Source organism: Pseudopipra pipra, chromosome 17 (assembly GCF_036250125.1).
Source record: "Pseudopipra pipra isolate bDixPip1 chromosome 17, bDixPip1.hap1, whole genome shotgun sequence".
NCBI lineage: Eukaryota > Metazoa > Chordata > Aves > Passeriformes > Pipridae > Pseudopipra > Pseudopipra pipra.
In genome coordinates, this window is record NC_087565.1 from 13,698,266 (window position 1) to 13,840,845 (window position 142,580).

Consider the following 142,580-nt stretch of genomic DNA (forward strand, 5'->3'; position numbering starts at 1 on the left):
TAATCCACAAAGTATATATATATTTTTATATATATATATTTTATATTTATATCTATATTTATATATACACATAAAGTGTATACACACACATACAGATCCCTGGCAGCTGGCTGTTTACAGGAAGTTTTGAGTTATTAAAATAACACTTGTAACATTCTGATTTAAAGTATTTGTTGAAAAGCTTTTCTCAAAGAATTAAAGTATAATTTAACCACACTTTCTGTTTCATGTAAAGTCCACTGAGTTGTTTTAATCTACTACTGTTTTAATCTACTTTCCTGGCTCCCATATACTTAATAAATTTTTTCCTTATTCAATCTTGCTTTCAGTTTCCGAAATGCCAGATAAGTTTTACTCTGTTAGTTTTGTGTTTCATGTGCCGTATTTTCCTTTAATATATGAAATTGATTTTTCACAGTGCATTTCAACATTCCTCAGGCTGAAAAGATCCAAGCTACACTTAAAAGGAGAGCTTTTTCAGGTTAAATTGTCCCTCCCTCCTTCCATGTTCTGTGGGCAGAAAAATAACCTGAGCTTTACGTGGCTGATGAAAGCACCTTGTAATTTTTGCTTGGGTTTCGTTATTTTTTAGAAAATCTGGCCAAAGTTTGAAACTTCAAATTGATTTGTGAACGAAATAAAAATATGTATGGGGAACTCAAAACCAAAACAACCAAATTGCAACTCAGATTGTCCTTGCCTGATTAGCAATGTTGGATTTTATAGATTTTCGGTGAGTCTGAAGAAATAAAACCCTTCCTGGCAGAGAAACCTGTTTCAGCTGCTGGATAAAAAAAAGAAAAATCATCTTAAAGAAAGTCTTGATGCATAAAAAACTTCCAGGGACAGATTTTACCGAAGTCACAAAACTCCCCAATCTGACATTTAACTAATTACTGACAGAAAGGATTCTCACTTCTCTGTCCAAAATGGAAACTTTAAATGTATTTCCTTCAGAAAGAATCTTAAATAAATACTACCTTTTTTAATACCTCGAAAATGAAATCCTTGCATGTTTAGCACAGTCACCTCTGTTACAGTGACGGGGTTTGTGTTTCAAATGCCCACGTGCTGCAAGAGCTTGATGTCATTTTTGGAATCTCCCAGATCCCTTTTTCTAAGACTCTGAGCCCCACAGCTCCCTTGACTTCTCTCTGCAGTGCTGCCAATCCTCCCCAGGGGGGTTGTGGACGGAGTTTTCCACGTGGGAGCTCAGCTCAGGAAATCCAAGGAGTGAATCACGGTCCATGTCCTGCACACTCTGACTCGTGTGCTTGCCCTTGCACACTCCAGGTGGGATAACTGGCTGCAATGATATGTTGTGTGGCACTTCAACGAGGATTTTTATTCATAATTAGTATTAAAATATAACTTTTTTATAAATCTAAAAATTATTTGTAAGCCATTCTAATTATTTCATTGTTGAAACAAGTGAAACCATTTTTTTCCTGATCAAGGTTTGCTCCCAGCCTGTTCGTGGGCACGGGCCCATCCTGACTTGCCCTGTCCCCATCCCATCAGTCAGGGCAAATGTTTGGCCCAGAGTTGGGATTTTGTCCTTGTTTCAGATTAACATTTAAGAAACAAGCTTAAGGTTTTGCCAGTACAGTCCAATGAGCAAAATCTGTTCAAATTCTTTTATCCAAGAATCCACTACAGCATTCGTTGAAAACAGGAGCAAGATTTTCTTCAGACCTGCAGAATAAACCTGTAAAGTTTGCCAACTGTGTCAAAATAAAAGACAAAAAAAAAAAAAAGGACAGAAATGTATTAATTGTCAGACTCAGAATCCGGGAACCCAGTGGAAATTTGTAGCTGTGTTTCTATTTAAATATGACATTAAAACTTTTCAGTCTAAAGCTTCGGGGAAAGAACTAGAGGGGAAATATTGCAGCAACATCTTTAACAAATTACTCAAATTCACTGCAAACTATATTTTGTGGAGACCAAATTCCCTGGCAGGCTTGGAAAAAAGGAAGGGGATGGCAATGTCAAAATATCACACTGCTAGGAAAAATAGTGCCTTTCAACATTTCTGTAATGCTCTGCATTGGCTCTTTCACTCTGTGTGTACCTTAAACAGAAGTGTTGAAGAGTTGAGGCAGCAGAAAGGGAAGCCTGGACAGATCCATTGAGCTAAAATTCCTCCTGCAATTTGCCTTACCACATGTTGATTTATTTTTCCATTTTTCCCAGAGAAATATAAATCCTATATTTCTCATAATTCTAGGAAAGGGTTTGTGGGACAAAGGCATTGAAAAATTTTAGTTTTTTGTTTTGGTGTCCAACAGGAATTACAAGTTTCTCTTGAATGTCCCCTGTGGTCTATTTTTCTCATGAGTTTAAACAGGCATTCTTGCAAAAAGGGTTTGCTGCAAACCTGGTCACAAAGCCTTGATCCCAGCAGTTCCTGAGGGACAGGGTCTGCCTGCAGCTCCTTTTGGGAAGGAAAGACAACTGCTAAAAACACAAACCCAGTTTTGTGTGCCAGTAAAACTTCCAAGACTTATGATTTGGGGGGCTGTTATTCAGTGAAATGAAGATGTGCTGGTGACTGATGACCCTGAGATTAGTTCAGCTGGTTAAAACTTGGTGCTAAAAATGCCAAGGTCGTGGGTTCAATCCTGTGTAGGGGCCATTCACTTAAGAGCTGGACTGAATGTTCACTGTGGGTCCCTTCCAACCCAGAATATTCTGTGATTCTGTGCTGACAGGACAAGAACATTACACCTCACAAAAATTAGGTACCCAAAGGACACAGTTAAAAGTGTCTGCACTAACCCCCAACTTTGCTCCTGGCCCATTTAAAATTAGATCTTGGGCACTGTGACAGCTGTGGGGTTTGATGAGCCTCCAGGAGGTTAAACAGGAGCTTTCTCTTCTTTGTTTTTAAAGAAGACCTTTAGAGGTGCCCAGTTTAATCCAGCAGAGAAATTCGAACAGCTCAAACCACACCTTGAGTCTCCTGTGCTTTGCTACAAGGAATCCTCTCAGTTCTAAATACTGACAGTTTGTCTGCCCCGAACAGCAAAGCCAGAGTAACAAATCCTGGCCTTTGGTTTAGCCCTGGTGCAGTTTGGCATCTTTGCCTAAATTAAATTGGTCCACATTGACACCACTGTGAACCCAAGGATCAACCACGATGACCTCAATGCATCCACACCACAGAAAAGGGCTGATTCTCCAGAGCTGTCCAGGAGTCCTCTCCCATTCTAAGCTAAATCTGTGCTCTAGACAAAGATTCAAACACACTCAGCAGATTTTAGCTGGTGGCTGAGCTCTACAGCCAGCTCTGCTCCACCACTGCTTGTTGGATCAATCCTGGTCACAGGAATGTGCCCAGCCATGAACAAGGGGAGTGCAGTCGCAGTTTGTTTGTCCTGGAAATCTTCTGTGCATTACACTGGTAGAAGGGCACATGAGGATGCAAACACACACTCTGAACAGACAGAAAGGTTTGCTGTTTTGTCCCTTGTCTTGATATTTTCTGCTGGAGGAAATGCATCCTTCCTCTGGCATGTCCCAGGCCAGGCACTGCAGAGAAGAGATTGTTCTGAACAGGCTGTGAGCTGCTCAGAAGCTGGTTTAGAGTGTAAGACAAACTCAGTGAGATGCATCCTTAGGCAACACCACAGAAATCACCCCTGATTTTTAGCTGTTGAAACAGAACAAAAAAGGGTCAGTGTAACACCACAAACTGTCTCACAGCCTGAGAAAAACCACTTCTGAGCACTGTTTAAAACAAACCTTTTGACTGAAAAAGCCACAGAGGGTGATTTCCCGAGGATGGGAGCCCAGATTTCTGGCGTGGGATGGGAACAGAGGTGACGTGTCTGCCATGTGCAGTGGGACACACACTTGGACACAGGGCAGAGGTATCATTTTTAGACACCATGAACAGCTTCTTGGGGCTCAACCAGGCAGCCAAGGAGCAGAGGGATGGAGCTGTGGATGTTGCCCTGGAGCAGCTGGTCAGGCAGTTCAGTTACAGAGCAGCTGGATCTGTGATTTTCCTCAGAATTCCTGTGGAGTAAAACATAGGAGGAATGATTATGGAGCAAAAAACCCCATCACAGCACTGCACTGAATAAAAAACTTACTAAATGTCTTACATAACTTATTAAATAACTAATAAAAGTTATTAAAGTCTCAAGTAGATCAAACACTCAGATAAGAGCAGAGAGAGCTCTTGCCCTGGAAATCTAAAAATGTTAAGGCATCAACAGGAGAGATAAAGATCTGTTGTTGATACACCACAGATTTATTATTTTACTTAAATGCATCTTTCAGCAGTGCCTTTATGAAGGCACTTAAACATACTGAGCTGTCACAGGACAAGAATTAAGTCCAAGACTAGTTTTGTACCAACAGTTGCTTAAAGGCTAGGGAAGAATGGATGTTTTCCAGAAAGGAAAGAAGTCCAAAAGCACTCACAGGATGCTCATAGTTGCCAAGTGGTATCCAGTTCTTTTCCAGGATCCTTAAGACAGAGTTTTTGACACAGTTATTCAGACCAACCATGCAGAAAGCATCAGGAGGTCCTGCAACAAAGCCTGGACAATAAAAATTCGACAATGCAAAGACATGCAAGAAGGCAAGAACCTGAGTCCTTGATGACTCCTTGATGAGCACTTTGCAGAGGAGTTGTCAGAGTGATTTTCCAAATCAATTCTTATCATTGAAAAAATGCAGTTAACACACTGAGGGAGATACTGGAGAGGGAGGCAGAGGACAGCTGCATTAACCAGTGATGCATCTGTGTTTGCAATGCTACCTGCAGTTGTGAATGGTAAAATAATCCAGAGAGAGACAAAAAGGATAACCCCAACTGAGGAACCATTTCCCATCCAAATAAATCCATGTAACACTGGCTCTCAGAAGACATGACTGAAGAAGGTGCATGTGAAGTACCTATAAAACAACCAACAGTGCAGAGAGGAAACGACTGTTCAACATTCATTGAATTCCAGAATTAAACTCCATTTCCAGGCAACTGATTTAGTAAAATATATTCAAAACATATAAAGAAGACTTCAATGTCTTACAAAAAGTGCCCTTTCTGTTGTAAGTGCATCACATTTTAGTTCTGAGAACAGCAGGGTTTTTATAGCCAACTATTTCATTACTGTTCTTGCTGAACACTCTGTTTTATATGAAGCAACATATCCAGTGTTTGTTTTGACACAAACCAGACCTCTGCTGGCATGGTATTTCCAACAGGGGTGGAACAGAGTCCTGCAGATCCCTGGCACACAATAGTGGTCACATCTACAGCCAGATGTTCAGACACAAACCCTCGGCTTGCTTCACTAAATCCCACTTTTATTTGAATTCAGCAAATTAGTAAATTTTTAAAGCAATACAACTTTTTATCCCCCAGCCACATACTGTTGAGCCAATATTGTTAACAGTTGGATTCAATGGTCTTAGAGGTCTTTTCCAACGTTAATGACTCTCTGGTTTTATTAAAAGCAAGCACAGGTTCTGTGGTTATTGACAGAGACACAGGAGGCAGATTCCAGTTTGAACTTCCTTGCCAGTTCGTGGTGTAGCCCAACAGGAATGCTGAATGCCATTCCTGGGATTCATTCATGGATCCTTCCCTTCTCTCCAGCTCCTTTGAGGACCCCCAGCAGTCAGAGCCAGCAGGGCAGCTCTGGAGAGGCACAGACACCCCTGAACTGCAGTTGCCCAGCACTGACACAGGTTTTAACTCCCCAGGCTGTGCTGGGGTGAACTGCTACCAGCACCAGGACTTTGTTTCAAGACTCAGTGTTATTTCCAACAGAACTTCTGCTTTTTTCCACTTATTAGTTCTTTTCTAGATGCACAGACCTTCACAGGCCAGTTGTCCCCTGTCACCCATTCATTTCCCTCCATGACAGAGGAGAGGCTCCTTGGGCAGCAACATCAACCAGCAGGACATCATTTGGGATTTTTCCAGTTGACTTGAATCACCTTCCAGTTCACACTGCTTTGAATAAGTTGTTGATTTTCTCTCCTTTCTTGAAAGGAAGTAATTTTGTTAATTCTTACAATGCAATGCAATTAAAGGGAAAAACACATTAATTTCAAAGCTCAAATCCTGTCATTATTAGCACTTACTTTCAAAATATTTAAGTTGAATAAACAGAGCATTTCAAGATGAATATTTTGAAATAGTCCTTGCCAGTTGTATCCCCCTACAGACAGTGATTACACTAGAAACTTGTACATCTACATTTCCTTCAGAGGGTACGAGTTGTCTGCTGCTGTAGTGGGCTCAGAGCTGCAGAAATTGTAGCTCCCAACCATTCAGAACTCACTTCTCACCAATCCAAACCCCAGGATGTGGGGTGCTGGCTGCAGGGCCAGGAGGATCTTTGTCCATTTCTCCCTCCATCCTACCTGTTCCCAAAATTAAGTTTACCAAGATTAGAGGGTGAAGCCTTGTGTCCTTTACTGTGACCTGTCTGTAGATTATCATTTACTTGAAGGAAGTTATTGAAGTCTTGAATATCCAGGTCTAGTCTTGCCCCATGAGTTGGCACATCCCAGCATCCATGGGCTGCATGAATCCCATTCTTGCGTCTTCAGAAACGTTGGGACTAAATATACTCGTTTTTCTTAGGAAATTGTTTAAAAATCCATTATCTTCTTAATAATTTATTATTTTAAATGTTTTTTTCACTACCTTGGTGGTATCTGAGGGCAGCTGCCCTGGAGCAGGGGTGTTGGATGGTGCTGGACTAGAGCTGATGCCTCTGCTCCCAGGGCAGCCCAGGCTCTGCAGGGCAGGGGGACCCCTCTGTAGTTGGGGTCCAACAGACCCAACTGGCAGCTCAGCTCCAAGGGGGAGAGAATTGAAGGGTAAAAGTGAGAAAACTGGAGGGCTGAGATAAAGACAGTTTAATAGGGAAATTCATTCCCCCCTTGCCGTGGGAGGCAGGTTCAGCCACCCCCAGGACAGCCAGGCTCCATCACAGTCATGGTGACTTGGGAAGGCAAACACCATCCCTCCAAACATCCCCCCATTCCTTCTTTCCCAGCTTTACACACTGAGCATGATGCTGGATGGTCTGGAATATCCCTGGGGTCAGCTGGGATCAGCTGTCCCAGCTGTGTCCCCTCCCAGCTCCTTGTGCAGCCCCGGCCTCCTCACTGGGAAGGAGCCTCATACCAGCTCCTGTGGAGGAAACAAACTCCAGCATTTTTTTTTTCCACATTTCCATCCTTATTCCAGATGATTTTTTTGATCCTGCTTGCTCTCAGCTGGAGCCCAGCAGTTGGTGCATGCCCTGGCCCCTGCTGCGTCCTGAGCTGCAGATCTCCCAGGAACAGATGGATTCACTCAGTCTGGGATTGTGCCACGCAGAGATTTTATATCTTTTAATTTGCAGTTGGCCAGCAGAGAGGCTGCACAGCTGCAAATTGTAGCCCCTCTTTACATACATTAATGGATATTTATTCTTGTGTCCAGGCTGCAGCATTGTCACACTGTCACCCAGCACAGCAACCAGGTAGCTTGAAAACAAAGTCTCACAATCCCACCACATTCCAAGGTAAAATGAGTAACAATTAATTGCTTTCTATTTCTCCTCAGCCCTATTATATGTAACAAGATTGAAACCATCCCTTCCATCAAAGCATTCGAGAGGGGACTGAATTAACTGATGTCAAACATTCAAACTGCTTTGTTTTCTAGAGGAAAATCAGAACATTCAGGCAACTTTGAGATTCATAATAATTAGTTACATTTGTTTTTACTGAGTTGCTGTTCATGGGACTCATAGTTCCGACCTGTAACTGGAAAGTGGTTGGGAATCAGCAGATCTGGCCTGTTTCTGTCGCATAAAGGCCACTTCACTCTCTGCCTCCTTCTCCCTGTTTGTAATAATTGTGACTTCTCTGTGTAAAGCATTTTGTAGTGTTGTGGCAACACATTAAATATGTAATAGATTATTATTAAAGCAGAAGTGCCAATGTCACACAGGCAGTGGTGAGAGAAGAATGCAGCGTGGCACCAGAGTGGGGATTAAGGAACTAGAGCCATGAAAACCAACTAAATAGGTTTGAAATGATGAATAAAATTATGACCAAAAATGAAATTAGAATCAAAGGCACTTGGAAATGGAGACTGGCCAGAATTTTGTTTTCTTTTAAATGTGTAAACTGGGAAACTATAAATTGGGATAGATGGAGAGGGACAGAAGAGAAGACATTGGGACAAGACAAGATGGGTCTTGGGGAAGGGTCTGGAGCACAAATCTGATGAGGAGCAGCTGAGGGAGCTGGGAGGGCTCAGCCTGGAGAAAAGGAGGCTCAGGGGGGACCTTCTGCCCCTCTACAATTCCCTGACGGGAGGGTGGAGCCGGGGGGGGATTGGGCTCTGCTCCCAGGGAACAAGGAACAGGACGAGAGAAAACATCCCCACGTTGTGCCAGGAGAGGTTTGGATTGGATATACAGGAAAATTTCTTCATGGAAAGTGTGGTCAAGCATTGGAAGAGGCTGCCCAGGGCAGTGGTGGAGTCACCATCCCTTGAGGGATTTAAAAGACATGTAGATGTGACACCGAGTTTTATGTGACACAGTTCAATGGTGGCCTTGGCAGTGTCAGGATTATGTTTGGACTCAGTCTTAAAGGTCTTTTCCAACTCCAGTGATTCTATGCTTTTAAAATAACACAGAAAAATTACATAAATGAAACAAAACACAGAAATAGGTAGAAGAATACAAATGGCCTTTCCAAAACTTGGAGGCAGACTGAAATAGTTAGCAGAGCCTTCAGAAACGGTTTTGCCAGAAATAAGCAAAATTTTTATGAGGGGCCTTCTGATTTAGTTACAATTGTTTCCAGGAAACAAACAATAGCAAAACTTATTTGGATTTAAGGAACCAGGCATTCAGATGCATAACAAACACACACACAGCTCTACCAAAACCTGTGTGGGGTCAGAGTGATGATAATTTATCACCTTAAGGAATTGCTTCAAGATGAGCTCAAATACAGCAGTTTTTGGCATAATTGCCTGTCTTTACCAAATACATGCAGTTTTAAGTGTTTTTATGTTTCCTAATGATTCTCTCAGTAAAAAATTACCTGGAGTTGCTGCTGGTTACTATGGAGAGCTTTGATCAGCTGGAGTTTACCTGGATTGCTCCTCAGCCACCATGAGAAGAGAATATGCAGATGGCATCCCAGCTAACACTGTTTCTTATCCAAATCCAAAACAAAAAAAGAGAACAAATCTTTAAGAAGCAGAAAGCAGAATCAATACTTTCAGTCCAAAAATAATAATGATAATAATAAAAAAAGACAGGTATCCACCACTTCACTTGTGACTTCTGACTTTCTCTCCCACTCCCATCAATGCAAAACAAAGGATCTGGATGTTCATCAAAGCACTTGGTGTTTTGGATGGTGCCATGGCTCCATGGGAAGGGCTGGTTTCTGGAACTCAGCTCTTCCAGTACCAAGGTCTGAAGTCAGCCTGCCTTTCTGTCTCTTTTTGAGCAAGGCAGCTTTAAAGTTTTAGTTTATGAGTACAAGCTTTGAAGAGTCTCTTGGTGGAGATTACAAGTGGAGGGATCTGTGGACAAGCTCCTGCCACAGATACCCCTGTCCTAGGGATTGGGTGGAGGAACAGCATGAAAATTCATGTTCAGGTTTTCAATGGAGGGGAAAAGCAAGGAAGAGATGACTGAGAAGAGATGGTTAGACCAGGACTTTGTCCCTCTTCTCCTGGGAGGGTGAAAGTGTCCGACCTCGAGTGAGGCTGGTTGGGATCCTGCCCTGGGGAACCACGTGCAGATGTCACAGGCAGGTGATTCATTAAGGAAGGTCAGTCCTTAATTATAAAAACCTAAGTGGCACTGGAAAAAGAGGAGAGCAAAGAAACCAAATGCAACCTGAAGAACAAAGAGGTCAACACTTTTCTCAGTGTCCCTTGTGCTCTGAAGCTGCATTGGAGCTGCAGAGACTGGCAAAGAAATGCCCCTGGCAGGAATTCCCATCTCAGCTCTCTTTCTTGGAGGGGAATCTCACAAGATGTGTGCAAGGATCCAGAGGGAGAAAGGACACTAATCCTGCTCCTGAAGCAGCAAATCTGTGGTTGTTTTCTTTCCTTTGGTTCAAGATGGGGTTTTTTTTCCCTCCTCTTTTCCTAATTCACAACTTCCTTTTTCTGACTATTAACCAAACAAGCATGGCTTGAACAACAAGAATATTCTTCAAGGCTGGGTTGGAAAGGGCTTGGAGCACCCTGGTGTAGTGGAAAGTGTCCCTGCCCATGGCAAGGGGTGGAACTGGATGATCTTTATGGTCTTTTCCAACCTAACCATTCTCTGAAATTCAATGCCTGACTTTTAGGCCAAAAGGACACAATTAATTAACAAGGGCTTGTCAGAAATCAATCCTATGGCATTGAAGACCTGACAAACTGTATCACAAGAAATAGTTATTTGAATGTCAACTTCAAAGCCCAAACCATTTTATTCCTTACCAGCTTTTATTGAAGATGTTAGTCCTGTGATTAATTTGAAATAATTCTGAGCTGCTCTTGGCACCTGTTGATGAGTTAAGAGTGGAGTGTTGTACGAGTTCACACCAAGAACTTGTTCTCTACACAGACATAAGGATGTAAAAAAGATGTTTTCCATGAAAGCCTCATTTTGGAGGGGGAGGGAAAAAAAAACAAGAAAGCACCACCACCAAAAAACCAACCAAACATTTCAGATCACTGTTCCAAAAAGAGCACAAAGCCAAGACAAGAAGTCATCAAAAAAGCTCATCAGACGCTGTTAGTGCTCTGGGGAGAGTTCACTGCAATTCATGTATCTCTGTAAAATCCTTTGATTTTATCAAGAAAACATCTTCTGATTTTTGTATAACTGACACAATGTTTCCTTTTGCTCATTCTCAGTGTATCCAAAAAGTCAAGTTCTTGGAAAGTCTGGACTTCAAAATTCTTTCTTGCAAAAAGCATAAAATAAATCTGTTTATTGCTTCCTGATACAATGATTGCACCACTACTGGTTTTAAGAGGGAATTAGGAGAGAATAGCAGAATACAAAATTCCATCAGAAGACAAAGAGGTGTGGTGGTAAACACAAGGAAAAGTGTCTTAATATTGGGAGTGGAAAGTAAGAACAATTACAGATTATTTCTGCAAGCCCTGGGAGTCGTAAACACCAGATTAGCTGGCAGAAGAAATCGCAGAAGATTTATAAGAAATAAAAAACGTTTTAATTGGGGGTACTTTGAAATAATGGCCCTCAAATAACATCATCACATTGGTAAGGGAGTAGCCAAAAAGAGCTTTGTAAGTGCCTGCAATAATGTCAAAGCGATTTTTCTGGCAGGAGAGCAGCACCAGCCACAGATGTTGGCTGTCCTACAGGTTTGCTTTTCAGAAAAGACTCCAAATCCTTGGATTAAATGTTCATTAAAGGGAATACCCAGTTCTCTTTCAATTTGGCAAACACACGATTATAAAATGTCCTGATCTGGATCATATTTTTTTTTAAATTTGCACAATGACAAAATTCCATCCAGGCTGCCTGTTTGGATGACAGTGAGTACAATCACCACCCCTCCCTTCTTCAGTTCCTGTCCCAGCAAGTCAATGAAGAAACTTTTTTTTTCCCCTTCCTTTGCTTTTCCCACAGTACTTGAAATAAAACATTTACGAATATTTGGGCCAAATCCACTGGAACATTTTAATAACAGGGCCAGAACATATTCCATATTTTCTATTTTCACTAGGAAAACCTAAACTTGATGCATTTCTTCCCTTATCCCCATTTTTTCAGTAAATAAAAATAATAAAAAATACTTTTTAAAAATTTACAATCTACCTAGCCAGAAGGGAAGTAAAAGAAATAAGAGCTACACCATAATTGTGCAAATCTTTCACTTGCAATTGCTTTCCTTTATGAGCCTTTGACTTCTCACAGACTTTACCTTCCCAAATCCAGTGAGTGTCACCATCTTAAGTGATCAGTTGATGGGGACAATCTGGCACGTCCGGTGATGGCAATCAGAACATTACACTGAAGAGGCTTTGCAGTCCTAAAATCACAGAATCACTGAGAATCAGCCGTGTTGAAAAGACCTCTGAGATCATCAAGTCCAACCTTGATCCAACCCCGCCGTGGTTCCCAGCCCATGGCACTGATGCCACACCCAGTCTGTCCTTAAACACCTCCAGGGACAGTGAATCCACCCCCTCCCTGGGCAGCCCATTCCAATGGCTGAGCACTCTCTCTGGAAAAAATTGCTTCCTAATATCCAACCTAAACCTCCCCTGGCACAGCTGCAGACCCAGCCCTCTTGTCCTGCTGCTGGTTCCTGGGAGCAGAGCCCGACCCCCCCCTGGCTCCCCCCTCCTGTCAGGGAGTTGCAGAGTCAGGAGGTCTCCCCTGAGCCTCCTCCTCTCCAGGCTGAGCCCCCCCAGCTCCCTCAGCCTCTCCTCACAGCACTTGTGCTCCAGTCCCTTCCCCAGCCTCGCTGCTCTTCCCTGGCCCTGCTCCAGCCCCTCCATGTCCTTCCTGAGCTGAGGGCCCAGAGCTGGACACAGCACTCCAGGGGTGGCCTCACCAGTGCTGAGTCCAGGGGCAGAATCCCTGCCCTGCTCCTGCTGCCACACTGTTCCTGAGCCAGGCCAGGATCCATTGGCCCTCTTGTCCCCCTGGGCACACTCTGGCTCCTGTTCAGCTCCCTGTCCATCCCCACTCCCAGCTCCCTTCCTGCCTGGCTGCTCTCCAGCCCCTCTGGCCCAGCCTGGAGCTGCTGGGGGTTGTTGTGGCCAAAGGTCAGGACCCAGAACTTGACCTGGTTGAACCTCATCCCATTGGAATCAGCCCAACTCTCCAGCCTGTCCAGGTCCCTCTGCAGAGCCCTCCTGCCTTCTAGCACGTCAACTCCCCCCCAACTTGGTGTCATCTGCAAATTTGCTGATGGTGGACTCAACATGTTGGGTCCTCAAGGGATTCTGTGTTCGGGTTAGAAACCCCATCCCAAGAATCTGGTGCACTCAGAAGCACTGATTCTCCCATTTCCCATCGTGTTCAGGATCTCCATTTTGAAGACAAGACATCTTTGGGAGCTGTTCTCTCCAGTTTACCTGGGACTGGCTTAAAAAGAAAGCTGTCCAGTGATATGAGGGATTTACAGAGCTTGGATGTCTCCAGTAAGATTCCTGGAAAAGGTTTGTGTTGTGGCTTAGAAAGGTGGTTTCTCTTGCACATACCGAAAAATTATAAGTTTTTACTCCTCCCTTTTTACAGGTGCCAATGAAACATTCCCTACAGGAATTGGAATGATATTTTGTTCTCTGGTCTGCCTGTTTCTGCTGTCACAGCCTATTTACCTCATTCCAGAGCATTTTCAGTTCATGGAATGAAAATTGTACTTTTCTTTCTCAAATGGGTTGTTTCCAAAGTGTAATCCACTCAGTGTCTGTGTTGCTACTGCTGTTTTCATTTTCTAGGTCTCAGCTATAGCTGAACTTCATTGTCCTTCCACATAATTGAAAGATGCAGGAAACCTTGAAACTAATCTTTAGCTGGCATCAGAAACAGTCACATTCAACTTTACACGACACTTTCCAAGCAAACAAAGAAGCCTTTTAAAGGGTAATAAGTCCCTCTAGTTTTCTGTTACTTGATAACAGAGTTGAAGAAGTGTCTGGATGATGCTCTCAGGCACCTCATGTGACTCTGGGGATGGGCCTGTGCAGAGCTAAGGGTTGGACTTGAAGATCCTTGTGGGTCTCTTCCAACTCAGCATGCCCTGTAATTCTGTGCCCTTCCAGCACTACATCTGGGAATTGCACCCCATGGTAAATCCAGATCACATCTATCCACTTCACTCCCTTGCAGAGCAACCCACCACAGCCCAAAGCTTCATCCCTGCCCTGCCTGCCCTTCGTATTACTCTGAGTCAAAACAGAGGCTTTACCTTCATTATGACTGTTGTTAAGGTGCTCCTTTACTTCCCAGCTGCTGTGATCACAGAGCCTTCAGGAACTAGAGCCGCTTCAGAGGTGTCCGAAGTGGTGTTCAAAAAACTTATGATTTCATCATGATTTTGAGCTGTATTTCCCTTACAGCATCAGCCATTGCAGGTGGACAGTTACAGTAAAATCATCACTGCAGATGCATGTTCTTATTCCTGTGACTCTTTCTGTCCATGGCAGTAACCAGGGCTTTTACCTCTCCCTCCCCCTCAGCTGTCTGGCTTTGATCTTGAAGCTGGGGGTGTGGAATGCCATAAGCCAGGTATCCAGGGAGGTTTCCTTGTCTCTTTGTATTAGCTCAGATAAGACAGAAAGAACACAGAAAAGGGACTACCAGGTCAGAAGTGCAGCTGAAGCACAGAAGTCGGGGGCTGGTTCCTGTACAGCTGGATGCCATCTCTGCTCCTGCCAGAACAACTCCTCCTGAACGATGGAGACAATATCCAGCTTCCTCCTCCCCACACTCAGGACTGGGATATTTGAAAAAGGGTTCATTTAGAACTAAACTGTATCCACGGCTCTCATCACATGAGGTTTTACAGCAAGAAGCACACTGAATAATTCTATCCATTCTGCATTCAGACCTAAAGTTTCCCCTTTGCTTTTTTACTTGGGTGATTCAGTTTTTATCACGGGCTGTTTTTTTTACCTAATTACATATTCACACAATGTAGAAAGGTGTTTCTGTGAGATTTAAGATGCTGACAAGTGACAGATGCCATGAACCCAGCACTCACAATACATCCCCCACAGAAAATGAGGGAGCCTGACCCTGCAAACACTCACCAACATGTGCATTTATGAGCCAATGCTCAATAACATCCCTCCAGTAATTAAATAGGCTTCAAAAATTAGGACATAACTTCACTAGAGTCAAACAGAATAACCTAGGGAACACACCTCTACAGTTAACAGCTTCTTTTGTTTCACAGTGGGGTGATATTTCACTGTGAGCAGAACGCAGACTACCAAGGGGGAACAAAAAAACAAAACAAAAAAATCAGTCTTTGGAAAGGAGCCACAAGAGTCACTTCTAGACATGCAACAGGCTCTTCATCACCTGAAGTTTTTAACACATCTGGGCACTCAAATGATGGAGGAGAAAACTGCTGTTACATGGCAACACAAAGACAAATAGAATGAGCTGTGGGTTGCAATGAACAGGGGGTTTTGTTTTCAGGTCTTGAAGTGTGTGGTGTTTTCCTTAAATTACCCTTGTTTGATTTACATGAAGAAGTGCAATTCAGACAATTCAGATCTTCTCTTTTCTTTCTCTTAAAAAAAACCCAACAACAAAACAACACCAACCAACCAGCCAATCAAAGCTTCTCCACCAGCAGTGGGGCAGAAAAGCCTGAAATCAAGACATAAATTATACTAAAGGTTCAAAGTCTAGAAGAAAATAATGCAGTATCTTTCAAACTCCCCAATTTCTGCAAAAAAAATATCACTGCAAAGAGTCAACAAAATGTTGATTCCTCTGTGTTTCCTGTAAAATATTCCCTTAGGAAGGAGCTGTGCAACTTGTAAGCCTCAAATGCTGTTGAATGCAGGTGAATCACTCAGTTGAAGTTACAACAAGAACATATAGAGGGTTGATTGAGCTCCTAACTTTGGCCATGGAAAATAAGGGAAATTTGTGATAAAGAGTCTTTCAGACACTGAATCACTGTGAGTCAGTGAAAGAGAAAAGGTCAAGGCATTAAACTGCTGTGATTGCTTCTACAGATATATAGAAATCAAATATCAAGACACATTTGTAGTAATAGGTAATAATTCATCTGAGAGAGGCATCCAGCCCCCGGAGGGTTTTTAGTGACTCCTGCCATGGCACACCTTGCTTTGGCTTGTACTCAGCAGTCCTGAAGAGAAATTAATGTGATGTTATTCAGGGGAGAATTACAATAAGATAGAGCAATGCAGTATTATTAATGCAGTATTATTCCCTGAGTATGGACCAAGGAATGAGTGTCATCCCCACGAAGCTGAAGGATTGCCCACAATTGCACTGCTGGACTCCTGGCAAGCCTTTGCTGCCAGTTCTGAATGCCAAGCTTTCCATACCCACGTGGTGAACCACATGTGGTGGCTTTAACAGGAGGCACAAGAGCCGTGGTGATCCCAGGCACCTCCACTTTCCCTGGAAGTACATCCCACAATTAGTCCTATCCAGCTGTTTTCACAGCTCATCCCCAGTAGCTTCTCTTAGCACCAATTAATTTTATCTCTAGGACTTTGTGACAAAGAACCTCCCCCGGTCTCATTTTCAGGCAGCATTATAGTTTTGCCTGTGTGTGAACAGGACCCACTTTTGCCTCTGCAGACCATGCAGGAGATGCCAGAAACACCAATCCCAACCCATTAAAAGTATCTCTGACAACCAGTTATTAATGCTGTTCCCTGGAAGGAAGAAAGGGTTCTTCCCTTGTTCTCTCTGTACTGAAGGAGGTGCCATCAGTTTGGCTGCCTGAAATCAGAGTCCAGGGTAATATGGTAACCTGGGCAGCAGCCAATGGTGGCATTTAATATTTTAGGTATAATGTCAAAAACTAGGCCCAGAATCTTCCCCACTGTTCTCACTGGGGGGTTCCCAACCATGAACCAGGTCTAGGTTTCCTTTATCCAGTTCAGAGGTATTTAAATCTAACAGCAATTATGTGAAATGTCTGAGGAATCTGAAGTAGAACACTGATACAGCTCATCCTTCATCTTCATTCTGAATTCCATTTCATTCCACAAAAACCTTCAGGTCACATCAGACCTACTCAGGGCCCTGAGAGCTCCAGGAAACCAGGTGAAGTTCAGATCAGGGAGCTGGAATATAATCCCTGTTGTGTGTCTAACTCGGGATATTAAACTATGGGGCTTTTCTGGATGTAGATGGATGAATTGAGTGTGTCAGCAGAGATCCCTTGGATATACCTTATATATTACCTGAAAACAAGCCAAATGGGTGAAAGGGGCTCCCTTCTGACACTCATGACTTAATTCCCAGTTCTTTTGACTGAGAACATTTCAGCACATCCTACTCAGCACCAGAGGGGGTGTCTCTGTGGGACACAGAGCAATTTTCCCCCTGGCAAGCATGTTTTTGTAAATGGCTATTCTTATTCTAGCAAAATGTGTGTCAGACTTCAACTTAAGATGGGAAAAAAAAAGACGACTCAAAACCCCAGTAAACCAAAAATCTGCACCCCGCCATGGTTTTATTGAACCATAGGATTTCCTGGGTTGGGAGGGACCCATAAGGACCATCCAGTGCCATCCTGGGCCCTGCCCAGGACCCCCCAACAACCCCACCCTGTCCCTCAGAGCGTTGTCCAAACCCTCCTGGAGCTCTGGCAGCCTTGGGGCTGTGCCCACTGCCCTGGGGAGCCTGGTCAGTGCCAAGCACCCTCTGGGGGAAGAACCTTTTCCTGAGATCCAACCTGACCCTGCCCTGGCACAGCTCCAGCCATTCCCTCAAGTAGTTTATACTGTTTTGTCCTGACAAATGGGGCTGCTGGCAGCAGAGTGCCTGTGGAACTGGGATTAAGGAACAGTCAGCAAACGCTGGTAGTTAAATGCTTTTTTTGGGGTCAAATTTGAATGAAATGAGAGTGATGACCATGGGCCAGGGTGAGAAGGCCAGACAGGGCAGCTCTCTGCTCCCACACCTCTCACTGCACTAGGTGACTAAATATATTTATATATTTATAAATACATAGGTCTTTGGTCAAAACTCATTCCTTGTGCACTGCTGGGGTCAAAGCAAAATGAAAATCCAGACTAAGAATTTGTCCCCTGGGTGATGCTGAGAGCCTGTAAGCTTTCAACGGGATGCAAACCAGAGCTAAAACTCTGTACCTGCACAACTTCATTTTAAGAAGGGCAAGGTTAAGAGCAGTATGTTAAGAGCAGCTATTTGTTAGGCCTGAGCAGAGTGTTCCTGTGCTGCAGCACAGCTCCCAGAGCCCCTTGTGGGGGGGGTTACTGGGCAAGTCCCACTCATTTCAGCTCCCAGTATTTCATTTCAACCCCTTTGCTGAGCCCCAACAACACAAAAGCCAAGAGAGAGCTCTTTCTATAGAAACAAACACACCAGAAAGCCTTTCAGGTTTTGTTTTTAAGACAGAAGGCTTCATAAATTATATAAGCTTTGCTCATCCCCAGCAGCTGAGAATTTGAAGTGGAGAAGCCGCTGGCAAATAAAAAAAAAAACCCAAAGGATTTTGAGGTTTGCTTATTTACATGGAGATGTGCCAGTGGAACAAAGGTCAACAAAAGCAGCCACGCTGCTGAATACAGTTTTCAAATTATGCATTCCTTGCACAGCCACGGTAAAATCTCCTTTTTCCACAGGGAGACCCTGCACTGTGTTACTTCCAGGTGTTGTCCTACTGAGGTCCGTGCTCAGATCCCAGCTGCCATCCACCAGCACATGTTTCTCTTCATGCTACAGTCTATAAACATTTTGCCTTCAGCAGCAATTCACTTCAGCAGCATTTTTGAAGTTCAAAGAACTGCTTCATTTCTTTATCAGTCCTGTGTGTTTCCCTCTGTGAGGAGAAGCAGAGAACTGCAATTTCTCTCTCTTTCGGTTCCTGTGTCACAGACAAGCCTCTATTTATCAGTCAGCCCGGCCTGGAATTTACCACAAAACTGATTGAGAGGTTAAATTTTCACTCTTTGAAATTGTAATCAAAGATCAGTTTTAGAAGTGCATATTTAAAAAACCTTGAGCTTCTCTTTCACTGAGCACACAGAGCAGTAGGGGGCTGTGAGTGAACCCAAGCTCAGATAAACAATCCAGGATTATTCTTTTGTTGTGTTCTGCCTTGATTCCACAAACCACTTTATAAGGTTTTCCCATCAGCAAGAAGAATAATTGTTTTCAAAATTTGATTAAAATCAAGTATTTAGTGAAGATATTAGTAGTCAGATATTATTAAACTTAATAGAAGCTTATTTCCCCCGCTATTCCCATTACTCCTGAAGTTTATTAATCTTCCTTTAGAAGTTTTTTAATTTATTCTTTATTTTAAAACCTTCTAATAGCTTATTAGAAGCTTAATAACTTATTAAATTTCCAATGTTATTATGCTTCTAATAAGTTATTAATATTAAAAGTTATTATTCAGAAATAATAGGAATAGAAGGAGAGAAATAAATAAACTAAATCAACTAAATAATTAAACTTCTAATAAGTTTAACTTATTAGAATTTAATTTATTCCACCCCTGCTATGCTTATTATTAATGAAGTTCAATTTCTTGAATTCAGCAATAATTTCCCACATAAAACAATAGGTTTTGTTTCCCCAGAAGTCTAAATGGTGTGAAACATTTTCATTCTTTCTTTTTTTGCGTATGTATTATTTTGCTATTTCTTCTCAGACAAATCTACACAATAAATACTTAAAGAAGAGCCACAATAGAGTGAATTTGCTGTTATTTCTAGATGACAATGTTTACTGTTCTTAAATGTTCAACTAGTTGTTCTATATTCAGGGAAATATTGCAACCTGTCAAACTGTCAGTTTGCAAAATGATAATTCTCAATGTTTAGGTTTAAACCCAAGTTGTTATTTTGTACAATCAAGGTTGTGTCTTGTGCAAACAAGAAGAAAATTCTGCAAATACTGGAAGTGTGCTGAGTGCCTGCAGCAGTGCAGGAACACACAGCCAGCGGCTCCCAGTCCCTCTGGGCAGTCTCTGAATCAAACACAGGCAAATGTCTCCAGATATTCACTTTTGCTGGCACTGCTCTTGCTTTGGGATCTGAAGAGAGTTGGTTTCATGCACTGAGAGAAAAGTCAAAAACCCTTTTCCTCACAAAATAGTTAATATTTCCAATATTTACCAGACATAACGTGTTGCACTGAAACATGGGCCCACAGCAAGTCAGTCGGAGTCAGAGAAGTGACTGCCTGAGGAAATCATAGTCTGTCTGCAGGCCATTGAGGAAAAGAAGTGTTACTAACTGGTCAAAGTGACAAAAACTAATGCTGGCTTTTGTGGGAGCACCTTGAAATCCCATCTCTGTTATGGATCTTATAAAAATTCCAGAGCCCAACTATTCTTTTTCTGCCTTTAAATCCACACAAACACAGCCCAGCTTGAATCCTGTGCCAGAGCTCAGGTGTTCTTTGGTCCCTGTTTTCCTTTGGACCCTTTGATCTCTTTCCAAGCATTATTTGGGATTTATGTCCTGGGAGTACCTAAACTCTTCCCACACTTTGTAAGAGGATGGATTTCCCCCTGTGCTACTCATTCCCTAGAGATCTGAGCAAAGTTTTTCCAAGAGATTAGAGCATTTTTCCTCTCTGACATTCTTCATTCCAAGTTTCAGTCACTTCTCCTGATTTCCACCTTCTTCATTACACGGTGCACGGATATGTTCAGTTTGCCTTGAGGTAGAGACCACGAAAAGCAAAGCTGGGACAGCTCCTGCAAACACTGTCCTGCTTGGATATATCCCAGCAGCATGATTTTCTCCAAGCACAAAGGAGCTGTCAGAGGGCACCTGAGGCTCAGGAGGAGGTGGCAGGGCAGGGCAGCTCCCAAGCCTGCTCCATGGGCACATCCAAGGCTCTGCTGGAGCTCCAAGGGCTTCACCCTGTGCAGGGCTGAGCAGCAGATTTATTTCTCTTCTTTCCTCTAAGGGTCTTTGGTGGAGGTTGAACTCCTTGATCCCAAAGTTATGAACATCAGCAACTTCAAAGGCATGAAGTCTGGGGCAATATGAGTGCAAATTAAATTCCATAATCAGAATAATTGACCAGAACAAACTGAAAACATATTTTAATCGGTTTCCTGGACTGTTTTACACCAAGCTCCATCTAGAGAGAGGAGTGAAAGAGAGGACTCTTGCAGGACAAACACAGTGATTTGGAAATATCTAGTTAGTTCAGATGCTGCTCTAATTTGGTGTTAGTTTTCTTAAGTTCTTTGAAGTGTTGTGCAGCCTGCCCTGTGTAGGCATCTCACTGGGGTCTGTGCCAACAGCCTCACTGGAAGGCATTTCTGTCCTCCTCTTTTTCATTTAAAATAATGTTTCTGAGTCTGAAAAATGCTATCTGTTCTTGCCAAATCAATACACTTAAGCTGGAATAGGAATTTGTAAGCACCTTTCTCTCCCTGCGTAAAGGCTGCACGAGCAAATCAGACAAGATCTGTGTGTGAGTGATGCTCCTCCAGCCAGCCAAACATTGCCTAGATTCTAAAAACAGAATTGAGTGTTGGCCTGTGGTCTTTACCTTTTACAAGAGACAGAGGAAAAGGCTGCAAAACTCAGTATAAAACTCAAAAACTCTAGCGAAAGCAGTGACATATAAAATCACAAAGTCATGGAATCATTTGATTAGGAAGGGATTTTACAGCCCATCTCATTCCACCCCCTGCCATGGGCAGGGACACCTTCCACTAGCTCAGGTTGCTCCAAGCCCTGTCCAACCTGGCCTTGGACACTTCCAGGGATGGAGCAGCTACAGCTTCTCTGGGCACCCTGTGCCAGGGCCTCCCCACTCTCACAGGGGAGGATTTCATATCCACCACTGCTGACGCCTTTAAACAGCCAAAACTGGCAGGAGCAGAACCTTGCACTGTCAGCAGGGGTTGTCTTCCCTGGCCATTCACTGTTGTTTTACCTGCTGGCCACCAGATCATGGTAACAATTTGATCTATTTAATACTAATTGGGTTGGGATAATTTCTGATAGCCATACTTAAATCATTAAGAGAAACTCAGGTTTGTTAAGTAGAGCTGGGAAGTTGACTTTTGTGGATGAGGGAAGAGCAGAGAACACCAACTACACAACATCCTTGTGTCCAAGTTAGGACATACAGAGCACAGAAATAGTGCTGGGCTTTATGTGCCTTTTATGGTAAGTCAGTATTTGCCTCAGTTCTTCTGTCTATCCTTAAGAAAACCCACACCCTCATGGGGTAACAGAGGGAACAAAGCACTGCAATGTTTCACAAAATTGAGCCTTTAAGGGAGGATAAACAAGAAAAAAAATGTGTCACTTCTTAAGTGAATAACAATAAAGCACTGACCTCTTTTCAAAAAAACAAAGTGCCAAAACAAAGACCATTCTTAACACGGGAATTATTGCTCAGGGACTCATCAGACGAAACTCTCCCCTCAGACTCAAAAACCGCATCATTTCAAAGTGATGAGTTTTAAAGGAGATGTCGCCTCCCATCTGCAAATGAACTGAAAGAAGACCTTGATGCAACATCTGGAGGGGAATGTGACCTTCCTACTGCAGGATTTCAAACCCCAGAATCTATCCACCATGGTTCTGAGGGAATATCAAGACCAGATGCTGCTACGGACAGTCAGCCTGAAGTCGTGGTAAGTATTTTCCTTCCGTTGCCCTTTTCAAGCAGACTCAGATCTTTAATCACCCAAGATAAATTAAACCTTGGTCCAAAGACATGAATATTGTTTTCATTTGAAGAGTTAAAAAATCATGGAAAATGTTATTCTGGATCTTAGAAAACCCGCAGAATCAAGAAATAACATGGTAATTCCACTTTCTGTGTGCTCACTAAATGCGTTCCAACAAATCTACTATTCTGTATCTGGAGACTCAATCTTCAAAGTGTTTTTGCCCTTCACTCACTATCTGCATTGTCAGATGTTCAAAGCTTGAGTTATTATAAGTTTCATCATTTTCATAGAAAGACCAGAAGCCCAGCTGCCCACACACACAGTGGATCTTTTAATGGATGTTGTCCCGGAGAATAAGATGTTATAATAAAACTTCTTATTGTTCAATATCTGCCTAAAAGAAAAGTCCTCTTAGTCTTGTCCACTGTTGCTTCACTAGTGAACACACATTCACTTAGCCTTCCCCAAATGTTTGCTGTCAAAACAAAACTTTCTGCACCTGTTGAATTGCTTGATTATTCATTGCAAGGAGCCTCTGGAATATTATTTTCTATTTGCAAATCAGCCTAGACATCTGCAAATGCATCTTTTTATCCAGTGGAGAAAGACAGACATTTCCAGGGGGTGAATCATCCAACCTGTATCACAATTCCTTTGAGGAAAAGACACTCTAAATGCATAGTTCTCTGTCTTGTGACAGTAAAAGTGGGCTCATTAGCTTAGTTGTTGACATCTGCATTTAGTTATATGGATTCATCCATCAGGACTGCAGCTTCAGACTGGACACTAAATATTTTACCTACTGCTTTAAAAGCTCCACATAAGAAGGCAGTCTCTGCAACTCAGTTGTGACACTTTGTCAAAGGAAGGGAACTTCACCTGAAAACCATGAGGTTGATCTCTTGTCTTCAGAGCAATAAAATTCTCACCTTTGCCTTTAAAACAGGTTTTGGTGATGGTGAGCACAATGTACCATATCAAACCCTGCTACTGAAGCAGGAGATAAAACATCCTATTCCCATCAGGCTTGTGGGGCACCTTCCACTAGACCCTGTTGCTCCAATCCCTGTCCAACGTGACCTTGAGCAATTCCAGGGACGGGGCGGCCACAGCTTCTCTGGGCAACAGAAAAATAACCCTGATACAAGTCATATTCCTAAGAAGGCATATATTTTTTTAGCTTTTTTCCCTACTTTTTTCACTTCTTTGCTATTTAACAAACAGTTTGAATGACGTATAAAATTAAACTTAATTGCTTTAACTGGAAGAGTAGTAAAATATGTGTATTCCCTGAGCAGGATGAGACAACCAAAATTACCTGAGTCTCTTAGGCAGGTAAGTGATAGAGCAGTATAAAAATGCTGCAGCATTTTCTAAGCATGTAACAGACTGAGCATTCCAGCTGGGAACACTAAGTTTGTGCTGTAAAACCACACCTAGACAAAATCGGAGCTTCTGCTGAAACTTCTGCTAAGTAATGAATTTTCTTTTTTCCAGATCGGTGGGGCCATATTTGCACAGCAATTTCATTCAGGGAGAAGATAAGGAAAAGATGTTGGAGAAATTAGGGAATTTCCAGGGCTTTCCCAGAGCTGGCAATCCCCTCGGTGCAGTAGCTGTGCTTCCATCTGTCCTGCCTGCAGCCAGGGAGGCGGCTGTGCCTGTGCCAGGCACCAGCAGCAGGATGAGGATGTTGTGTGTTGCTCATGTGTGTTTGTTGTGGAGCTCTGGCAGGAACAGGATGCCTGAGGCACCAGCAGCCCTGCTGGAGCAGGAGCAGCAGTGTGGCTCAGATGCCCAACACCAGGCACAGCCCTGCCCATGCCAACCCACCTCTGATCACTCCAACTCACTCCTACTCCCTCTGTGTTACTCCCAGATTTCTGTCCAAGACTTTCTGGACAGAAATACAGGCACCCTGTCCTAAACAAAAAGAGGAGAACAGTAGCTTTAATTCACCCATTCAGCAAAACAGAGAAGCCTCCCTTCCTATTAATTTCAATTTTTCTATTTATTTATGGAAAGGGAAACAATGTGCTCCACAGCTGAGCGGCATCTACAGACGCTTTTGTTCTTCCCAGTTCCCAAAAAAGCACTGAGGGAGGACCTGCCACCAGCCATATAAGCATCATCTTGGCAATGAGTAACATTTTTTCCATAGTCACAAAAGAAACCGAGCATCCATTTCTCTTATGTAAAACTTTTAATTAAATGAAGTTTGACTTTACAGCTGACACTGGTTATAAACAAGAGTTTGCAGCTGACAGGAGTTATAAATAAGATTCTCAACCCTAGGAAAATCTGGAACTTCATCTGGAAGTTCAGAGTAGCACATCTCATTCAAAGAGCCCTGGCTGGGGCTTGGTTGTCTTTTACTCAGGAGGCAGAGAGAAAGATGTTTAGCTAAAGCCAGACAAGGCATTTTACCTGTGCCCAGCACCCCCACAGCCCCACTGGAGTGGGGCTCCTCAAAACTGGGGCTCTTCCACTTCTGTCTTCAGTGTCCCCACCATTTCCACACTTACACAGGACAGGGAGACAGGCAGGACAGAGCTGCCACAGGAAACCCCAGTCCAGCCCCATTTCCAGGGCTGGAGAAGACCTGGGAGCATGGGGGAACAGCCAGAGCCACTACACAGGGCCACTGGGGCTGGGGATCCCTCAGCACCCTGACAAAGCTATCACAGGGAATTAAAAATGATGTGGCAGGAGGATTGTGGGGAAAAAAGGTTTCTTAGCCACTAGCAGGGCATCTCTTGGACTAGAGGAATGGGATATGTTATTATTGAGAGAATACTGATGTAAGCACAGTTACTACATGGTTGGAAAGTTTAAAAAAAAAGCTCTTCACCCCCAGGATAAAGCAGAGGAGAATATGGTCAGTAAAGAGAGAGGAGCTGTAAGCACTAAGCCTTTGCTTCACTGGGAGGAGAGGGCTGCAAGGTGCAGGATGGGTCCCTGGGCTGTGCAGCCTGCTCTGCTTGGAGTATTCACACCCTACACAACTGTTTTGCAATGCTTCACACACTGTCCTGTTCCAAGGTGCAGCTGGTTTGTCCATCTGGCAGTGTTGTGCTTCCATTCAGCTTCAGCAGGCTCTGCTGGAACGAGCAGCAGCAGTGTCTGCAAAGCAGTTCTAGGGAAAAATCAAAACTGCAGGACATCAATTTCTCGTCTGACTTTCCACATGCTCATCTAACTTCTAAGTCTTCCTTAAGCTGATGAAAACAATCCATGTTCCTTTGTCTTAGGGCTAAAGCAGTTATTGAATTTGCCCTGGGTTCTGATGGTGCTGTGTGCATATTTGGAACCATGACTCACACAGCCAGGTAGGTCTGTGCCTCACACACACACCTTAACTCCTGATGCTGAGCTGAATAGCCCCTGGAGTCCTCCTGCCCAGTCTCCACCAGGATCAGGTGGGACTGCTGGGAGTGTTTCATCTGGACAAAGGAAATGTTCAGCACCTGGGGCAGGGCAGATGCAGGGAGAACACCAGAAGCCACCTCTGCACACAGCATTATCCTGCCTTGATGTGCAGTACCATGGAATCATGGAATGGTTTGGGTTGGAAGGCACCTTCAAAGCTCATCCAGTCCCACTCTCTGCCGTGGGCAGGGACACCTTCACCAGAGCAGGTTGCTCAGAGCCCTGTCCAACCTGGCCTTGAATGTTTCCAGGGATGGGGGAACTTCCTTGATAACACATTCCATTAGGGCCTGAATGAGCACTCTGGACATGGATTCCACAAACACACATGTCCCCATCAAACATCTTGTTTGAAGGAGTGCACTTGTATCTTCACCCAGACAGTGCCCTTCCACCTTGCAGAACTCATTTTGAGTGTCCAGTACCCAACTGCAGAGTGGGACAACTCAACTGGGACTGACACCCTGACACCACAGGCCTGTGGGAGCAGAAATTATTCAGACAATAAGGTTTATTCTCTACAGCATTGAGGAGAATTATCTACCCACAACAGGGGCTATGTTGGGTCCTGAAACAAATCACTGGATGTGTTTAATGACAAGACACTGAAGTTTTCTCTGCCTTCACAGGGTGCACGATTCTTCTGATATGTATTTTATTAGGATATTATTTTTTATTTAAGTGATACCACTCTACTAAAAAAGAAAATAAGGCAAAGGTGGTAAATACTACAAGAAGAACTGTTCAAAAATGATAGGGAATACTGGGCTTTGCTATAATTCCAGATTCCTGTCCATAAAGATGTGACTATTTAGTCTTGAAGTAAACTCGAAGATAAGAGTCTTCTTGCAGCTCTCAGTGGGAATGTGGAGTTAACTGGGCCATCCTGAGAAAAATACATGTTTTTCCTTGATTTAAAATTAGTCTTTAGTTTCAGAGTTGGTCTCATGTGCCCATGTGCTCAGGGCTAAATTTTATTACTTCTTGTCATAGTATGGTAATTATAAAGTAGTAATAATGGTATTAATATAATAGTGATAACGTAACTCTGTTGTATGAAAGGATATGGTAGAAAAATATATAGCGAGAGAGAGAGGAGAGACTATCTTTATAATATTATCTTATACTGCATCTTTAGTCAGAATTATAATATTTTTAGGAAAAAAAATGTTTTGCTTAAAGCAGCCTCAGTGAACAAAAACATGTCGTTGCCTTTCTCAGCTTAATCTTCTTCTACCATGCAACTGAAGAGGGATGTGTGGTAAATATACAACCAAGTTGCCTAGGGGAGATTTCCTGTGTAATCACTGTCATAGGAAGCTGGAATAATCAGAGGTTGTGGGAGGATGGCTCCAGTTGGTTCTGGCAAGGCTGTATGTCAGCCATATGTTAGGCCAGGCTCAGCCTGAAGCAAACCAAACAAACTGAAACAAGAACAAGAAGCAGGGAAAATACTGAAAAGAAAGACAAATTACACTGTTTCCCTTTAAAAATGAAATGATGCTTTTCTGTGGGTACATTTCCAAATGAATTACCCTTAAATTATCTATATTAATGGTTCTTGGTTCTCCATCTTGACAGCTTACAACAAAAGTTGTTACCAAACAATTTCATAACTAGGTCATAAAGAATATTTTTATCTACTGAAAGCCTCCCTTCCAACTATTGAAGATCATTCATCCAAGGAGAGCCTGCACTGCCCCAAAACTTCCTTCTCACTGAAATAACACCCGAAACATCGTTTCACCACCTTTTCCAAGGTTCCAACCTTTATGTTTTTCTCTGCTTTAAGTTGTTCTGTTTTCTTCCTTCCCGGGAAAGCTGGCAGCAGCAGATTGCTCACCCGTGGAGCTGCACTGCCCATCCTCAGCATCCACCAGCAGGCTCTGGCAGCCCGTGGGTGGCACGTTTGGGGCTGTGCAGAAGCACAGCTGTCCCTGTGCAGTGCTGGCAGCCCAGCAAAAGGAAAAATCCACACAAGTGTTGCAGGCGGGGAAAACAAGGCGAAGGTTTTTGAGGCTGCACAATGCTTATTCAGGCTTAGTCATTGCCTAATAAAAATTTCCATTCAAATAAACACCCTTAGACTTGAGAAAGGCAGAGCTGAGAGAGGGAATCACAAGAGAAGAACCTACCCCAGGCCTGAGATCTCAGATTAAATAGGTAAATAGAAATAGGGTGAGGGACAGGAGCTTGCCATGTATAATTTATTACAAGCACCACAAAATACCAGTGCTGAGAGAAAACAAATTATTGGCCTCTCATGCAACGACCATGAGAAGGTGATAAATATTTCATTATATAGTACTCATCAGACAGCTGAATAGCTCATTCATCAAAATGTAGTTGGTTTGGGGACAAAAGTGAGGCTATAAATTCACGTATTCTAAAGAATCATGGAATTTAAAATGTATGATGGGAGGGGGTAACATGGCAAGAGTGTGACACTGAGCAGGGGACATTTAGAGCTGGAAAGTGGGAAATACAGTAAAATTTTGAGATAGATATCAATATATATATATATACAGATGTTAGCCTTGGTCAGTTGGCTGCTCATTTGGATTTAGGATAACACCTCTGAACAATCAAAGCTGCCCTGATTTTGGCCCATTATCAAGTTTAAGCAATGGATTTAGTTCTTGTTATGACTGTCAAATTCCATAAACGGCCTTCTGTGTCAGAGATATAAATGATCTTTTATTTGCTTTGCATTGATGTAGAGGATTTAATGAAGGAAATATTAGGATGAAATTAAAAAATATCCGCTGTTAGTTAGTAGAGGTGGGTGGACCACCAGCCAAGCAGGTGTTGCAGAAGCAGGACTCGCTTCACCAAAGTGTCCTCCCCAGGCATCAGGGAAGCAGGAAATGGTCTGGATCCCATAGTTCAAGGCTTCTTCCTCTCTCTCCTTGTCCTGGTGTCATCCCCTTGATGCTCACCAATACAGGGCCCATTTGGTCCCTCTGAAAAGCAGCCTCTCCTCCCAGGCCTTGCCTCACACAATGGAGGATGAGGACCAAGGAGAAGACAGAGGCAAAGAAAAGTACAATTCTTGCAGTGTTATCTGCACCTTTCTTTTCTGTGGGTATGGTTTGTACAAGTGGAACACCATGATCAGAGGGCTGGAGCACCTGTCCTATGAGGAAATGCTGAAAGAATTGGGATTTTTCATCCTGGAGAAGAAAAGGCTTTGGAGAGATTTTATTGCAGGCTTCCAGTGCCTGCATGGGCTCCAAGAGAGCTGGAGAGGGACTTTGGATAAGGGCTTGGTGTGATAGGACAAGGGAGAATGGCTTCAAACTGACAGAGAACAGGGTTAGATGGGATATTGGGAAGAAATCCTTCCCTGTGAGGGTGGGGAGGCCCTGGCACAGGTTGCCCAGAGAAGCTGTGGCTGCCCCTGGATCCCTGGAAGTGTCCAAGGCCAGGTTGGATGGGGCTTGGAGCAACCTGGGCTGGTGGAAGGTGTCCCTGCCCATGGCAGGGGGTGGAATGAGATGGTGTTTAAGGTGCCTTCCAATTCAAACCAGTCTGTGATTGTATGAGTCAGACTGCACAAAATGCTGTGAACCCTGCCACGTGCTGCCCAACACAGGAAGCTTTTGGCCACGTCCCTGAAGTCAGAAGTGCCCGGGCACAGTGTTGACTCAGGACACAGGTGCTGTGCAGCATCTGACCCACAACGCTCTCAGTGTCAGGGTGGATGACACACCAACCCCCCAGCAGCAGCAATGCATTACAACCAGGCATCAAATCCCACAATATTCATTAGGGCAGCTTTAGGCCTCACCCTCCGGCCCTGTATGGCTAAGTCAGATCCTCTTTTGCAATACTTGACCCTGCCCTGTCTCCTGTCTCCAGGCCATGACAGTCCCACCGTGTGTCCCTTCTCTACTTCAGGAGTGGGAAGAGAGGAGCCAGTGCCAGCCTGTTCCTCCCCTTCCCCCAGCCATTCATTCTCCTCTCTTTCCTGAGCAAGTTGCTGGACCAGAGCTGTGGCACCTGTAGGATCAGAGAGTGTCCTGGGGCTGGGAGGGAAGGAAATGCTCGTCTGTTGGGGAAAGGAGGAGGTTTCCAACTGTAGAAAGGGTCAAAAGAGAAGCAACCCCAAATCCTCAGTTGCACATTTTACTACAAGCCAACATCTTCCTTGGCAGAAGAGCCTGGGGTCTAAGTCAGAACCTCTTGGCAGGGGATGAGCGAGACAGCGGGACAAAGAAGCCAGTGAGAGGCATTTGCTTTCTCTACATTCCCCACTGCTCACTGACCTTTTTTAATCCCCGATAAATCTGACAGTGACTCAGCACACAGTGACTTGATTTTGGATGCTCAGAGGTTACTGTTGCCACCATTACTGATGTGGAAATAGGACTGTGGCTCTGGAGGCCCTGAGGCCTCATGCCCCTGGAGGAGGTGAAATGCCTGATTAGCAAAACCTAATTTATTTTGAGGGGATTTTTTTTTAATTTATTTTCTTAAAACCCAAAAACCCCGTCAGACCAAACATTCTGGCCCTTCAAGGAAGAAGGTACCTCCTTTGAGAAGAGGAGGCTTTGGGGTGACCTAACCAGGGCCTGAGGGGAACCGACAAGAAAGATGGAGAAAGGGTATTTGCAAGGGCCTGGAGTGACAGGACAAGGGGGAACAGCTTCAAACTGACAGACAGTAGAATTGGATTAGACTTCAGTAAGAAATCCTTCCCTGTGAGGGTGGGGAGGCCCTGTCACAGGTTGCCCAGAGAAGCTGTGGCTGCCCCATCCCTGCAAATGTCCAAGGCCAGGTTGGAAGGGGTTTGGAGCAACCTGGGATAGTTGTTCCTGCCCATGGCAAGGGTTTGGAACTAAATGATCTTTAAGGTGCCTTCCAACTCAGGCCATTGTATAACCCATGAAAGGAAGGTACTGAACCAATAGACTTCCCTGTGTGATGGGCCTTTGCTTTCAGCCTTTAGTAGCTGCCAATACCAAAGGCACAAAACAAGGAGCCAACAGGTCACAGACACAGACACACAACACGCAGAGAAAAATTAAATTATAAGTTGCTTCCCCCTCCAGAAATGTGCGCTGTGCCTGAAGGGCTCCCACGCCCTGCCTACCTGATGTATAAATTTTATTGTGTAATTAAAGGCCCATATGAACCGACAGAATAATTCCCATTTGGCCTCAAATTACGGAGGGAGGAAAAAATTATAACCCTTCCAAAGTACAGCCCCTGCCAATGCGTCCTGTACGCTCCATATAAGCAAGAACCGCTCACATCCCTCGTTCGCTGACTGAGGGTTCCCCTCCGATTTATGGGACGAGGAAGCAGGACCAGAACATTCAAAGCACAGCCAGCAGAAGGCCCGTGAGAGAGGTATGTGGTGAATGCGTTTGGAGGTTCATTTCTGATCCAGTTAAACCAGATACATGAGCACGTCCTGCCGTGCCTCTGCCCCGGGCTCACACCGCAGGGCCAGGAGCCACCGCAGCCCTTCGGGTCCCTCCGTCGCTGGGGTGGCTTGTTTTTGGGAAAAATGAATCTATGTAAAGGCCTGAAGAGCTGAGTTACCTAAGAAGCTCTAGATAAATGAAAGGATTTAGCAGGATTAGTTTCACTTGGCTTGCAGTGAAATTTCTGGCAATGAGAGAAGCCAGAACTGCCACTCGGTGCACAGCACTTCAGCTGTGACTTGCGGGTCTGTCTGGAAGTAGAGTTTCCTCAGCGACATGCCCGGAGTGAGTAAACTATTTGTGATTTAAGTGGATGTTTCGCTTTTATTCGTAAGTTATTAATAAATGTATATTTTTTCACTGTTGTTCTGAATTAGAATAAAATATTTTAGGAAGGTGCAGCCCCAGTGAGAACTGTAGATGGGATATGGATTGTTTAGCAAGTTAAAATGAAAATGCAGGGGCCAGAGAAATCTACAGTTTAAATATTCTGCCGATATGTGGGCCTAAATAGATATACATCATTTACTTTAAAAATAGCAGCACTCTGTGATTGAAACATGAAGGTAATAACTACTTACCAGTTTTTGTGAAATAAAACCTGAATATACTAAAAAAGGAGATGATTTTAAATTAAATTAAAATATTAATTTCTGCAAATCTCCTTTATGGGCAAGATAGTATTTCCTTTCTGCATTTTAAATTATAAATTTGCCTTTAGAAACTGGACAGTTAATGCTCAGAAATATCTTTTCATATGAAACCTACTTTTACTTCTTACAGAGTTTTGTCTCGTACTGACCTCAAATTCCTTATATTATAGGGGGAGAATAAGTAGTTTTTTCATTGTGGAGAGTTAAATGTAGTTTTCTGCTTGAGAGATTTCACTAAATGTTAGATTGGGTTATTTTAAACCATTACCAGAATTTTTTGTTGTTGTAGCAGCAACTCTTATTTATAAACATCATCCATCATCGTATATGTTCAGATTTATAGGAGAGATTTTTATGATATACATAAAATTTTGAAAACTGTGAACACACTGATGGCATTAACAGAGATCAGATGCCCCTGCCTTTCTTGTACAGAAAACAAGAAGGTGGAAGTTGTGAACATTTGAAGGATTTAACGACTCTTTCTTTGAACGTGCTGCCTCATTTCACGGCTGCGCAGCTTTGCGGCTCTTGCACGGACACTGAATGAGTTTTACGCTTTAAAATTAATTCTAGTAAAGGTTTCTGACAACTTTCACTCCATTTGTTGAAGGAGGACGGCAATCTCTGATACTTTTGTAGGGCAATTAGATCTTCATTTCCTGTAGCCTAATTTTTAAATGATAGAAAAGTAAAAATGAAAATTCGTGGGGGATTCCTTTTCCCCTCTGTTTCAAACTCCTTTGCAACAAAAAAATGTACAGATTTATCTCCAGTCATCCATCAGCACTACTGAGAACTGTCTAATACTGAATAATATGGCAAGCATTACTGAATAGTGTGAGGTCCTTAAAATTCTTTTCTAGGATTAGTTAGAGAGTAGGTGTAATAGAACAACTAAAACTGATTTCAGAGATTCTGAGATACCAACAGCACAGCCTGGTTTAATGTTCAGGTTTAATGTTCAGATCCATCCCTCCCAGCACAGTAAATCACTAAGGTGTGAAAAATGTTATGACTGTAACATGAATTAACAAAACTATGAATGTCGGATGTAAATCAGTTATTTAATTGAAATGTTATTTTTCTTTTAATGAGTTGGTCATGACTATCACTAGAGCTTGTAATCTAAAATGCAAAGAATGTAAGAATTTAATGTAAAGTATTGAAGCACTTAGGAAACCTCATTTTATATGAGAATATATATGTACATAGTGCATATATTTGACATTTTGAGCCATAATGATGCACCACGGATTAGTTTTGCAGCGATCAGAAATACACCAGGTATTCACAGAGTAAAGAAAATTCCTTCCCTAAAAACATTTACAATTTGAAGTCCTGAAAACATTACTGAGAATGATTATTGTACATCAGCCACCTTTCAGTTCCTGTTCCTATTGCCTCTCTCTTCCCTTCATTATTCCTAAAGCTCTGCTCTTGCTGTCTTTATTCCCCAAGCAAGTGAAAAAACTTTTAACTAAGAACACATCCCTTAAAATTTTACCACTTTTTTTCTATGAAAGCAGAATCAAGTCAGATAAGCTTGTTATACAAATTTGAAACATTCAGTCTTCTGCTAACCTCTTTCTAATTAAGTATGAAAGAGAAAAGAAGGTTGGGATTAACAGTTTCTGGGTGGTTACCATTATTAAATTAACATAATGAGATGCTCTGGATTAAGTTTTTCAACAAATACTTTGCCTGGTATTGTTCCATTCCAAAAGCTCTGCCATTTTCTGTGTCTCTATCATCAATATACTTTCTCCATTTCTCTTCTCTGAGATATAAAGCATTTAAAATGCAAAGCAAAGTCCTGTCTCATATTGGCCACGAGGTTCTCAAAATTAGGGCAACGGGTAAAGAAACAAGATCAAATCTGGCTGAAATGGTTTAGATCATCATGAGAATGAAAGACAACTCACATTATGAATTTCCAAGCAATTGGAAGTAAGGAGAGAAGCTGTGGCAACAGTGACCGTGGAATATCAACAGGGGGTGGGAGGTTGGGTTTTTCTTATGTTGCATAAACCCAGAAGTAAATCCAGCACCAACCATGTGTGGATTTTACTCCTTTTTACTTCTGCCAGTGAAACAGATTGCTTTGATTTCACAGATCTGAGGAGAAACCACTGAACACCAGACCTCTCGAGCCTAAAGGTAAGACATTCTCCTGAACTGATGTAGCATTATTATACCAAAATTCAATGCAACTATTCACTCTGTTTCACTCAAAAGCATAGATTGGGTTGGTTTCAGTTGAATCACTAATGTGTCACTTCTCCCAATGCTACGGTTTCTCTCAATGGTCTCCAAACCTGCCCATCTTCTCCATTACTTATTACGGAAAAAAGCTAATTTTATAGCAGTGCAACTCCCCAGAACTCGCAGCGAGTGATGTGCCACTGAAACAGTAAAGGTCTTAAACTGCCTTCCACTGACTTTTGCAAAGTCAGATGTGCACAACCTGGTATTTCTGGGACATTTGTTACATTTACTCCTACACAAAAGCAAGAACTAGATCAGCTATAACCCGTTTAACCAAGTTATCTATTTTCAGGAGGGATCAGGAGCTCATATTTAAGAGAATGAGAGACCTCACTGAGTGCTGGTAGCCTTTCTGCAAAGGAACTTTCATGGTTCATTGTACTGTTCAAACCTCATCCTCTCATGATGCTTCAGGCACTCATTTACTCTAGTTTTGTTTATCATTATCCATTTTCTCATGTACACATGAGAATTTGCTTGACATTGTTAATTTGTTCCCTTTTTAAAACATTAGGTGTAAAACCTGTGAATTTCCATTCTGATGGTTCCTTCTATTGCAACGTCTTTGCTTTTTGCCAGCTGTTCCATATTTGCTTTCCCAGGTTTCTGATGAAGAAAATGTCTGATCTGACATGGCACTGACTTAAGTTGATGCAGGGCACTTGAGGTGATTCTCAGGGCACTGAAACCCCCTTGGTCCATCATCCATTCTTGCCTCTGTCCTCAGCACACATGACAGATCAAGAAGGTTTCAGTGTCCTGAATTGGAGGACCATGACTGTGAGAATGATTAACTCCCAGTCAACCCTCAAATTTTGTGGGATCTGCTGCTCAAGCTGGATCCTACAAATCTGTGAGGCCTGGTGGGATTCATTAAAGAGCTGATGATGTCATTGCACAACCTCTCTGGGTGATTTTTGAGTGGTCTTGGGAATCCAGGGAGGTCCCAGCTGACTGGGAGCTGGTGAACGTTGTCCCAGTTTTCAAGAAGGGCAAGAAGGGGGACCCTGGATACTCCAGGCCTGCCAGTGCCACTTCAGTGCGTGGTAAAGTTATGGAGAAGATTATTCTGGGAGGGATTGAAAAACACCTGAAAGACAAGGCAGTCATTGGTCACAGCCAGCAGGGCTTCCAGAGGGGAAAGTCCTGCTTATCCAACTGGTTTTCTTCTATGACAAGGTGACCCATCTGGCTGATCAAGGGAAGCCAGTTGATGTGATCTTTTGGGATTTCAGTAAAGCTTTTGTTACTCTCTCTCAGGATCCTTCTGGACAAACTGTCCAGCCCAGAGCTGGATAAACACATCCTGTGCTGGGTGAGCAATTGGCTCTGGGGTCGGGCACAGAGGGTGACACTGACTGGGGTGATATCAGACTGTGACCTGTCACTACTGGGGTTCCCCAGGGCTCCGTCTTGGGCCCTGTGCTCTCCAACATCTCCATCAATGACTTGGACACAGCACTGGAAGGGACACTGAGCAAGTTTGCAGGTGACCCAAAACTGGGAGGGGCTGTTGAGCCCCTCGAGGGCAGAGAGGCCCTGCAGAGAGACCTGGACAGATCCAAGGGCTGGGAATCACCACCCATGGGAAGTTCAACAAGGGCAAGTGCCAGATTTGGTCACCACAATATAAGGAAGATGTTCAGCCATCAGAGAGTGTCCAAAGGAGGCAACGAAGGTGGGGAAGGGCCTTGATTTGAAGCCGTTTGAGGACCCTGAGGGCACTTGGTGTGTTCAGCTGGAGCAGAGGAGACTGAGGGGAGACCTCACTGCAATTAAAACTCCCTGGGCAGGGGCAGAGGAGGGGCAGGGACTGAGCTCTGCTCTGGGGGGACCAGGGACAGCACCCAGGGAATTGTGTCAGGGGGGTTTAGGCTGGGTATTACAAAGAGGTTCTTCCCCCAGAGGGTGGTTGGCACTGACCAGGCTCCCCAGGGCAGTGGGCACAGCCCCAAGGCTGCCAGAGCTCCAGGAGGGTTTGGATGATCCTCTGGGGCACAGGGTGTGACTCTTGGGGATGGGCCTGTGCAGGGCCAGGAGCTGGACTTAGTGATCCTTGTGGGTCTTTTCCAACTCAGCACATTCTGTGTTTCTACTCCACTGTTCTGTACACAAGTATTTAAGTAAGGACTGCACTGCTCCTGGGTCCCAAGTGAAGTGAGCAGGTGCTTTGCTGTGTGAGGACATACTTGGTTTTATCTTTCTCTAGCCACCTTGCATAAACTAACAATTGTTGGCCTGTTTGTTTTGTACCTTATGATGCCTGGCTTAGACTAAATTGTTTCAGACATGTGTTTGATCTCCAATACAATGGCTGTAATACCTGAAAGCCATTAGGACAAATCCATCTCTTGGATTACCCCCACGTCTTGGCCTTGTTGCTTTTGTCCTGCCTTGACTAACACGTTTTGACAAGTAAATTATCAGATCAATAGCCCTTCTCAGATGAGGTTGATTGAGAAAAGTGGAAGCAGCTTCAAAGCATAAATGGTTTATTTTCTCAAGAAACAGAAGATCTTCAGGGATATTGAAGCCCATTATCCACATCCTCCTCAGATAATGCCAAGATGTTTCAAGCTAATTACCATTGTGGATATGAATTTCATCTAGTTCTAATGAACTTTTGGTCTTTGGCTTTGCTTGTCTCAACTGCAGTGAATTTCATTTTTGAGTTAATGTTGGTTTTGTTTTATTTACATCACAGAATAATTGGATGGCTCAGGACTAGATGCTTAATAACTTAGTATTGCACAGTGCTGTCATTTAATATTAAAGTAAGCTATTGCTAAGTACAGAGGTTTTGGAGCTTTTTCTTCTGAGAGAAGCAGCCCAGATTCAAAACCAAAACTAAACAAAAAACAAACAAATAAACAAGCCTCAAAGCATGGAAATGTGAAAATTTGATTCTGCTCTGTCAGGGTTTCCCATTACACTGTTTTTGCAGCCCAAAGACAGGTGTTATTTCTCCTCTTAGGGGTGAGCAGCACAATCATGTGAAATCTGTAACTGCCCCTTCAGATCATCCTTCCAGTGAACACGAGGTCACCTGCCAATATTGGCACATCGCAGAGGGAGAGAACCTCCTGCCTACTAAAACCTGTGGCAGACTTGTAAATAACAGCAACTTCTGTTTAAGCTGGGCTTCTAACTTTCCTATTTATATGTTAGAGAAAGCACCTTAAGCCAAGCTGGGAAAGTTTTCAAAATAGCGATGGTTTCCCCATAAAAGCATTTGCAACAGAGATTAAAATTAATAAATTCATTAATATGACTAATAAAATATTAATAATTTACATTCTTTCACTGAAGAAATGCAGCAAAAGAAGGGTGGATCAACTGCTTTCTGTCACATGAACACAACTTCAAAATCAAAGAGATGCTGCTGAGAGAAGTCAGGTCTCAAGTACACAGAGAAGACACCAAATCTTTCTATAAGGTGGTACAAGGCCATTAAAAAACATGATCTGTAACAATCCACAGACTATTCAGTGGCCTTTGTAGATGATGGGTACACACTGATCCTTGTCTGAATGCAAACAGACCCCATATATTCCAGGGAGGAGGCCCAGGAAGGAGGTGGCAGGAAAGAGTCAGAGAGCAAAGAGTGATGAAGAGTATGGTGAGGGAGCCAGGAGAAATTATGAGGAGATGAAGGGGGTGGCAAAACAGGGGGAATTGAGAGAGATCAAAAAGCAGGGATACTAAGAAAAATGAGGTGGATAAAGGAAAGACAGATAAAGATAGGTGGATAAATGAAAGAGTCTGAAAACATATCAGAGAGGAAAGGAAACAGACTGAAAAATATGGGAAAGAAAATGTCATAGAAGAATGTGTTCATGTACAGAAGAAGAGGAAGAAAATCTGAGGTGTGCCAACTATAGAAGAGGGTGAATAAGGAAAGGCAAAAGCCATTGATTTTGTTGTAAATTCATGAGAATAGAAAATAAAAAGAGCCAAACAGGGAGCAAATGAAACACTGACTGTGAGACACAAACATGCTCCCACCCCATATTTTTCACAAGACTGGTACAGTGAGTGCAAACCAGGCTCCCTGCATCATGTCTGACAGCCCAAACCATGCTCCACAGTGACAGCTGAGTTTCCTTTCAAAGCAGCACAGAAAAAATCCCTAGGATTTCCTTCTTTTTTAAATGAGAAAACTAATTACATCCCATAAATGTCCGCAGTAAAACAAGATGTAGATTCAGGGCCCCAAGGCTAGAAGAGAAGCAAAGAGCAGAATCTGGTCCTAATTCAGATAACAGCAGAGTCTGAAAAATAGCTTTTCTTTTATGGGAACTTTAGAAATTTAGATCAAGTTTTTATTTTAAATGTTAAAAAAAACCCGTAACATTTTGAACATGAACTTTGGGAATGGAACGAGAACAGCATTTTCGAAAGAAAGGAAATTCCCGATGCTGTAGATTCCCCTGCAGATATCAGTACATAAAATTTTGTCCTTGAAACTCTTTCAGATGGATACTTTGGTTGCTGTTAAAGTTTTTCATGGGACAGATAGCAGTTTTAACAACTAACATTCCAATCCCCTAAAAATTCAAGCAGTTCTACCACGCTTCATATCCGTCACCCAACGAAAGTGCAGCAGCACAAGCAGAGAATGAGGGAAAAACATCTGATTTCCCAAGAGCCTCAGAAATTCCTTATGTTCAGGCAAGCCTGTGTCCCTCCTGCTGCTCTGGGTGTTTTCTCAGAGCTTCTCTGAGAAGCTGCTCTGAGCATCACTCGGGTATTTTTCCTCATGTCCACCTGGTTCCTCAAACGTTGCCCCTCAAGCACATTCAGGTGACTCACAGAAGCCCCATTTTGCCCCCCACATTTCTGGTGGCTGGCCACATCTTTTCTTCCTGCAGGAACTGTGTTGCTGGGTAATCCCTCAGCGTCCCAGGATCCAAGCTAACACTTCGGATGCTTTTTGGAAAAAGCACTTCCTTTAGCAGGAACAGAAATCTCCAGATGTTCTGCACTCAGAAATACTGCACATATAAACTGTTAATGCCTTCAACCTGAAGCAGTAAAACCCAAAGGAACAACTTTTGATATCTACAAAATTCTCTGATCTGTGGGTTGTGAGGAGTGGCTCCAGCTCCAAGGCAGGGATTTGCATGGCCCTGGGTTTTTTCCCAGTGTTTCAAGTCCTGTAAAGTCAGCTGATGTTACCTTAGTATCATCTTTCTCACTAAACTACCACAGTTTGGAGGTTGACTGGGGCGGTGGGGAGGGGGAAGTTATTAAAAAGACCTTCAAAAGAGGTATTCTTCCAACCCTAGAATAGTCCTGATGAGACCCTCAGCACTAAAATATAGATTTATTAATAACACAGAGAAATGCAAGGGGGCTGCAGTTTTATTTCATATAAGAACCTCAACGCCTCCATCAATTTTTGTCATACAGATACTCCTGAGGGTGTTAAATCAAATTTGATCATTCAGCTTCTGAAAAACCCATTGCTGATTTGTCCTTTCTTCCAATCTGAAGCTTTTGGTTCCCCAGGCTGCAAACACCAGCAGTCCTATCAGTGGCTAAAGAGCTTAATGACTCCTGATTTCTATCTATCCCCTCACAGAGAAATTACCCAAGTAGGCATAAAAAAACCCCCTTGTGGCACGCACGACACACACATGGCTGTAAAATGGCCAACAAAAAGTGTTAATATACCTTGATGATGTATAATTCAACCCTTGGAATTTTAAAGGGACATTTGATACGTTTTCAATAATCATGGCCCCGTTCTGGTAAACTCAGTCGGTCTTTGTACGTGCCTTTATCAAGAGCAAGAAAAAAAAGCCTCTCCTCCACAATGTTTTGGCTTTTTATCTCTGCTGACTCCACAAAACTCTCTCATTGGAGTGGATTTAATCAATGAAAAACTCCCAGTTCTCCTGCCTAGGGAACGGCTGAGGAGCTGCTTGTGCAGATGCCCAGCACTCATAGTGATCTTCCCTGCCAGGCATGGAAACATGCAGGAATGAGCCCTAAAGAGAACAACAGATGGTTTTTTACCACCAGGTCATTTCAGTCCCTCCCCTGTTATCCATCTTGTTTTACCTGAGGGGCAGGAAAACCTCAGCTGAAATCACCTCTGCCCGAAGACGGCGCAACCAGATCCGTCCTGGCAGGTTTCGAATGGGAGGAAAAAGGAGGGGCTGAGGGTTAACTTTCCACTAGATTTTTTTTTTCCGTGAGACAGAGAAGAGAGAAGGAAAAAAAAAAAGAACTGAGAAAAAGCAGAAATCAAAGTAGAATAGACCGTCCATCCTCGTTAGAATTTGGTAGATGCCTGTGCCTGCGCTCGGACAAAGGCAGGAGCGTCGCGGTCCAGCGGGAGCACAGCCCGCTCCGAGCTCTGCCCAGACCTCTGTGGATCAGCAGGACAAGGGAGCCCTGCTTGGCCTTAGGGCCCGATGAACAGGACAACAGCTTTCTGCTTCGGTAGGACCCAAACCTTTAAACTCTTCTCAGGGCATTTACCTTCCCCACTGCTGCCTGCACCGGAGCGACAGCGCTTTTCTGCTGCAGAGATTTGTCCTCCTTTACCTCCAATGGTCCCGCAGATCCTCTTCTGGTCTGGGAAGCAGTAAAATTTTAAAACTCTCTGAACTTTGATGTTTTTACCTTTTTGCTCTTCTGCATTTATTTGCTCCAGTTTTCTGTTTGACTTCAAACCCTTGTTTTGCAGCACTGGTTGCAATTCAGTTGTTTCGATTCCATTTGGTGTTTCTGCCTCTTTGGGTTCTTTTCTTGTCTCAAGTTTTGCTTTTTCGCTTAGCCTACTTGTATGCAAGCTTTTCTCTGAAATTATTTTAGATGTTATATTATCCCTACACTCTCTTTTATTACGTGATAAACAACGTACATTTCCTAAGCTGTATTTTTACAGTGTTCCAACCCATAGCTACATTATTTTATTCCCGTAAGTGCAGTAAATAAAATCATGATACAATATTGAAACAAATCTTCATTTTCCTGAAGCTTTCATCACTCCAAAAAGATTAAAAGAGATTAGATTTTATTTATTTTAGGAGTGATAATATCTCTTTTTGAACATCAGGCTGTAATTATTTTTCTAACTCTCCCTGCGACATCTCTCTCTAGCACCTCACAGAAATAATGCTACACTACACACATCCAATTGTCTAATCTTCCACTAGTATTCTTAATATTATATAAATTTGTGCAAGTTCAGCAAGCAACAGCTGCTTTACACGGTTAATAAGGTACGGAATACAGAGATAATTTATGATTGCTGTTTGCAACACCAGAATTTCTCTTTCAACATCAATTTCTCGAGCACTCGTATCAATTTTATAGCGCCTGCAACCACTGGAGAACAAACACTTTTATTGTTCATTTTATTACGTTTGTTATTTTCCTAAATGGGTTCATTTCTTCCTGTTTTCAAGATTTTTTATCCGCTTTTCCTCCTGCTTTATTTCTCTGTCTGTACTTTACAGGTCTCTCTTTCTTGTGCCTTTCAGGCACACGATGAAAGCAAAGCAAAGCTCGTTGTGTTCTGAAGGGCCTTTTGGGGCCGGGCAGCAATTTTGCAGTTTCTGGGCATCTCATTAATTATCCCAAATGCTCTGACCGAGACAGGAAAGGTCCTCAGGGCCGTTATGGGTCTGTCCCCCTCCTCCCCGTGCAGAATTCCATGCATTTTGTTTGAATGGTTTGAAGTCTCTCCCGTCTACATTTTGGGCAATTTAATCAATCTCTCTCTAAAAAATCTTTTGATGCTTATTTGGGTTTGAGAGGGGATATTTGTCATTTGGTTTTGGAAGTGGTTTTCAGCTTTCTTTTTGTTAGCTCTTTGGCTTTCGTTTTTTGGTTGTTTTGGGGTTTTTTGGTTTGTTTTTTGTCACCACTTGTTACTTCGTTTTGGTTTTTTTCTCCTGTTTGCCTCTCCAAATATCAAAGTTCCACTTCCTGCTGCATCTCCCCCTTCACAGAATAATTATTTTCTCCCCACTGAATCAGGCTCAGAAAGTTTTCAAAGCATTCTAGTCCAAATGCAAAAATACACAAATGATGACAGAGAGGGAAGTTAACTAAGGAAAATGTTCTCTTTTTTTGTGCACAGAAAAAAAAAACAATTCACTGAAAACTGAAGAATTTTCCCAGTTTCAATCTACATTTTTATCTTTAGCATTCCCTTCTATCTGTATGCACAGACACAGAAGTAGAGTTACAGTCATGAAGTAGCCCCCCCCCAATTTTGCAGAGTAAAGACCTGCTAAAACCCTTGACAAAATAGGGTTAGTATTAAATAATTTGTATAATTATTATTTTAATTAAAATACTTAACCTTGTTAATTCAGTGCAAATGCTCTTGTAGGATATTTTCATAGAAGAAATACTGATTAATTTTTAAATTTTAACAGCATTCCTTTAAAAAAGCAAATTTAACAGGAAAAAAAACAAACTTGACTGGTTTGTTGTTTTTTGGTTTTTTTTTCGTTGGGTTTTTGTTTTTTTTCAAATCATATTATTCCTCTTTGAAACTTCTTTGACTCATGTGGTTAAAGTTTTATTTAATTTGCAATAAGTTCTAATAATTGAATAAGTCTATTGAATTTGAGCGACAAGGGAGCAGAAGGCAGCACCGGCCAGTGCTCTCTTCAGGGAGCACTCTCTGCACCTTTCCTATTTGCTTTTCTCTGCGTTTTGAAAAAAAAACCTGACCCATTCTCACCTGAAAGTAATTAAGATACTGCTTTAGTATTTCGTTAAGCATTTCAAATCCACTCAGCGTGATAATTTTAACTGTTTAGCAAAATATGAAGTCTGTTTTTGTGCTGTCAATAGAAGCGTCCCCATGAACATACGGGTGTCCACGCAGGCTCTTCCTCCTCTCCCTGCACAACACAGTTTTAAATTCCTGGGCTGGGGAGCTCTGCCGGGAGCTGCTGCAGCTCTGGGGTCCAGCTGCTGAGGGCAACAGGGATGTTCCTGGGGGGAACCCTCCGGGAACGTGGAGCTGGCGGCGACGGCCGCGGGTTTTGTGGGTGGAAATGCGTCTGCTTAAAAGGTGAACTAGAAAGGTGGTAAATCTGCAGTGGGGAACTGTCCCCAGTGACCCACAGGGAATTATCAGCTGGAATGTCTGATAAAGCGAAAGCAAGCTCTGTGCTGAGCAGATCTGCTGCACTGCTGGGATCAATTATAACCACGAGCTACAGAACCCACCCAGGCACTCTTCCGAGCCCAAACCATGCAGAATCTACAAAGACTTGTTTCCTACCCCATTGTTTACACCAAGAAGCAGAGAAGCAACTTCAGGCATCTGAGCACAATATACCATGTACTTATTTTTTCACACCCCCCCCCAACCCCCTCAACCTCCCCCAACCTCCCCCCCCCCAAATTGGACCAGCATACCTCTGTGCGCTTCAATGATCCTCCTCTCTGCCCCCCTCCTCCGGGACAGCCCACCAGACCCCACCTCCAACCCCCCAACCCTCCCAACCCCCCCACCTCCCCCCCACCTCCTTTACCCCCACCCCCCTTTCCCCCCCCAAATTGGACTGGCAAACCTCTGTGCACTCCGAAGTTCCTCCTCTCTACTCTCCTCTTCCGGGGTGCCCGCCAGGGGCTCGATACTGTGAGCAGAAAAGGTCTGTGGCAGATTTTGGAACGTTTAGGTTGTCCCTCCAAGTTCCTTAAAATGATCATCTCACTCCATGAGGATCAGCATGGCCAAGTCAGATATGGCAATGCACTTTCTGAGCCCTTTCTAATAACCAGTGGTGTGAAACAAGGCTGCGTTCTCGCACCAATCCTTTTCACAGCCTTTTCCAGCAGGATGCTCCAAAGGGCCACAGCAGACCTCGAGGATCAGGACAGGATCTACATTCAATACCGTACTGATGGAAGCCTTTTCAACCTAAGGCAGCTGAAGGCCCACACCAAGACCTTAAACCATCTTGTCCAGGAGCTGCTTTATGCTGATGACGCCATCCTTGTCGCCCACACAGAAGCAGCTCTGCAGCGTTTAACATCCTGCTTTGCTGAGGCTGCTGAGCTCTTTGGGCTGGAAGTCAGCTTAGAGAAGACAGAAGTTCTCTATCAACCTGCACCTCAGGAAGTCCCCCATCATCCCCACATCACCATTGGCCAGTCAGAGCTCAAATCAGTCCAGCAGTTTAATTACCTAGGGAGCCTCATCTCCTCGGATGGTGAGATTGATGGGGAGAGAGACAACAGGTTAGCAAAGGCATAGAGAGCTTTGGAAAACTCCATAAAAGAGTTTGGCAAAATAAACACTTGAAGAAAAGCACCAAGATCAGTGTTTACAGAGCCATTGTGCTGTCTACTCTCTTATATGGGTCCAAATCCTGGGTCATCTACCGCCACCACCTGCGACTCCTGGAACGCTTCCATCAACGCTGCCTCTGAACAATCCTGAACATCCACTGGTCAGATGATGTGACCAACACATCTGTTCTAGAACAGGCAGCAGTCACAAGCATTGAGGCCATGTTGCTGAGAACACAGCTGTGCTGGGCAGGGCACGTCTCCAGGATGAAGGACCAACCACCCCCTCCCTAAGATCTTGCTTTATGGTGAACTTACCACCGGCTGCTGCAAGAGAGGAGCCCCAAGGAGGAGATACAAGGACTGCCTGAAACAACATCTCAGCCTTGGCCATATTGATCACCATAACTGGTCTCCTCTGGCCTCCAATCGGGAGGTCTGCAGACAAACCATCTATAACGCTGCTGATGCCTTTGACAACGCAGCAGGATCACCCTTGAGGAGAAAAGGCAACACAGAAAGAACTGTGTCTTGCAGAATTTACCACCTAAGGAGTCTTTCTGCTGTGCCTTTTGCAATCAGACATGTCTATCTCGTATTGGCCTCATCAGCCAAACGTGGGTAGAGCCCTCCCCAAATCTTCGTTCACAAAGTGTGGCCATGATGATGATTTTTTCATACACTGCAATTACTACCTTATGTATATATCCCTAAATAATCTCTATGTATACATTAGTTACAGATTCACCCTGAGCTTTTTATCATTCGCGTGCTGAATTTCAAAGCTTGTTGCTTCACTATGTTGTCCTAAGATTTAGAGTGGGTTCCTAAATAAGTCTGAATACCTGACACTCTAGAGATAAATAACATTTCTTTTCCTTGACCTAAAGGGGTTTCAGAGATATCAGAATTTAGAAACAAAACAAAACAAAACAAAATCACACTTGGAAATAAGTGGAGAGGTGGATCAATTTGGTAGGAAAACTCTGGGGCCATAACTGTAAAAGCAACGTCTTTGTCTCCAGGATTTTATGTGTCCCCAAAATGCTAGAGCTGAATTGAACATCCCCACTCTTGGCACAGGTTCAGAGAATTGTAAGATCATAAATAAAACTGAAGATCTGGTCATTAGCTAGCACATAACACATACAATGATGTAATTCCCAAAAATTTTGCTTAGAAAAAATTATATATATTTCAAGTTTCTACAGGAGAAAAGCCATATCAGCCTTTGGATAGATGTTCTAAAACATTACTAAACCAGAGCAGTCCAGATTCTGGAAATTTTTTGGACCTGGCTTCTATTTCTGCCAACTTCATTTCATTAGAGCTTTGTCATCTTGCTTGAAAACCCTTTTGTCACCCCATCCTCCCTCCAGCCCTGCCAACCACGCTCAGGAGCTGAGACACTCCACGTTTCCCCTTTGGGAATAAAGACATTGAGCTCTGAGAGGATTTTTTTTAGCCATACTTTTGCATTCCTCTGATTTTTTTTTTGTTTACCCGAACTCTTCCCCCTCTTCAGTCAGAGGTGTTCTTGGAGTGTCTTCCAGACACAGCCACACCATTTTCAAGCAAATATTCTCTCTCTTATTGAAGTTGCTCCAGTTTTCCCATTCAAGAGCTACGTTAACACTTCTGACAGAGGTGTTACACTGTGAGCTCATTTCCACCACAGCTCCCAAACCCTTTTGCGTTCCTGCTTCCCAGAACAATATTTCCCATCCTGGATGTATGACATTCATTTTTTTCCTTAGATGTTTGTCCACAGTTCTTTCATCTGTCCATAGTTATTTCCTCCTCAGAATGTGTGTTGTTTCCCTACGGGCAGTTTATCAGTTACCACTTCCAGACATTTATCTTCATCCTTACTTCCCACTTCTGGGCCACACATGGATTTCCCCCCTTCCATGAAAAAGCTGTGCCCCACAGCACTTTGTAGAGATAGTCCAGTCCTCTCACTGATCTTGTGGAGATATCCAAGGCTGCTCTGATGTCTTTCCTCCATATGGGACATGACATCCAAGTCCCTGATCCCGGGATTTTACACACACACACAAGAGCAACACAACTGATCTCATTCCTCATTTCTAAAGGGGCACATGACTGCAACAGATGAAGTTTGCAGCTACTTCATACAAATCTAAGGGCTCCAACCATTCCCACGTGTCCGTGCCACAGTCGGGATAACATGACCTCGCCAGGACGTGGAAGGAACGTCCAGAAACCTCTGTTTCTCCCCACAGGCACCAGTGGCCATGCCAGGAAGGTCTCTCCTCCCTGCCATTCAGCACTTTCAGCTGGGCCAGGCCAACACGTGTCATCAACATGCAAATGGTACCTTCAAACAAAGATTAACTCTCACTGAGGATGTCAAGGATGCAGGCAGGCAGAAGAGCAGGATATTTGGAAATTCCATTACACAGGGAATGGAAGTGAAAGGCTTAATGTTCTCTTTTAAATTTTACCCTTTAGTCACAGCCCCTTCCAGTTTCCCTTTGGCAGGTCCATTTACCATCAGCTAAGCAGGGATTGCTCCTTCTCCATGGCATCCAAGGGAGCCCCTGAGGAGGCACCCCCAGCAGCCTGATCCTGGGTTAGAGCTGTGCTGGATCAGAACCAGCCTGGAGCAGGAGCAGCCTCAGCAGCTGGAGCAGCTGGAGCAGCTGGAGCAGCTGGAGCAGCTGGAGGAGGCTGCAGAGCTTGTTGGTGCCCCAACAGTCTTGGATCCTGGGATACAACACCCTGGATTGATGAGCACTGAGCACCACCACTGCACCCCATCTCCCGTGCGTGCACTGCACGGGGGGAGCCTCCACCAACACCACAGCTCCTGTTACTCACTTTGCTTTCCACCCTCTGCAAACAGGGATCACTCAGCACCTCCCAGCTCCATCACCTGCACTGTGGAAATGTTCTGTCCTCTGACTTTCAAGAAAATTGCTCAAAATTTATCAGGAAAAACCAGAGAGTGAATTTATTTCAGCTCTAGCATCAGATACAAATCGACCATTGTTCTTATTTGTCACATTGCCACCACGACCAGAAGGATTATTGTTGCCCAAAGGATTTCAGAGGTGAATTTGCCATCAGCCTCCACCAGTCACAGATCAAATATTTCCTAACTCATGTCCTGTTTAAAATAAAATAACTTCACCTCTTAGATAGCTCGATTGTAACAAAAGCCAATTTGTCCCTAAATATATAAATAAAACAAAATCAAAGAAAATAGAAGCTTCACAGGGAATACAAATAGGAAATCTCAGGTATCCATGTCTGTAAAGCCTTCATCACGTCATGAACAGGGAAAGAAGGACTGTCAAAAAAGTAATGTCTTTTAATCAAAACAATATACAAGCTCTTACAAAACAGTAAAGGGATAAGTATTTTGTACAGGTCTTTCTCTAGAAAGTGAAAATGGAGCAGGAATAGTTTCAGAGCTTCCTCTTTCCTACAGTCTTCAAAGACAGACCCTTCCCTGGTTCCCCTTCCTCACATGCCCATCCTTCTTGAGGCAGTTCAATAGAGCTGGAAACAATTATAACTTAGATTTTCCCCAAATGAGCTAGGAAAAGACTTAAACATGCAGAAAATGAGGAACAGGCCAGAACACTCTTAGAATGATTTATAAAGTTCCCTAAATGCCAGTATGAAGTCAGGAGTACATTTTCAAACAATCACAGTCCCTGCCCCCGAGCTTTAAACAGCCCTAGGACCAGGAAAACATGTAATTTTAAAAGGATAAACTATTATGAGAGGTTAATGCTGTTAAAAATAAATCAGAATATTAGAATTACTTAAAAATGGGAAGGAGAATAATAGTCTCAGAGGCAGGTTAAATTCCAAGCAGGCTCTGTGGAGTGCTCTGTAATTACTCCCCCTAATAAAGCTATCCATCTAATAATGATTTAAAAAAACAGATATTAAAAACATCTTACCTTCCATCAGCTAATCAGAGGACAGGTGTTGAAGTTGTTTTAACTTAAACAGTCTAAACAATTGCCACAAAGCTGGCAGATGAAGGGGAGCTTCTCATAACAGATGTGAGAGAGAAGGATTCCTTCCCCTTCTAGTACCTTAAGGCAGGAATCCAGGAATCCTTCTGGAATAAGCAGACTGATTGAGTCATTCATCCACCCACAACCCCACACTTTCACTCCATACTTGTGGAATCTGCTGCTCCTTGAAGGAAGGCTAAAATTGCAGTTTAAAGTAGGTGCTAATTGTTAAGCTGGTGAAGTTGGCTGGGAAAGCTCATTTTCAGTAATACAGGGAATAGCCAGAGAATTATCACTAATTTAATGGCTCTGTGGACAATAAAGCCATTATGTGGGCTTTGGCTTGACTCAGATCCTGGCAAAATTTTGGAGTAGAAGATGGAGAACTAGATTAAAAATAACTAGAGTGGAGCAAGGAGACTATTTGGCATAGTTGGGGTCACTGAAGGAGCACTACCTCTGCTTCTAATGAGAAATTAGAAAACTGAGCAGAAGAGCCGTTGGATAACTGAAGAACTGGGAGAGAAATCATTTCTATTTTGTGATTCTCTGGGCTCAGGATGAATGGTTCTTGTGACAGAGCTACTGTGCTCCTGGCTGTGTGCTTACAATGGATTTACGAGTGCCTGTTGAACTGATGATTTAGAAGAGCCTGAAATCCCCAGAACAGGACTGGGTAAACAAAGTGCTCTTAAATGCCCAGGAGGGAGCAAAGCTGGAATGAACCTCTTGTGATCATATGCTCACATTTCTTCCATGACAGGCTGCAGACCCTGCCTGGATTTCAGTACTTGTGTCTTAATTAAACCAAGTGATAACATGTCTGGTAATCCCTCACTCTAAACTTGTCTTATTTCAATTTCTAGGAGCCAAACCCTTCTAAACCTTCTTCTTCACTGTGGAAAATGCTTTTGTTTTCTTTTTTTCCCCTCCTGAGAGGTGCTTGGATGAGCAGGTAGCTTCCTAATGTTTTCCCAGCTCAGGTGAACAGCTTGAACCCCTAGAATCACTAAATATAAATGATTTCTCTCCCAGCTCTTCAGTTCAGTTCAGTGCACACAAGGAAATCTCCCTTACTGAGAAATAGCCTTCCCCTTTCATGGGTGATGCATCATCACCTGGCAAAGTCACTGAAGGGGATAAAGATTAGAAAACATCTGGAAACTGAACCTCATGGACAATCCCAGAGAAACCCTTCCCCTCAGTCTGAGGCCAGGCTGTATAAGACAATTCCCTGGGTCCTCCTCCAGCCACAGGAACAGGGTATCACAACTGCCAAGTTGTACTTCTGTAAAATATGAGGAGAACCAAATGCTGAGGAAAACATATTCCCTGACCTAGAATCATAGAATAGAATCCCAGAATGGGCTGGGTTGGAAGGGACCTTAGACATGACCCAGTTCCACCCCACTGCCATGGGCAGGGACACATTCTGCTAGACCAGGTTGCTCAGGTCCCATCAGCCTGACCTTGAACACTTCCAGGGATGGGACATCCATGTACCTGGGGAATCAAAAATTCCTGGGTTTGTTCTTTTGAATGTGCTCAAGAATTTGCCTTTAGTGATTGCATTTGAAAAGCATGAAAATTTGATCCCCAAATGGTCTAAGAACTCAAAGACCAGAACACAACAGAGGAACAGAAACATGCTGGTTTCCCCCTTCTCATGCTTCCAAGGACCTCCCTCCACACACAAAGGCCAAGCCTAACCCAGCTGGAACTGAGCCTGTGTTGTGTTTGCATTCTGCAGAGTCAGGGTTTGATAACACTGTCAAAGCGTTATAAAATTTATATAAAGCTTTATATACATATAAAGCTCTCACTCAACTTCTCTCATATTTTAATTGCCTGCAAAACAAGGGCAGATGTGCTGGGTGGGGACGGCAAAGAGCTGCCCAGGGGAGCATGGGAGAACACTGGGAGGGGATGGAGGAATTTGGTTGTCCACTCAAACCCCAAAAACTCTCTGCAAGGTTTGGCCCTGTCATTATCCACCCAGAAGCTCAGAGGTGTACAACAGGACCGTACCAAAAAGGGGGACTGAGATTATAAGCCCATTCCCCCCAAACTGAACAAAATAACTGCAATTCAGTGAGATTCAGGTTAGGCCCCAAACGAGGTTTGTTTTGGGCTCCAGGTTTGTTCTGGGGAGAGACCTTTGCTTGCATTAATTTTACTTTAAATTATTTTGTGGTTTGAGGATGAGTAGCAGCTATTTCTTTGTATTATTCATGTGTTCTCACACCTTGATAATGCCCTTTAGAGCCTAAAAAGCGCCTGTCTTTGCTGTGTGTTCTGTGAACTCAACCCTAACCTGCTGTTAGGAAACTTCTATGGCAAAGGAACCCCTGGGGCTGGGCCAGCAGGGCACTGCCTGCAGCACTGGGGATTGTCTCAGGGCGGTTCTTTCCTTTCCCTCAAATGCCCCTTTTTGCTATTTACTATTTCCCTTTTTGCTGCTATTCCTTTACTGAAACCTGATGGCTGAGATGGGAAGATCCCCAGCCATCCTAATTAACCTCCACACTTAATTTCGTAACTTTTTCAGTCTCTCACCATCTGCAAATCTCAACGTCTTTCAAGGCATCCACTAATTCTAGGTTTTTTTCCCTTGCATTCCCTCTTTTTCTGTCGTATCCTGTGGTTTCATGGGCATGATGATATTCTCCCAAAGGTTGGACTTGATGGTCCTGGAGGTCTTTTCCAACCTTGAGGGTCCTGTGATCCTTCTCAAAGCAGGATCTCAGCAGCAGAGTGGAGATGAAGATTTGTCAGCGAGTTAATGAGGCTGCAACAGTTTTCTATTTTTCATAGGTCTTAGTTCACCTACTTTAGCATCTCATTTTTCTAAGCAGCTGTTTTCAGCTCTGTATAATGATGCTGATTTATTTTTGAGTTGGTCCAAATTTACCAGACTGTCCAAGAAAACTTCAGCTTGTCCCTCCCAGCCCAGTGTTTATGGCAGACTTTTTGTATGAATGTCTCACACTGTTCACTCTGTTGTTGGATGAAGAGAAATGTCTGACAGAGTGAAATCAGCTGTGACAAGGAATGACTTTCCCTCTAAAGTGTTGAACACACAGAGTGTTCCCCGGGAAATCAAATTTCCATGAGGACTTTTAATATGACATCACAAAAAATTGACTAAAAAGAGGAAAGAAAACTGTTTCCCATCACCTGTCATTTTCCAAATTTACATTCAGGAAGAATGTTTGTAAAAGCCAGCAATTGGGGTAAGGATTAAAATACCTTATGTATATATGTATGAAATATGAGAAGCCAAAGCAGAGAGGAAAAGGCACAGAAAAGGGCACTCTGATGACAGTCAACAAACTTTCAAATGTCTGCCTTTGTTTTGGTTTTAAAGATAGAATAAAAATAATAAATCTGTCATTCCCTTGGCAGTCAAGGTCACATCCACATGTTAATTATTTCCATATATAATTTGCTGAACTGCAGCTAAAGTTCAGTGGTTAAATTTCAGTGCTGAGCAAGACTAAGTCCCCATAACCAACAATTTAAAAATCATATATTAAAGTTCTCCTCATGCATTTTAGCATCATTAAAGAAATAAATTAGAACCCTCTCAAGATACTACTATTAAAGTAATTTACTTCTCCATTGTTAGGAGCTCAAAAGGAAAATAAACTCTTCTAAATCTAAATGTTCAGAGAAAACCAGATGTGAAGCTTGCTGGAGGTAAGGAAAATAGTTTGATTGCTTTAATCAGCCTCTGATGAGTCCCAGAAGAAAATTAGGAAAACAATGAACAAAATGGAAAAGCAAACCTCTCTTTCATGCCAGAAGAAAAACCCCAAAAAACAAAAAACAAGAAACCACCAGGGGAAAAAAAAAACCAAATCAACAAAAAAAAACTCAAATTAGGGCAAGGGTTTTGCAATATGATACAAAAGAAGAAACCCAAGATTGATCATAGAATCATAGAGCTGGAAGGGACCCACATGTGCCTGAGAGTGTTGTCCAAACACTCCTTGAGCTCTGGCAGGTTTGGGGCCATGAGCAGCTTTTTACTCATCTTCCCTTCTGATTCCACTTTCCTCTCCTTTCACCTAACTGTGAACTCACAGACCCCTCTGTTCCAAGGAGCATTACCTTTCTAGCCAGTTGATACAGGTTTTAGATCAAATATTCACCAATATGTGCATTTTCCAGGTTCAAACAGTCACTCAAAACTGGCCAATTCCTACCACGCAAGTGCTTTTGGCTAAAAAATCCCATGTGCACAAGGGTTCATAGAATCACAGAATCAACCAGGTTGGAAAAGACCTCTGAGATCATCAAGTCCAACCCTTGATCCAACCCCGCCGTGGTTCCCAGCCCATGGCACTGATGCCACATCCAGTCTGTCCTTAAACACCTCCAGGGATGGAGAATCCACCCCCTCCCTGGGCAGCCCATTCCAATGGCTGAGCACTCTCTCTGGAAAAAATTGCTTCCTAATATCCAACCTAAACCTCCCCTGGCAGAGACTGTGCCCTCTTGTCCTACTGCTGGTTCCTGGGAGCAGAGCCCGACCCCCCCCCGGCTCCCCCCTCCTGTCAGGGAGTTGCAGAGTCAGGAGGTCTCCCCTGAGCCTCCTCCTCTCCAGGCTGAGCCCCCCCAGCTCCCTCAGCCTCTCCTCACAGCACTTGTGCTCCAGTCCCTTCCCCAGCCTCGCTGCTCTTCCCTGGCCCTGCTCCAGCCCCTCCATGTCCTTCCTGAGCTCAGGGCCCAGAGCTGGACACAGCACTCCAGGGGTGGCCTCACCAGTGCTGAGTCCAGGGGCAGAATCCCTGCCCTGCTCCTGCTGCCACACTGTTCCTGAGCCAGGCCAGGATCCATTGGCCCTCTTGGCCCCCTGGGCACACTCTGGCTCCTGTTCAGCTCCCTGTCCATCCCCACTCCCAGCTCCCTTCCTGCCTGGCTGCTCTCCAGCCCCTCTGTCCCAACCTGTAGCAATGCAGGGGGTTGTTGTGGCCAAAAGTGCAGGACCCAGCACTTGGCCTGGTTGAACCTCATCCCCTTGGAATCAGCCCATGGATCCAGCCTGTCCAGGTCCCTCTGCAGAGCCCTCCTGCCTTCCAGCAGATCAACACTCCCCCCAGCTTGGTGTCATCTGCAAATTTGCTGATGGTGGACTCAAATCATCCAGATCATCAATTAAGATATTAAATAGAACTGGCCCCAGCACTGATCCCTGGGGACACCACTGGTGACGGATCCCAGTTGGATGCAGCACTGTTCCCACCACTCTCTGGGCCTGGCCATCAGCCAGTCCCTAACCCAGCACAGGGTGCCCCTGTCCAAGCCTTTTCCAGGAGTGTGCCATGGGAGACAGTGTCCAAGGCTTTGCTGAAGTCCAGGCAGACACATCCACACCTTCCCCTCATCCACCAGGTGGGTCACCTGGGCGTAAAAGGAGATCAGATTGGACAGACAGGACCTGCCCTTCAAACCAACCTGTGCAGCCAGGTTTGCATTTGCACCCCAGTGAGGGTTCAGATGTCCCTGTTGGAAGGGAACAGACACAGGCTGTAAAATTGTACCGTTTGCTCATCACATCCATCAGCAATTGTGCTGAGATAAAGATGTGGAAATACAATGGAAACAACATTTTGGGGTGGAAGCTCATTTAAACAGTACATTGGGGACAGGCCAGCATGGGCTCCATCAGGGAGCTTTGTGCCAATACTGCAGGTGTGTTATAGAGCATTTCCTGCAGCCAGGCTAAAAAGCTGCTTAAAAAAGCAAAATCTACAGTATGAACACTCCCACATGCAAAGCAAATGGCTCCCAGCTCCCAGCTTGCTCTCTTCACTCCAACCCAGAGCCTGGAAAGAGTTGGAGCCCAAATGTCTGCATCAACCTGCCACAGACAAGCCCTGTGTCACAGAATGAAGGAGCAGATTGGGCTGGAAGTGACCTTTAAAGGTTATTTAGTCCAGTTCCCCTGCCATAGGCAGGAACATCATCATCTAAAGCAGGTTGCCCAAAGACCCTCAACCTGATCTTGAATGATTCCTCAGATGGGGCATCACCACCTTTCTGAACAACCTGTGCTGGTGTTTTACCACCCTCACTGTAAAAAATGTCTTCCTTCCCTGTATGCCCAGACCCAGAAAAATCAGCAAAATTAAATGTTGAGCAGGCTACCACTTTTAAGTAATATATTATATTTGACCAACTGCATATTTGGAAAATATAGATAAGCTTTTGGGCACACAAGCCATTATTTAGGTCTTTTATGACTTTTAAGCATGTACTTGGACTATGAACATCACTAGGGGCACTCAGGTTGGTAAAATTAGGTCCATGAAAAGAAATTCTAATTATGACCTGAATGGTTTTCTCCATGTAAAGCCATGTGACAGAGAAGTTGTCAGGGAGCACCAAGAAATGTCACTGAGGTTTGGATACCTTTTGTGAAAGGAGATGGGAAAAAGCAAATAAAAGGGTATTTCTTCTGCACAGAAGCAAAAGATCAGGGTAGGATCCTGACTTAGCAGATATTTTCACATACTTCCATTATACAACTGCCCCAGGCAAGGGCTGAACTTCCGTAGAAGAGTTTGTAAGATCAGGGCATGTAAAGAATGAACACAGAGAGGTCATCTTGACCCTTTACTCAATTGCAATAGCTGAAAACTCAAGCCCACGATTTTACCATCACAACAAATATTCATGGGAAGACTTGTTCCTTTTGGTTATTGCAATTTTTATTTTCTTCTAAATAAGGTCTACTTTCTTCTCCAGGAGGTTATTTGGAATCAAATGAAAGATTCCTCCCATCTCATTTTACAAAACTGGAATCAATTGGTTCAAAGAAGACTATTAGCCACAGCCATGACCATGGCCCAGCTGGGGTCTGAACTTTACATCAGCTTTGAACACCAGCTGTGGATCACTTGAAATACAGACATAACAGCCCTCCCTTCCCAAGGTTAATCCCCCAGTGTAAATCTCCAGGCTCTATTTCAGTTGCACCTCACGCAGATGTCTAAACCACAAACACGTGCTTCCCTGCAAATCCCACTGGAGTCCTAACAGATGTGGGATCACAGAAACATAGAATGGTTTGGGTTGGAAAAGACCTTAAAGCTCAAGCAGTTCCAACACGGGCTGGGACACCTTCCACTAGCCCAGGTTGCTCCAAGCTCCATCTGACCTGGCCTGGGACACTTCCAGGGATGGGGCAGCCACGGCTTCTCTGGGCAACCTGTGCCAGGGCCTCACTAACCTCTGAGTAAAGAACTTCTTCCTAATGTCCAACCTAAATCTCTCTCTTTTCTGTTTGAAACCATCCTGTCTTGCCCTATTGCTCTCTGCCCGTGTAAAAAGTTGCTCTCCCTCTTTCTCATGAGCCTGTTTAGGCACTGGAAGAGGCTCTGAGGTCTCCCTGGAGCCTTCTCTTCTCCAGGCTGAACAATCCCAGCTCTCCCAGCCCATCTCCAGAGCAGAGCTGAATATCCTCATGGCACAGCTACGACCACCATGGAAAGCAGCATCCACACACCCAGCACTGATTTGGTCCATGAGCATGGCCTGGAGAACAGACAATTTGAGAACTGAGCCCAAACCCTTGGAAATAGAAGTATAATATTCACCATCTCACAGGAACAGAGGGGCAGTGGGGGCTATGAAAGCACGTGCAGAGAACAGACTCTGCATAGCAGCAGTGACCAGATTGAAGCCCTTCCAATGCAGAAACTCTTCATCTTTTAACTGTCCAGTAATGAAGTCATCACAAGCAGATGAATGGCTTAAAGCATTTGGTTTCACTCCCTCCTTTCACTGCTACCAGTAGCTTTTCACTGACGAAAGGCTACCCATAAATCCAGAGGCTGACAGTGCCCCCGGGGGAAGGCTCCCATAACTCTGACACAGCATCGGAGTAATGCACATGGAAATAAAAATCAGCTTTGAAACACAGCCCTGCAAGGAATCTACAAGAGAAGGAGCCCAGGCTGGTGACACAATCTGTGTGCCCCTCACTGCGTCACCGGGGGCTGGCAGTGTCATCTGAGGTGAACAGCCACACTCTGCTCAGGTTCCTCCATAGATATCCTCAAATCCCACAGACTTTGTCACATCTTACAAGTTATTCAGTGCACAGTAAGGTCCATAAAGACTTTACAGCACTGGGCCTTTTCATAACTCGTGTGAGTTACAGCCGTGATTTACTAGGGGATTAGAGCAGTCACTTTTGAGGTTATTTTCAAGAGGAGAAAACTACAGGGAAACACAATTTGTGTTTTTGGTTTGTTTTTTTTTAAATTGTCATTATTTTTCCATGTTTTCTAGGACAAATTTGTTAACGAGATTTTCTGGGAAAAAAAGTCTGATGCCCTTGGTCATACGTCGTTGTAAAACTCGCCTGGGAGATCTCCTGCATCTTCTGGGAAAATAAACATTTCAAGGAAAGAATCAGGAAAAAAGAGACTGTCTAAGAGAGTTCTATTTGATACAGTGTTTTTCCACTCTGACAACTAGAAACTTAGGTATTCTGGTATCAGAGACAAAGTGCTGGAAGTAAAAGAACTGTCAAAGTTTTGTTGCTAAAGCTGCACAACATGACAGAAAACCATTTCTGAGATTCATATCCTTGCACCTCTTCCACCTGCAGGTTTTGACCAACTTTGGTTTTCATGATGATGGAATTTTTCCTCCCCATGATGGAAAGGAAGAGGCTCTTCCTCAGCCTCCTGCTCTGCTACAGCTTGCTCAGAGCTGCTGATTCCCACATGGTCACTGAGGAGAAGGCAGAATGCAACCTGTCCAAGAGCAGCAGAATGGATCTCTCAGATCTCCCACCCATCTCCATAGTAGGTGAGTAAAATCTGCCATTCGGTGCCAAATCAACAGGATTTGCAGAAAATGCAGTTGTTGGTTCCTTCAGACTATTTGGATAACACTGCAATGTCACACAACTGCCTTAGTGCAGAGCTGTTGTGGCTACAGCACCCAAGAATGACAATGTGACAACCCTCAGTTTAGAGGAGAAAAAGAATAATCATCAGATGACTTATTTTAGTTTTCCAGACTTTACATCAGGTCCTATCATACTGCAGGTCTTTTTGTGTTTAGGTGTTCTTCTGCTAATATGGGCAATAATCTTCCTTTGAAAATCTCATGCATATAAAAAATATGAACATAATGTGGGATCTTTTTGAGTATCTGCTCTTGTGGTAGAGAAATCAACAGTATTAACAGGTATTAACATCACCTCAGTTTAACCAGGGGAAGAAAAGAGCACTGCAAGGGAGAGCCAGGGGTTATCTATTTATCCAAGACAGGACCAGCTCTATCCCTACTCTTACTCTGTCCTGTTAGGGAAGAACCTTGTTAGGGCAAAGCTTAACTCTTTTCTTCACAAAATATTTTCCTTGTGTCTGCCCTAATTTACACAAACTTCTCCTTTCAAGAATCAAGTTTTTGGAGCTAATTAGCTGCAGAACACCATTCATAACTCTGTCAAAACACTAATAATGCAAAAAATACTCTTGTTTAGCTCCTTTCTACAGGCTTTTAGAGCTTTTGCTCAAAGCAGTTTGGTTTCTTACCTTGTTTGCTGTATTTTTTCAGAAGTCTTACTCAGGATGACATTTCTTTAAGGAAAAACAGTTGCCCTGCACTTGCATTTCTACAGAAATCTGAATGTTTGAATGCTGAGTTAACTTGGCCTTGTTTAACTGCAAGTTTAGTGAACCTTGTGCTGTTGTGCAGCCTCCCAAGCTGCACCATTGCACGGTCCTTGTGATCCCTGATACCTTCAGCATCACACTTCCAACTTTTTTTTTTTACTCCAATTAAAATCAGAGATATAAAATACAGTGATATAAAATATATCACTTCAGTTGATTTCTCTATCTTCTCACAAAAGTGAGCCCCTGCTTTAAACATGACAGAGATGCTGTGTCATGCCATGTGGAAGTGTCCAAGGCCAGGCTGGATGGGGTTTGGAGCAACCTGGGCTAGTGGAAGGTGTTTACCCGTGGCAGGGGGTGGAACAAAATGAGCTTTAGGGTCCCTTCCAGCCCAAACCATTCTGGGATTCCATGAACTGAGTTTACTACAGAGATGGAACATCTCTCAGATACTCTAAGAATTACCTTCCTTTTTCAGAACAAAAAGGGGAGGTTGAAGTTCTTTTCAGCACAGCTCGTTTTGAGGTACCAAACTGTTCCATGGCTCTGCAAGGATTCTCTGCTATTCCTTTGCCAACAGACATGCAGGATAGCAAAGATCCCCTAACACTGTCAGGCCCTTTTGCTCTGGGGGGTCCTGCAATGCCCCACCAAAGCCCTCATCCCTCTCTGCCCCATTTGGTTGTCTGCAAAGAGACTCCTCCTCCCTCAGGAGCAGAGCATCCTGTATCCCCTCCATGGCACATCCCAGCTATTCTGCTTCCCCATTTTATAGTCAACAGAGGGATGAAGCAATCAGCCAGGGAGTGAGGAGCAATCCCCAGCACACTGATAGTCTGAGTCTAAGCCAGCACCACAATCTCCAGTTCACCTTTGCATTCGTTCCTCCCCTACATACAATGTCCTTTCATACAACAGAGTGAACATTTGACACTGAAAATGCAGGAAATATTAAAAAAAACAGATCTCTGCATAACACTCACCTCTCTTATAGCCAAAGCAATCCAAACAATCCTGTACAACTGGACTACACAAAGTCAAACTGAGGTAGATTTGAATTACTTACACGTATCTTTGTTACTGTCAGGAAGTTTCAAAGGACAGAATAACAAAGAACACTCAATATTCCAGCTGGAACTGGATCCAAATCACTAATCAAGTTAGTGCAATACCTTTATTAAGGCTTGCCCTTATTAAGTGACAATAACTTTATATGCTTGAAGTACAGGTTTCCCCCCACACTATTTCTTAGAGATACATAACTCTAACCATAAAAAATCATGATTAATAAATGAAACGCCTCAAACCAGCCCAAACTGTTTGTTCTTCACTCTGTTGCAATTAGCAAATATTCAGAAACATACTGATAGAGAACACTGGAATAGATGAGGAGCCACCATTTATCAGTGGGGATATGGACATTTTTTATCCCAATCATTCTTTACATACATACAGTGCTTATTACAAAACTCACACACAGAGGAAAGGTATCAAAAACATCATAACAGGTTGGGGAGCTGGGAAGTGTCTCACACTTTAACAGTCTTGCTGTGTTAGAGGCCAAGACAAGTCTTAGTCATGGAATTTATATATAGTTATAAATGTATATATATAGTGATAAAGACATATGATAATCCAATTTACAGGCACATGAATGAAACACCTTTGAGAATAATGTTTTCTAAAACAAATGGTGGGTGGAGAAGGAACAAAGAACTGCAAATGAAAGGTGGCATCACTCAGATGAGGAGTTTGTACCAAACCAGCAAAGAGTTTTTGCTTGTGAAAACCAGTGTACACTTCCTAATTCCTTCCAAAATTATGCATGTAACACCACCTTCTAACAGAAAAAAATACAGAATTCTAAAGATTTTTCCTATTTTTGTTCACATGACTAATGTTCATGAGTACCCTCATCTTTCAGACAGGGACCTTTAATTTTATTTCTCTGAAATTGTTCCTTGTTTGCATCTACCAAACAAAGTGTAAAAATTCTCTCCTAAAATACAAGCATCAGTGTTCTTCTGCTTTGCACAAGCAGCAGTGACAACAAGAGTTCAGACAGTCTGTGCCTGAGGTGAACACCTTCACTGGAAAACACACAGGGATGAGGTGGCAACGCAGGTTATTTGCCTTCTCTCACCCAAAAATAGGATTATCTCAACGAAACACCATGCTGTAAAATTGGTTTCATGTTATGTTGTGCTATTCTCATTGAAGATTTAACTAGAAGATCCCAGAAAGTCAGCAGGAAAGAGGCAGAGAACAAGAAATCTTCCAAGGTAGGTGGTTGTTCAGAAAACTTTGTTGAATTAGAATGGTTTGTTATATGTAGAGCTTCCCTCTGTGCATTCATTTGGAAGGCTTTTACTGCCATTCCCTGAGTTAAATAATTGACATACAGCTTAAAGCTCTAAATACTGTAAAACCACATGCAAAATAATAAAGGTGGAAAGAAAACTAGAAGCTGTGGCTGCCCCTGGATCCCTGGAAGTGTCCAAGGCCAGGTTGGACGGGGCTTGGAGCAACCTGGGCTGGTGGAAGGTGTCCCTGCCCATGGCAGGGGGTGGAACAAGAAGGGCTTTAAAGATCCCTTCCCATCCAAACTATCCCATAACTCTGAGTTACAAAGGTGCACAGAGTGCCTGCAGCTGGCATGTTCCAGAGATCCCTCCCAGGTCCCAGGCACGTGCTGAGCAACCCAAAATTCCCCACCTTTCCCGGTCGCAGACAGAGGAGCAGCACTCCTTGGGCAGGCTGGGGGACACTTATCCGTGTGTGCAGTTAAGGTTTCTCGTGGATGAAGGATCACTGGGCTCCAAAGGCAGCTCGGCAGCCCAGCCCTGGGAGGTGGAGCACTGCCAGGTCACCTCCCTGCTCTCTCAGCCCAGCAAAGTGGTACCAGCCCCACAGACCGACAGGGAGGGTTCAGTCTTTCATTTGAAAAGTTTGGGGATCCAGGTGCAACACCTTAATTAGTTTTATTGATAACTTCATCATCTTTGGATGTTTTTCTATACCTTTCTTCACTGTTTCCACAGTTTTCCCTACAGATCATTTTCCAACACTCTGCCCAGTCACAGTCAAAACCCAGGGCTCACAAGGTTTATCATTTTGCTCAGAGGGTTGGTCTCCAGCCACCACTTCCCACAATCCAGACCAACCACACCTCTGTGTTGCTAATCCAGGTCTCACTGCCAGCAACCACCTCCTCACCTCAAGCCAGACCCTCCCTCTGTTCCCTCTCTTGACCCGTGTGACCTGTGCTCACTTCACTTTTCCACGAATTCCCACGTTTTTGTCTTCTAGAAAAATGCTGAACGCAAGACACCTCCGAAACCAAGGCCCCCACCAGCTGCCAACTGTGTGCCAACCTTCAAACCCTGCAAACCACACCTGAATTCCTGCTGTAACTACTGTGCTTTGTGCAAATGCCGAATTTTCCAGACAATCTGCCAGTGCCTAATGTTAAACCCCAAGTGCTAAGCCAAGCTGGGGACACAGTGAGGCTCCTGTCTTTCTTTAGTTTCTCGAGTGGGTATTTCGAATTGCTCCGTGTGTATGGCAGAATAGAGAGCTCTGAAGCTTGGATTTGCCCCTCTTAAAATGTAGTGGACAGGTTTTTTATGGGGTTAATGGTGTCACAACCAGGATGTTATTTCAAGGAGCAGACAACCAGGGAGATTGACAGTGATTAGGTATTTTTAGCAAAGAGTTTGTTTTAGGAGGAATTCTGGATTTTTGGTGCTTTGGGATTGTTTGGGTTTTTGGCTCTTTTTTTAAGAGTCATAACCCTTGTCACATATTCAACAAAAATCAGGACAAGTATTTATGTAGGTTATTCTACCTGAAAATAAGGCAATTTTTCAATCATCCTCAGCTGAGCATCAGTCCATCCACCTTCAGGGTTTGTAGTCATTGCAGTAACCAGCACCTCCCATGTGTATAAAATACATGTATACTTGAACCCTAAATGTGTCTGTGCCTCATAACATAAAAATCAGATTTTTTTTCCCCAGCCATGTCCATAGGAATCAATTCTTCAGCCCTTCTTCTCCTGTTGCCAAGGGTATTGTGTATAGAAATCCCAAAAGCAGGAAGACATATCCACAACTTGGAGGAAGAAGGAAAGATCAGCCAAAAATGAATGTATGTCCCGCATGTACATCTTGAAGCAAAGCAAATTATAAGCAATCAATCCCCTTCTTTGCCCTTTACTACTAGAGGCAGCTCCCAGAACCTACCCCAAGGGTGAATTCAGGCATCAGTCTCCATGTGCTGCAGGCAACCAGTGACCACAGGGGAAAAAAAGAACCCACATCAAAGGGTGTAAAGGCTCAGAAACAGCTCTGAAGGTGTGAGTGAAGCTCAAGGCAGCAGCAAACAGGTGTCTGGGAGGCTTCTTTCTCTTGTTCTTGAAGCTCTTTGCCTCAATCTCAAGGTATCCAAGATGGCACAGAAGGAAACTCCTTCTTGGTTAAACTACCAGGAGAACAAGGAGGGAGCAAACCCAGAAAATGTCCCACTGACTCCTCTGTCAGACTCCAGCTCTTGCTTTTCACCTCCTCTGTTCTGTATCTACAGGGTTCATCTCCCCTGCTCCCTTCCCTTCTTTTTTTCTTCTTTGGTACTTCCTTGATTTCAGCATTTTCCCTTCATCCCACTGCTATTCCCAGTCACCCCAGGAGCCACGTTCACTCCAGGTTAGACCCCTCTCTCCTGTGTTCTCTCCACCTGCCCCCACGGGGTCCCTGCCAACGCTCTGCAGATTTCACAGGCACAGATTTTCTAACCGTGAATTTTGAACGCAACTCATGAATTTTCTAATCCTCTGTGCAGGTCTACTTGAGAGGAAATTTCTTCATTGATTTATTTCTAAACACACAGCTGAGGGCTACAAAAGTCTTCCAGGAAGGCCAAGATGATACAGATGACACTCCAAAGGCACTTGAGCCTCACAAACTCTTTTTTCTTATAATAATCGGTCTGAAGCCCAGAACTCAAAACACAGGTCAGGTGCTGACAGAAATTTTTGTTCAGTCTAAAGATATAAAATGACAGATTAATCTAAGAGAGAGCCCTAATGATGACAGGATGCCATTGTGTCCCTTATCTTTTATAAAATACATCTGTTGACACATGCCATGCAAGCTTGAATTCTTGTACATTTACATAGGTATGTTTTTAATCATATATCTTGGCTCAGGAATCTGTAAGCCACTCAGACATGATAAAAAGGGAATGAGAAGGAAGACTGGCACATTACAGCGGACTTGGGAATTCGGACCCTTCCTTTACTAGGTAAAGATTTAGGTTCCCTTCAAGTTGTTGACAGTGTCATTTTCATACCAGAAAGTCCAGCTGGTCAGAAAATCTGTATTTTTCCTGGGTCAAGAGGATCAGGAGGAGAGGGAAGGGAAGGAGAGAGAGCCAGAAACCAAACAAACAGCTGCTCTCTAGACAGCAGCTCCCACTCCAGTTTGCAGAATGACAGGGTGGCTGAGGACAGCAGGAACCTCTGGAAGTCATCTGGTCCAAGCAGGGCCTCCTAGACCTGTTTGCCCTGGACTGTGTCCAGGCAGCTTTGGAAGACTCCACCACCTCCCTGGGCAACCTGTCCCCGTGCTGGGTCACCCTCACCATTAAAAACAGAAAAAAAAGCTTCCTGATGTTTGACTCTCTCCAGTATGTCCATGTCTCCCTGGTGCTGGGGAGGCCCAATCTGGACACAGCACCCCAGGGATAACCTGCCCAGTGCTGACCAGAGGGAAGGGATCCCCTCCTCGACCTGCTGGTGACAGTCCTTCCAACACAGCCCAGGACACAACTTACCTTCTGTCCTGCAAGGACACACAGACTCATGTCCAACTCTGTGCTCTCCAGGCCCCCCCAGGGCCTTTCCTGCTGAACTGTCTCCCAGCTGGGTGTCCCCTGGCACATCCTGGTGCCTGGGGCTGTTCCTTCCCAGGGGTAGGACTTTGTGCTTCTCCTTGTTGACCAGCAGGAGGTTCAGACTGGTTTTGCAGCCTGGCTCAGTCCCTCTGGACTTACCAGCCCCTGCTCCCAGACTGGTGTCACCAGAAAACCTGCCAAGGACACCCCATCATCCAGAGGTGTAGCACAGCCTGGGACTGTCACCAAGGGATGTGGGAAGTGCCCAGACCCACCTGAGGAGCCACGGACATGGCAGCAGACCCAGCCAAGGACAGGATGTGCAGTGAAGGAAAAGGAAAGACCCAGGCAGACCACTGAGGGGATTTGTTTTTCAACACATATGCATACACTTTTTAATATAGCATTTACCTACAGTGCATTTTAAAATTTGATTTATTAATAAGCCTTCTTTGCAACTGGAATTTATTAGAAAGAGGTTATGCTTTCTTTGCTGTTCATCTATCCACCAAAGAATATATATAATATGTATTATATATAATATATATAACCAAGTACTCTGAAATTAGTAGCCTTAGTGACTTGACCTTTCTGGGTAAAGATCATGTTGCATGAGGTGTTGAGAGGATATGGAAATCAATAAAATATGTGCACCAAATGTTTGCTTCAATGTTTTTAATTTAAACAGCTATTTCTGCTGAGCAAGAGTTCCCCCAGGGACCCACCTGGAATGTCACCAGCACACAGATGATAAAACATGCACATGACAAAAATAGAGTGTTAAATTTTTAGCTGTCAGATACCAAAATACCTCCACTGAAAATTTCTTGGAATTCAAGTGTAGAGACAGCCCCAGCAATGCTCCATGACAGTCATTGTGCTCCTAGAGACTAATGGGAGTTTTACCCTAATTAGAGGTTAGGAGGATTAAGCACAAATAAATCACTGTTAGCTTTTCTGAATATTGTCTGTCTTGGGCGAATTTAAAACAGATACTATATTTTCCCCATCCAGAGGCCTGGCTTGATTGCTTATTGTCACACTCAAAGCCCATAAAACCCAAGCTTATCCTGGTGGATAAAACAAATGGTAGAATTAACATCTTAACGACTGTACCAAACTAATTTTAAACATGTCATAGTTTTCCAAGCTAATCATTGAAACGGTCTGGGAGACCCCAAAAGGAAACCAAACAACTTCCCACATCAGCCTTCAGGAAATTCTCAGAGAAGGAAAGATTTGATGGAAGGTAAAATGACTTTTCCCAAATTCTCTAGGTGAGTCAGCAGCATCTGTGACATTGCTTTAGCTGAGGGTGATGAAAGAACGGATGAGATCCCTTTGAGATGAGGACAGTGCTAACCTAATTATAGGAAAACCAGACAGACATTTGCATATCCAAACTGAGGAGCCAAGGAAGAAGTTGTATGTGCCATGCCCAAAGCTGGCTCTGTGGGAGCTCCACTTCACAGAGCAAAACTTACATCATCTCAGTCCTCCAGCAGACCTCCCAGAGGACACACTCCTCAGGAGGTACTGCAGCCTTCAGGTCACTCCCTGACTGGGTGTAGACATTAAATGCCACTCAAGGACAAAGCAAAAAAGCACTAAATCATAACATTTTTCAACAGAGTACTTAAAGATTAATTAGACCATTCTATGGCCAGAAGTGACTCTATAAACACACTAAATAGGCCAATTCAGCACTTGTCCACATCCAGTGTCCTATTAAACACATATATGAGTTAAACTGAGTTCACAGAATCACAGAATATGCTGAGTTGGAAGGGACCCACAAGGACCATCGAGTCCAGCTCCTGGCCCTGCACAGGCCCATCCCCAAGAGTCACACCCTGTGCCCCAGAGGATCATCCAAACCCTCCTGGAGCTCTGGCAGCCTTGGGGCTGTGCCCACTGCCCTGGGGAGCCTGGGCAGTGCCCAACCAGCCTCTGGGGGAAGAACCTTTGCCTGAGATCCAACGTGAGCCTGCCCTGACACAGCTCCAGCCATTCCCTGGATGCTGTCCCTGGTCCCCCCAGAGCAGAGCTCAGTCCCTGCCCCTCCTCTGCCCCTGCCCAGGAAGGTGGAACTGCAGTGAGGTCTCCCCTCAGTCTCCTCTGCTCCAGATGAACACACCAAGTGCCCTCAGTGTCCTCCCACGGCTTCAAATCAAGGCACTTCCCATCTCCCTGTCCTTCCTTTGGACACTCTCTGATGGCTGAACATCTTCCTTACATTGTGTCCCCCCAAACTGCCCCAATATTCAAGGTGAGACCACCCCAAGGCAGAGCAGAGCAGGACAGTCCCCTCCCTGATGCCCCAGGACAGGGATGTCCCTCCTGGCTGCCAGGGCACTGCTGACTCAGGGCCAAGTAGCCACCGACCAGGAGCCCCAGGGTCCTTTCCCAGCTCTGCTTTCCAGCCTCTCATTCCCCACTCTGTTCATACATCCAAGGTTGCCCCCTCCCAGGGGCAGAATCCAGCACTTGCCCTTGTTGAACTTCCCATGGGTGGTGATTCCCAGCCCTCGGATCTGTCCAGGTCTCTCTGCAGGGCCTCCCTGCCCTCGAGGGGCTCAACAGCCCCTCCCAGTTTTGGGTCACCAGCAAACCTGCTCAGTGTCCCTTCCAGTGCCGTGTCCAAGTCATTGATGGAGATGTTGGAGAGCACAGGGCCCAGATGGAGCCCTGGGGAACCCCAGTAGTGGCAGGTCACAGTCTGATGTCACCCCAGTCAGTGTCACCCTCTGTGCCCGACCCCAGAGCCAATTGCTCACCCGACGTACTCAGGCCTGAAAAAGAAAATAATTAACAAGGGATTCCCTCAACAAACCCAGGAACAATTCACATTTTTTTCTCTCTGCTGCCGAGCTCTGACCTGCTGTCCCCCCAGATAGTCCTCTCCTCAGTGTGATCTCCAACACCCTGAGGGAAACAGATGGGATGGGCCAGCTGGGGCCACTACACTGCAAAATCCCAGTTACCCCTGCAATACCTGGGGCAGATTTGCCACAGATATTTTATTTCCAAAACCAAGAGTGTACAGCAAACAGCTCCTCCTCCTTCCAAAAAGAAACATAATCTTCCATTTCTGTAGTACATTTGATGGTTGAAAAGAAATAATTGCTTCCTGTGCTAGATGCAAACCACCTGAAGCACCACATGCATTTTTAACTTTGGGGATGAGAAATTCCCAAGTCACTCTTGACAAGCACCCAACCAAAGGCAATGACTGAAGTTCCCCAGTCTGCTACAGACTGCACTTTCATACATGTTCATACAGGTTTGGGCTAAGCAGTATAAAAATACAACTGAGGGCATCACAGGTGGGCACACACACAGGCAGTGCTGAATCTTGGCACTCCATGAACAATTCCTTCCTCTATTTGTACAACCTCCACTGTTCCAGTTTCTGTTTTGGCAGTATCCAGACTCCAACAGGTATTTTCCAATGGCATCAGCAGCTTCTGCCATAGCACAAAGCACAGGAACACACACACAACAGACCTGCAACACGTTTGCTCACTCTTGGAATCCCAGAATGGTTTGGGTTGGAAGGGACCTTAAAGATCATCTCATTCCACCCCCTGCCATGGGCAGGGACACCTTCCACTAGCCCAGGTTGCTCCAAACCCCGTCCAACCTGGCCTTGGACACTTCCAGGAATGGGGCAACCTACATCATTGTTTCACCACCCTCAGCACAAAAGCAAAAATCCTCCCTATATCTATTCTAAATCTACAAATTCTTTCAGTTTACAACCACCACCCTTTCTCCTACCACAACGGGCCCTGCTAAAAAGTCTGATCCCATCTTTCTTACAGACCCCCTTCACGTACTGAAAGGCCACAACAGGGTCTCCCTGGAGCCTTCTCTTTTCCAGGCTGAGCACCCCCAGCTCACCTTCGTGGCCTCCTCTGACTCTCTCCAGCAGCTCCATGTCCTTGCTGTGCTGGACACCCCAGGGCTGGAGGCAGCTCTGCAGGGGGGGTGTCTCATCCAAGGGGCAGAATCCCCCCCTCCCCTGCTGCCCACGCTGGGGGATCAGCCCAGGGCAGGGGCCTTTCTGGGTCCCAGCACACGTGGCCACTCACAATAGCAGCTCTTAAACCTGTAAAACAGAGAAGTTTCACAGCCAGAGTGAATTTGGTGGAATTTCCTTCCCCTTCACCAGCAAATTACCCTGATCAGGGGACCAAGACACCCAGATGTCAGTCTGGCAGGATGGGCTAGTTTGGGTTTTTCTGGTCTCCCAGAATCGACAGTTGTTTTCTGCCTCTCGCACAGTGACATTGGAGGGGGTTGGAAGAGGGAAAGGAAATTTTTTCCCCTTGCCAACTGCTTTTCACAAAAGGCCCAGTGCCACCTCAGCCACACCAGGAACACCCATGCAAGGCTGGCAGATGTGACATGGGACCTGTGGGAGACCATCCCCAGCTGGAGGAGCAGCACAAGGCCAGAGACACACGAGGCTGCCCAAAAGCACAGCCACTCACTCTCAAGGTGCCCCTCAGAGATTTGTGGTGCCTGCAGAGTGCTTTCTGGGGTAACACAAAGATTTTACTGGTAGACCTCTCAGATGGCCAACACATGGCTAAGGCCCTCTCCCAGAAGGAAAAGAAGGTTTTAGTTATTTCTGCAAGATTTTTTTTCATTGAAATGAGAAACTATACAGTTGCTGCATGGCATATGCACACATCTTTCTGTCCAGGAAATCCTTTGAGATGAAATCCTGCCTGAAATATGGGAGCCCTAAAATGGTTCTATTAGTGCCACAACCCAACTCACATGTGGCTTTCATTCAGCATAGATAAAGGCAGGAAAAGGCTAAAATACATCCATTCCTAGTGATCAGGTCCTTCTGCATCAGTGGAAATCCTCTATTGACTTTAATATACTTTAATAACACCTTCGTCACTCACTCGCCACATTTTAGCTAATCCAGCAGATTTACCTAATAACAGTGGTTTTGTGGTGCCCTGGCTATTTTGGGCAGTTTCCTCAGCTAATCTCCATTTGTGATCTCATGTGGGCATATGTACAGCTCCCTCAAACAGAGGAACAAGAGCATTATAGGACTTATAACAGTAACAGCCAGAAATCACCCATGAGAATTTACAGTCTCACTCTTCCTTGGTTTCCATTAAAAAAAAAAAGGTGGTGTTTAAATATATATATATATATAAATAAAAACTAATTCAAGGATAACGGTCTTTCACCCCTTGGTGAAGATCTTAAAGTCTTCAAGAATGGAAACAGGAGCAAACACATTTAAAGTAATTCAACAGCCAGGGATCCCTCTCTCTGAAAAGGCCTCAGAAGTATCTGACAGAGCCAGAGCACTTTAAACTAGAAAGTTTCAGTATTTAAAAATCTCCTTGCTACAAAGCTGTGATTCAATTCATACCAATTTCTCCATTTGGGAAGCAAATACTTGGAGCACTGAAGGACTGTTACTGTACAGTAAAATGGATCCTTGTGATTGCCTAGGTGAAGATTGCCCAGGATGTTTTTATCCTTGTCCTAAATGTGGTTCCAATAAGTGTGGAGCAGAATGTCACTGTAACTGTGAATGGCTCTACAAAAGTTACCTGCATTCCAATCTCCAAGTATATCTCAAATTACTGGTATACAAAAACAGTAATTAATATTAACAAACTATAACAATAACTTATTTATGCCTTTTTAAGTTTATCAACTTTTAATTTTATAAGTAAAAGGAAGCTATTGGCATGAAAATGTACTACCTACTAACAAAGAGGGGGGAATAGAGGGCCTTATAGAAGAAGACAAAGTTAATTAATACTTTATTAACATTTTTTAAAATTTGTTGAATTTTGATTTTTTGACAATTTTCTGAGTTTTTATAACAATTAATTTCTTAAAGTCTAAAAATTAACTTAATATAAAGAAGTACATATTGTTTTAGAAACGGGGGAATATATAATTTATCTTTAAATTATAAAAATGGTTATATAGTTTTGAATTTTAAGTTGAATATGAAAAAACTCCAAAGTATGTTTGTGCAAATGAAGGAGCCCTCCGTGAGAGTTGTGTGTGAATGTGTGTATGTGTGAGAATTTAAAATTCTATGACAACCAATGAGCAGACCAGAGGCTTTGCTTCCCTGCATTCCCCTCAACTTACTCATTCAACATCCTCCAAGATCTTTCTTCTAAGCCAAGAGTTTGGGCAGGGAAGTTGTTCTTTATCTACAAAATGGCACCTCAGCAGCAGGTCAGACCCCCAGAAAGAGTCAAAAGGAGTTGGTAACCAATTGTTAATGATACACACACAGGAAAGAAGTTTTGGAGGGGAAGAAGAACAGAACCACCAAATGTTTGTTCTGAGTGGAACAAGTTAATAATGCAAAGCAGATACCAACAACAAGCCCTGGCTTAAACCAAAATCTGGGTGTCAGCCCCATTACTGAGCATTTCAGGTGCTCCCAACATCTGCAGTGCTGTTCAGTTCACTGCTCCAGTGCTGCTGCTCCCCAGGGAAAAGGAGCACACACCTCTGACTGTGGCCCATTTAACATTCCCTCAAGGAAATGATTTTCCAGTCAATGAAACCAAAGGCAGAGTGCTACAGAAAAGTACCAGGCTTGCTGAGAAGTGTCTCTGGACTCTACAGATGGAACAAGAAGTAAAAACTTCGCTGTAGATTTCCTCAATATCCTGAAGAATTTAATTTCTGCCATGGAATTTCAGGGAATTAGACAAGCAGTGGGGATGTTAGTCCCCATCCAGTACAAAGGATGCTGCAGAACATTAAACCATTTTGTTTTCATCCTATTCACTTCTGGAAGTGTTTGTTCACAGGGCTTTTTTTTCTTCTTCTTCTTCCAGTCTTTTGTTTGGTTTTGCTTTCCCTAAGCTGGCGTGCAAACCACAGGCCTGAAGGATTAGTGACTTTAAAAAAAGAAGAAAAATAACTGTAATTGATGCTTCTTACAATTGTGCAAAGCTGTCCAGTGGCAAACAATGCTACTGCAAACACTGCTGAGGCTTCACAGGGCACATTCACTACAATGGATTTGTCTTAAGAAAAAGGCCCACAGGCTACAAACCAAAATTAGCTTCTGAGAAACTTCCAATCATCTGCAAGCAGAACCACTGCAATGAAAACAAGCTCAGTCATGAATCACAGAGTCACCAGTGCAACATCCATTTATCCATCCTTTGTTCTCTGCTGCAGTGATCCCCAGTTCCTCAGGCAGCCTCTACACCCCCATCAATCTCCATTTCCCAGAACATCCAGCTCTGCAAAAAAAAAAAAAAAAGAGCAGGGCTAGAAAAAATGTATTGCAAAGTTAAAAACCAGGGAGCCTGGCATTTCTGGTTAAGTGGAGAAATATCGAGCTTGTGTTCTCTTATCACTTCTGACTCAACAGTGGAGGGAAAACAGGGGCAGGAGGTGCCACATTTTACAAGAGTATTTCCACTGCTAACAATAAGGACAGCATTAACAGAAAATTAATCTGAAAGGCTTTTAAGGCAATATGTGACTACTTTGGCCAAATCAGAGCTGTCTGAAGACGAGGAGGACAATCCTTCCTCAGTAACTTCGTTTCTCACCAGGTTCCATCATTTTGCAGGGACGCCAAGGTGATGGTGCTCATCACCACCCCAGGAGAGCCCAACTGCACCGAAGGCAGTGGTTTGCTGCTGGACTTGAAGGTGTTAAAAAACAAAATGAAATTGGATATAGCATTAAATTAAAATTTTTCCCAGCGTGGTGACCAGGTCTGATGCAGCACTTTACTCCTGAGGACATTTCCTGATCGAGTAGAAGAGAATAGTAGAAAAAGCCCTGCTAAATCAAAAGCCAGGAATGGCTAAATTTGAGGAACAGCTGTTAACTAGACATTTCCCAGTTCTCAGCCAGTGGTTGCTGATACGTGAGGGACAAGGGGGTGGGGGGAAGCTGCAAATCTGAGTCAATTCCTCTGGTATGAACTAGAGCACACGGCACCTCTGCACATCCCTCTGACACTCTGTACATGCCTTCTCAACCTGGACCTCCTCTGTGCACAGATGGAAATCTCACTTCTTGCATTTTTGTCCCTCAAAAGGAGCCTGCAAACAAGACTGGAGGAAGAGGTTGCTGAGCTGAAAGGCAGAGCTGCTTTAGGACTCTGTACCTTTGCTCAGCCTGGTTGGGGGCAGGAGCCCAAGGGCCCCTCGCTGCTCTGGGACAGCCTCTCACTGCAGCTTCCACAGGGGACACCAGAGCATTGTACTGTGCATCCCCCTGCTCACCCCTACACCAGACCTGCTGAGTGTCTCACATTTGAGTATGAACCTTGCATTTGTTCCCACTTCCCACTCTCATCCCTCCCTGTGCACAGGTCTGTGTGCAGCACCCCTCTGACCCTCTCTGGGATCCCCCATGCCAGATCCAGGGAATCAGCAGCTCATCTCCCCCTGGCACTGTGATATCTGCCCTGCAGAGTCCCAGGAGTGAGAGAAGCTGGAGTCTGTCCCTGTCCCATGACTCACCAGCCAGATGGGGGATGTCAGATGAGCCCCTGGGGGGGTTTGGGGCACAGCCTCGATACCTACAGACAGCAGGCTCTCCTCACTGCTATTCTTCATTCCTGCTCAAACCACTGCAGAGGAACCACAGTGGGTCTGACCATCTGTATTTGGGGAATCTGGATGCTTGACCTCAGGCTAGACTGAGCACTGAATTAATTGCATGTGCATTGAAAACAAACAAGGAGAAAAGAACTAAAAGAGTGTGAATGATTTAGTGAAACTGTAAATGACATCAGATGTGCCCTTGCCCATAAAAAGCAAGCAAGTAACAAGGCTGAGTGATCTCATAGTGGCATTTAGGTTGGAAAAGACCTTTATGATCATTGAGTCCAACCATTCCCTCAGCACCTCCAAGTCCACCACTAACCCGTGTCCCCAAGTGCCACATCCCCTCCAGGGATGGGGACTCCATCACTGCCATGGGCAACCTGAGCCACTGCTTGGCCACTCTTTCACTGAAAGACATTTTCCCCAATATCCAACCTAAACCTCCCCAGGTGTAACTTGGACCCATTTCCTCTCCTCCTGTCCCTTGTTACCTGGGAGCAGAGCCCGACCCCCCCAGCTCCCCCCTCCTGTCAGGGAGTTGCAGAGCCCCCCCAGCTCCCTCAGCTGCTCCTGGTGCTCCAGACCCTTCCCAGCTCCATTCCCTTCTCTGGACATGCTCCAGCCCCTCAATGCCTTTCTTGTCATGATGGGCCCAGAACTGACCCCAAGATTTGAGGTGGGGTCTCACCAGGGGACAATCCCTGCCCTGGTCCTGCTGGACACACTGTTTTTGATACAATCCAGGTGCCTTTGGCCTTCTTGCCCAGCTGGGGACACTTTTCCTTTAATGTGGATTGGACACCTATTAAGAAACAAGCAGGGAGTCCCAACACGAAACAGCAATATGTATTTGTTAAAGAAAATCAGCTGCTACACCAAAGGTCACATTTCAAAGTCTTCCACCCATTCTGGAAAGCTTCTGAAACAGAAGAGAAATCTGCACATTTTTCTGTAAAGGTTATTCAAAATTTCCCTTGAGTTCAAACTGAAGCAACACGTGAGTTTGGCCAAAGCACAGCTCGTATCATAGTGAGAACTAAGATGACCCTGTGTTTAGGCTGAAGGCTGATAAGCTGGACCTAAAGAATGGGAAGTGCACAAAAAGGGTTGAACAAAAATATTCAACATGGTCCTGCATTACCTCTGCCAACTGCCAAGCCACACTGCTGCCAGGTACTGGGCACAGCACTGCTGCAGCCAGCACCAAACCACAACTGCACCTCAGGGAGCCAGAGGGAGGAGCAGAAACTCTGCCAGTGGTTTTATTGGGGTTTGTCTCTGATCTAGTGCTCTTCAACAACAGCAAAAAATAAATACACGATCTAACCAAATATATTCCAAATGTGATTTCTGCACTTTTATCAATTCAAACCATCAAAATCCCACGTTTTTAACTTGTTCCCACTACTGCATTTTGAGCAGCAAATCAGCTTTTCATGGGTTTGCTCAAAGAAAATGCTGTGCTAGGAAGTCACCGGACAGGTCTCGTTGTCACAGTGGTGCTTCAGTGCCCTGGCCCAGGGCCTTGCAAAGCAGATGGGATGGCTCAGACCTGGTCACACTGCTGGTGTCTGGACACTCCCCTGACTTGTCTGTGGAATGATGATTTCAGGTGCTTAGAGCCTCTGGAGGGAGCTAAACTCCAGACATAGTTTTGCACCCAGGATGTCTCACTAGACACATCTCCTGAAGCTCAGCAGTGTGATGTTCACTGAACTTCCCAAGAGCTCCAACAAGCAGGAAACACAGGACCTCAAGTTTTTATGAGAAGAGCCAAACGTGTACATATATATATAGACATACAGATTTCTCTACATGTTAAACAAGTGAATTCTGCAATGAACAGTCATGGAAAAAGGAGGTCCTGACCCACTCCAAAACAACAAAGCACCACTAACACAGAACCACTGGTTGCCAGGCCCCACCCTAAACCACTCCTGCCAGATCTTCCAAAAAACCCCCACATTTCAGCCAAAAAGGCACACTGCTTTCCTAACACACTGTACCTTACCTCCTTAAGGAATATATATTTTAGATCAATATATATTGAAGCATCTGCTGGAAGGGCTTGGGTTTGTGCTCAAACAATCCAGGAGAGTTATGGAGACCATCAAGGCCCATTTCTTGACACAGATGGTCAACCAGTCAACCAAGGGAGCTGCTCCATTAGATCTGTCACTCAGAGAAACCCCAACAAAACAGATCAAAGATGAAAAGGGCAAGGCAGCCTTTCCCCCAAAGGCTGCAGTGTAAGGTCCTTGACTGCCCATGCAAACTTTATCCAGAGGTGTAGAAAGAAAAGTGGAGCCAGAAGGTGAAGAGCAGGGATCCCTCTTCCTGTTTGGCACTTTAAAGATGCCTCCATCCAGCTCTGGTTCCTCAATATGACAACACTGACATACTGGAGACACCCACCTGGAGACAGAGACCCCCCAGCAGGGCAGTGGGACACACACAGAGACCAAGATGGGGATTTGTCAACCTGGAGAAGGTGGAAAGGGATTTAAAGCTGCCTATGAATCCCTAATGCAAGCATGGAGTGAAGATGGAGCTAGTCCATTCCCAGAGGTGCAGGTGAGAACCAGCCCAGGCAGCAACGCAGGAAATTCCATTTAAACGTACAGAAGAGTATTTTCACCTAGAGGGTGCTCACATATTGGGAGAGAAGCCTAAGGTGATGTGAGCTCTGTCCCCAGACTAACTCTCCTGGGCAAGCTCATATCCAACCTGATCTAACTGGCCCTGGTGGGATAGGGATGAACCACAGACCTCCAGGTGGCCCATCCTAAATAAATTTTAGAAACCATGATCCAACAGCAGAATTACAAGCCTGTACTACAGCACAGATGTTCAGCTGAGAAAGGGGTTGAGAAAGCCCAGGTGGAGGAAACTAATGAAGAATAAGGACAACACCAAGTCTTTATTTTTCTATTGCATTTGTTCTACTACAGTGACACTTCCCATCACCATTATTCTGTGTCACATGCACAAGGGGCCCATCAGCTACATTTGGATTGTACTGCAACTGTGTGTGTGTGTCTGTGTGGAACTCACTGTGTATAGGTGTAACTTAAAAGGATTATCCCCACTACTGATTATGGAATCATTTATGGTGTCTCTGTGGGACCCAAATTCAGTTGAAATTGGTGCTTTTTAGAGGTCAGTGCAAAACAACACAATGAAGAAAGCTGCATACCGAGCAACACCTTGTTTGCTCATCCCTTTTTCCTCCTCCCAACAGTTCACACTCTACACCACATTTCAATTGCTCACTGACATCACACTGGGGCTTGGGCACCAGTCTGAGAACTCCAAACATTTTGTAACCTCATTCCAAACCTTTTATCTTCTTACATCCAGAAACAGAGGTGACCTACAGAGCAATGTTGACTGAAGAGGACAGTGACAAGAAAAGACTTCCATGACATATATGGAGATAAATCTGTGTGGGCAGAGGGGAAGAGCAACTTTCCTGCAAGATTCAGCCCTGCAAATATTTCAATAACCTGAGGAGCAGCTTTTCCCAGCTCCAGTACAAGATGCACAGCACTGGCTTTTGCCTTGAGGACACCCCAGGGGGAGATATTAAACATTTTCAGCAGCTTAAGGATCACACAAAGGTGAACAAACCCATGGCAAACCCCAAAGCATCTCACTGTACAAAACAAGTCAGGCCACAGTCAGATCTTTAATAAAAGCACTTTGAGTCAGTGACAAACATGATTCAGTAGACATGACAACTCAGAAAAGTCACGTTGGCGGGAGCAGTGTGCTGCTGGTGTTTGCAGAGGATCCAACAAGGGCCCTAAACCCAACCATCCCCTCAGAGGCTTCTCAGCCCTTCACCACACACCAGAAGGTTGCTAAAAAAGTCTCTCTTGCCTCACCCTCCTCAAGTTAGTATGGAAGAAGCACAAAAGGGTCTTTGTTCTGACCAAAACTGAGAGAGTAAATTAACCCAGAAGAAAACTCCAGCTCTAATCTCTGAGTAGGAGGTTAAGTTGATTTTATAGGAGGGAGACCAAACAACCAGTTTCATAATAAGCACTTCAGCTAGGGCAGTTGTGGAGAGGGGCCTGACACTGCCAGTCTCCCAACAGGATCCATCTGACTGCAGCAGGGCAGGGCAGAAAGCACCAACCTGCAGGAACCGTTCCCACCGCAGTGGTGAGTCTGTTCAAAGCTGCCAGCCACCTGTATGACCAGACAGCACATTTCCATTTAGCCATCTTCTGTCCTGCTCCCCTTACTGGGACATCAGAAGCCAATAAAAGGTGCATAGGACCCTAAGTGACCAATTCTAATTGCAGGAGTCAGTGATCCTCCTCCACTACCAAGGCCCTGGAGCACCCTTGGCAAGGGGTTGTGCAGCACTGAGAGGAGGATGGCAAAGGGCTTGTCCTCAGATGCCCAGCACACACGAGAGCTTTGGAAGGTTGTATCCCTGCACTTTGGTCTTTGGGTAGTGCCACCTGCTCAGTATCTGTAGTGGTCTGGCTTGAAGGGCCCATCCCTCGACAAGCCCAGGTATTTGGCCTGTTTGTCACTCAGCTTCGTCAGCTTCACACTCAGCTTGTCCAGGTGAGCAGCAGCCACAGCTTCATCCAGCTGCAAAACAACACACAGGGACAAGACCATCAGTGGAACACAGTCCTATTAGTCCAGGAACTCACGGGTCAACAGTGAGAAATGAGTCTGTGGAAACCAACAGCAGCTCTAGTGGGGACTCAACAACACAGCTGTTCTCCTGCCAACATCCCTGCTCTGAGCACAGAACTGCATTCACATGCAAGAGCCCTGTGCTTTAGAGGGAAATCAAATTAAGCTTAAGTGAGACACAAAACTTTATATAATCATGCCCATTTCAATCTCACTCACACATTCACAGCCATCCAACAAGCAAAGAACAGAGATCCAACTATTTAGAGATAAGAATATGCAGTTTGGTAGAATAATAAAGGCCCAGTCGTGTGTCCTCTACAAAGACACATGGACATACCATCATGGACTATCATCTTACAAAAGTATTAATAATACTGGAAAAAAATGCATTTCCTTTCCAAATATACCACCTTAGGGGCACACATATTAGAAATCCATTCCAGAATCACTAACTCAGCAATACTTGTATCTGTTGGCATTGTCTTCATAAAGAATAAAGCCAAGGTGGCCTGAAGGACACAGGGTTAGAAATGTTGATGAAACTTCTTTATCCCAGAGGTGCCTGGAAGATGTGCAAACTCAAAGAGATTGAAAAATGGGTACAGTTAGAAGACAGGTAAGTGCTCCAGGAGCAGAAGAGTCAGAAAACAAACAGTAGGATGGCAAAGGAGCTGCTGTGTCAGAGGAGGATGGACAGCCACAGAGGATCTTCAAAGGTACAAAGGACAGCACAAGTAGGGATCAAGTGTTGCTGAGTTACAACAGGAGGACAAGCTGGATCATTTGTAATTCCTGCAAAACACAATCAGTGCTAAGGAAACAGATATAAGTTTAAATCCCAGCAACATGGAAGAGATTAGTGGTATTTCCCCCATACCAGTTAAAGAGATGTGAAAGATGGCAACGTATCTGAAGGGCAGTAAATCAACAAAGCAATCAAGGGCCAAACCTTCACCTTGTGGGAACCAGCATGGCCTAAATGATTCAATAGCTAGTCCTAGGGACTGTGGTAACAAGCCACTCCTCTGAAGTAATCCCACTGCAGTGAACCAGGTAAAAAGCTGCATCTGCTCAGAGTACAGTTCAGTGCAGCTCAACCTGCTCCTAACGGGAAATGTGGAAGTGCCAACATCTGTTGAGAGCCAGCACAGCCAAAGGGGGGCAAGACAAAATTAGAAATGTAAGATGCAGTGGTTGAAGAATGTGGAAGGGAACCATCATGAAATCCACCAACCACCACTTAAGATTTGGGAAAACCATGAAAGAAAGAAAAGCTAACTGGAAGGACTGTGTTTAGAAGGGAAACAACTATTTAAGCTTAGCAGATCCTGCCAGAAGGAGGGTTAAAAATTGGGTCTGGCTGAGTAGACTGACATATGAAGCTCTCAGAGGTGTATTTCCAGCAAGTTTAAGACAGCTTACACCCACTTGAAAAGGAACTGAGTCACGGACAATTCCCAGATAAGGTTTTCAAGCTGCACCAGAGACCAGTTGTTTCACAGCTGCTTCAGCTTGGAGACTTTGAGACTTAGATAAAGATATACACAAATTTAATTGAAGGTAAGCTGACATTCTCACTTTAAAAACCAAAGCTGAGCAGGACAGATTTGGTGCCAAGAACTTGGAAACAACCATTTGCCTTGATTTCCAGGAACACACATTGCAGACACGTGTGCACATTTGTAGGAGCTGATCAAAGCAATGTTCTTGCAGTCAAAGAAAGTGCAATGTAAGGCACCTGGTAATTCTTAAGTTTTACATTTGGACCTCAAAGCAACTACACAAAAAGAAGGAAAGGCATTAGCCCAGAAAATTATCAGAGAAAGCTCTTTGTTGGTTCTGATGAGGGAACTGCTTTATTCTTTGAGCAAAGCCCTCTGTGAGGCACAGAGGGTCAAGAGTGTTGTGTCAGTGTGTGAACCTGAGGAGATCACTGCCACATGCTCCACTAACATGCACCTTTGTGTTTAACTGCTCTGGACATCACCTCTCCCTCCCAGCTCAAGTATGCTTACTAAAAATTGTTATTCAGGAAGAGGATGAAGCCACACTTTATTAGCAACACTGGGCAATCATTTTCAAGGAAACTGTCAACAAAACTATTCCTTTGAAGAAAATTATGTGCCAGGTTGCTGATCCACTCCTACACTGCATTTCTGGTATGCTTTGCTTGATCCTTAATGGATGGGCTTGGAAGCTTAAGTCCTTCAGCAAACACCTAATCAGTAAGCCCAAACATACAAATTCTACTTCCCAAATGGAAAGTATTTTCACATTTACTCTGACACCTGGTGGTACTCCAAAGGCAGTGGGATTTAACTCTAGCATCTTTTTCCATGACCATCTCAAATTCTCGGGCTTCTTTTGGAAAATTAAAACCAGGTTAGTTTTCTAAAAGGAATTTGTGAGTTATGATATGATCCAGATTTTTCCAAGAACAAAGAATACAGAGATAAGTTAAAAGGGAAACATGAGGGAATCTGTCATGAATATTTTGTGAAGCTTTTAGGACTGGACTGTGATAAGCTCTCTCAGGTGCAAATGAGACCCAGACTATCAACCAAGCAAAAGCAATTTAGTGTCACTCCAGCTTCAGCTCTGCCCCACTACACTTCGCAGCTGGACAGGCACATGAAGGCTTGCTGTGAATGCTGACAATCAGCAGAAGAAACAAGATGGAACAATCAGAAGGATCAAGTTGGTTGGGAGAAGCTCAGAGTACCCTGAGACAGGGCTTCCCAGCACTTCAGAGAAGTCAAAAAGTGACTGGGTGCTCCTATCACAGGTCAGGCAAGTCCCAGTCCTGCACACCAGATCAGCCCCAAAACACAGCCCACTGCAGAGTCAGTGTGCCCAAAGCATCCTCTGAGCGACAGAAGCTCCTTGCAACAACAACATTCAGCAGAAAAACAGACTCAAGCACAAACAAGACACATCTGAATGACCACATTTGAATTTGGCTTCCTCGCAAGCACCTCTGGCTGCTCCAACTCACCTTCTTTGGCAGGAAGTGGACCCCAACAGCGTATTTGTCACTGTGTGTCCACAGCTCGATCTGTGCCAGCACCTGGTTGGTGAAGGAGTTGCTCATGACGAAGCTGGGGTGGCCCATGGCACAGCCCAGGTTGACCAGGCGGCCCTCAGCCAGCAGGATGATGTGCCGGCCGTTCCTCAGCGTGTACCGATCCACCTGCAGGGACAGCACAGCCCTGTCAGACACACAGCACGGGCACCTGCACGGCCTGGGGGCCACCTTCCCACAGCACAGCTCAGCACTGCGCTTGCAAGACACTTTAATTACAGCTGGGACAGCCCTCCCTCGATTCCAGGCAGTGCTGGCAAAGCCTGGAGCTCTCCTGGACTTCCCAGCACGTCAGTTTTGGCACCGGCTTCGTATTTAACCAGCCCTCCAAGTCTTCTGGCTTTTCCACGTTGTGTTGCCCCAGCCAGCTGTAAAACCCAGTTCAGATGTGCCCAGTGGTGCCAGCTGGGGTGGAGACACAGGGCAGAAGGAAGACCTGCATGCAGCAGTCCAGAGCCTCTGAATTCCAGCCAGGGGAAGAGGCAGAGCCCTCACTCTGCTGGAGGTCCCCTGGAACTTCCTCCACCTCCATAAGGCCAATACACACAATGAACTGCCATCCTGGCTTCTGGTACCATCCTTTGCTCCTGGGGGACCAAAGGCATGGTCCTCTCCAGGCTGCCCTGGGGCCAGCAGGACTCTGCACACACAGTCAGGTCCCAGGTGGGCTAAGGAGGCACATCTGTGTGACAGTCCCACACAAACATGTCACTTCACGTGTGCCTCAGCTGCCTGGGCCAGACCAGGCACCTGCAACAGTGAAGTTAGCTCTGCTTCTCCTTTATACCTCTCACAGCTCTTCTCCCCCCTGCTTTCACCCTGTAGGGGGTTGCAATACTAAAGTAATTAATGAAACAACAATATAGCCTATAAGTCACAAGAATATCCAGTATTAACTGGTATTTATTGCTCATGTCACACCAAGCTCCTGGAAACAGAGCACTTTGAAAATACTTGAAAGACCAACTTTTGACAAAACCTAATGCTTCAGACCATTTATCTTCTGCTGGCACAGCACAGCAGCTGCAAAAGGCTTAAAAGGGTCTCTCCTCACAGCTGTATTTATACTTTAGAGACTAAAAGTTATTTACTATTAAGCTAAACACAGCATTTTCAATTTTATCCTTAAAGCTCTTATCTGTAAGTCAGAAGCCACAGGGGATGAAGCTTTAATTGTAACAACACCAGCCTCTGAAAAACCATCTTTGTGCAGGATTTTAGCAGAGATGTCAAGAACAAATCAATAAAAACCCATTGTTTTAGAACAGGTATTTTGCCTTCAGAGCAGGTCTGTGTCCCAGCTGTGCTTCAATCCCAGCACTATTTTCTATTTCTTGGGTTCACATAACAGACTGTGATTTCAGCACAACACAGGCAGGCAGTAACCACTTCAAACAGCAGCCCTAAAAAAGTCTTAACTGGTCCTGCCCAAAAGCACACAGCAAGGCAGGGTAAGAATGATCCCCCCTGGGCAGTTATAGTTATTATGGATGCTAATTCTCCAGTGTGGACCACCAGTGACAGTGCTCAGTCCACCCAAAAAATAACATAAAGGCCATCAGGAGATTCTGGGAGGAATCAACAAAATGAAGAGGGAAGAACAACACTAAAACCCCTGAGAACAGCTACAATATTACCTATACCAAACATTATATTTACAGATTCAACTACAAGGTAGTTAAGCAGTTAAGTCACATTTCACTTTTGAAGTCTGAATTGGGTGGTTTAAGGTGTCAAAATCTTATATCCATGTAATATCCACACAACTTGCCCCTGGACAGCTGCTGGATTGTGCATGGACCACATACCTTCAGCAACCTCTGACAGGAACCACTCAGTGCACAGGGTAAGAGAAAAAAAGCAAATTAATGCCTTTACACAGAGGTAGTGGCACCAGAAGAGACTCAAGTCAGTACTGTGGAAACACATCTCTCACACAGGTATATAATAGGCTGATTCATAAGCCCAAAAAATTGCTACAGAAGTAGAATTGAAGTTATCCAAGCAGTAAGTTCCCCTCCATGCTTATTCAAACGCCTTCTCCTTTTCCCCATCAGCATTTAGCTTGCTCTGGACTTGCTGGTTGCTTTGCACTTCCCCTCCACTCCATGAAACAAGAATTATTTATTTACAGAGCCAAAGTTCACTGACCTTGACCCTTTCCTCCCCTCTGGAGTTGAGCTTGTGCTACAGGTCAGTCCCTAATTCCCAAACACAGCTGAGCAGCCCTTAACTGTCCTTTGAAAAGCAACACGAGTCAAATGGCACAATAAGTTGTTTTTTTTCTGTCCCAAGCATTAAACATCTCTTACACCAGATCACCATTTGTAAATGGAGACCATGTGGTACCTAAACCACCATGCTGGACACGTTCTTGGCTACTCTGAACCTGCAGCTCAAGTCCAACAACCCTCAGTTCAAGCATTAATCCTCTAATCAAGACACAGATGTCTCCATAGGAGTGAGGGATTTTTGCTCTTGTACTACATTCCCCTCTGCTACAGGATGCAGAAAAGAAGCTGCCAGGTCTTGATAAAAATTAGAGTATTTAGAGAGTTAGTACTTGGCATAATATAGGATATCTCACCCAGCACCCTGATGGGAACGTGTTATCCTTAAAATAAGTGCAGGATTTTACACTTTAAAGAGAAGACTGACCTCCCCCTGAGGTGTTCAAAAGACTGGGGACAATGTGACCATGGAAGTGGCCCTTTAATGAATCTGAGCAACAAAAGGGAGAAATGAGCAATGGCCTAAGAGCCAAACCAGTAATTTCCTTCCCAGAGTTCAGTGTGAAAGCAATTCTAGCAATTAATTCAATGGTCTCAACACATGTACAGGGTGAGGGACAGAAGTTGCAGGACCTCCCTCCTGGGAGCCTGTTTCTAAATCCAAAGTTAAAGCATGTCCTGGAAGAGTGAAGCAGTTGCAGTAAATTCCTACTCAACACCTCTTGTTTCCAGCACAGAGTTTGGGGGCCTAAAGTCACATTTTGCCTCTCAGTCCTGTCTTTCCCCCCCTTCTGAAATGAGGAAGGTTTTAGGATGTGTATTAGCCCCCTGCTGCTCAACTGCCCAGCCAAAATGGCAATCAGGCACAGAGAAGGGAAATTCAGCTCTTTAACAAAACTTGTTTGTGTAACACCTGCTCAGCAGGTGCTTCCCCACCTTGTCTTGCAGGTCTGAAGTCTTTAGGGACAAGAAATCCAGACACAAAATGGAGCACAAGGGGATGCCACTGCCACAGTGTAACATTAAATATTATAAATAAACACAGCATTAAATGCAACAGTGCAACTGGAGACTCAAACCAGCTACCAGTGCTCCAGATTCACTGCTAGGAGTCAAAACTAACCTGAGCCAGGGATCAGCTTTCACTGGGGTGGGCAATGTACACATGTCCAGGCCACCCTCACCTCAGAACCGCTCCAAGCATGTGGAATGGCCAGGGAAGAGCAGATTTACCTCCAGGCACATCCCATCTCCAGTGGGAAGCAGTAGGTGAGTAGGGAGAAGTACCAGAGCCCAAGGGTACAGTGCTATTTTCCCCAGTAAATCCTCTCAGTTCCAGCTCCCTGTGCATCAAGCAGAGACAGAGATGGCCCACCCAGGGCTGGCAGAGGCACCTTGGTCAAACTTCAGCTAAGGAATTCCAGGCAAACACACTCGTGGCAGCCCCAGTGTGCGGGGAGCTGTGTGCTGTGAGCAGGGATCTCCTCTGCATCACTGATCACCTCCTTGTGACAGCAGCAGTTTGGAACAGAGGGTCAGGGCAGGATTTCTTCAGCACTAATCCTCATGGAAAACCTCGACCCCAATTCCATCTTTTTTTGAATGGTAATTTTTTTTAACTGGAAATTTGTTACAGTTTTCATACCTGGGACTCCACTGCACCCAATCCATGGGGGACAGACTGGCTCCTCAATGCAGAGCACATAAAGCAAAAGGGATCACTGCCTCTGTGCATGTATGGTACCATACTTAACATCTAATTAAACATTAAACCATGTTTATTTCTTTAAGCAGTCCCAGTTTTAGTTTTAAGCAGTCCCAGTTTTAGTTTTAAAACAACTTGAGCTACCAGAAAGCACCTGTGGGCTCCTCTGTGGCAAGAGCTGCTGAGCACAGTCAGCTCCACACTAAGGGCATGAGCAAGAACAAACTTGTACAGTGAGAACCTGAGGGTGTAACTTCAGACCTGGTTGAGGGCATGTAGAGTGTCCCAGGATACTGAAAAGCCTCTCAGAACTGCTTAGTAAGAGTCTGACGTGGGTGGCTAAAAAGCCGCAGGGGAGTTAAGAAAACTGGAAGGGCAGATTGAGATCTAAGAGGTAAGTTTGGGTGTGGGCTTTTAAAAAGTAGAAAACCTGTCCCACAATCCTGCTATCAGCAAGCACACTGACTCTTCAAAAGGTCACCACAAGTCCCATGCCAAGTCAGATAAAGCCTGGTTTGCTTTACGTGATGGTCTCTCCTCAGTGCTGGTGTTACAAAACAGTTTTGATCTAGTTTAGTTTTGTTTCTCTGCTTTAGGACACACAGTTGGAAAGCTGAAATTTTTATCTCCCTGTTTTCCTTGTGTAGCTACAGCCACAGCTTAAAGTAAACACATGGTGGGAATGCCAGCTGAGCAAGGATAAAACATCTCCCCTGCTCTGCCCACACAGTCTGGGCTGCACAGGTTTCCAAAATGAAGCCACCGAGTCCAGAAGAGAAGTCTGAGTTTGGCAGAGCCCCAGAAAAGCTTTCCTGAGGCTTTAATGCCAAAGTAAAAAAAAAAAATGCTTTGAAAACAAAGAGGTGTGAATATTTTCAAACCTTGACACAATCCCAAAGGACATCCCCTCAGGACCAAGACTGTTCTGGTGCAGAGCAGTACTCAGCAAGCAGCTTCCCAAGAGGAAATTCAGATCAGCCACAGGGCAATCAGTTCTAAGCTGTTACAGGGTCTCTGATGGTCTGCTCTGCATTCATCACCTAACTGGCTTTCTGAAGCTGAGCTCAGGGCTATCAAAGCAAGCACATGTGCTTACCTCCTCACCACTCCCCAAACAGCAAAGCTCACTTCCCTCAATGCAATTAATTGTCTACACAATCACCACTCAGGGGTTGGCTCCTTCTGCCAAGGAAGTAGGAGCACATGGAGAAAGATGCCTCCATAGCAGGCACCTCTCCCCAGAGACCACCCTGAACACCTGGGCACTGGATGGAACCAGACACCGAGCAGCTACTGCTCCTTTCTAGGAGGAGAGGTTGGCAAGGGCTGTCTCACCTGAGGTTTAACATTCACTGCCTCCACTGCATTCTCATTCAGCCACTTTGCATCAACTTCCACATCAAAATGGCCAATATTACACACTATGGCATCATCCTTCATCTGCTCAAAGTGCCTGCAAAAGAAAAACAGTTGTATCAGAAGTCAACACACAAAAAACGTGTCCTCCTCCTCCAGCAGCAGCAGCAGATGCTCTGGTCCACAGCTCTGCTCAGGGACAAGGACAAGTGCCTGGATCACTGACTGCATTTGACTCATAAGGTGTGGGTCTGGGAAGTCTATTGGAAAAAACCCTCAGGCTTCTAGGGAAGGACACTTCCCAAGGATGTAATAACTTATATTTTCGCCAGTATGGAAAATAATACTATTTTGTTTAATTGGTCAAAAGAAATACCTGCAGTTATTCTCCTTCCTACATAGAACTCATTTTCTCCATGACTTTGAAGTTTCCAGCAGTTTTACATTTCTAGGGACTAATGGCCTTATCTCCTCCCATCTAATCTGATCTTCCATTACATATACAATCCCCATGGCAAAGAAAGGAAGGAGATTGTGTGGAGTTGGGGCTATAAATTGAGATCTAAGAAGCAGTAGCAAAACACTGCAGAGCAGTTCATTGACAACAGGATGGTTTCAAGGTTATGTGTACTCACAGATGGAACTACTTTCAACCTGTACCTGCCTCCTCTTCTGTTCACATTTATCTGACCTAACATAGAATTTAGCCCTGATGTTCTCATTCTCCAAAAGTCTCTATCTATCCCTCTTGTTTCTCCTGCCATAAGACAGGAACAATTGCAGTGGTGCAATATCCAACAGAACTGAAAGACCAAAGGCCCAATTTCTCACTAAATTCACACTAAATTCTGATGTCCAGAAGTGAGAATGTGTGCTCATCCTCACCATACTGCTGACATGCTATGATTACATTAAAAAGACCTCAAATCTAACTGTACAGGTATGCTTTCACCAAAGCAAGTGGCTTGACCATACCTGCCCTGCACAATGTCAGTGCAGCCTGTGGTGGTGACAAAGATGTTGCCCTCTTTGCAGGCCTCCTCCATGGTTGTAACTTCATAACCTGAGATGAGAAAAAGTTATTTCTTTACCCAACAACCAGCATTTATTAACAAGTGGGATACAATCCCAGGAGTAGAAAAGTACAGAGAAAGAACAAGTAAAAAGTCTTATTTACGAGCAAAACCAGCTGATCTATGGATGATGCAAAGTAGTGGCATATTTGTCTTGCTGAATACCAAAGTATCATGAAAATATCCATCCCTCACCTCTTCTAACCTGTAGAACTATACATTCAGCATCTTATGTCCACAGGGCTGATATCTGGCACAGCACACAGACTGGATTCAGGGGTGAAGTTTGCAAAGCAAAGTGCACCCACAGCACCTGCGTGTTCTACTCAGGTATGAACAGAAATGGGATGAACTGTACTAAGAAGGCCAGTTACATGAGGCATCCACAGAAGTGAAGGAGCACAGCTTCCAGAGCATGCCACGAGCACAGCTGGAAAGGCAGAGAGCATGGCATTGCCCTCCACAAACATCTACTGAGGGGAAGGCCTGATGCTTTAATGTGGAGATATTCCAGTGTAGTCTAATCCCAACTGGACATGGGAGCTGCCCAAACTGAGGATAATAAACCCCCTCAAAACCAGGCTTAGAGTATTATGAAATGGGGCCTTACCCCACTATGGTCTGAATCCTTAACTCCAAACACATCTCCAAGGCCTCTAGTAATAAACTCCTTCCTTAACTGCCAGGAAAGAATTCCCACACTCAAAATGGATTCAACTCTACCTCAGCAGAGGCAGGGCTGAAGCCTTCTCAGCCAACTCTCATTTACTGCTCCACAAGCAGAGATGCCCACCAGCTGCCCTAATCCTTGCCCCTGCTGCAGCCCTCACCTTCCATGGCTGCCTGGAGGGCGTTGATGGGGTCGATCTCGGTGATGATGACTCTGGCCCCGAAGCTCCGCAGGGCCTGGGCACAGCCCTTGCCCACGTCCCCATAACCTGCCACCACTGCCACCTTGCCAGCAATCATCACATCTGTAGCACGCTTGATGCCATCGATGAGGGACTCTCTGCAGCCATAAAGGTTGTCAAACTTGCTCTGAGGAAGAAAAAGGAGCAGTTTCAGAACAGATCAAAGGCACACAAGTGAAATTTCCTTACAGAAAGAAAATGGACTTATGTGCAAGGAGGCTGAGAGTCAGCTAAATATTTTAACCACCATGAGGGATGGGAAGAAGGCAACCTGGTTTGATGGTTTTATTTATCCAGTCTCAATCTATGGAGTTATACCAGACACAGGTTTTGACACATCCCAGGTAAAAAGCATTTCACAAATACATCCTCTCTACTGAGCAGGGCTTGGACATGTTAGAAACTTGTAACTGGTAACCTGAATTTATCAAGTAAAAGCACAAGCAATTCTTGTACACAGAGGTAGGTCTGAGTGCCCTAACCAGATGTTCACCAGTTCTCTGCTGCTGTTTATCAGACAGTGAACTGAACCAAGTGCCACAGGCAGGCAAAACACACCAGCAGATTGCCTTAATCTTTGCAAGAATGCACCCTGCAGAGCAGCAAGCTGCCCACATAAATCACAACAAACTGGTTCCTGCAGCCCAAGAAGACCAAAATTACATCTTCCCCTGTGAAGAGCTGACAAAGAACACTGTCAAGGCCTCACTATTGCTCAAATTTAGGAAAATTCAGCAAGTATCCATTCACAATACTGGTCACTGCAATCAGGAACCCCTGGATTGGACCTCCTAATGCCCCATCACACAAAATCCTCCTGCTCCAACACTATCACATGAGATTAACAGCCAGACCCTCAAATTAAAATTGTCCTGCTAAGTCAGATGTCAAACACTGCTTCACCACTTGAACACCTTCCTAAACCCAGAAACACACATTGCTGTACTATTTTTGTGATGTTCCTTCTCCTTGGGCCTTTGGTTTTGACCAGGAGGAGGAGCTGTACAAAAAGATTTCATTATCTGGAGAGTTACAGAAGCCAAGAATTTTTAAAATTCTGGCTACTAATGTTCACCATTCACAGGAAACTTCTGGTCTCAAAGCCTGCCTGGGCCTTCTACAGCCTTAGGGCACCAATCCTTTTCACTTAACACTGTCTGCTATAGGCAATCTTAAGATTAAATACCTAGAGGTAGCGACCTGGTCTAGTGGAACGTGTCCCTGTCCATGGCAGGGGGTTGGAACAAGATGAGCTTTAATGTCCCTTCCAACCCCAACCATTCTGAGGCTCTCTGTGAGCAGGGGCACTGCTCTTTCAAATGGGACCCCCCCTTGCAGCTGGTGCCACATCAGGTGATGTTACAGTTTGGTTTTCCATCTACAGCTTACAACTGTAAAGTCTTTTTAATAAAAAATAAATGCAAACTCCACATTTAAAACCCTTGCTGCTCCTCCTCCAATGCATTATCTGAGCAAGGAACAGCAGCAGGTCACTCCCAGCCTCAGGAGCTGGCCAAGGACTAGTGCAAAACAACTTATACCTCAGATCCAGAAGTTCCTGACTCAGTGTATCTAAGTCTTATCACTGGCACATCTGCCATTATTATTTCAGAAAATCTGTATTGCTGATCCTTCAAACTCCAAAGCTAGTGCCAGCTGGCAATTTTCTTTCCCACTCCTCTATCAGATCTTCCTTGCAGTATAAGCCTTCTTATGGAGGAAAACAGCATGGTCAGATTTGATTCCTCATCACTGACTGCAATCCAAGCCTTCCAGGTGTCTGTGCATTCCCATGCTGGATGCAGACATCTGTCCCCCCCAAAAATACATTTGGGTGGCAGAAGGGAGGAACAGAGCTGGCTGGTGCCTGCTTTCTCTCTCCAAATACTAGTACAGGAACCTGGCACCAACTGCCAAAAACTGGGAGAGCAGAATGTCAGCTCAGTTGCACATCCTCCCAGAGGTCTGCAACTGTGGTTAGTACAAATCTGGTATGATATAAACACCAAACAGTACTTGAAAATAAGCACTTTTTTGGCACTGGAATAAAGTGAGCTCAACCCAAATCCACTCAACAGGCTTTTATAGGAACATCTGGATTTCCAGATCTACTAAATAGCATTAATAGTTATTATGCAAGAGGCACAAATCTAGGTGAAAAGGATGTCAAAGAAACAAGCTTCTTCCAAGATCAACTGGATTCCAGTCCACTAGCTAGGAAATAAAAGTGTTGGATGCATCTTAGGGAGCAGAAAGGAGATGCTCTCCAGACAGCACTGCAGGGAATGCAAGCCAAGCAGCCCATGAGAACTGCCAGACCAACAGGAAATGTTCACATGGGAACTCAAAATAGATTCAGCAACTGGATTGAAAACCATTGAGATGCATAAACCTCAAATACACCTGAAATTCCCACCGTAATTCACCTGCAGCCAAAAAGCACCAGCACCCTTCAAACAGCACTCCACCTCCTCCTGGATTCCCCAGGATTTATCCTGGGGAGCAGTAACAAAGCTAAGCAAGGGATAAACACCTCCTGCCCTGTCCTTGGAACTGCTGCTCACAGAGATCAGCCAGAGGCTGAGCAACCAACCTTTACCAGCCACAAGCTCATGCAGGTCACTCTCTTTTCCAGCTGGTACCTGACATTGGGATGGGCTGCCCAGGGAGGGGGTGGAGTCACTGTCCCTGGCGGTGTTTAAGGAAAGACTGGACATGGCACTCAGTGCCACGGTCTGGTTGACAAGGTGGTGTTGGGTCATAGGTTGGACTTGATGATCTCAGAGGTCTTTTCCAACCTAATTCATTCTGTAATTCTGTATGCAAGAGTGGGGACAGGCTCCTTGTCCCAGGAACTGACTGTGCCCCAGGAGCCACGATTCCCAAAGGGGTTTTCACATTATTAAAAAGCAGAAGAATGCATGTCCTTATGTGCAAAAGAGCCCTTGATGTTCTGAAAACAGGGCATTTACAATGGCACATCCCACTAGAGACATCATGGGCTCACTTCAAGGATATGGTGGGAATTTGCTCAGCACCAGGTCAAGAATAACCCAGGATGAGAAGGAAGACTTTCATGGGCATGACAACATCCCAACCCCAAGCTGGTCAGAGAGCAGAAGAGGGCAGAAGGCTCCATCTGCATCACCTTGGTGACAGAGTCGTTAACGTTGATCGCCGGCACCTTCAGGGTCCCATTGGCCTTCATCTTGTACAGGTTGTGAACTCCAGTGGTTGTCTCTTCTGAAATACCTCTGATTCCTGTGGGGAGAGTAAAAGGATTCACCTTAGCTGGAGTTAATGCTGCTGCAAACCAGCACATACCAGTGCTGGGAGCATCCTCCAGAGGCCTGAAGTTAAACAAACCCTTGGCAGGGAGCAGGGAAGAGATGAAAACACTAATTTGGATCCTCAAACAATAGTTTGGAGCTTCAAGTTTCTTCCTCCACAAGGCAGTTAAAAAACAGCAGGACAAAATACTCTTTGAAAAAAAAGAAAGGGACCAGCTCTTGATCAAGGAACCAGAAAGATTCCCCACTCTAATCTATTTTCTCACAAAATAATCCTCTGCAAAAAGGACAAGATGTTCACCTCAGTGATGTTTTTCCAGCATAGTCCATTCCGGAAGGTGGCTTGAAAGGAGATGATACCCAGACAACCACACTTAAAACTAAAGCACTTGGATCAATTGGGAAAAAAAAAATCAAATACACAGTTCACCATTCCCAATCCTCCTGTTGTAATCTCCTTCAGCTCTGCTTAAACAGCCAACACCCCCCAAATCTGGATACTCACTAATCTGGAGCTGATTGAGATTCACAAGAAAAGAGGAGCTATGAAACCTATGAAGTTCTACCCATACCAAGAATCTCTGCAGAGGAGACACTGCCCCCTCTAGGCAAACACCCTCTCCCACTGACCTCATGGAATAAGACTGACAGGATGCTCATCAGGAAAATAATTTTACAGCCATTTCGATAGAAAAACCTCTAAGAAATAAACAACATTCATGAACTGTTCTGTTCATGTCCTTTTACTGGTGAAACAGGTGACAGCCCAGGCTATGTCATGTGAGTGCACACAGACAGACACAAATATTGTCCCTTTTCATGTCATTTTTCTTAATTCGTCTCCCTCACTATAACACGTAATTATTCACGGTTCCTACACTCATCTTTTTTTCATCCACACTCTATCCACAGCCCTCCTAGTACTTCAAAAAGGTGAGTACTACCCTTTAAATGTCACAAGTAACAGCAGGGAAGCCAAAGGACTTGCCTGAGATCACCAGGCAGCAGCACTGGCAGAGCTCCTTGCCCACAGCCCAGCCCACACACCTCAACAGCCAATATCAGTTTAGGGATGAGTAAGAGGAGACTAACAACAACAACCTCCCAGCAAAATCCCCCCAAATTATTAATGTAGTTTGTTAATTCTGGGCACAGAGGAGAAGTGTCCCAGTGTCACCACCTCCCCACCCACCAAGACCCATGAGAAATTTATAGGACAGGGTGACTGGACAATCCCCTCTCTGAACAGCACAAGAACAGCCATCACTGCTGGGAGCAACAGCACCAGCACAGCCCCAAGGCAGGGACAAAGGCAGCAAGATCACAAGTGGATGTGGTACTTGGGGACATGGGTTAGCACTGGGCTTGGCAGTGCTGGGGGAACAGCTGGACTCGATCCTAAAGGTCTTTTCCAACCTAAAGGATTTTGTGATTGGCCCCTCCAGCTGGGCAGCTGGTTTTGCCCCCAGAGGACAAAGAAGTCAGCCAGCTCAGGGGCCTGCAGGCTCCAGGGAGGCTCCTTGAGGACCCTGCAAGAACACCACAGGCTTGCAAGGAAGGCCAGAGGATGTGTTTCTGAGCCACAAACCTCTGCACCCCCCAGCACCCAGGGGTGCTGTGCCTCCCAGCCAGGAGAAGGCAGGAGGAAGGGGAAGGCAGGAAGGGTGCTTTGCACCAACCCTTTGGGATTCATCTGCTTGGCTGGAACAGTCATGGATGGCAACAGCTGCCAAGAGCCCAGGGCACCCCCAGCAAGGGGCAGCAGGGCAAAAGGGAGGGAAGGGGAATCCCAAGTTTATCTCAGTCCCTGATCTCCAGCACAGCAGTGCCCTCCACTGCCCCTCCCCAGCCCCAGCTCAGCAGTGCCTCCACAGCCCCCCAGCCCAACACCCCTCCCAGGGCAGTCACACAGCTGCTGAGTCTGGTCCAAACCACCCCCCCTCTGTTTAAAAAAAAAAAAAAAAAAAAATCCAGCTGTGAGCTGGTCCGAACCCAGGGGAGCAACACAAACCAAGAGCACCTTCGGGCCAAGCCTCTGGGTGCAATTTAACGTGGTTTTCACACCAGATTTTGGACAGATGCCTCAGTGGAGCCTGAGAGGCAGCCATGAGACCTCCACATGGCTCCCCAGCCCAGCAGGCAGAGGCACCAGCACTCCGTGGCACAGAAAGGAAAGGAGACCAATGCCACTAGAAGGGAAGGGCTGGATTTGCCTGGAGAAGACGACGACTCCAGGGAGATGTCACCACAGGCTTTCAGTACTTGAAGTGGGCATGTAAAATGGGGACAGACTGTTTAGCAGGGCCTGTTGCAACAGGACAAGGGGGAATGGTTTTAAACTGAAGGAGGGTTGATTCAGACTAGATACAGGGCAGACATTTTGGTTTTTTTTTTTACAATGAGGGTGATGAGACACTGGCACAGGTTGTTCAGAGAGCTGGTGGATGCCCCATCCCTGGGACCATTCAAGGGATCTGAACAACACGAGCTGAAGGTGTCCCTGCACATTGCAGGGGGGTTGGACAAGATGGTCTTTTAAAGGTCCCTCCCAACCCACACCATTCTGTGATGAGGCCAACTGATCCCCAACCCCTGTCTCAGCACAGAGCCCCAGACAACCCCACTCCCCTCACGGTCACCTGCCCAGGGAATGCATCCAGGCTTTGGCATATTCAGAGCTTCCTTGGAGGGGACAGGACAGTTTAAAGAACATTGCCTCATGCACAGTGAAATGGAGCATCCGTAGTAAGCCACCCAAAAGCATCCATGTTCTAGTGTAACTGCCTGGATCAAGTACATCCATGCCCTCGTGAAGGAAACCTGTGAGAGGTCATGGCAGGAACCTCCAGTTCAGACCTGCCTTCTCTCTTCTAGTCTGGCAGCTGGAAGACACACTTTTCATCCTTCCAGAGCTCTCCAGATGACATTCCTGAGCTTAGCACACTACCTTTAAGTAGCACTAAGCAAACCTCCCATCTTGTATGCCAGCAGCTTCCCCTCTCTGAAGGCCACCTGAACGCTGCCCAAGGTGACATTTATAGCTGCTCTAAACCACTCTGCAGCTGCTCCAAGTGCTGCCTACACCTTTCATGTTCAAAGCCTGAGGGATTCAAGTGACTGGGGAATGGAGGGCATTCAGCAAGGAAAAGGTTGGACTAAATTGGAAAGGCCTTGCTAAGCACCCAGACCCGCTTTGCTGCCCTGTACTTCTGACCTAAGAAATGAGCAAACATGAATCAAACATGAATCAAACATGAATCAAACATGAATCAAACATGAATCAAACATGAATCAAACATGAATCAAACATGAATCAAACATGAATCAAACATGAATCAAACATGAATCAAACATGAATCAAACATGAATCAAACATGAATCAAACATGAATCAAACATGAATCAAACATGAATCAAACATGAATCAAACATGAATCAAACATGAATCAAACATGAATCAAACATGAATCAAACATGAATCAAACATGAATCAAACATGAATCAAACATGAATCAAACATGAATCAAACATGAATCACTGGATCACAAATGATCCAATCTTCTCCATCCTTTCTCAACAGTGGACTTTTGTACAGATGCCAGAGACCTCCCTTGCAAAAGCTCACGACTTTCTCCTTTGTTCAGTGTTAGCTTTCTCTCTTCCCACCTTTATTTATCTTGCTATTAAGGGAATTTAGTTGAATGGAATAAGCCAGTGGTACAAAGACCATTCTGCCCTCCAACAGCAGGCACCACTAAGGACAGGGGAAGCTTGCTGAGCAGCTCCACAGGTATTTAACACATCTCCTTGCTGAAGGAGGCCTACTTGCAATTGTTATTTGCACACCAGGACTCAACTATTTAAATTAGAAGTAGCTGAAGCACAGAAGACAATTCCCTCTGAAATCAGCCCAGAAAATTTTTCCAGCCTTTAAACGGCACTTTGAGCTGCCTCATTCCCAAATGTCTCCTGTGCTCAAAATCAACACACTCGACACACACTGTACATACTCTGCTAATGTTACTCTTGTTCTACCTCTCACCAAAGAGGTCAAATATCCCCACAAGCCCTTAGGATATATTAGCCTCTATCATCTTGAAGATAACATAAAAATGGCTGCCACACAGCTCCATTTAAGCAGACTTTGCAGCAGAGGGCTCAAGACAGAGCTCAGATAAATGAGATCAAGACTCTACTCAATGGGTCCCATTCTGGAAGTTTTGCTGTTTCCAAGGAGCAATGGACTGGTAGGTAAAACAGATCAAGTCTGTCACCCTCTACAGAGATCACTCTTAACTTACTGAACTGCTGCAAGGAGGCTTTTCAACTACAGCCAGTGCAGATGGCCACACATTTTGGCAAGGGAAATGCTGACTGGTATGACACCCTGCCTACACCCTTTGAAAACCCAGAGGAAGAGCCATTCCTATGAATTTAGGAAGTAAACCCAGACAGTAGGGATGTTTTTATCAGAGGCAGATAGAGATGGATGCCAAGATATGAGACAGTTCAGCAGCCATTGCCCTACTGCACCGTATTATGCTGGTCCCTTCCACACCAGGAGCACAAAGACAAGCAAGAAGGAGCAAAGGGCTGGAGGGGAGAAAGAAGCAGAAAGCAAGAGGGCTGGAAGTGTGAAAGCAGCTCAGCTCAAGGACCCCTGGGAACAGGGACATCAACAGGCACTACATGGGCATAGCAGGGAAACAACCCTGCAAAACAGAGTAGGAACATAGAAAATGCCTTTTTTGGCCTCTTACAGTGCCAGGAAGACAGAGAGGCATGATCAGTTGTGGTATTCTTTGGCATCAAAAACATCAGAAAAGCAAGAGGTCATGAACATCAGACAGGGGAAACCCAGGAAGCACAAGAGCTTCAATGGAAGAGAGAGGAGCCCAGCATGGCTGAGCAAAAACCAATGAAAACCTCTCAGTACAGTTTAAATAACACAAAGATGCTGACTTGGATTACAAGTGGCATCAGGCTGAGGATGAAGGAGAAAGTGAGGCCTGGCACAGGGAAAGTTTCCCCTCTTCCTGGTGTTCCTACCCCCACGAGCACATGGATGGGGAGCAGAGCTCCAGCTTCCTCTCACACAGCCCCACCCACAGCCTGCCCCCTTCAGATTTTTTCCCCACATCTTCCTCCTAAAGCAGAGCAAGAGTCAGAGAAGAGCTGATCCAGGGGGCTTCTACAGCAACCTCAGCTCTACAGACAAGAACATGAGCACACCCCACTGTATCACCACCCAATTTTCTTCACTCCCAGATGCCTTTAGCAACACTGGGCACCCATGGCTTGCTGCAGCACAGGGGATGGACACTGACAGGGTTAAGGAGAGTCTGTCACACTTGCCAGGCACAGATCAGCCTGGTCATGCCAAATTCCCTTCACATAAGTCTTCTACATAAACATGTTCTAGCAACAACAGCCTGTTCTCAGTTTTACTAACTTGCACTGAAGGAAAGTCAAAGCAAGAGTCCCAACCCTGGCTCCACCAGCATCTTCACTGTCAAACTGGGTGAATTAATGCCTTACAGTATTTAAGGTAGAAAACTGTTCCCTTTCTAAGAAAGGCTACAGGTTGTCATGACTTCCTCCAGAGCTGCACCAAGAGGAAGGGGAAGAAATGCATTAATGTTAAAGATATTAACTGCAAACAGACACTGAGCAATCATAGAATGCAGCCCTTTTCCAGGAAGCTTTTGGCAAGACAGTAGAACCACTGGTCAGTCTCAGGCAATGGGCACAGTGAAGGATGGCCAAAAGGACAGGTAGTGACCTTATGTACTACAGAGCAGAGATGGAAACAGCTCCTGCAGGTAAGAGATTCTGGTCTTGGGCTGTAAGCAATTTTCCCAGCCTGTTTGCACATGCCTGTCTCTCTTCCCCCATCCCTTTTCCACCAGCAGGGAATTCCTACAGAAACACTCCCAAACAGCCTCCCAGGCAGAGCTGTGCCTGACAAAACAAAACACAATCACCTTTTAGGAGCTGTGGGTACTTGGTATGAACCAGGTTGGTAAGATCTCCACCATCATCCAGGATCATGTTGAGGGGCTGCCCATCCTTGAAATACAGGGTCTGCTCGATGCACCACAAATACTCCTCGTCGGTCTCCCCTTTCCAGGCAAACACTACATGGGAACAAACACACCATTAGCCAGTTTCTTACTCAGCATGTAGTGAAGCAGCCAAAGAAACATTTCATCAGCAGCTCTCAGTAGCAACCAACGGATAGATGATTATCTGTGCCTGCAGGCCAGAAAAGACATTTGTACTGAAAAAAAGATCTCAGAATGAGCAAAGATTAAATCACTTTGCCTCTTGTTCCAGGCCACAAACATGGTCAAAATTTTGAGACTTCATTGCTCTCATTCTTCTTCCAGTTTAAGAGAGAGAAGGCAAAGTACACTAAAGCAGATTCACATCCACAACACCTCACTGGCTCCTCTAATACATCCTATGCTACCAGCAATTAGAAATAGCCACTGGACATATTGGTACAGACAAATGAAAACACAACTACAGCAGTTTCTAGCACAGCAGAAAAAAGGGACCAGACTACAGCATGAGCTGAGCAGCAGAATATAAACTCTTCAGCAACTTTGAGTTTAAATTCTATTCTCTAGCACAGCACTAAAATCCAAGCTGAGGTGCCTCATCTGCTCTGCACATCCAGCCCCAGCAAGGTGCTGCAACCACTGGCATGTTGTGTCTAGCAGGAGTTGTCCTTCCAGGCATTTGTACCGGCTTCGTGCTATACTTGACCCTCAGTGGCACTCAAACATATATTAGGTACATTATTTACACCCCTCAACATTTGACTGAATCGTCATGTTTTCACTGTTCACACAGAAAACTAACCTGGAGCCAAGAAGAGCCAATCATGCAACTGCCCTTTCTGAAGAAATGTGCATCATTATCTCATATTGTATCCAAAGGACCAGCATTCCTCCAAGGCCTCGAATTCAGGATGTGAAGTGCAATATTATCAAAAAGAGCAAGTTCCACAAAATGAGGACACCAAGGGCAGAGGTCAAACACTCAGACAAACACTCCACCTGTAAAAGGCTCTTCAGTGGAGTTTTGGGTTTTGAGAGCAGTGAGGAAAACAATAACCTAACACCTAGAGAGTGCTCCCTGGCCCTTTGACATCCCATGCCAGAGGCAGGCAGAGGCAATGCCTGAAGCTGGCAATGCCAAAGGAGCTGATGAAGGGACCACTTTGTTGCCCTAGAATGCACCACAGATGAGGAAAGACTTGTGGCAATAGTTAATTATAACAGAAATGACAGACACCTCCCAAAGCAGGGAACCAGGCTGCCAGAAATCAGATTTAGCCTCTGCCAACACCTGGGCTCAGGTATTGCAGTTCCCAGCACACAGCCATGAGGATTTCATGTCCTTAAGCTGAGCAACACAGCAGACAGCTTAATGTATTTATACTGATCCCTGAGGAACTGCTCTTCATGGCAAGGTGACAGTAACAAGACAGCAGCATCCTGATACACCACTTCAGGAATACCAGGCAGGAACACAGCTGGGCCAGCTCCAGCCTAAAAATACCTTGGGTATTGCCCCTGGCACTGTGAAGAGCATATGGCAGTTCACTTCCCTTCCCCAGCCCCTGTTCAGCATAGAACTTGCTGGAAAGCACAAAACATCTCCAACTACACACACCTACACACCAATCCATTTATTTAATCACCAGCCCATTCAATCATCTTAATGAGGAGGCTTAGAGATGTAAGATACAGGCAGGCACTGCCACTGCCTTTGTTAGGAGTGCTGTGCACAGGCTGATGCAACACAGCCTGAATCAAGTGTCCCCAATGCTTCAGATGGGCTGTATCTATCCTGAAGCTTGTTTGGAAGAGCTTGATATGTACACAGTTGGATTTAGCAGGAACAGGCAGTACAGCCCAACTCAGAGCCAAACTAGAACATGGATAACTTACCAGGGACACCAGCTTTTGCAATAGCAGCTGCAGCGTGGTCTTGCGTGGAGAAAATGTTGCAGCTTGACCATTGTACCTGGAAAACAACCCAAGTTTTGTTTGCTGAACAAAGTTCTGAGATATCAGGCACTCTCTACCACGCACGGGAGTTAGAAAGGGAGCAAGAGCAGAAAGAAATTAGTGCAGACTCCTGCCTTTCTCAGTAGCTCTGCGAAATTAAGGTGAAAACTAAGTGTGTGACTAAGCCAGGGAAAATAACGTCACTTTGGGAGAGAACGGAAGGGAGCTTTAGCTGTGCCACTTATTCAGCCATCTCCTCGCTCATGAGTGCTTCTCCCAGACAGCCAGAGCATACTTCAGCTATAGATCTTCAGGAGTGCACAGCAGGGTGGGTTTGGAAAGTTTTGGTCACTAAAGGTCAGATTTTCAGAACAGTCCCATAGCAAGTGTCCACTGAGGAACATGGACATGCAGCAACACATCTGCTGGCACTGACAACAGTCAGAAATGCAGCTGAAACACTACACTCAATCAACAGGCATTCTCCAAGGTTATGCTCACCCACCTCCCACTCTGTGCTCCAGTCATGGAAGCTTTTCCAGCTGAGCTAAGTGTATTCCACAGATTTCATAACTAGGCTCAGGCACCTGGAAAAGCAACAGCATGTGCTGAATTGCACTGAAAAGGATCTGCACACCTACTGCAGCTCCAACCACCACATCCCAGAGCCACAGACACTTCCCACTCTGCTCCCCACAGGGCTGACTGGCAGGTATTTCATGTTCATTGGCCGCAGACCTCGAGGAGAGGGGGCAATAAGGCACAATCCTTCAGCCTGTTTGCAGATACACACCCCACCTCATCAAGCAATGACATTTCAAAGTAAGGGCTGCAGTAGGACCCACCTCATCTGAGCCTACACAACCAACACCTGCCAGTGAAAACACACCAGGAAAGAGCACAGGAAAACTGAAACCATGACCTCAAGCACTGCATCTCCTCACCAGGGTTTTTGTAAGCTCCCTCCATATCAATACAGATGACATCAGGAGGCATCAGGACATTCAAAGTATACAGAATACCTATATAGTGTTACACTTCGAGCTTGATACAGATACAGGCCACTTCAACTCTGCACTCCCAGATCTGTAACACCAGTTTGTGACACAGATCTTTGAATAACTGGCACACTTGATGGGCTCGGAGCCACTGGTTATGAAGAGGATGCATTTTTATTATAAATTTAGAACTTACACTCTTGAGGCACAGATTATTTATTCTGTCTTTGTTAACCCAGCCAAAAAAGCAACACCAAGGTTTCTGTGCTGCAGTGAGCTACATCCTCACTACAGAGGGTATGATTTCATCAGCTTCATTCCTCCCTCCCTGGCACCACAGTTCTGGCAGAATACATGAACCAGGGCTGAATCCTAACTCGAGTCAAAGCCTAAATGAATACAGAGCATCACAACAAGGAGCTAACACAGCACCACACACCTTAAAGGTACAACCACAACACGCTGAGAGGAACCAAATCCCTGCAGGCACCTCCCTGAAGGACTCGGATGAAGCCCATAGGACACTGATCTGAGGTTGTGCTCAGACTAAAGCAGCTTGGCAATGCTGAACTAAGCACACAGCTGCCTAGGTCAGCCATGCTGGGACAGAGCAACCAACGGGAACAGCAAGGAGCTTCCCAAATTTCAGTGGCTACTGCTCTCTTTCAAATCCTGCGGAAGGACAAGAATTTCATACACAGAGTGGCTGGAACAAAGCCAAGACTGTACCTCCACAAAGCTCCCCTTCAGCACTGCACTACTTGCAACCATGGAACAGCTCTGACCAGGCTGAGGAACACGTGCACAGCAGCTTGGCTGACCTGGCAAAGTGTCCACACCTACTGCTTCCTCCTCTTTTTGAGGCAATGCCACAGGTGGTACAGAGGAAACTTCCCCTTCTCCCAGTGCCTTTCAATCAGCATTGACACTGCTCAGTTCTGGACCATTCCCAGGGAGGGATGGGAACCTCTGGGCAGCCTGAGTTCAGGCAGCTAAACTTCAGGAAGAAGGAATTTCAGATCACACACAAACTTAACAATCCATCAGAGTTCCAGCCAGCTCCCTGCTCAGCACACAAGCAGTGCTCAGATGCCTGGCTCTCTTCAGCCCTGTACAGTGAACACTCAGCTGTGAGGTCTGGACTTCATTCAGCAAGTCAGGCATGGGACACATCTGTAAATGGCTTTTAGTACCTCAGTCTTTAATATGGACCAGAGTAATTGGCGCAGAGTCACATGTGCACCAAATTCAAAGTCAATGAGTCCCCAGCCCTCAATCCCTGAGCCACACTGCATCCCTGTTGTTTTCCTGCACAGCTCAAGGGCAGCATGAGCTCTCAGAGAGCTTCATTAAATTCTGCTGACTTTACCAGGGCACAGTGTGGTTCTTAATACAGGCTAATCTGTGGTGGGGGCAGTGGCTCAAGCCAGCAGCAGCACTGCATACCCCAGCACAGCAGGGCTGTGTGGGAGCACTGTGGGCACTGCCTGGGGCACTGCACACACTGCTGATGGAGCTGCTGCCGCCACTCGCCCACCCAGCCCAAAACAGGCACCCAGAGGTCCTGCTTGTCCGGGGGGGCACCACACCCCAGAGATGCACAGAGCACACACACTGTGTGCTTAAGGAGAGAAGACATAATCCATCCCCTGGGAGATTGCAGCCTCTTCCAAAAGAGTACAGCCAGGATTCCCAAAGGTGTTATACAAGCAGGAGCAGTGACCCCAGCAGCTGAAGGGAAGCTCAGCACTTTACCTCAGCCCCCAGGGCGAGGAGGGTCTCGATGAGCACTGCTGTCTGCACCGTCATGTGGAGGCACCCGGCGATGCGGGCGCCCTTCAGGGGCCGGGACCCGGAGTACATCTCCCTCATCTTCATCAGCCCTGGCATCTCATTCTCCGCAATCTCGATGGCCTTGCGACCCCAGTCTGCAAGGCTGATGTCAGCTGCGAGAGAAGCAGGACAGCTGTCAGAGTTTAAATAGCTGAGACCTTGGGATCCGTTCACGCACTTGTGAGGAGGCACTGGCTGCAACAGCTGAGCACCCGGCAACAGCTGGGAGGCAGAGCAGGGGAAAACTAGACCCTATTGCAGCCACTCCCTCTTTTTCTACTATTGTAAAAGGCTTTCAAAGGAGTTTAGACCAAAGCTAAGAGCCCCTCTGGGAAAAAGCACGCTGCATGAGCATATTAATCAGCTGTGATCTAGTGCACAGACATCCTGAGGCCCATTAATTCAGTAAGCCACGGCCTTAAGCACTTAAAGACACTGCCCAAGTGTCCAGCACTTCCTATAGAGGAACGACTTCCACAGTAATGACCTGCATGTGGGGAGGGGCTGCCTGTATGGCAGAATGCTCCCTGAGAATGCACCAGGAGTTGTGGTTCCAGGGGGAACCTTCCCCCTCCTCAAAGCAAAGCTGCAGGTCCTACCCCCTTGGATGCACAGAAATTATTTTAAGGCTACGTTACTACCTTAGTTACCAGTCTTCTACTACAGACCTTTTTTTACAAAGGTAGAAATTCAGCAAAAAAATGAAGAGAGGCTTCTAACAGGCTACTGCACTCACCATGTCTGACCCCAGCTTTAAAAACACAGGGGTCAAACAGGTAATGCCCACGTGCATCAACCCACTGTCCCTCTTACTCAGTTTGCTCTTTCAGAGATTTCAGAAGATTCCACTTAGACCATGGTCAGATGCTTTTCTTTCACCTACACCGTGAACAGGGGCCGTTTAAAGCACTGGGGAACACCAGGACTCCGAGTCAGACTGGCGGGTTTAACACAGACAGGCTAATTGCATTTTGCTGCAGGATGAAGCCTGGGGCCACTGAAGCTATTGCACGTGTTAGAGCTGACTGTACAACAACCAGGGTCTGAAAACTGCCTGAAAACAGGCAATGGAAGGACCATGGAAACAAACACATCAATAGGAGGTTGAATCTTACCCCTTTAAGGGTTCGGCAGCTTTACCAGGGCTGCTCAAAAAAATATCCCGCAGTATTTTGGGCTCAGAGCCTCCAGGGTAAATTATTTATGAATCTGAGCCTTAGAGACGAACGTTCTTCTCTCTGAATTCAGCCTCCAAGGAACACCCAATTTTTTATAAAAATCGGGGTTCTTTGTGAGTCTCAGCTCCACAAAAACACCCGCCAAAACCTGCAGGGCACATGAATCACAGGTCCGGGCCGGGAAACGCTTTCACATTCGCAGCAAAGCCCGTTCCCGCCAAGGGCTCCAGCGGCGGGGCAGGGCCGGGGCTGCGGGGCAGGAGAGCGGCACCACGGCGGGGAAACCCCTCCGGGCACCCCCGAGCCCCCTTCCCCGCGGCCGCTGCCCCAGCGCAGGGGGGCTCGGGCCCGGCTCCCCCGCGGGCAGGACCCGCCGGCCGCGGCCGCCGAGGCCGCGTTCCCCGGCCCGGCCCGGGGGAGCCGCGCGGGGCCGGACCGGGGCTCGCACTCACCCACTTTGTAGGGCAGCCGGTCCGACATGGTGGAGCTGCGGGGCCCGGCGGCGGCAGGAGGAGGAGAAGGAGGCGGCTCCGCGCCCGCTTTAAGTAGAGGCGGTGCCGCCTGCGTGAGGCGGGGCTGGGCCGCGCTTCCTCCGGGCCGCGGGCCCGCCTGCCCCGGCATGGGCCGTGCCCTGAACCTGCCCCGGCCCTGCAGCGTGCCCCGGCCCCACAAACCGCCCCGGCCCCAGAACATGCACCCCGAGTAGGGCCGCCGCCCCAGCCCCACGGCCGGGCAGGCTCTGGCACTCGCTGCCACCCACCAGAGCCAGGCCAAGCCAGGACCCTGTGTATAAATAAATATCTAAATATCTAAATATCTAAATATATAAATATATAAATTTATATAAATATCTGCAGGGAGTGGTCAGAGGATGGCCCAGGCTCTGCTCAGGGGGCCCAGAATCAGGACAAGAGGTCGGGGCAGAAACTGATGCCTGGGAAGTTCCACCTGAATATGGGGAAGAATTTCTTTCCTGTGCAGTGGCTGAGCACTGAGCAGAGACCAGAGAGAGTGTGGAGTCTCCCTCACTGGAGATATTCCAGAACTCTCTGGACACAATCCGGTGTTATGTGCTCTGAGGTAACTGGAGCAGGAGCAGGGACCAGATGCCCCACTGTGGTCCCTTCCAACCTGACCCGTTCTGGGATTCTGGGATTCTGTGGCTGGAGCCACACGAGACCACAGTGGGGCTCAGGACGGTGCCAGGACCAGCCACGGAGCCACTGTGGGCACTGAGCAGGCAGCGCTTCTTGTCCCACTTTCCTGGGGCAACACCACTTTCAGGTGTTACCCTGGGGCACAGGGAGCCCTCGCTGTACAGCTCGGCCAGCCGGCACCGAGGCAGGGAAGGTGCTGGTGAGGTGCCAGGCAGAGCTGGCCCGACTTGTGAGCCGCTCTGTGAGCTGGACCTTGGACTCCCAGTTCCCCTGTCCAGCCTGCAGTGGCTTTGGCTGGTGCAGGGCAGGGCTGGCATGGGCAGGGCTGCAGTCCCAGCCCCCTGGCACAGCCAATGCCTGCCAAACATGCAGGAGGCAGAGCCCTGCTCCGGCCTTGCCTGGGGGTCACACACACGTTCACTCCTGTTCTGACATCTCCAATAGGTTTTTCACAAGCCCCAGTCATAAACTGTGGTGAGCTTTTCAGCCAGGCTGTCGTACACCTCTCCTTTTATCTGTGAAATGCTTAAAAGTGAGGATTTCCTCACAGAAATTCTCACTGATATATTTTGCAAAGTTTAAATTAATTCTGAGCACAGAGTTCACCCTGACACCCCAGCTCCTAGTCCTCCCTGGCAATGAAGCTCAGTACTTGTTATCTGAGCAGCAGCTGAAGTTCAGTGACTGTCCTACAGTGAACAGTCCACACAGAAAGACACAAGTCCCACTAGGAGACCTGTCCAGGCAAAGTGTCACTAGGAGAACTGTCCAGGCAGTACACATGGAAGCAACAGGATTTGTGTTTAATACTTGGAATGCTGCACATGCACCAAGACACCTGAGACCATTCCAAGGAGTTCTGTAAACGAAAAGGTGCCCAAAGCAGTGGCATGTCTGTTCCCCTGGGCCAGGCTCACCTAACCCAGTCCTGCTTTCCCTGGTTTGCATCACCACCCACCTTTTTGTCCCAGCTCCAAAGCCCCCATGGGCAGCAATAGGACAGGGGTTCAGACTCTGGCAGTTCCCACTGTCCCGAGCCCCTAGGGTGGGATGGCTGGGACGGTGCAGACTCTGCAGCCTCCTGCACCCCTGGCTGTGCCCACAGGCAAACGGGAGCTTCCCCAGAGCTTCCTGAGACACTGGGACCTGAGGGAACAAAACACTCCCAAAGTACTGAGTGACTCCCAACTTTGTCACTAACGCGTAGGATAGAATAGAATAGAATAGAATACGCTGAGCTGGAAGGGACCCACAAGGATCATTGAGTCCAAATCTGGCTCTGCACAGACACTCCAACAATCCCACCCTGTCCCTGAGAGCATTGTCCAAATGCTCCTGGAGCTCTGGCAGCCTCAGGGCTGTGCCCACTGCCCTGGGGAGCCTGGTCAGTGCCAACCACCCTCTGGGGGAAGGACCTTTTGCTGAGATCCAGCTTAAACCCCCCCGATTCAGCTTCATGCCCTTACATTGCCATTCGTTCCTTACATTGATAAACTCACTTTATTAATTACACCTTAGAAACAGAATGTTCCAAAGTGGAGAGGGGTTTTATTGTTAAGCAGAAGTCATGCTTGTGTTTCACAATTGTCTTTTTTTAGCAAATTTGACCATTTCCCTTCATACCCAGTGTTATGTCTTTTCTTTAATAACACATGAGATCAATGGTTATTTTTTTTCCTCCCTGAAAAGAAACACTTTACAGAAATTCAGTGTGTTGGTTCAAGGCATCAGCTAAAATACTGGGAAGTGGGAAAAATAGAAGGTATAAAGAAGAAGCTGTAGGGAAAATAGAAGATAAAAACAAGAGGTTGTTTGTTTAAATACTGTAAGTGATAAGGGTTTCATAAGCTTATGTCCTAGAAGGAGCAACTTTAGGCTTTACTCCAAGATGAGTGTGTTGCTGGTGCTCTATTTAATTGGAAAATGGAAGGAGAGGAGTTCAGAGCAGCTCAGCCACTGTGTAACAGCAATTTCACTTGTTATAAACTAAATAATGTATGTGGAGAAGGATAATTGTCCATAAGCCCAGACTGCAGGAGAAGATTCCCATGATCAGGACAAAAATCACCCAAATGATTTGGAAGTTGCGGCTTCTTTCTGTAGAAGAGGGTGGGTTTGTGTTGTAACACTCTCAGACATGTGATGGGACTCTTAGGGTGTCCCAGGGGTTGGAGTCGCTGATCCTTGTGGGTCCCTTCCAACTCAGGTGGTTCCATGAGAAGCACCTTGTGCCAGGTGTCCACAGCAGCAGGAGAGAACTAATCAATTGGAAATTCCAAGGTTTTAATTCTTATCCTGCTCCAACAGCAGTGTATGTTGTTGGATCCTGCTCCCCCCTCCCCTGTTATCTTTTGTCCTGCCTGAGGTTTGTAGCTGAGGAAGCTGAAGCAGGGGGATGTCATGCACAACCAAGGCTGGAGAATTTCTGGATCCAAATCCTGTACCTGCTCCTTGTTTAGAATAGGGCTTTAATACTTGACACAACCACTGTCTCTGAGCGGAGCAGGTATTGGGACATACCTTCCCTGGAAGCAAATCCCTAAAGTTTTTTGCAGATAAAAAACCCCCAAAGATTAATTCAGACATAATAAACTGGAATGGGGTGTTTGGGCACATGGGACGCCCTAAGCCCCCAAATGGCACCAGGAATCTTCTGGCACTGTGTAAAGCTCTGGCAGGAGACTTGGGAGCCACAGTTAGCACATGCCCATCTGGGCAGGGCCCCAGGGCACTGGGGACTGATAAAAGATGAAAGGTATGCGCTTGGTGGTGTGCTCCCATGCACTGGAGATAAACCTGCTGGATCCAAGGCCGGTGACTATCTACCTTTCTCTCCTTTTCTTCTCTGTCTTTTTCTTCTCCTACCTTCTTCTCCCCAAAATACATTGGAACCCAAAAATCAAGTCCAAGCATTGCCAACTGCCTTAATCTATCTGGATGTTCTAAAGCGTGCAAGTAAAAATTGTTTTTCAATGAACCTCCTGAGAAACTGTTGTTTGTAACCTGCACTGCCCAGAGGATCCCCAAATAGCCCCTGTGTCCCCATTGTCAGGGTTTGCTTTGGAGCCTGGGCTTGTGGGAGCACAGGGAGCTCGGAGCTGAGCTGGGGGATGGACCCACGGCCCGGCCACGCGTCCCATGGAACCGCTCCGGGCCGGGAGCTGGGCCCAGGGGACAGACGGGATCTGCTCCCGACGCATCCCTGCAGACTCCACAAAGAACAGCCCATGGCAGCAGGACTCTGCCCAGCACAGGCTTCGCTCCGGGGATTTTATCCCTCAGCACAGGAGTGCGTTTAGTTGCTGTCCAGGGATACCCCAATATTCCCCCTGTTCCCCAGGAAGCTGCAACCCCCACAGGGCTCCTCCCGGCCTCCAGCTCTGGGGTGCTGAGCACAGGACAGCCTGCTGGAGCCAGTGGGGAGGAGGCCCCAGAGGTGCTGCGAGGGCTGGAGCCCCTGTGCTGTGTGGAAAGGCTGAGAGAGTTGGGGTTGCTGAGGTGGGAGAAGAGAAGGCCCCGGGGAGGCCTCAGTGCGGCCGGGCAGGAGCTGAAGGGGCCCAGAGGAGAGCTGGGCCAGAGTGTTCAGCAGGGCCTGCGGGGAGAGGACAAGGGGGGATGACTTTACACTGAAGGAGGAGGACTCAGCTTTGATTTGCTTTAGGAAGATGTTCTTTTGCACTGTGGGTGTTGAAGCCCTGGCAGGGGCTGTTCAGAGAGGCTGTGGATGCCCCATCCATGGGAATGTTCAAGGTGTGCTTGGACAGGGCCCTGAGCAACCTGGTGCGGTGGAAGGTTGTTCAAATTTGAAGAAGATGATTTTTAGGGTCCCTTCCAAGCCAAACCATTCAAGAATTCCATCATTCCATGATCCCCATCCCCCACTGCGGAGTGGGGGGTCCTTGGACCTCCTGTGACATCGCAGCTGCCAGAGCTGTGCCCGTGTTCCATGTGGAACTGCCAGGGCCCGGCGATGAGCACAACGCAGCCATTCCCCTGCTGCCAGCGAACCTTCAGCAGCTCGCAGCGAACCCCTGTCACCTGGTCCAAGACCACCCTTCACCCTGCTCCAAGAGCACCTTTCCTCCTGCTCCCAGCGCCCTGTCCTTACCAGCTCCCTGATAGTCCGTCAGTCCGGAACTCTCCCTGCTGACTGGATCTCAGCATCGCTCCTGCAGGATGTGCAGTTTTGTCCCAGTGAAGGTACAGTGCCATTCCATGGAGGTGGGCACCCCATGACTACCTGGGATGGCATCCCCTGTGGGGATGGTTTGGGACAGAGACCCCTCTCTGAGGTTGTTCTCCCTTGCTGCAGGGTCAGAGAGACAGTGAGGAAGCCATGGAAGTAGACATGGTGTTAGATATGGAGGAGAGTATGGATGTGGATGTTGAAGAGACTTTGGAAGAGATGGAAGTTGATGTGGTGGACAAGATCGAGGATATGGAAGTAGATCAGGAAGATGAGGTGGAAGAAATGATTCTGGGATGAGGAGAGTCCCCCATCACAGCAGGTGAGGCCCGTCCTGGCCATGCCCTGCCCCGGGCACAGCGGGTCACCTGCCGCCAGGCTGGGGCTGGGCTGGGTGGCCTCGCTCAGGGACACGGTGCCCCGTGCCCTGGATTGTGGCGGCACAACCCCCAGCCCCGGCCTGCCCTGCGCCTGCTTTGGGCCACACAAGCCCCGTGCCAGCGCCTGGGGCCCGGCTCCCATCCCCAGCCGGGCTCAGGCCTGGCACCAGAGTCCCGCTGTGCCCAGCGTGGGCCAGGCTGGGGGCACAGGGAACGGCCAGCAGGGCCCGACTGCACTGACCGTGCCCTTGCTTTTCTTGCAGGACTGACGGACACGCTGGCCATGGAATCGGCCATGTTGTACATATGTTCTCTACGTTGTTTCCTGTTTTTGTACATACATTCTATACTTTTGATTTTTTAAGAAAATAGTGGGTTTTAGAAAGAAGATAGTTGTTTTTTAGAGAAGATAGTTGTTTTTTCAGAAAAGGATTTTTTAATAATAAGAAGATAGATTTTATTCAGGAAGATAATTTTTTTAATTAAGAAGATGTTTTTTATCAAGAAGGTAGTCTTTTATTATAATCGTAGTTTTATGTAGAAGAAAAAGGTTTTTTAAGATGGTAGTTTTTTATTAAGACAGTTTTTTTCTTAAGAAGACAGTTGTTAATATTAAGAAGATTGTTATTTTTATAAGAAGATTCTTGTTTTCATAATGGTTCTTATAATGTAAATACATTTTGTATAGATGTTTAATGTGTTGCTGTTGTATTGTCCTTCTGTAACTCGGTTGTCTGGGGGTGCTGGCACGGCCCCCCCGGGCTGGGGATACTGGCTTGGAAGCTCGAAGTACTCTGGGCTTTGTTTCCCATCCCCATGGCATTGCCCTGGGCTGTGGAAGAGCCCAAAGGCCAGTGAGGGATCCTTGCCCTGCCCCGATTCCTGCTGCTGGCAGCGGGCACGGCCCATGTCCCCCACTCGGGGGGACACGTGGAGTGGGCAGCACAGGCTGTGTTGGGGAGGGGCCAGGGGGCCTTTGGTGTGAGGGTGCTGTTGGTGGGGTGCCATGGGCCCCATGGGTGCAGGGTCCTGGAGGGGGTGCAGGGTGTGGGAGCCGTGGGTGCTGCAGAGAGTGCCGGGGGATGCGATGCTGAGAGGGGCAGGGCTGGGGCAGGCAGGGCTGTGGGAGCAGGGAATGGGCAAAGGGGAGTCGCTGGGCACTCATGAACCTCAGCCCAGCCCTTTTCTTAGAAAAAAAGGAAGAAAAATACAAAGCTTTAAAGAAAGAGAAAATAAGTCTCTATTTGAGTATCAGGAATTCAGGGGGGAAAAATGATCCAGGTGTCCTCAGGTCTGTTGCAAAGAGCAAAAGACAGGGACAATCGATGCAGGTTCCTATTGGCTACGAAAGCCAGAGGAAAGCTGGAGACAGAGTGTTCAGCAGGGCCTGGGGAGAGGAGAAGGGGCGATGGCTTCACACTGAAGGAGGTGGATTTAGGTTTGATTTGCTTTAGGGAGGTTTTATTTAGCAAGGAGGGTGTTGAGGCCCTGGCACAGGTTGTGCAGAGAGGCTGAGGATGCCCCATCCCTGGGAACGTTGAAGGCCCACTTGGACAGGACCCTGAGCAACCTGGTGTGGTGGAAGGTTGACCAGGTTGGAACAAGATGATTTTTCGTGTCCCTGCCAAGCCAAACCATTCAAGGATTTGAGCATTCGACAATCCCAATCTCCCACTGCGGAGTGGCCCTGGACCTCCTGTGACATCAGAGCTGCCAGAGCTGTGCCCGTGTTCCATGTGGAACTGCCAGGGCCCGGCGACGAGCACAACGCAGCCATTCCCCTGCTGCCAGCGAACCGTCAGCAGCTCCCAGCGCACCCTCGTCAGGTGATCCCTGAGAGACTCGTGAGTCCTGGACTCAACCTACTCTCTGGAGCTCTGCAGCCATCCCAGCAGGATGGGCAACCTCCTCCCAGTCAAGGTACAGTGCCAATCCATGGAGGTGGGAAACCCCTGACTTCCCAGGAAGGCTGGAGCTCAGTGGGGCTGGTGTGGGACAGGGACCCCTCTCTGAGGTTGTGCTCCCTTACACAGACTGCCGGAGATACAGAGGAAGAGATGGATGTGGACGTTGTGGTGGATGCAGAGGAGATGATGGAGGTGGACATCCAAGAGTTTGATGAAGAGATGGAGGTCGATGTGGTGGAGGAGATGGAGGACATGGATGTTGACCAGCAAGATGAGGAGGAGGACATGGTGCTGGGATGAGGACAGTCCCCCAGCAGCAGAACAGGCACGTCCTGGCCATGCCCTGCCCCGGGGTCACCTGCTGGGTGTGCCAGGCTGGGGGCACAGGGAACACCCAGCAGGGCCCGACTGCACTCACCGTGCCCTTGCTTTTCTTCCAGGATTGACGGACCTGCCGGCCATGGAATTGGCCCCTCTGTACATATGTTTTTCATTTTTTTCTGTAAATATGTTTTACATTATTCACTTTTTAAGAAGATTGTAGTTTAGATAGAGAAAATAGTTTAAGAAGATAGATTTTTAATAAGAAGATAGTTTTTTCATAAGACAATAGGTTTTTTAAGAAGATAAGTTTTCTTTTAAAGAAGATAGATTTTTATTTAAGAAGATAGTTTTTTATTAAGATGATAGTTTTTTAAAGAAGATAAGGTTTCTTTTTAAGAAGATAGTTTTTTACTAAGTAGATATTTTTATTTAGAAGATAGTTGTTTTTATTAAGAAGATATTTTTATTAAGAAGATAGTTGTTTTTTCAAGAAGATAATTGTTTTTATTAAGAAGATGGCTGTTGATATTAAGACTGTTGTCATCAAGAAGACTGTTGCTTCTGTAAAGGAGAATGCTGGATTTTTAAAAAAAAATTGGAAAAAGTCAATAAATTCTGTAGACATCTCTGATATGTTGTTGCTTTATTGTCCTTCTGTAAATACATGTCAAAGATTATTGTTGTTCCATGGGCCCTTAGAATGTGCCCTCTCAGCCCAGCCCCCCCCGTGTGCTGGGCTCATCCCCAGCCCTGGGGGCAGCAGGGCAGGGGGGGTTCTGCCGCTCTGCTGCGCTCTCAGCAGACCCCACCTGCAGTGCGGCCTCCAGCTCTGGGGTCCCCGACACAACAAGGCCAGGGAACTGCTGCAGCAAGGCCAGACCAGGCCACCAAGGGGCTCAGGGCACTCGAGCACCTCCCCTCTGCACACAGGCTGGCAAAGTTGGGGCTCTTCAGCCTGGAGAAGAGAAGCTTGTGTGGAGACCTGGGAGAAACCTCCCCGTGTGGGAAGGGGCCTCCAAGGAAGCCGGAGGGTGACTCTTGGTAAGCAACTGTAGTGACAGGACAAGGGGCTCAAACTGACAGAGAGGAGGGTTAGATTTGATGTTAGGAAAATATTGTTTCCTGTGAGGGTGGTGAGGCCCTGGCAGGGGCTGTGCAGAGAGGCTGTGGCTGCCCCATCCCTGGGAACATTCAAGGCCCACTTGGACAGGACCCTGAGCAACCTGGTCAGGTTGGAATAAGAGATACGGAGGAAGAGATGGATGTGGATGTTGTGTTGGATACAGAAGAGATGAAGGAGGTGGATGTGCAAGAGTTTTAAGAAGAAATGGACGTCGATGTGGTGGAGGAGATCGAGGACATGGATGTCAGTGACGAAGATGAGGAGGAGGACATGGTGCTGGGATGAGGACAGTCCCCCAGCAGCACGACAGGCACATACTGGCCATGCCCCGCCCAAGACTGGCAGTTTGAGCACAGGGCTGAGAAAAGCAAACAACAGCCCTTATCCCCAGGAGAGAAAGCCTGAAACCCTTGGCTCTCTGGTGCAGTTGGTGTCCCAGCCTGGGCACTCCATTGGCAGCAAGGGCTTTGTGTCCTGGCACCTTTTGTCTGGGAGGAATCTTCGTCCATATGCAATTCTGAGAGTCAGATTGTCCATTTCAGCACAGGATTCCTGAAATTCAACAACATCGCTTTCCCACAGGTAAGAAAGCACTTACCATTTTGGTTTGTGGTGCAGTTGGTGGGACAGCCCAGGCACCCCATGGGCAGCAAGTGCTTTCTGTCCTGGTACCTTTTGTCTAGGAGATATTCTCATCCATATTCAATTTTTGGAGCTGGACTTCCTATTTCAGCTCTATGATACCTGCAAGCAAACATCAGTCTTTTTCCCCCGGAAAGAAAACCCTTACCTTCGTGGTTTCTGGTGCAGTCTGTGGGCTAGCCTGGGCACTCCATGGGCAGCAAGCGCTCTCTGTCCTGGCATCTGAGCAGACCAGCTCAGCTCAGCTGCCCTTCGAGGCTTTCTGAGGTGACCAAGGGAGAAGCCAAGGTTCTTTGTCGGAGATTTATAGTCCATGGAGAAGCTGCTCCACGCTCAGCCCAGCTCAGCCCAGCCGCCCTGCAAGCTCTGATCATTGGATGGAGCTGAGAGTGTCTGTGGGAGATTTAAACTGCAGGGAGAAACTGCTCCCAGCTCAGCCCAGCTGTGCCCAGCTGCCTTGCGAGGCCTAATCAGCTCAGCAGGGGATGGAGTCCAGGTCGTTTCTGGGTGACATAAACTGGTCCAGGGAGTACAAACGACGTGGAGTGTGGCCAATAGGAGGAGGCAAACAGGGCTGTGGCATGTCAGTGAGGACGTGGCAGGGCACTTTGGGCAGCAGGTCGCCCAGGCAGGGAGAGCAGGAAGAACACAGCCACCCTCCCAGCTCTGTCTGATGGCCTGTGAGGTAGGTCTGTGACTGTCCGTGTTTTTGTGGAGTAGGACTGGCAATTTAAGTGGAGGGCTTCAAAAACAGAATGAGGGCAGTTCAGCCCTTTACCCTTTGTCTCTCATGTTCAGGTGGTGGGCCACTCTTGGTATTCCATGGGCAGCAAGAGCTTTCTGTGGTGGCACCTTTTGTCTGGGAGGAATCTTCATTTGTATTCAGTTCTGGGGAGGTGGGACCGGCAATTGCAGCGCAGGGCTGAAAAAAGGGAAGAACAGCCCTTTCCCCCAGGACAGAAAACCTGGAACCTTTGGCTTTCAGGTGCAGTTGGTAGGGCAGCCTGGGCACTCCGTGGGCAGCAAGAGCTTTGTGTGGGGTCATCTTTTGTCTGGGAGGAATCTTCATTTGTATTCCATTTTGGGAAGGTGAGAGCAGCAATTGCAGCACAGGGCTGAAAAAAGGGAACAGCAGCCCTGTGCCCCAGGACAGAAAGGCTGGAACCTTTGGCTTCAGGTGCAATTGTTGGATCAGCCTGGGCACTCCGTGGGCAGCAAGAGGTTTGTGTGGTGGCACCTTTTGTCTGGGAGGAATCTTCATTTGTATGCAGTTTTTGGGGAGGTGGGACCGGCAATTGCAGTGATGGGTAGAAAAAAGGGAAGAGCAGCCCTGTGCCCCAGGAAAGAAAGCCTGGAACCTTTGGCTTCAGGTGCAATTGCTGGGCTAGCCTGGGCACTCCGTGGGCAGCAAGAGCTTTGTGTGGTGGTACCTTTTGTCTGGGAGGAATCTTCCATTTGTATTCAGTTTTTGGGAGGGTCACCTACCGTGTGTGCCAGGCAGGGGGCACAGAGAACACCCAGCAGGGCCCGACTGCACTGACCATGCCCTTGCTTTTCTTCCAGGACTGATGGATGTGCCAGCCATGCAATTGGCCATGCTGTACATATGTTTTTAACACTGTTCCTTGTTGTTCTGTAAATACGATTTCTATTGTTGACTTTTTAAGAAATTTGTTATTTATATAAAGAAGATAGTTTAAGAAGATAGATTTTTAATTAAGAAGATAGTTTTTTATGAAGACGGTAGTTTTTTTAAGAAGATGAGGTTTCTTTTTAGAAGATAGTTTTTTATTAAGTAGATAGTTGTTTCATTGAGAAGATAGTAGTTTTTATTAAGAAGATCGTTGTTGATATTACGACTGTTTTCATAAAGAAGACTGTTGTTTCTGTAAAGAGGAATGCTGGTTGTATTTAGAAAATTCTGAAAATGTCAATAAATTCAGGATACGTGTCTTATATGTTGTCGTTTTATTGTCCTTCTGTAAATACATTTCATAGGTTATCATTGTTATTCAGGCCCTTAGAATGTGCCCTCTCAGCCCAGACCCCCCCGTGTCCTGGGCTCATCCCCAGCCCTGGGGGCAGCAGGGCAGGGGGGGTTCTGCCGCTCTGCTGCGCTCTCAGCAGACCCCACCTGCAGTGCGGCCTCCAGCTCTGGGGTCCCCGACACAACAAGGCCAGGGAAGTGCTGCAGCAAGGCCAGACCAGGCCACCAAGGGGCTCAGGGCACTCGAGCACCTCCCCTCTGCACACAGGCTGGCAAAGTTGGGGCTCTTCAGCCTGGAGAAGAGAAGCTTGTGTGGAGACCTGGGAGAAACCTTCCCGTGTGGGAAGGGGCCTCCAAGGAAGCCAGAGGGTGACTCTTGGTCAGCAACTGTAGTGACAGGAGAAGGGGGAATGGGCTCAAAGTGACAGAGAGGAGGGTTAGATTTGATATTAGGAAAATATTGTTTCCTGTGAGGGTGTTGAGGCCCTGGCAGGGGCTGTGCAGAGAGGCTGTGGATGCCCCATCAAGGACCACCTGGTCTGGTGGGAGGCTGGTCAGGTAGAAACAAGATGGCTTTTGGCTCCCTTCCAAACCAAAGAAACCGGAACTCCCATCATACCATAAACACCATCCCCGCCCATGGATTGGTCCCGCAGTTCCATATCATATCTGCCAGAGATTTTCCCGCGTTCCATGGGCCCGGCGGCGAGCACACCGCCGCCATTGCCCTGCTGCCAGTGAACCTTGAGCAGCTCCCAGCGCACCGACAGGTGATCCCTGAGAGTCCCATCAGTCCTGGAATCTCTCTGTTCTCTGGAGCTCATCATCAATCCCAGCAGGATGTGCAGCCTTGTTCCAGTGAAGGTACAGTGCCACTCCTTGGAGGTGGGCACCCCCTGACTGCCAGGGTGGGCAGGAGCTCAGTGGGGCTGGAGTGGGATAGGGCCCCCTCTCTGAGGTTGTGCTCCCTGCTGCAGGGTCAGAAAGACAGCGAAGAGCCAATGGAAGTGGATGTTGTGTTGTATATGGAGGAGATGATGGAGATCGATGTAGAAGTGGATGTGGAGGAGGAGATGGAACTGGATGTGGAGGAGGATGTGGACAAGATGGAAGTGGATGAAGAGGACGAGGTGGAGGACATGGTGCTGGGATGAGGACAGTCCCCCAGCAGCACGACAGGCACGTCCTGGCCATGCCGTGCCCCAGGGTCACCTGCTGGGTGTGCCAGGCTGGGGGCACAGGGAACACCCAGCAGGGCCCGACTGCACTGACCGTGCCCTTGCTTTTCTTCCAGGACTGACAGACCTGCCGGCCATGCAATCGGCCATAAATATGTTTTATAGATAGTTGATTTAATTAGAAGATTGTTGTATTTCTTTAGAAGATTGTTGTATTTCTTTAGAAGATTGTTGTTCTTATAAGGAGGATTGTTACTTTTATTAAGAAGACTGTTTCTATTAGGAATATTATTGTTCTTATAATGTAAATACATTCTGAATATATGTTTTATATGTTGTTGTTTTGCTGTCTTTCTGCAAATACATTTCATAGACTATTGTTGTTAAAGACACCCTTAGAATTTAAATGTGTTTTGTAGACCATTGTTGTAATAAAGATTCTTATAATTTGAATATGTTGTGTTGTTCATTGGTTTTGTTGCTCTTCTGTAAATAAATAATCATTGTTTTCACACCTCAGCTCTCTTTGTGTTTGCTTTGGGCACTCGCAGCTTTTGCAGAGTTCTGGTTTCCACTTGCTCTGGGTTCCCAGGGCTGGAGGTGTCTGGGGGTGTTGGAATGGCCACTCCTAGTGTGGGGTCCCTGTGCTCAGAGGAGTCCCACTGACAGAGGTCCCACTCTCCTGGCAATTGCTTTGCACGTACTTGGGATCTGTAGAGGCCAATCCCACGGGGCCCTGTGCCCTGGGATCCCATGTGGGAGCAGGGCCGTGCCTGCGTGGTCCTGCAGAGCCTCCTCAATGGCTCTTCCCTGGGTGGCCCCAGCGCTGAGGAGGGTGCACTGGGCTGGGGGCACCCCCTTCTCTCGGGCACCCCGAGGGGCTGGAGCTGGCCCGGAGGGAGCATCAGCACAGGGGACTCTGGCTTTTGCTCCTGCTCCAGAAATCCCTGGGGAAAATGTTTGTTCTGGGGGCTCCCCAGGATGCTGCAGGCCCAGCCTCAGCTGGAGGGAGCCAGCAGGGCACGGACTGTGTCCCCATTGCCAGGGTTTGCTTTGGAACCTGGGCTTGTGGGAGCACAGGGAGCTCAGAGCTGAGCTGGGGGATGGACCCACGGACCGGCCCAGGCGTCCCATGGAGCCGCTCCGGGCCGGGAGCTGGGCCCAGGGGACAGACGGGATCTGCTCCCGACGCATCCCTGCAGACTCCACAAAGAACAGCCCATGGCAGCAGGACTCTGCCCAGCACAGGCTTCGCTCCGGGGATTTTATCCCTCAGCACAGGAGTGTGTTTAGTTCCTGTCCAGGGATAACCAAACCTTCCCCTGTTCCCCAGGAAGCTGCAGCCCCCGCAGGGCTCCTCCCGGACTCCAGCTCTGGGGTGCTGAGTGCAGGAAGGCCGTGGAGCTACTGGAGCCAGTGGGGAGGAGGCCCCAGAGGTGCTGCGAGGGCTGGAGCCCCTGTGCTGTGTGGAAAGGCTGAGAGAGTTGGGGTTGCTGAGGCGGGAGAAGAGAAGGCCCCGGGGAGGCCTCAGTGCGGCTGGGCAGGAGCTGAAGGGGCCCAGAGGAGAGCTGGGGACAGTGTTCAGCACTGGGAGGAGAGGAGAAGAGGGGATGGCTTTACACTGAAGGAGGGGGAATCAGGTTTGATTTGCTTTAGGAAGATGTTTTTTTGCACTGTGGGTGGTGAGGCCCTGGCAGGGGCTGTGCAGAAAGACTGGATGCCCTATTCCTGGGAACATTCAAGGTTTGCTTGGATGGGGCTCTGAGCGACCTGGTCTGCCGAGAGGCTGGTCAGGTTGGAAAAAGATGATTTTTAGGGTCCCTCCAAAGACAAACCAGTCCAGGATTCCATCATTTCATAACCCCATCACCCGCAGCGGAGTGGCCCCACAATTCCTGTGACATCACAGCTGCCAGAGCTGACAGACCTGCCAACCATGCAATCAGCCACCTGTACATATGTTTTTCACATTGTACTGTAAATATGTTTTCTATTGTTCACTTTTTAAGAAGATTGTTGTTTGTATAGAGAAGATAGTTTAAAAAGATAGATTTTTAAATAAGAAGATAGTTTTTTATTAAGAAGGCAGTTTTTTTAAGAAGGTAAGGTTTCTTTTTAAGAAGATAGATTTTTATTTAGGAAGATAGTTTTTTATAAAGACAATAGTTTTTTTAAAGAAGATAAGTTTCTTTTTAAGAAGATAGTTTTTTATTAAGAAGATATTTTTATTAAGAAGATAGTTGTCTATTAAGAAGAGAATTGTTTTTATTAAAGAGATGGTTGTTCATATTAATAGTGTTGTCATCAAGAAGACTGTTGTTTCTATAAAGGAGAATGCTGGATTTATTAAGAAAGTTCTGAAAACATCAATAAATTCTGTATATATGTCTTATATGTTGTCGTTTTATTGTCCTCCTGTAAACACATTTCATAGGTTATCATTGTTATTCAGGCCCTTAGAATGTGCCCTCTCAGCCCAGCCCCCCCCCGTGTCCTGGGCTCATCCCCAGCCCTGGGGGCAGCAGGGCAGGGGGGGTTCTGCCGCTCTGCTGCGCTCTCAGCAGACCCCACCTGCAGTGCGGCCTCCAGCTCTGGGGTCCCCGACACAACAAGGCCAGGGAAGTGCTGCAGCAAGGCCAGACCAGGCCACCAAGGGGCTCAGGGCACTCGAGCACCTCCCCTCTGCACACAGGCTGGCAAAGTTGGGGCTCTTCAGCCTGGAGAAGAGAAGCTTGTGTGGAGACCTGGGAGAAACCTTCCCGTGTGGGAAGGGGCCTCCAAGGAAGCCGGAGGGTGACTCTTGGTCAGCAACTGTAGTGATAGGAGAAGGGGGAATGGGCTCAAAGTGACAGAGAGGAGGGTTAGATTTGATGTTAGGAAAACATTGTTTCCTGTGAGGGTGTTAGGCCCTGGCAGGGGCTGTGCAGAGAGGCTGTGGCTGCCCCATCCCTGGGAACATTCAAGGACCACCCTGAGCAACCTGGTCAGCTTGGAATAAGATGATTTTTAAGGTCCCTCTGAAGTCAAACCATTCAAGGATTCCATCATTCCATGATCCCCATCCCCACTGCGGAGTTGCCCTGGACCTCCTGTGACATCAGAGCTGCCAGAGCTGTGCCCGTGTTCCATGTGGAACTGCCAGGGCCCGGCGACGAGCACAACGCAGCCATTCCCCTGCTGCCAGCGATCTGTGAGCAGCTCCCAGCGCACCCTCGTCAGGTGATCCCTGAGAGACTCGTGAGTCCTGGACTCAACCTACTCTCTGGAGCTCAGCAGCCATCCCAGCAGGATGGGCAACCTCCTCCCAGTGAAGGTACAGTGCCAATCCATGGAAGTGGGAAACCCCTGACTTCCCAGGAAGGCTGGAGCTCAGTGGGGCTGGTGTGGGACAGGGACCCCTCTCTGAGGTTGTGCTCCCTTACACAGACTGTCGGAGATACTGAGGAGATGATGGAGGTGGACATCCAAGAGACTGAAGAAGAGATGGAAGTCGATGAGGTGGAGGAGATCGAGGAGATGGATGTGGACCAGCAAGATGAGGAGGAGGACATGGTGCTGGGATGAGGACAGTCCCCCAGCAGCACGACAGGTACGTACTGGCCATGCCCTGCCCCAGGGTCACCTGCTGGGTGTGCCAGGCTGGGGGCACAGGGAACACCCAGCAGGGCCCGACTGCACTGACCGTGCCCTTGCTTTTCTTCCAGGACTGACGGACCTGCCGGCCATGGGATTGGCCCCTTTCTACATATGTTTTTCATTTTTTTCTGTAAATATGTTTTATATTATTCACTTTTTAAGAAGATTGTAGTTTGGATAGAGATAGATTTTTAATAAGAAGATATTTTTTTCATAAGACAATAGGTTTTTTAAGAAGATAAGTTTTCTTTTAAAGAAGATAGATTTTTATTTAAGAAGATAGTTTTTTATGAAGATGATAGTTTTTTAAGATAAGGTTTCTTTTTAAGAAGATAGTTTTTTAAAGAAGATAAGGTTTCTTTTTAAGAAGATAGTTTTTTATTAGGTAGATATTTTTATTTAGAAGATAGTTGTTTTTATTAAGAAGATATTTTTATTAAGAAGACTTTTTTTTTATTAAGAAGATAGTTGTTAATATTGAGACTGTTGTGATCAAGAAGACTGTTGCTTCTGTAAAGAAGAATGCTGGATTTATTAAGAAAATTAGGATAAAGTCAATAAATTCTGTAGACGTCTCTGATATGTTGTTGCTTTATTGTCCTTCTGTAAATCCATGTCAAAGACTGTTGTTGTTCCATGGGCCCTTAGAATGTGCCCTCTCAGGCCAGCCCCCCCCGTGTGCTGGGCTCATCCCCAGCCCTGGGGGCAGCAGGGCAGGGGGGGTTCTGCCGCTCTGCTGCGCTCTCAGCAGACCCCACCTGCAGTGCGGCCTCCAGCTCTGGGGTCCCCGACACAACAAGGCCAGGGAAGTGCTGCAGCAAGGCCAGACCAGGCCACCAAGGGGCTCAGGGCACTCGAGCACCTCCCCTCTGCACACAGGCTGGCAAAGTTGGGGCTCTTCAGCCTGGAGAAGAGAAGGTTGTGTGGAGACGTGGGAGAAACCTGGGGCCCCGGGGAGGCCTCAGTGTGGCCGGGCAGGAGCTGAAGGGGCCCAGAGGAGAGCTGGGCCAGAGTGTTCAGCAGGGCCTGCGGGGAGAGGACAAGGGGGGATGGCTTTACACTGAAGGAGGAGGACTCAGCTTTGATTTGCTTTAGGAAGATGTTCTTTTGCACTGTGGGTGTTGAAGCCCTGGCAGGGGCTGTTCAGAGAGGCTGTGGATGCCCCATCCATGGGAATGTTCAAGGTGTGCTTGGACAGGGCCCTGAGCAACCTGGTGCGGTGGAAGGTTGTTCAAATTTGAAGAAGATGATTTTTAGGGTCCCTTCCAAGTCAAACCAGTCCAGGATTCCATCATTCTACAGTCTCCATCCCCCAGTGTGGAGTGGCCTTGGACCTCCTGTGACATCAGAGCTGCCAGAGCTGTGCCCGTGTTCCATGTGGAACTGCCAGGGCCCGGCGACGAGCACAACGCAGCCATTCCCCTGCTGCCAGCGAACCTTCAGCAGCTCGCAGCGAACCCCTGTCACCTGGTCCAAGACCACCCTTCCCCCTGCTCCAAGAGCACCTTTCCTCCTGCTCCCAGCGCCCTGTCCTTACCAGCTCCCTGATAGTCCGTCAGTCCGGAACTCTCCCTGCTGACTGGATCTCAGCATCGCTCCTGCAGGATGTGCAGTTTTGTCCCAGTGAAGGTACAGTGCCGTTCCATGGAGGTGGGCACCCCATGACTACCTGGGATGGCATCCCCTGTGGGGATGGTTTGGGACAGAGACCCCTCTCTGAGGTTGTGCTCCCTGCTGCAGGGTGTCAGAGACACCGAGGAAGCCATGGATGTGGACATGGATGGCGATGGCGAAGAGAGTATGGAAGTGGACCTGGAAGAGCATGTGGAGGAGATGGAGGTGGACACGCAAGAGGAAGAAGAGATGGATGTGGAAGAGGAAGGCGAGAAGGAGGAGGCCATGGTGCTGGGATGAGGAGAGTCCCCCATCAGCAGCAGGTGAGGCCCGTCCTGGCCATGCCCTGCCCCGGGCACAGCGGGTCACCTGCCGCCAGGCTGGGGCTGGGCTGGGTGGCCCCGCTCAGGGACACGGTGCCCCGTGCCCTGGATTGTGGCGGCACAACCCCCAGCCCCGGCCTGCCCTGCGCCTGCTTTGGGCCACACAAGCCCCGTGCCAGCGCCTGGGGCCCGGCTCCCATCCCCAGCCGGGCTCAGGCCTGGCACCAGAGTCCCGCTGTGCCCAGCGTGGGCCAGGCTGGGGGCACAGGGAACGGCCAGCAGGGCCCGACTGCACTGACCGTGCCCTTGCTTTTCTTGCAGGACTGACGGACCTGCCGGCCACGGAATCGGCCACTTGTACATATGTTTTACATGTTGTTCTGTAAATACGTTCTATATTATTGAATTTTTAAGAAGTTTGTTGGTTTTCTAAAGAAAATAATTTAAGAAGATAAGTTTTTTATTAAGAACATAGTTTTTTTAAGAAGATAAGTTTCCTTTATAAGAAGATAGTTTTGTTCGAAGAAGATAGTTGTTTTATTTAGAAGATAGTTGTTTTTATTAAGAAGATATTTTTATTAAGAAGATTGTTGTTTTATTAAGAAGATACTTGTTTTTATTAAGAAGATGGTTGTTGATAATAAGACTGTTGTCATCAAGAAGACTGTTGTTTCTATGAAGAAGAATGCTGGTTTTAATAAGAAAATTCTGAAAATGTCAATAAATTCAGGATAGGTGTCTTATCTGTTGTTGTTTTATTGTCCTTCTGTAAATCCATTTCAAAAATTGTTGTTGTTCCATGGTGTGGTGCGGGGAAACAGTTTTCCCCCCTGAAGTTATAAAATGGTAAAACCCCAGGGGGTGGTGACCCTTGAAGTTTTGAGGTTTTACCCAATGAGCGCTTCTGCAAAATATAAACAGATCCCAAGGGGAACGGAAGAGAAGGTTGTTGTTGAAGGTGTTGTTGAGAGAGGTGGCCATGTTCCGAGGCCACGAGGAAGGGGCTCGGAGCCCCTTGGGGCCTCTGGGCCCCCCCCAGCCCCGGCAAGGGGGCTACAGAGACTTAGAACAGTGTTAAACTAGACCAAGTGTCTGTAGCTAGAAAGCTAGAAGTTTTCTCCACCGTGAGTGAGCAGAGACAGAGCAGCAGCAGGAGCAGTGTCCAGAAACGGTGGCAGAGAGCCAGGAGAGAGAAGAAAGCAGCAGAGGCAGCTTGCAACCAGGCAAGCTGGGAGCTCAATACTTCAGAGAAGAGGCAATCTAGGAATTTCCTGGAGCGTATAGAGGACAATTTCCTTCATCAACTGGTAAATGAACCTAATAGGGGTAAGGCCCCGCTAGACCTGTTGTTTACAAACAGAGAAGGGCTGATGGGAGATGTAGTGGTTGAAGGCCGCCTGGGAAATAGTGACCATGAAATAATAAAATTTTCAATACTCAGAGATTCAAGGAGAAACAACAATAAAACCTCGATGCTGGACTTCCGGAGGGCAGATTTTGACCTATTTAGAAGTCTAGTCCAGAGCATACCCTGGGAAATAACCCTTGAAAACAAGGGGGTTCAGGAAGGATGGATGTGCTTCAAGCAGGAAGTTTTGAGTGCACAGGAACAGGCCGTACCGGTGTGCCGAAAGGCAAGCCGACGGGGAAGACAACCAGCTTGGTTAAACAGGGAGATTCTGAAGGAAATCAGGCATAAAAAGAGAGTTTACCGACTGTGGAAGAAAGGGCTGGCTCCTTACGAAGAATTCAGGAAGACAGCTAGATCATGCAGAAAGAAAATCAGGGATACAAAAGCCCAATTTGAAGTTAAATTAGCCACTTCTGTTCAGGATAACAAAAAGTCCTTCTATAAATACATTAATAACAAAAGGAGGGGCAAAGAAAACCTCCATTCTTTGAGGGACTTGGAGGGAAACATAGTTAGAAGAGATGAGGAGAAGGCTGAGGTACTTAACACCTACTTTGCCTCAGTTTTTACCAGTAGGACAGGTGGCCCTCAAGGCAACTGGCCTCTGGAGCTGGTAGACAGAGATAGGAAACCAAGTAGTCCCCTTGTATTCCAGGAGGATGTAGTTAGCGACTTACTGAGTCATCTGGATCCTCAGAAGTCTATGGGACCAGACGGGATCCATCCTAGGGTAATGAAGGAGCTGGCAGAAGAGCTTGCCAAGCCGCTCTCCATCATCTTCCAACAGTCCTGGCTCACTGGGGAGGTCCCATATGACTGGAAGTTGGCAAATATCACCCCAATCCATAAAAAAGGCTGCAAGGCTGACCCGGGTAACTACAGGCCTGTCAGCCTGACCTCGGTGCCTGGCAGAGTTATGGAACAGATTATCCTGTGTGAAATCACACGGCAGCTACAGGATGGACAAGGGATCAGACCCAGCCAACATGGGTTTAGGAGGGGCAGGTCCTGTCTGACCAACCTGATCTCCTTTTACAATCAAGTGACCCACCTGGTGGATGACGGAAAGGCTGTGGATGTGGTCTATCTGGACTTCAGCAAAGCCTTTGACACTGTCTCCCATAGCATACTCCTGGAAAAGCTGGCAGCCCACGGCTTGGACAGGGGCACCCTGTGCTGGGTCAGGAACTGGCTCGAGGGCCGGGCCCAGAGAGTGCTGGTGAATGGAGCTGCATCCAGTTGGCGACCGGTCACCAGTGGTGTTCCCCAGGGGTCAGTGCTGGGTCCAGTCCTGTTTAACATCTTTATTGATGATTTAGATGAGGGGATTGAGTCCATCATCAGCAAATTTGCTGATGACACTAAATTGGGAGGGAGTGTCGACCTGCCGGAAGGCAGGAGGGCTCTGCAGAGGGATCTGGATAGACTGGAGAGATGGGCTGACTCCAATGGGATGAAGTTCAACAAGGCCAAGTGCCGGGTCCTGCACTTTGGCCACAACAACCCCCTGCAGCGCTACAGGCTGGGCACAGAGTGGCTGGAGAGCAGCCAGGCAGAGAGGGACCTGGGGGTGCTGATCGACAGGAGGCTGAACATGAGCCAGCAGTGTGCCCAGGGGGACAAGGGGTCAAGAAGGCTAATGGCATCCTGGCCTGCATCAGGAACAGTGTGGCCAGCAGGAGCAGGGAAGTGATCCTTCCCCTGTACTCTGCATTGGTGAGGCCACACCTTGAGTATTGTGTTCAGCTCTGGGCCCCTCAGTTCAGGAAGGATATTGAGGTGCTGGAGCGGGTCCAGAGAAGAGCAACGAGGCTGGTGAAGGGACTTGAGCACAAGTCCTATGAGGAGAGGCTGAGGGAGCTGGGGCTGTTTAGCCTGGAGAAGAGGAGGCTCAGAGGCGACCTCATCACTCTCTTCAACTCCCTGAAGGGAGGTTATAGCCAGGCGGGGGTTGGTCTCTTCTCCCAGGCAACCAACAATAGGACAAGGGGACATGGGCTCAAGCTCTGCCAGGGGAGGTTTAGGTTAGATGTTAGGAAGAAATTCTTTACAGAGAGGGTTATCAGGCATTGGAACGGCCTACCCAGAGAGGTGGTGGATTCACCATCCCTGGAGGTTTTTAAAAAGAGATTGGACGTGGCCCTTAGTGCCATGATATAGTAATTGGGGTTGGATCAGGGGTTGGACTTGATGAGCTTGGAGGTCTTTTCCAACCCAATCTATTCTATGATTCTATGATTCTAAGAAGACACAGAGATGTCTAATGAAGAGAGAGAGAGAGCAGGACTAAACTCTACACAGAGTTTTGGGGGTAAGAACTGAACCAGACCCCCCAAATCCCTTTTGCTGGGATGAGGACAGTCCCCCAGCAGCACGACAGGCACGTCCTGGCCATGCCCTGCCCCGGGGTCACCTGCTGGGTGTGCCAGGCTGGGGGCACAGGGAACACCCAGCAGGGCCCGACTGCACTGACCGTGCCCTTGCTTTTCTTGCAGGACTGACGGACCTGCCGGTCACGGAATTGGCCCCTCTCTACATATGTTTTTAACTTTTTTCTGTAAATATGTTTTACAAAATTCACTTTTTAAGAAGTTTGTTGTTTTTATGAAGAAGACATTTTAAGAAGATAGGTTTTTAAGTAAGAAGATAGTTTTTTATTAGAGTCATAGTTTTTTTAAGAAGATAAGTTTTCTTTTAAAGAAGATAGATTTTTATATAAGAAGATAGTTTTTTATGAAGATGATAGTTTTTTTAAGAAGATAAGGTTTCTTTTTAAGAAGATAGTTTTTTATTAAGAAGATAGTTGTTTTATTTAGAAGATAGTTGTTTTTATTAAGAAGATATTTTTATTAAGAAGACAGTTGTTCATTAAGAAGATAGTTGTTTTTATTAAAGAGATGGTTATTATACTAAAATTGTTGTCATCAAGAAGACTGTCGTTTTCATAAAGAAGAATGATGGGTTTATAACAAAATTGGGAAAATATCAATAAATTCTGTACACGTGTCTGATATGTTGTCATTTTATTGTCCTTCTGTAAATACATGTCAAAGATTATTGTTGTTCCATGGGCCCTTAGAATGTGCCCTCTCAGCCCAGCCCCCCCCCGTGTCCTGGGCTCATCCCCAGCCCTGGGGGCAGCAGGGCAGGGGGGGTTCTGCCGCTCTGCTGCGCTCTCAGCAGACCCCACCTGCAGTGCGGCCTCCAGCTCTGGGGTCCCCGACACAACAAGGCCAGGGAAGTGCTGCAGCAAGGCCAGACCAGGCCACCAAGGGGCTCAGGGCACTCGAGCACCTCCCCTCTGCACACAGGCTGGCAAAGTTGGGGCTCTTCAGCCTGGAGAAGAGAAGCTTGTGTGGAGACCTGGGAGAAACCTTCCCGTGTGGGAAGGGGCCTCCAAGGAAGCTGGAGGGTGACTCTTGGTCAGCAACTGTAGTGACAGAAGAAGGGGGAATGGGCTCAAAGTGACAGAGAGGAGGGTTAGATTTGATGTTAGGAAAACATTGTTTCCTGTGAGGGTGTTAGGCCCTGGTGGGGGCTGTGCAGAGAGGCTGTGGCTGCCCCATCCCTGGCAACATTCAAGGACCACTTGGATGGGGCCCTGAGCAACCTGGTCAGCTTGGAATAAGATGATTTTTAAGGTCCCTCCGAAGTCAAACCATTCAAGGATTCCATCATTCCATGATCCCCATCCCCACTGCGGAGTGGCCCTGGACCTCCTGTGACATCAGAGCTGCCAGAGCTGTGCCCGTGTTCCATGTGGAACTGCCAGGGCCCGGCGACGAGCACAACGCAGCCATTCCCCTGCTGACAGCGATCTGTGAGCAGCTCCCAGCGCACCCTCGTCAGGTGATCCCTGAGAGACCCGTGAGTCCTGGACTCTCCCTGCTCTCTGGAGCTCTGCAGCCATCCCAGCAGGATGGGCAACCTCCTCCCAGTGAAGGTACAGTGCCAATCCATGGAAGTGGGAAACCCCTGACTTCCCAGGAAGACTGGAGCTCAGTGGGGCTGGTGTGGGACAGGGACCCCTCTCTGAGGTTGTGCTCCCTTACACAGACTGTCGGAGATACCGAGGAGATGATGGAGGTGGACACCCAAGAGTTAGTAGAAGAGATGGAGGTCGATGTTGTGGAGGAGATCGAGGAGATGGATGTGGACCAGCAAGATGAGGAGGAGGACATGGTGCTGGGATGAGGACAGTCCCCCAGCAGCACGACAGGCACGTCCTGGCCATGCCCTGCCCCAGGGTCACCTGCTGGGTGTGCCAGGCTGGGAGCACAGGGAACACCCAGCAGGGCCCGACTGCACTCACCGTGCCCTTGCTTTTCTTCCAGGACTGACGGACCTGCCGGCCATGGAATTGACCCCTCTGTACATATGTTTTTCATTTTCTTCTGTAAATAGGTTTTATATTATTCACTTTTAAGGAAGATTGTAGTTTGGATAGAGAAAATAGTTTAAGAAGATAGATTTTTATTTAAGAAGATAGTTTTTTCATAAGTCAATAGCTTTTTTAAGAAGATAAGTTTTCTTTTTAAGAAGATAGTTTTTTAAAGAAGATAAGGTTTCTTTTTAAGAAGATAGTTTTTTAAAGAAGATAAGGTTTCTTTTTAAGAAGATAGTTTTTTATTAAGTAGATATTTTTATTTAGAAGATAGTTGTTTTTATTAAGAAGATACTTCTATTAAGAAGATAGTTGTTTTTTCAAGAAGATAGTTGTTTTTATTAAGAAGATGGTTGTTGATAGTAAGACTGTTGCCATCAAGAAGACTCTTCCTTCTGGAAAGAAGAATGCTGGAGTTTTTAAAAAAATTAGGAAAAAGTCAATAAATTCTGTAGACGTCTCTGATATGTTGTTGCTTTATTGTCCTTCTGTAAATACATGTCAAAGATTATTGTCATTACATGGGCCCTTAGAATGTGCCCTCTCAGGCCAGCCCCCCCCGTGTGCTGGGCTCATCCCCAGCCCTGGGGGCAGCAGGGCAGGGGGGGTTCTGCCGCTCTGCTGCGCTCTCAGCAGACCCCACCTGCAGTGCGGCCTCCAGCTCTGGGGTCCCCGACACAACAAGGCCAGGGAAGTGCTGCAGCAAGGCCAGACCAGGCCACCAAGGGGCTCAGGGCACTCGAGCACCTCCCCTCTGCACACAGGCTGGCAAAGTTGGGGCTCTTCAGCCTGGAGAAGAGAAGGTTGTGTGGAGACGTGGGAGAAACCTGGGGCCCCGGGGAGGCCTCAGTGCGGCCGGGCAGGAGCTGAAGGGGCCCAGAGGAGAGCTGGGCCAGAGTGTTCAGCAGGGCCTGCGGGGAGAGGACAAGGGGGGATGGCTTTACACTGAAGGAGGAGGACTCAGCTTTGATTTGCTTTAGGAAGATGTTCTTTTGCACTGTGGGTGTTGAAGCCCTGGCAGGGGCTGTTCAGAGAGGCTGTGGATGCCCCATCCATGGGAATGTTCAAGGTGTGCTTGGACAGGGCCCTGAGTAACCTGGTGTGGTGGAAGGTTGTTCAAATTTGAAGAAGATGATTTTTAGGGTCCCTTCCAAGTCAAACCAGTCCAGGATTCCATCATTCTACAGTCTCCATCCCCCAGTGTGGAGTGGCCTTGGACCTCCTGTGACATCAGAGCTGCCAGAGCTGTGCCCGTGTTCCATGTGGAACTGCCAGGGCCCGGCGACGAGCACAACGCAGCCATTCCCCTGCTGCCAGCGAACCTTCAGCAGCTCGCAGCGAACCCCTGTCACCTGGTCCAAGACCACCCTTCCCCCTGCTCCAAGAGCACCTTTCCTCCTGCTCCCAGCGCCCTGTCCTTACCAGCTCCCTGATAGTCCGTCAGTCCAGAACTCTCCCTGCTGACTGGATCTCAGCATCGCTCCTGCAGGATGTGCAGTTTTGTCCCAGTGAAGGTACAGTGCCGTTCCATGGAGGTGGGCACCCCATGACTACCTGGGATGGCATCCCCTGTGGGGATGGTTTGGGACAGAGACCCCTCTCTGAGGTTGTGCTCCCTGCTGCAGGGTGTCAGAGACACCGAGGAAGCCATGGATGTGGACATGGATGGCGATGGCGAAGAGAGTATGGAAGTGGACCTGGAAGAGCATGTGGAGGAGATGGAGGTGGACACGCAAGAGGAAGAAGAGATGGATGTGGAAGAGGAAGGCGAGAAGGAGGAGGCCATGGTGCTGGGATGAGGAGAGTCCCCCATCAGCAGCAGGTGAGGCCCGTCCTGGCCATGCCCTGCCCCGGGCACAGCGGGTCACCTGCCGCCAGGCTGGGGCTGGGCTGGGTGGCCCCGCTCAGGGACACGGTGCCCCGTGCCCTGGATTGTGGCGGCACAACCCCCAGCCCCGGCCTGCCCTGCGCCTGCTTTGGGCCACACAAGCCCCGTGCCAGCGCCTGGGGCCCGGCTCCCATCCCCAGCCGGGCTCAGGCCTGGCGCCAGAGTCCAGCTGTGCCCAGCGTGGGCCAGGCTGGGGGCACAGGGAACGGCCAGCAGGGCCCGACTGCACTGACCGTGCCCTTGCTTTTCTTGCAGGACTGACGGACCTGCCGGCCACGGAATCGGCCACTTGTACATATGTTTTACATGTTGTTCTGTAAATACGTTCTATATTATTGAATTTTTAAGAAGTTTGTTGGTTTTCTAAAGAAAATAATTTAAGAAGATAAGTTTTTTATTAAGAACATAGTTTTTTTAAGAAGATAAGTTTCCTTTATAAGAAGATAGTTTTGTTCGAAGAAGATAGTTGTTTTATTTAGAAGATAGTTGTTTTTATTAAGAAGATATTTTTATTAAGAAGATTGTTGTTTTATTAAGAAGATACTTGTTTTTATTAAGAAGATGGTTGTTGATAATAAGACTGTTGTCATCAAGAAGACTGTTGTTTCTATGAAGAAGAATGCTGGGTTTAATAAGAAAATTCTGAAAATGTCAATAAATTCAGGATAGGTGTCTTATCTGTTGTTGTTTTATTGTCCTTCTGTAAATCCATTTCAAAAATTGTTGTTGTTCCATGGTGTGGTGTGGGGAAACAGTTTTCCCCCCTGAAGTTATAAAATGGTAAAACCCCAGGGGGTGGTGACCCTTGAAGTTTTGAGGTTTTACCCAATGAGCGCTTCTGCAAAATATAAACAGATCCCAAGGGGAACGGAAGAGAAGGTTGTTGTTGAAGGTGTTGTTGAGAGAGGTGGCCATGTTCCGAGGCCACGAGGAAGGGGCTCGGAGCCCCTTGGGGCCTCTGGGCCCCCCCCAGCCCCGGCAAGGGGGCTACAGAGACTTAGAACAGTGTTAAACTAGACCAAGTGTCTGTAGCTAGAAAGCTAGAAGTTTTCTCCACCGTGAGTGAGCAGAGACAGAGCAGCAGCAGGAGCAGTGTCCAGAAACGGTGGCAGAGAGCCAGGAGAGAGAAGAAAGCAGCAGAGGCAGCTTGCAACCAGGCAAGCTGGGAGCTCAATACTTCAGAGAAGAGGCAATCTAGGAATTTCCTGGAGCGTATAGAGGACAATTTCCTTCATCAACTGGTAAATGAACCTAATAGGGGTAAGGCCCCGCTAGACCTGTTGTTTACAAACAGAGAAGGGCTGATGGGAGATGTAGTGGTTGAAGGCCGCCTGGGAAATAGTGACCATGAAATAATAAAATTTTCAATACTCAGAGATTCAAGGAGAAACAACAATAAAACCTCGATACTAGACTTCCGGAGGGCAGATTTTGACCTATTTAGAAGTCTAGTCCAGAGCATACCCTGGGAAATAACCCTTGAAAACAAGGGGGTTCAGGAAGGATGGATGTGCTTCAAGCAGGAAGTTTTGAGTGCACAGGAACAGGCCGTACCGGTGTGCCGAAAGGCAAGCCGACGGGGAAGACAACCAGCTTGGTTAAACAGGGAGATTCTGAAGGAAATCAGGCATAAAAAGAGAGTTTACCGACTGTGGAAGAAAGGGCTGGCTCCTTACGAAGAATTCAGGAAGACAGCTAGATCATGCAGAAAGAAAATCAGGGATACAAAAGCCCAATTTGAAGTTAAATTAGCCACTTCTGTTCAGGATAACAAAAAGTCCTTCTATAAATACATTAATAACAAAAGGAGGGGCAAAGAAAACCTCCATTCTTTGAGGGACTTGGAGGGAAACATAGTTAGAAGAGATGAGGAGAAGGCTGAGGTACTTAACACCTACTTTGCCTCAGTTTTTACCAGTAGGACAGGTGGCCCTCAAGGCAACTGGCCTCTGGAGCTGGTAGACAGAGATAGGAAACCAAGTAGTCCCCTTGTATTCCAGGAGGATGTAGTTAGCGACTTACTGAGTCATCTGGATCCTCAGAAGTCTATGGGACCAGACGGGATCCATCCTAGGGTAATGAAGGAGCTGGCAGAAGAGCTTGCCAAGCCGCTCTCCATCATCTTCCAACAGTCCTGGCTCACTGGGGAGGTCCCATATGACTGGAAGTTGGCAAATATCACCCCAATCCATAAAAAAGGCTGCAAGGCTGACCCGGGTAACTACAGGCCTGTCAGCCTGACCTCGGTGCCTGGCAGAGTTATGGAACAGATTATCCTGTGTGAAATCACACGGCAGCTACAGGATGGACAAGGGATCAGACCCAGCCAACATGGGTTTAGGAGGGGCAGGTCCTGTCTGACCAACCTGATCTCCTTTTACAATCAAGTGACCCACCTGGTGGATGACGGAAAGGCTGTGGATGTGGTCTATCTGGACTTCAGCAAAGCCTTTGACACTGTCTCCCATAGCATACTCCTGGAAAAGCTGGCAGCCCACGGCTTGGACAGGGGCACCCTGTGCTGGGTCAGGAACTGGCTCGAGGGCCGGGCCCAGAGAGTGCTGGTGAATGGAGCTGCATCCAGTTGGCGACCGGTCACCAGTGGTGTTCCCCAGGGGTCAGTGCTGGGTCCAGTCCTGTTTAACATCTTTATTGATGATTTAGATGAGGGGATTGAGTCCATCATCAGCAAATTTGCTGATGACACTAAATTGGGAGGGAGTGTCGACCTGCCGGAAGGCAGGAGGGCTCTGCAGAGGGATCTGGATAGACTGGAGAGATGGGCTGACTCCAATGGGATGAAGTTCAACAAGGCCAAGTGCCGGGTCCTGCACTTTGGCCACAACAACCCCCTGCAGCGCTACAGGCTGGGCACAGAGTGGCTGGAGAGCAGCCAGGCAGAGAGGGACCTGGGGGTGCTGATCGACAGGAGGCTGAACATGAGCCAGCAGTGTGCCCAGGGGGACAAGGGGTCAAGAAGGCTAATGGCATCCTGGCCTGCATCAGGAACAGTGTGGCCAGCAGGAGCAGGGAAGTGATCCTTCCCCTGTACTCTGCATTGGTGAGGCCACACCTTGAGTATTGTGTTCAGCTCTGGGCCCCTCAGTTCAGGAAGGATATTGAGGTGCTGGAGCGGGTCCAGAGAAGAGCAACGAGGCTGGTGAAGGGACTTGAGCACAAGTCCTATGAGGAGAGGCTGAGGGAGCTGGGGCTGTTTAGCCTGGAGAAGAGGAGGCTCAGAGGCGACCTCATCACTCTCTTCAACTCCCTGAAGGGAGGTTATAGCCAGGCGGGGGTTGGTCTCTTCTCCCAGGCAACCAACAATAGGACAAGGGGACATGGGCTCAAGCTCTGCCAGGGGAGGTTTAGGTTAGATGTTAGGAAGAAATTCTTTACAGAGAGGGTTATCAGGCATTGGAACGGCCTACCCAGAGAGGTGGTGGATTCACCATCCCTGGAGGTTTTTAAAAAGAGATTGGACGTGGCCCTTAGTGCCATGATATAGTAATTGGGGTTGGATCAGGGGTTGGACTTGATGAGCTTGGAGGTCTTTTCCAACCCAATCTATTCTATGATTCTATGATTCTAAGAAGACACAGAGATGTCTAATGAAGAGAGAGAGAGAGCAGGACTAAACTCTACACAGAGTTTTGGGGGTAAGAACTGAACCAGACCCCCCAAATCCCTTTTGCTGGGATGAGGACAGTCCCCCAGCAGCACGACAGGCACGTCCTGGCCATGCCCTGCCCCGGGGTCACCTGCTGGGTGTGCCAGGCTGGGGGCACAGGGAACACCCAGCAGGGCCCGACTGCACTGACCGTGCCCTTGCTTTTCTTGCAGGACTGACGGACCTGCCGGCCACGGAATTGGCCCCTCTCTACATATGTTTTTAACTTTTTTCTGTAAATATGTTTTACAAAATTCACTTTTTAAGAAGTTTGTTGTTTTTATGAAGAAGACATTTTAAGAAGATAGGTTTTTAAGTAAGAAGATAGTTTTTTATTAGAGTCATAGTTTTTTTAAGAAGATAAGTTTTCTTTTAAAGAAGATAGATTTTTATATAAGAAGATAGTTTTTTATGAAGATGATAGTTTTTTTAAGAAGATAAGGTTTCTTTTTAAGAAGATAGTTTTTTATTAAGAAGATAGTTGTTTTATTTAGAAGATAGTTGTTTTTATTAAGAAGATATTTTTATTAAGAAGACAGTTGTTCATTAAGAAGATAGTTGTTTTTATTAAAGAGATGGTTATTATACTAAAATTGTTGTCATCAAGAAGACTGTCGTTTTCATAAAGAAGAATGATGGGTTTATAACAAAATTGGGAAAATATCAATAAATTCTGTACACGTGTCTGATATGTTGTCATTTTATTGTCCTTCTGTAAATACATGTCAAAGATTATTGTTGTTCCATGGGCCCTTAGAATGTGCCCTCTCAGCCCAGCCCCCCCCCGTGTCCTGGGCTCATCCCCAGCCCTGGGGGCAGCAGGGCAGGGGGGGTTCTGCCGCTCTGCTGCGCTCTCAGCAGACCCCACCTGCAGTGCGGCCTCCAGCTCTGGGGTCCCCGACACAACAAGGCCAGGGAAGTGCTGCAGCAAGGCCAGACCAGGCCACCAAGGGGCTCAGGGCACTCGAGCACCTCCCCTCTGCACACAGGCTGGCAAAGTTGGGGCTCTTCAGCCTGGAGAAGAGAAGCTTGTGTGGAGACCTGGGAGAAACCTCCCCGTGTGGGAAGGGGCCTCCAAGGAAGCCGGAGGGTGACTCTTGGTCAGCAACTGTAGTGACAGAAGAAGGGGGAATGGGCTCAAAGTGACAGAGAGGAGGGTTAGATTTGATGTTAGGAAAACATTGTTTCCTGTGAGGGTGTTAGGCCCTGGTGGGGGCTGTGCAGAGAGGCTGTGGCTGCCCCATCCCTGGCAACATTCAAGGACCACTTGGATGGGGCCCTGAGCAACCTGGTCAGCTTGGAATAAGATGATTTTTAAGGTCCCTCCGAAGTCAAACCATTCAAGGATTCCATCATTCCATGATCCCCATCCCCACTGCGGAGTGGCCCTGGACCTCCTGTGACATCAGAGCTGCCAGAGCTGTGCCCGTGTTCCATGTGGAACTGCCAGGGCCCGGCGACGAGCACAACGCAGCCATTCCCCTGCTGCCAGCGATCTGTGAGCAGCTCCCAGCGCACCCTCGTCAGGTGATCCCTGAGAGACCCGTGAGTCCTGGACTCTCCCTGCTCTCTGGAGCTCTGCAGCCATCCCAGCAGGATGGGCAACCTCCTCCCAGTGAAGGTACAGTGCCAATCCATGGAAGTGGGAAACCCCTGACTTCCCAGGAAGACTGGAGCTCAGTGGGGCTGGTGTGGGACAGGGACCCCTCTCTGAGGTTGTGCTCCCTTACACAGACTGTCGGAGATACCGAGGAGATGATGGAGGTGGACACCCAAGAGTTAGTAGAAGAGATGGAGGTCGATGTTGTGGAGGAGATCGAGGAGATGGATGTGGACCAGCAAGATGAGGAGGAGGACATGGTGCTGGGATGAGGACAGTCCCCCAGCAGCACGACAGGCACGTCCTGGCCATGCCCTGCCCCAGGGTCACCTGCTGGGTGTGCCAGGCTGGGGGCACAGGGAACACCCAGCAGGGCCCGACTGCACTGACCGTGCCCTTGCTTTTCTTCCAGGATTGACAGACCTGCCGGCCATGGAATTGACCCCTCTGTACATATGTTTTTCATTTTCTTCTGTAAATAGGTTTTATATTATTCACTTTTAAGGAAGATTGTAGTTTGGATAGAGAAAATAGTTTAAGAAGATAGATTTTTATTTAAGAAGATAGTTTTTTCATAAGTCAATAGCTTTTTTAAGAAGATAAGTTTTCTTTTTAAGAAGATAGTTTTTTAAAGAAGATAAGGTTTCTTTTTAAGAAGATAGTTTTTTAAAGAAGATAAGGTTTCTTTTTAAGAAGATAGTTTTTTAAAGAAGATAAGGTTTCTTTTTAAGAAGATAGTTTTTTATTAAGTAGATATTTTTATTTAGAAGATAGTTGTTTTTATTAAGAAGATACTTCTATTAAGAAGATAGTTGTTTTTTCAAGAAGATAGTTGTTTTTATTAAGAAGATGGTTGTTGATAGTAAGACTGTTGCCATCAAGAAGACTCTTCCTTCTGGAAAGAAGAATGCTGGAGTTTTTAAAAAAATTAGGAAAAAGTCAATAAATTCTGTAGACGTCTCTGATATGTTGTTGCTTTATTGTCCTTCTGTAAATACATGTCAAAGATTATTGTCATTACATGGGCCCTTAGAATGTGCCCTCTCAGGCCAGCCCCCCCCGTGTGCTGGGCTCATCCCCAGCCCTGGGGGCAGCAGGGCAGGGGGGGTTCTGCCGCTCTGCTGCGCTCTCAGCAGACCCCACCTGCAGTGCGGCCTCCAGCTCTGGGGTCCCCGACACAACAAGGCCAGGGAAGTGCTGCAGCAAGGCCAGACCAGGCCACCAAGGGGCTCAGGGCACTCGAGCACCTCCCCTCTGCACACAGGCTGGCAAAGTTGGGGCTCTTCAGCCTGGAGAAGAGAAGCTTGTGTGGAGACCTGGGAGAAACCTTCCCGTGTGGGAAGGGGCCTCCAAGGAAGCCGGAGGGTGACTCTTGGTCAGCCACTGTAGTGACAGGACAAGGGGTTCAAAGTGACAGGGAGGAGGGTTAGATTTGATGTTAGGAAAACATTGTTTCCTGTGAGGGTGGTGAGGCCCTGGTAGGGGCTGTGCAGAGAGGCTGTGGCTGCCCCATCCCTGGCAACATTCAAGGACCACTTGGATAGGACCCTGAGCAACCTGGTCAGCTTGGAATAAGATGATTTGTAGGGTCTGTCCCAAGCCAAACCATTCAAGGATTCCATCATTCCATGATCCCCATCCCCACTGCGGAGTGGCCCTGGACCTCCTGTGACATCAGAGCTGCCAGAGCTGTGCCCGTGTTCCATGTGGAACTGCCAGGGCCCGGCAACGAGCACAACGCAGCCATTCCCCTGCTGACAGCGATCTGTGAGCAGCTCCCAGCGCACCCTCGTCAGGTGATCCCTGAGAGACTCGTGAGTCCTGGACTCTCCCTGCTCTCTGGAGCTCTGCAGCCACCCCAGCAGGATGGGCAACCTCCTCCCAGTGAAGGTACAGTGCCAATCCATGGAAGTGGGAAACCCCTGACTTCCCAGGAAGACTGGAGCTCAGTGGGGCTGGTGTGGGACAGGGACCCCTCTCTGAGGTTGTGCTCCCTTACACAGACTGCCGGAGATACCGAGGAGATGATGGAGGTGGACATCCAAGAGACTGAAGAAGAGATGGAAGTCGATGAGGTGGAGGAGATTGAGGAGATGGATGTGGACCAGCAAGATGAGGAGGAGGACATGGTGCTGGGATGAGGACAGTCCCCCAGCAGCAGAACAGGCACGTACAGACGATGCCCTGCCCCGGGGTCACCTGCTGGGTGTGCCAGGCTGGGGGCACAGGGAACACCCAGCAGGGCCCGACTGCACTGACCGTGCCCTTGCTTTTCTTCCAGGACTGACGGACCTGCCGGCCATGGAATTGGCCCCTCTGTACATATGTTTTTCATTTTTTTCTGTAAATATGTTTTCTATTATTCACTTTTTAAGAAGATTGTAGTTTGGATAGAGATAGATTTTTAATAAGAAGATATTTTTTTCATAAGACAATAGGTTTTTTAAGAAGATAAGTTTTCTTTTAAAGAAGATAGATTTTTATTTAAGAAGATAGTTTTTTATTAAGATGATAGTTTTTTAAGAAGATAAGGTTTCTTTTTAAGAAGATAGTTTTTTAAAGAAGATAAGGTTTCTTTTTAAGAAGATAGTTTTTTATTAAGTAGATATTTTTATTTAGAAGATAGTTGTTTTTATTAAGAAGATATTTTTACTAAGAAGATTTTTTTTTTTATTAAGAAGATAGTTGTTAATATTCAGACTGTTGTGATCAAGAAGACTGTTGCTTCTGTAAAGAAGAATGCTGGATTTATTAAGAAAATTAGGAAAAAGTCAATAAATTCTGTAGACGTCTCTGATATGTTGTTGGTTTATTGTCCTTCTGTAAATACATGTCAAAGATTATTGCTGTTCCATGGGCCCTTAGAATGTGCCCTCTCAGGCCAGCCCCCCCCGTGTGCTGGGCTCATCCCCAGCCCTGGGGGCAGCAGGGCAGGGGGGGTTCTGCCGCTCTGCTGCGCTCTCAGCAGACCCCACCTGCAGTGCGGCCTCCAGCTCTGGGGTCCCCGACACAACAAGGCCAGGGAAGTGCTGCAGCAAGGCCAGACCAGGCCACCAAGGGGCTCAGGGCACTCGAGCACCTCCCCTCTGCACACAGGCTGGCAAAGTTGGGGCTCTTCAGCCTGGAGAAGAGAAGCTTGTGTGGAGACCTGGGAGAAACCTGGGGCCCCGGGGAGGCCTCAGTGTGGCCGGGCAGGAGCTGAAGGGGCCCAGAGGAGAGCTGGGCCAGAGTGTTCAGCAGGGCCTGCGGGGAGAGGACAAGGGGGGATGGCTTTACACTGAAGGAGGAGGACTCAGCTTTGATTTGCTTTAGGAAGATGTTCTTTTGCACTGTGGGTGTTGAAGCCCTGGCAGGGGCTGTTCAGAGAGGCTGTGGATGCCCCATCCATGGGAATGTTCAAGGTGTGCTTGGACAGGGCCCTGAGTAACCTGGTGTGGTGGAAGGTTGTTCAAATTTGAAGAAGATGATTTTTAGGGTCCCTTCCAAGTCAAACCAGTCCAGGATTCCATCATTCTACAGTCTCCATCCCCCAGTGTGGAGTGGCCTTGGACCTCCTGTGACATCAGAGCTGCCAGAGCTGTGCCCGTGTTCCATGTGGAACTGCCAGGGCCCGGCGACGAGCACAACGCAGCCATTCCCCTGCTGCCAGCGAACCTTCAGCAGCTCGCAGCGAACCCCTGTCACCTGGTCCAAGACCACCCTTCCCCCTGCTCCAAGACCACCTTTCCTCCTGCTCCCAGCGCCCTGTCCTTACCAGCTCCCTGATAGTCCGTCAGTCCGGAACTCTCCCTGCTGACTGGATCTCAGCATCGCTCCTGCAGGATGTGCAGTTTTGTCCCAGTGAAGGTACAGTGCCGTTCCATGGAGGTGGGCACCCCATGACTACCTGGGATGGCATCCCCTGTGGGGATGGTTTGGGACAGAGACCCCTCTCTGAGGTTGTGCTCCCTGCTGCAGGGTGTCAGAGACACCGAGGAAGCCATGGATGTGGACATGGATGGCGATGGCGAAGAGAGTATGGAAGTGGACCTGGAAGAGCATGTGGAGGAGATGGAGGTGGACACGCAAGAGGAAGAAGAGATGGATGTGGAAGAGGAAGGCGAGAAGGAGGAGGCCATGGTGCTGGGATGAGGAGAGTCCCCCATCAGCAGCAGGTGAGGCCCGTCCTGGCCATGCCCTGCCCCGGGCACAGCGGGTCACCTGCCGCCAGGCTGGGGCTGGGCTGGGTGGCCCCGCTCAGGGACACGGTGCCCCGTGCCCTGGATTGTGGCGGCACAACCCCCAGCCCCGGCCTGCCCTGCGCCTGCTTTGGGCCACACAAGCCCCGTGCCAGCGCCTGGGGCCCGGCTCCCATCCCCAGCCGGGCTCAGGCCTGGCACCAGAGTCCCGCTGTGCCCAGCGTGGGCCAGGCTGGGGGCACAGGGAACGGCCAGCAGGGCCCGACTGCACTGACCGTGCCCTTGCTTTTCTTGCAGGACTGACGGACCTGCCAGCCACGGAATCGGCCACTTGTACATATGTTTTACATGTTGTTCTGTAAATACGTTCTATATTATTGAATTTTTAAGAAGTTTGTTGGTTTTCTAAAGAAAATAATTTAAGAAGATAAGTTTTTTATTAAGAACATAGTTTTTTTAAGAAGATAAGTTTCCTTTATAAGAAGATAGTTTTGTTCGAAGAAGATAGTTGTTTTATTTAGAAGATAGTTGTTTTTATTAAGAAGATATTTTTATTAAGAAGATTGTTGTTTTATTAAGAAGATACTTGTTTTTATTAAGAAGATGGTTGTTGATAATAAGACTGTTGTCATCAAGAAGACTGTTGTTTCTATGAAGAAGAATGCTGGGTTTAATAAGAAAATTCTGAAAATGTCAATAAATTCAGGATAGGTGTCTTATCTGTTGTTGTTTTATTGTCCTTCTGTAAATCCATTTCAAAAATTGTTGTTGTTCCATGGTGTGGTGTGGGGAAACAGTTTTCCCCCCTGAAGTTATAAAATGGTAAAACCCCAGGGGGTGGTGACCCTTGAAGTTTTGAGGTTTTACCCAATGAGCGCTTCTGCAAAATATAAACAGATCCCAAGCGGAACGGAAGAGAAGGTTGTTTTTGAAGGTGTTGTTGAGAGAGGTGGCCATGTTCTGAGGCCACGAGGAAGGGGCACGGAGCTCCTTGGGGCCTCTGGGCCCCCCCCAGCCCCGGCAAGGGGGCTACAGAGACTTAGAACAGTGTTAAACTAGACCAAGTGTCTGTAGCTAGAAAGCTAGAAGTTTTCTCCACCGTGAGTGAGCAGAGACAGAGCAGCAGCAGGAGCAGTGTCCAGAAACGGTGGCAGAGAGCCAGGAGAGAGAAGAAAGCAGCAGAGGCAGCTTGCAACCAGGCAAGCTGGGAGCTCAATACTTCAGAGAAGAGGCAATCTAGGAATTTCCTGGAGCGTATAGAGGACAATTTCCTTCATCAACTGGTAAATGAACCTAACAGGGGTAAGGCCCCGCTAGACCTGTTGTTTACAAACAGAGAAGGGCTGATGGGAGATGTAGTGGTTGAAGGCCGCCTGGGAAATAGTGACCATGAAATAATAAAATTTTCAATACTCAGAGATTCAAGGAGAAACAACAATAAAACCTCGATGCTGGACTTCCGGAGGGCAGATTTTGACCTATTCAGAAGTCTAGTCCAGAGCATACCCTGGGAAATAACCCTTGAAAACAAGGGGGTTCAGGAAGGATGGATGTGCTTCAAGCAGGAAGTTTTGAGTGCACAGGAACAGGCCGTACCGGTGTGCCGAAAGGCAAGCCGACGGGGAAGACAACCAGCTTGGTTAAACAGGGAGATTCTGAAGGAAATCAGGCATAAAAAGAGAGTTTACCGACTGTGGAAGAAAGGGCTGGCTCCTTACGAAGAATTCAGGAAGACAGCTAGATCATGCAGAAAGAAAATCAGGGATACAAAAGCCCAATTTGAAGTTAAATTAGCCACTTCTGTTCGGGATAACAAAAAGTCCTTCTATAAATACATTAATAACAAAAGGAGGGGCAAAGAAAACCTCCATTCTTTGAGGGACTTGGAGGGAAACATAGTTAATAGAGATGAGGAGAAGGCTGAGGTACTTAACACCTACTTTGCCTCAGTTTTTACCAGTAGGACAGGTGGCCCTCAAGGCAACTGGCCTCTGGAGCTGGTAGACAGAGATAGGAAACCAAGTAGTCCCCTTGTATTCCAGGAGGATGTAGTTAGCGACTTACTGAGTCATCTGGATCCTCAGAAGTCTATGGGACCAGACGGGATCCATCCTAGGGTAATGAAGGAGCTGGCAGAAGAGCTTGCCAAGCCGCTCTCCATCATCTTCCAACAGTCCTGGCTCACTGGGGAGGTCCCATATGACTGGAAGTTGGCAAATATCACCCCAATCCATAAAAAAGGCTGCAAGGCTGACCCGGGTAACTACAGGCCTGTCAGCCTGACCTCGGTGCCTGGCAGAGTTATGGAACAGATTATCCTGTGTGAAATCACACGGCAGCTACAGGATGGACAAGGGATCAGACCCAGCCAACATGGGTTTAGGAGGGGCAGGTCCTGTCTGACCAACCTGATCTCCTTTTACAATCAAGTGACCCACCTGGTGGATGACGGAAAGGCTGTGGATGTGGTCTATCTGGACTTCAGCAAAGCCTTTGACACTGTCTCCCATAGCATACTCCTGGAAAAGCTGGCAGCCCACGGCTTGGACAGGGGCACCCTGTGCTGGGTCAGGAACTGGCTCGAGGGCCGGGCCCAGAGAGTGCTGGTGAATGGAGCTGCATCCAGTTGGCGACCGGTCACCAGTGGTGTTCCCCAGGGGTCAGTGCTGGGTCCAGTCCTGTTTAACATCTTTATTGATGATTTAGATGAGGGGATTGAGTCCATCATCAGCAAATTTGCTGATGACACTAAATTGGGAGGGAGTGTCGACCTGCCGGAAGGCAGGAGGGCTCTGCAGAGGGGTCTGGATAGACTGGAGAGATGGGCTGACTCCAATGGGATGAAGTTCAACAAGGCCAAGGGCCGGGTCCTGCACTTTGGCCACAACAACCCCCTGCAGCGCTACAGGCTGGACACAGAGTGGCTGGAGAGCAGCCAGGCAGAAAGGGACCTGGGGGTGCTGATCGACAGGAGGCTGAACATGAGCCAGCAGTGTGCCCAGGGGGACAAGGGGTCAAGAAGGCTAATGGCATCCTGGCCTGCATCAGGAACAGTGTGGCCAGCAGGAGCAGGGAAGTGATCCTTCCCCTGTACTCTGCATTGGTGAGGCCACACCTTGAGTATTGTGTTCAGCTCTGGGCCCCTCAGTTCAGGAAGGATATTGAGGTGCTGGAGCGGGTCCAGAGAAGAGCAACGAGGCTGGTGAAGGGACTTGAGCACAAGTCCTATGAGGAGAGGCTGAGGGAGCTGGGGTTGCTTAGTCTGGAGAAGAGGAGGCTCAGAGGTGACCTCATCACTCTCTTCAACTCCCTGAAGGGAGGTTATAGCCAGGCGGGGGTTGGTCTCTTCTCCCAGGCAACCAACAATAGGACAAGGGGACATGGGCTCAAGCTCTGCCAGGGGAGGTTTAGGTTAGATGTTAGGAAGAAATTCTTTACAGAGAGGGTTATCAGGCATTGGAACGGCCTACCCAGAGAGGTGGTGGATTCACCATCCCTGGAGGTTTTTAAAAAGAGATTGGACGTGGCCCTTAGTGCCATGATATAGTAATTGGGGTTGGATCAGGGGTTGGACTTGATGAGCTTGGAGGTCTTTTCCAACCCAATCTATTCTATGATTCTATGATTCTAAGAAGACACAGAGATGTCTAATGAAGAGAGAGAGAGAGCAGGACTAAACTCTACACAGAGTTTTGGGGGTAAGAACTGAACCAGACCCCCCAAATCCCTTTTGCTGGGATGAGGACAGTCCCCCAGCAGCACGACAGGCACGTCCTGGCCATGCCCTGCCCCGGGGTCACCTGCTGGGTGTGCCAGGCTGGGGGCACAGGGAGCACCCAGCAGGGCCCGACTGCACTGACCGTGCCCTTGCTTTTCTTGCAGGACTGACGGACCTGCCGGCCACGGAATTGGCCCCTCTCTACATATGTTTTTAACTTTTTTCTGTAAATATGTTTTACAAAATTCACTTTTTAAGAAGTTTGTTGTTTTTATGAAGAAGACATTTTAAGAAGATAGGTTTTTAAGTAAGAAGATAGTTTTTTATTAGAGTCATAGTTTTTTTAAGAAGATAAGTTTTCTTTTAAAGAAGATAGATTTTTATA

The 142,580-nt window shown here is 46.6% G+C and overlaps 2 protein-coding genes and 5 long non-coding RNA genes across 15 annotated transcripts; 5 read left to right on the forward strand and 2 right to left on the reverse strand.

The window, feature by feature from the left end:
• Positions 1 to 1,774: 1,774 nt before the first annotated feature.
• On the reverse strand, positions 1,775 to 49,612 carry LOC135423771 (uncharacterized). 7 transcript variants are annotated; one of them, XR_010434947.1, is made up of 5 exons: positions 48,367 to 49,533; positions 10,484 to 12,051; positions 9,082 to 9,189; positions 3,748 to 6,005; positions 1,775 to 3,655 (listed from the first exon to the last, which is right to left on the reverse strand). It is a non-coding gene; the product is annotated as an uncharacterized LOC135423771 (long non-coding RNA). The 7 variants fall into 7 exon arrangements; XR_010434944.1 differs by having other exon boundaries at positions 1,775 to 6,005; positions 48,367 to 49,612; XR_010434949.1 differs by having other exon boundaries at positions 1,775 to 6,005; positions 10,484 to 10,547; positions 48,367 to 49,543.
• Positions 21,904 to 64,620, forward strand: ASIP (agouti signaling protein). Of its 3 annotated transcripts, none has more exons than XM_064674325.1 (5): positions 21,904 to 22,335; positions 34,005 to 34,048; positions 57,050 to 57,252; positions 60,291 to 60,352; positions 61,380 to 64,620. In XM_064674325.1, the coding sequence occupies exons 3-5, from the start codon at positions 57,072 to 57,074 to the stop codon at positions 61,554 to 61,556; spliced, it is 420 nt and encodes a 139-aa protein (XP_064530395.1). In that variant the 5' UTR covers positions 21,904 to 22,335; positions 34,005 to 34,048; positions 57,050 to 57,071; the 3' UTR covers positions 61,557 to 64,620. The 3 variants fall into 3 exon arrangements, with proteins under 3 accessions (XP_064530395.1, XP_064530394.1, XP_064530393.1); XM_064674324.1 differs by lacking the exon at positions 21,904 to 22,335 and adding an exon at positions 31,444 to 31,520; XM_064674323.1 differs by lacking the exons at positions 21,904 to 22,335; positions 34,005 to 34,048 and adding an exon at positions 40,271 to 40,606.
• An 11,602-nt stretch (positions 64,621 to 76,222) lies between these two features.
• Positions 76,223 to 103,478, reverse strand: AHCY (adenosylhomocysteinase). The gene is made up of 10 exons (XM_064674314.1): positions 103,345 to 103,478; positions 101,637 to 101,827; positions 98,824 to 98,899; positions 96,847 to 96,999; positions 90,722 to 90,834; positions 87,493 to 87,700; positions 86,565 to 86,652; positions 85,569 to 85,686; positions 80,211 to 80,405; positions 76,223 to 77,161 (listed from the first exon to the last, which is right to left on the reverse strand). The coding sequence occupies exons 1-10, from the start codon at positions 103,370 to 103,372 to the stop codon at positions 77,030 to 77,032; spliced, it is 1,302 nt and encodes a 433-aa protein (XP_064530384.1). The 5' UTR covers positions 103,373 to 103,478; the 3' UTR covers positions 76,223 to 77,029.
• Positions 103,479 to 110,186: 6,708 nt separating this feature from the next.
• LOC135423769 (uncharacterized) lies at positions 110,187 to 111,353 on the forward strand. Its single transcript, XR_010434942.1, has 2 exons — positions 110,187 to 110,535; positions 110,649 to 111,353. It is a non-coding gene; the product is annotated as an uncharacterized LOC135423769 (long non-coding RNA).
• A 9,404-nt stretch (positions 111,354 to 120,757) lies between these two features.
• Positions 120,758 to 121,755, forward strand: LOC135423770 (uncharacterized). The gene is made up of 2 exons (XR_010434943.1): positions 120,758 to 121,041; positions 121,153 to 121,755. It is a non-coding gene; the product is annotated as an uncharacterized LOC135423770 (long non-coding RNA).
• Positions 121,756 to 128,003: 6,248 nt separating this feature from the next.
• Positions 128,004 to 129,372, forward strand: LOC135423858 (uncharacterized). Its single transcript, XR_010434991.1, has 2 exons — positions 128,004 to 128,658; positions 128,770 to 129,372. It is a non-coding gene; the product is annotated as an uncharacterized LOC135423858 (long non-coding RNA).
• Positions 129,373 to 137,490: 8,118 nt separating this feature from the next.
• Positions 137,491 to 138,859, forward strand: LOC135423860 (uncharacterized). The gene is made up of 2 exons (XR_010434992.1): positions 137,491 to 138,145; positions 138,257 to 138,859. It is a non-coding gene; the product is annotated as an uncharacterized LOC135423860 (long non-coding RNA).
• Positions 138,860 to 142,580: the final 3,721 nt, after the last annotated feature.

Bases quoted from the DNA above. Each gene is read 5' to 3' on its own strand.
- ASIP (XM_064674325.1), top strand. From the start codon at position 57,072: ATGATGATGGAATTTTTCCTCCCCATGATGGAAAGGAAGAGGCTCTTC. The intron at 57,253-60,290 runs GTGAGTAAAATC...TTCTCATTGAAG, and splicing joins CCCACCCATCTCCATAGTAG to ATTTAACTAGAAGATCCCAG. The intron at 60,353-61,379 runs GTAGGTGGTTGT...TTTGTCTTCTAG, and splicing joins AGAACAAGAAATCTTCCAAG to AAAAATGCTGAACGCAAGAC.
- AHCY (XM_064674314.1), bottom strand. From the start codon at position 103,372: ATGTCGGACCGGCTGCCCTACAAAGTGG. The intron at 87,701-90,721 runs GTGATGCAGATG...TTTCTTCCTCAG, and splicing joins TTAACGACTCTGTCACCAAG to AGCAAGTTTGACAACCTTTA. The intron at 86,653-87,492 runs GTGAGGGCTGCA...TTCTCATCTCAG, and splicing joins CCTCCAGGCAGCCATGGAAG to GTTATGAAGTTACAACCATG.